Here is a 105,585-nt window from a genome sequence, read left to right as displayed (position 1 = left end):
GAATTAGCTACAATTAGTTGTTGTGGCAATGGCTGCCAACGGATCCCTTTTGTTCTTTATGTAACTTTTTATGACACCTGATTTGAACATGTCTGATGAAGGCTTGATACTGGCTTGAGTAGAAGATCAGGCCAGCAATGGCTTCTAATCCTAATGAGTATCTCCTAACTGCCAAGCCTTAAACACTAGTTGCTGGGAAATGGTACTTTGAAGGAGACCATATTCTTCAGGGATAACCTGCGAGCTTCAAAATCACACCTAGTTGACAACTAGAGGACTGGAGGCTAAAAGCTATAAAGAATGGTTGCTGGAACTGGTTATGTCTAGCTTAATGAAAAGAAGGACTAGGGGAGACATGATAGCAGTGTTTCCATATCTCAGGGGCTGCCACAAAAAAGAGGGAGTCAAGCTCTTCTCCAAAGCACCTGAAGGCAGGACAAGAAGCAATGGATGGAAACTAAGCAAGGAGAGAAGCAACTTAGAACTAAGGAGAAATTTCTTGACAGTTAGAACAATTAACCAGTGGAACAACTTGCCTGCAGAAGTTGTGAATGCTCCAACACTGGAAATTTTTAAGGAAATGTTGGATAACCATTTGTCTGAAGTGGTGTAGGGTTTCCTACTTGAGCAAGAGGTTGGACTAGAAGACCTCCAAGGACCCTTCCAACTCTGTTATTCTATTCTATTCTATTCTATTCTGTTCTGTTCTGTTCTGTTCTGTTCTGTTCTGTTCTGTTCTGTTCTGTTCTGTTCTGTTCTACTCTACTCTACTCTACTCTACTCCTATTATTTCTTATTCTATTCTATTCTATTCTACTCTACTCTACTCTACTCCTATTATTTCTTATTCTATTCTATTCTATTCTATTCTATTCTATTCTATTCTATTCTATTCTACTCTACTCTACTCTACTCTACTCTATTCCACTCTACTCTACTCCTATTATTTCTTATTCTATTCTATTCTATTCTATTCTATTCTATTCTATTCTATTCTATTCTATTCTATTCTATTCTATTCTATTCTATTCTACTCTACTCTACTCTACTCTACTCTATTCCACTCTACTCTACTCCTATTATTTCTTATTCTATTCTATTCTATTCTATTCTATTCTATTATATTCTATTCTATTCTATTCTATTCTATGCCTATGCCTATGCCTATGCCTATTCCTATTCCTATTCCTATTTTATTCCATTCCATTCCATTTGTGTCTCCCTTACAGTTGCAAAGTTCAGAATGTAAGACTGCAAATTTGTATTCTGAATGAATTGCACACGGAGCTACGTCTTCCCCATTCTGCTCGCTTATGGAATATTGCAAGCATATTACTCAGACTCTGGTCTCACCTGCAGTCCCATGGTTTCTGTTTTGTAGGCATCCAAACTGACCAAGTCTTTCTGGATATCTCTCTGCAACAAAGAGGAAACAAAAAAATACTTCTTTCAAGTCTTCTATTTTCAAAGAGGAAAAAAAATATTTCAAAAGTAGCCCACGTTCACAGAATATCGTCAACTCAGTTAAAATTTGGCTAGCTGGTGGTTCAGCTTCCTGTAGGAGAACCAGCCACTATCGTATGCTTATGAATTTAAGATTGGTCTGTTTACAGTGGTGGGATTTAAGTAATTTAACAACCAGTTCTCTGCCCTAATGATTTTTTCCAACAACCAGTTTGCCAAACGGATCAAAAAGTTAACAACCGGTTCTCCCGAAGTGATGCGAACTGGCTGAATCCCACCACTGTCTGTTTAGACATTGTATGTTGTGTGATTTTGTCAAGATTTTTGAGCTGAAGATTAAGCAAGGTGTGTGAATTCAGCTTTCTAGATATAAGGTGCCCAAATCTTTAAAATTAGCAGGGTAGAGGTGGGTTTCATCAGGTTCTGACCAGTTCTGGGGAACCGGTAGTGGAAGTTTTGAGTAGTTAGGAGAACCGGTCAATACCACCTCCTACTGGCCCCGCCCTCATCTATTCTCTGCCTCCCGAGTCCCAGCTGATTGGGAGGAAATGGGGATTTTGCAGTAATCTTCACCTGGAGTGGGGAGGGAGTGGAGATTTTACAGTATCCTTCCCCTGCCGCGCCCACCCAGCAAGCCACGCCCACAGAACCGATAGTAAAAAAATTTGAATCCCACCACTGAAATAGGGGTATATAATTCCCTCAAGAGTCACATTCCCCTAGAAGAATTTGAATTAGCAATGGGACAGGGCGAGGAAGGAAGGAAGGAAGGAAGGAAGGAAGGAAGGAAGGAAGGAAGGAAGGAAGGAAGGAAGGAAGGAAGGAAGGAAGGAAGGAAGGAAGGAAGGAAGGTCCTTTCTTGTGTCCCTTTTCTTGATCTCCTGAGAAATGGGTATATCGCAGATAAGCCGTCTGAACGATTTTGAAATTAAGCTGCAGACTGCCCAGCCTTGATCTAAAACAAAATGGCGGCCTTCCATGTCACCAGACATAAGTCGGGATCAGCCATTTCAGTAATTTGTTTGTCGTTCTAGCCATGTTGGCAACGTATGAGAAGTGAGCACAAGGCCGATGCCAAGGTTACGACTGTTGGAGGCGAACATGATAATCTCACTCCCAAATTTAATATCTGTGCCGCCATTGCTTTCCTCCTCTCATAATTAGCAACCACAATGAAGAGGAGCTGACTAGCTTAAATCTAGCATAAGAAAATGGACCAGTTTATGGGAATAAATATCACGGCTAGCCTCCCCTTGTAATCTTATCTCTCTGGATATTTCTCTACCTTCAGTTGCCATTGGAGAGGAAGGACAGAATGGAGTCCACAAAGGGATACCCTACCACCTTCCCATTCTACAGGCTGTCCACATAGACCTGCCAGGCATTTGTCTTGCCCCTAGAACAGGGGTCTCCAACCTTGGCAACTTTAGGACTTGTGGACTTCAACTCCCAGAGTTCCTCAGCCACCTTTGCTGGCTGAGGAACTCTGGGAGTTGAAGTCCACAAGTCTTAAAGGGACCAAGGTTGGAGACCCCTGCCCTAGAAGAATCTCTTTTAAGACAAGTATCTTTGTCTAGATAGGCCAGCACTAGATAGGTGAGCAGAAGCAACAGAAGAAAACTGGATAGCCCTGCTCCCTTTCATCTCTTTTTTTCATTAATTCAGAGTTAACCATGTATTTGGGGTTCACTACAACAATTAAGGGGACGCGGTGGCTCAGTGTCTTAGTCACTGAACCTATCGACCGAAAGGTCAGCAGTTCAGCGGTTCGAATCCCTAGTGCCGTGTAATGGGGTGAGCTCCCATTATTTGTCCCAGCTTCTGCCAACCTAGCAGTTCGAAAGCAGGTAAAAAATGCAAGTAGAAAAATGGGAACCACCTTTGGTGAGAAGGTAACAGCGTTCCGTGTGCCTTTGGTGTTTAGTCACGCCAGCCACATGACCAAGGAGATGTCTTCAGACTGCGCTGGTTCTTTGGTTTTGAAACGGAGATGAGCACTGCCCCTTAGAGTTAGGAACGACTAGCACATATGTGTGAGGGGAACCTTTACTTTTACAACAATTAAGTAGGTTGAATCTTTCCATTCTCCCCTTCCACTTCTTTGGCCACTTACAAAACAGGAGAAAACTTTTATCCTTTTAACTTTTAACTATCCTGATTTTTTTCAGTGCGTCTGGTACACCATGACAACCTAGTGTAGTTCTATCTTGAGTTTACGTCAGGAATCTGGCTCCAAATATTTTGCTGTCACCTCTACAACCCAAAGTCATCAAGTGTCCTCCATCAAGTTGTCTCTTTGTGTAATTTGACGTATTTGTATGTCGCCTATCTTTTGTCTGAGAACTTAGAGGGTCACATGTGAAAGGTGGTGAGTTCCAGTCAGTTTAGGTCATAAAAATCAATGTTCCTTACTTTTGGCCCAATATTACAACTCCAAAACTCCTTTAGCAGTCACTAGGACCAGCTGTATTTTCATCTACCACTCTCCACTATCCTGCTTTTGACAAGCTTAGAATGATTAAAAGTCCATTAATTCTGAGACAGCTGAGAGGTATGGATGAACATGACAACAATCTTCTCTCCAGCAACCTTCCTGGCTTCTTATACATACTAGAGGAAGATCTCTAGAGATATTGCTTTCCACGGGGCTTTCTCAGACCAAGAAGCAAGGACCGCCTGCAACTTTACAGAAAGATGGAAAGACAGTGAAAAGTGGAGAACCGGAAAACAACGCTTCATTGGCTAAAATGATGCTCAAGGAAGCTGAAGGGCACGATGAGAAGATATTACAACTAGAGCAACAGCGAAGGGGTGCAAAACAGCCGCTACTTCAGCGGGAGAAAGAAAATGTTCAAGAAATTGGGAATTGCACATTTTGGCATAATATTAATAATTTTGTTCTTACCTGAAGGGTGAATGCGCAGAGGTTTCTGGTAGCAGCGCTGAGTAAAACGAAGAGCAAGCAGATAACTTGAAGTTTCATCTTTCTTTCTTGAGTAAGGCTGTGTTCTTGGGTTTTTTTAAAAATAAAAATAAAAATCGGTCTTGTTCGTTCTCTCTCTGGGATAAACCAAGATTGCTTTGTAGGCAAGTGAACAGAGGAGCAACTTTTAAGGACCACAGAATCCCTCCCCTAGTTGGGATCAGCCAATGATCTGTGTTCCAAGAAAGTCCACACGTGGGCAAGATAATGGCCAGCAAACAGGTCAATAGAACTTATCACATTTGAACAGTAACATACATCCCTCAGACCTACTGGAAAACGAGACGAATTTCCCAACTGACGTAACATCAGTCTGTTCCATCCACATATGCAAAAAAAAAAAAAACCTGAATAAACCAAGAACCGGTGTTAAGAAACTATTAGTATATTCTGTTCCAGCTTTAATCCTTTCTGGGATTTTCCTATTCCATTGCAGTAGATTTACTGTAAGTTTCTTCGCCGGAGATTCAAAAATAAAACAGTCCATTCAGCACACATCCAAAATAGGGAAATCACGATTGGAAACAAGCCATTCGCATCCACCACGTTTTGCAACGTGTCTCCTGCCAGTCAGCAAAGCAGACTGCAAAGAGCTCGCGAAGAAACAAATCAAGTCACATCAGCAAAGAAAGAGATGATGATGTCCCAACTTTGGGAGGAAAGACTGCCTGGAAATGTTCGCAGAAGATGTTTTGAAAATGGAGATCTAGACCTGGTCTTGAAGTTTACACTTCCACAGGTTCTGATTCTAGAAGATCTAAAATTTAGAACTCTGCCATCTTTGGCATGACTTGAGTTTAACTCATAGAATCATCTATTACAATGTTCTTCCTGTCAAAGACTACTTCAGCTTCAATCGCAACAATACACGAGCACACAATAGATTTAAGCTTAATGTGAACCGCTCCAATCTTGATTGCAGAAAATATGACTTCAGTAACAGAGTTGTTAATGCTTGGAATACACTACCTGACTCTGTGGTCTCTTCCCAAAATCCCCAAAGCTTCAACCAAAAACTGTCTACTATTGACCTCACCCCATTCCTAAGAGGTCTGTAAGGGGCGTGCATAAGAGCACAAGAGTGCCTACCGTTCCTGTCCTATTGTTTCCTTTCTTTATATTCAATTAATTTAGCTATTACATACTCATACTTATATATATACTTATATATTGTATAGTTATTTCATGCTTACACTCATATATACTGTGTGACTAAATAAATAAATAAATAAATAAATAAATAAATAAACCTGCCAAAGATTAAATCCAAAATTCAACCTGGTTTCAATACTCAATAGGTCACCACATGTCAGTGTTTTATCAGAGATATACCGGAGTTAGATTAAGTCAGATGCAGTTATTTAAATATGGTTTGATCAGGCAACGAATTAACCGATCTTAAAAAAAAAAGTGCATCACATTTCTTGATTAGCTCAGTTGTTGTAGATCACAGATCATTTTAGCAGCTGCACAGACCACAATCCTAAAAAAAACAGGAATAGTAGACATAAAACTGGGCTTTTTTGAGTGGAAGAAATTTGTGAAGGAAGGATTATCTGAAAGGACCATTAGAAGAAGTACAACACAGAAATGAAGAATTAGTTAACACATAAAGTGTGAGAATCACTTTCTGTTTAATCCATAAGTAAATACATGGTGTTAATGCTTCTAATTCATGCTGCTTTGTAATAAAACCTGTTTTTGCCTGTTCTTTTTGCTATAGTGTGGTAAATAGTAGAACGTTCCAGGGAATTAAAATGTTCCCACTGGTTTTGGAGGTATTGTCAGTTTTGGTCTTAGAGTTATGTGCATTAATAGTATTCTTCTTAGTAGAGATTGGCCAGTTTGCCCAAATTACAATATTTTTTTTTAACAAATCCTTATTGTCAGTGCATAACATATGTACAATGAGATTGGTTGAGCTCCAATAAATGTTTGAGTGGATAATTATAAGGAATTAGATCATATTTACATATAGATCGAATTTCAATTTAGACTGAAAAGTAGCTTAATGGCGATGAAGTTAAATTTCATTATCACCCTAGTTGTAAAACTCTATGCAGTTCCACATTTTCTTGGAAATAGGGTCTGCTGAATGCAGTGAGATTTAGTTCTGAGTAACTATGTAGAAATTTATACTGTATAATTTCCAGCTCATTTTTGAATTTATTTTCTGAATTACATTCTTAAAATGAGTGCTTTCTTCTCTGGAGATCATGCAAAACTTCTGCATAAAACTTTCATTTATTTCCTAGGCAAAAATGAAAGTTCAGTGGATGAAATATGACTCTTGCAAGCATTCATAACACATGTTGAGAAGACTAGAGAAAGTTAGGGGAAATCTTTAACAACAACAAATTCTTATGAATAAGTATCAAATGGTCAATATAGTAAACTAGAATGCATACAGTATATTGTCCCAAAGTTACCTATAGTACCATTTTCACAATTACTACCACTATTGTGTGCTCCATTCTTTTCAATGTATTTGTATACATAAATCTAGAACTGACATCTTTCTAGAATTCTTAAACAGAGATAGAGACAGAGATAGAGACAGAGAAAGACTGACAGACAGACCAGCTTGCTTAGTAAAGCAAGATTTGGAGCATCCAGTTCCCCTTTTCCACGTTGTATTTTTTTTTTTTTTTTTGAAATTGCAATTCATTTAAAAGACAAATAAGACTTCCTGTCTTCCTGACTCATTTAGGAACAAATCCGTGCCAAAGGTAAATACTTGAGTGTACTGAAATTGCAAATACAAGTATTGTGTATGTATATATACATAAAAAGAAAATAATTAAAGACTGAAATTAAATTAAAGGGAAAAGTCAATACAACATTTAATACACTTTTATAGAGCTTCGAAGCAAAAAAAAGAGAGAGGAATGTAGGCGTTCTATCACACTTTGAAAGTTATCTGTAATACTGCACAAACATTAGCTTATTGTTATTAATATTACTATTATTACTACTACTATTATACTGGGAATTCTTTCGTATTTTGAAAGTCTTTACATTTATATCGCTTAGCTATTAGCAGTTAATGTTACTGAATGCAATAATATTAATAGCCCCAATGTGGTCAATATTTAGAATTTGCAATTACCAGAATTTAGAGGGTTGTTGTTGTTTTTTTAAAAAAAAAAGTCAGATGAACAATCTGATTTTAGACATATTTTAAATCAAAAGCCTATTGAGGAGAGTTTCTTCAAAAAATTATAGCTGTTGAAGAGATTAAAAGAAAACACATTTAAACTTTTAACAGTGTTCATTAAATTTGGCTTTTAAAAATATTCTTGATCCATTCTCTTAAATGGCTATGAAAAGGAAGCAAGACATATATTAATTAAAATTAAAAGGTCTGTGTGTCCATTTATGGCCATATTGGATGGGTACAGACAATTGTGTTAAAAATGCACAAAATGTACAAAATGAACAAAATAGGTGAATACAAGCAAATACAGTCACCAAGTGTGGAACTTGGTTTGAGGGTACAGTAAGTTTCCTAACCTTGTCAGTACTCAATCTGATTTTTGAGAAGATAGCCAGAGCACTGAATTGTATTGTAAGCAAAACCCAACAACTTTTAAACTGTGCAAACTGAATTAAGATGGATGATAATCACTTTATTCTATGATCTGAAATATGACTTGTGAATACTTCCCCGACATAGGCTCATTTGCTTTCCTTGTCAAATTGTTGAATCATATTAGTAGTTATTTCTACTAAACGATCTACTGTATCTAAATTATCCTGGGATTAGAATGGAGCAAACAGCTATATTTTCCCTACAAATAGCAATAAGCTACACTATAACAAAATTAATGCCTTTTAAAATAATAATAAAAAAATCTCCCATATCTTCAAATTTGTTGTGTGTGTTTCTGATTTTGTTTTCTTTTTTAAATAATATATTATTATAAAGTATAAGCTAACAAAAGGAAGAAAAAGATTATACAACGTAACAATACATTTTTGTGGTTTTTTTTTAAAAAAAATCAAACGAAATGTAGGAAAATAAAACCAGGAAAAAAGCCCCTTTTTGGGTCATTTCTAGGATTTTTTATACAAATGCTTTTACAGTATTTTAACACTCATTTAGTTTTTATCCAACTGAATACTTTCCTTGTATAATTTTCATAAATAAAAGGAAAACTATTAAATTTTGGATTCTGTGAATTGTTCCAGTTCTTTTCTTTTTATTACTAATACTCCTACAGACTTCAAATATGTGGGCTGCCCTAATGTAAACATAATTTTCAAACAATGAACTAAGATTTTAATTTTTTTTTCACCATATCATATATGCCCGACTCAAAGCTGATCAACATGTTGTTCTTTTTTTAAAATATGGAATAAAGTTTAAATAGTTTGTTGACTCCCCTTTTACCCTTCCCTCTAACAGTACACATTTCATTTCTGAAAAGTCTGGTGTCAGAAAGTAGCAAACCTCTAACGATCTCAATCAATCGTGCAAAGAAAATCAGACAATTGTCAAAAACAAGATTAAAATGATAAACTTCTCATTGAGGTTTAATGGTACTAATTAAAGTTTATTTTTTTGGTGAAACTCCTTAGTTAATGTTAAACAAATCTAAATTCAAGACCCCAAAGAACCAGTTGCTTATTTATGATTCTGGAAGAAAATATTACATTAACTTGCAATGTTTGCAAATCTTTCACACAAAAATCCCCTTGGAGTTATCCTTTACCTCTGATCCTACAAATAGAGATATTGTGCTGTTGAAAATAAGAGCCAAAAATTTCTATCAATTCTCCCAGTAGACCCTAATATATTTTTTACCTTTTAAAAAATGCTTATTTCATATTTGCCTAAACCTATTATCTTTCTGTTGTATCAGATTCATGCCATTTGGCTTACATCAACATCTTCATCCAAAATGAGAGGTTTTTAATATATAAAATAGGAACACATTGAATACGCAATGATGGTGGATGTAAGCATTGAGTATGAGTCCCAAAAGGTGTTTTTTCAAGAGGCAACTGGACTTTCTGGTTTTACTTTGAAGACGTTTCACATCTCATCCCAAGAAGCTTCTTCAGCTCAGAGCTTCTTGGGATGAGAAGCGAAACGTCTTCAAAGAAAAACCAAAAAGTCCAGTTGCCTCTTGAGCTGAAGAATTTTTTTGGATGAGAAGCAAAACATCTTCAAAGAAAAACCAGAAAGTCTAGTTGCCTCTTGAAAAAGCACCTTTGGGACAACCATGACCTAGATAACCGAGAATCTCCATAGACACTAAGTATGAGCTACAAAGACATCATATATGGCAAGACACCACTGCACAATTAATGCAAACTCTGCCCTATTTATCATTATGTCATGACCGAGAAGGTGACACTGCCTTCTTCCCTCCATCTCTAGAAAGATGACCAGGATGGTATGGCTGTGTTCAACTAAAGTGCTTTCTCGTGGATTACTTCAGTATTAATCCAGTCATAACTGGGTGGATTTACAGAGCATATGGACGCTAATGCATTATAGCGATTACATTGCTGAACTAAATCCTCGAAAAGTTGAGCTAAAATTCACCCTTTGCAGTGAAAATTCACTAGGTGTCTTTCTGTCTGGGAGGCCACCCCTATTCTTTTGACCTGGCAGGGTGGATATAGGTAGAAATTGAAGAAAGTGTTTTCTCTGCATGCCTCTCTGAGAATCTGGACAAAAAGTAGACTCTCTCTGTCTCCCCCCCTCTCTGTCTGTCCATCCATCCATCCATCCATCCATCCATCCATCCATCCATCATCTATCTATCATCTAACCTGTTTCCCCAAAAATAAGACATCCCCTGATAATAAGCCCAATCAGGCTTTTGAGCGCATGGCAATAAGGCCAAGCACTTATTTCAGGGTTCAAAAAAATATAAGACAGGGTCTTATTTTTGGGGAAATGGTATCTTCTATGGATCTATGATCAATCTTCTTTCTTCTATCTATCTATCTATCTATCTATCTATCTATCTATCTATCTATCTATCTATCTATCTATATCTTCTATGTATCTATCATCTATGTATCTATTTTTCCTCAATCTTCTTTCCTATCTATCTATCTATCTATCTATCTATCTATCTATCTATCTATCTATCTATCTATCATCCATTATCTATCTTCTATGTATCTATCATCTATGTATCTATTTTTTCTCAATCTTCTTTTATCTATCTATCTATCTATCTATCTATCTATCTATCTATCTATCTATCTATCTATCATCTATTATCTATCTTCTATGTATCTATCATCTATGTATCTATTTTTCCTCAGTCTTCTTTCCTATCTATCTATCTATCCATCCATCCATCCATCCATCCATCCATCCATCCATCCATCCATCCATCCATCTATCTATCTATCTATCTATCTATCTATCTATCTATCTATCTATCTATCTATCATCTATTATCTATCTTCTATGTATCTATCATCTATGTATCTATTTTTCCTCAATCTTCTATCTATCTATCTATCTATCTATCTATCTATCTATCTATCTATCTATCTATCTATCTATCTATCTATCTATCTATCATCTATTATCTATCTTCTATGTATCTATCATCTATGTATCTATTTTTCCTCAATCTTCTTTTATCTATCTATCTATCTATCTATCTATCTATCTATCTATCTATCTATCTATCTATCTATCTATCTATCATCGTCTGTCTGTCTGTCTATCTATCTTCTATGTATCTATCATCTATGTATCTATTTATCATCAATCTTCTTTCTCTTCTACCTATCTATCATCTATCATCAAAAGAACAACCTTCATAGTCTTAAGCATTAACCATACTTTTCAAATCGTACTGATTGAATTCAATTCTGCCCAAGCAAGGAATCCATATTTTGCTTGCATGAATCTAGCTAGTGGGCGTATTACGGGGGGGAGAAAAAACACCCTTTTCCTGATCTCTGAGTGATGTCAGAAGCCCCCTTTCCAGTCAGAGAGCAGTTGACAAGATTTTCCCTTTTCGGAGAATCTATTTGTTCAGAGCACCAAGCAAATCCATTTGTTTGCTGTTTCTCCATTCTGCTTGCATCCCAGATGGGGTTTGGCTGGCTTCCAGCAGACCCATGGCTCCTCTCTGGCGGCCAAGCACAGACCCACAGGCGCCAGGCAGGACACCTTTCCTTCCATGCACTCTGTCCAGGATCAGTGACCTTGGATGCATCAATTCCAGGCAGTCCTCTTCTCTGAGGACAAACCAATATGATTCCCGTTTCCTGGATGATGGGACCAGTTCCACCTCTGAATTGTGCCCATTCTTTATTGACTTATCACTGATTTATCGAAAAGAAACGGTGCCTCTCCCTGATCCCCAGAAATACAATAATTCATTACTGTAAAAATTCAGGAATCCAAACACCAAAGTTCTAAGCAAATTAGAAGAACATCAAAATCACCTAAACCAACAATCAACACTCACATAAGCCCAGATACCTAATAGGGGAGGGTGATAAACTTCCTTTTTCTTTTACCTTCCTCCTTCTTTGAGAGTTTTGGGTTCCATAATTTTATGTGGAACCCAAAACCCTCAAAATATGAGAATTCAGTCTAGACTTCTGAAGGCAAGAAGTCCATAAGGATCAATGGTGGGTTTCACATATTCTTACCACTGGTTCGCCCCATGCGTGCACGCTTGCTTCGCACACACGTGTACCTTCCACGCATGTGCCCGCCCACCCATGCATGTGCTTTGCTCATGAATGCGCCTTCCGTGCATACGCCCGGCCTCGAAAACATAGCTAAATAGGACAGCATTACGCTGGGATAGGCAGGTACTACCTGTACCTCTGTATTAGGAGTGGCAACCTTTTTAAAATTATTATTTTGATCAACATTCCCTCAGTCGAGAGGAAAGATGGGTGAGTTTAAGCAGACAACGTACAGCCAAACATGAATAGAAACATACTCTAGTGCAGGGGTCTCCAACCTTGGCAATTTTAAGCCTGGAGGACCTCAACTCCCAGAATTCCCCAGCCAGCTTTGCTGGCTGGGGAATTCTGGGAGTTGAAGTCCACCAGGCTTAAAGTTGCCAAGATTGGAAACCCCTGCTCTAGTGGTGTTCACACAACACATACACACAGCAGCTGCAAACTTGGCAGCCACATTTGCTTGATGGGGTAAGTCAGGTTAGTGTTTTGTGGAGTAGCACAGTTTGTGCGAACTCAGTCTGTATGGAACTTTTGTTCGGGTGGCGCCGGCATTGTAAGTAACGCTTTGAAACCCGTTTTCAACATTGCTGCTTCCATTTTTCTTACCAAGCTGCATGTTTTAGGAAGGGGCACTGTTGACTCTTAAAGACAAATAGGGTGAGAGACAGGTACCTTGGTCTATGTACTAAACCAGAGGTGTCAAACTCAAGGCCCGGGGGCCGGGATCCGGCCCATTGGGTGCTTAGATCTCGCCAGTGAGGCAAAGGACAGACCTGCGGTGCCTCTGCCAGTGAAAACAGAGCTCAGGAGGGCTGTGGGCACCCCTCTGGTGCTCCGTTTTCACTGGCAGAGGGCTGCAGGAGGCCGTCACAGCCAAAAACAGAGCTTTGGAGCCTGTTTTTTCTGGCAGAGCGCTCAGGCCACCAAAGGCGCCAACACAAGCCACATTGAGCTGGCCACGCCCACTCTGGCCCCCAGAGGTCAAGCACAACCCTGATGCAGCCCTCAATGAAATCAAGTTTGACACCCCTGTACTAAACAAATGACCCATTGGGACCCCAGTATCAAAACAACTTATCTTAAATGCAGGCCAGAATCTGACCACCACATTCAACACAGCACAGTACTTGAGCAAAATGGTTCGGCTGAGATCAGCAGATGTGGGACTGATTGGGGAAGATTGTAGGGGCGATACCAAAATATCATTTTAGTATATTTTATTTATCCATATATTAAATCATTGGTTTTTTTAAAATTCCAATTTCATCGTAAACTGTATTTCATTCCAATTTCACTTTACATCATATTTTAGTCCAATTTCATTTTAAATCGTATTTTATCCAATTCCATTTTAAACAGTTTTTTTTAAATCAGATTTTACTAATAATTTATGTCTGGAACTCTGCACTTTGATATGGCCTAAGCGCTAATCAGTAAAGTAAACTAATTAACTATCTTAAGTGAAGTATGATTTCTTCCATGCAAACTTTGGAATGAAAGCTGCTTTATCATCCACCTTTGTGATTTTTCTAAGGATAATTCCGACGGTTGAGTTGGCACAATTCAGGAGGGTGAAATGTGGTTGCTTAACTTGTGACTTAGTTGCTGAATAATTGACTTAATCTTTCGTGCAAGCTATTTTGAGTCAGCTTTTCTACAGAAAAAAAACCTCAAATGACAATTAAAAAAAAAAAAGCTTAAAATAATGCAATGTCTGCCTTGCAATCAGAAGGTTTAATTTGTTTAAGTAAAGGTAAAACAAATAAAGAAAAGCAACCACCTGTGGGTCAGCCCAGCAAACACACTATTATTATTATTATTATTTACTTTATTCATTAAACATGAAACTCAGTCAACTGAACGTTCAAAAAGGCATCACAAATATCACTGACTGGTGCTAATGGTTGATACAGGTTGCTGCCAGCATCCTAGGTATCAACCAAGTACCTTCTTAAGATGTACGATGTTCCAAGTAGTGCAGTTTTTTGCTATTATTATCTTTATTCATTAAACATGAAACTCAGTCAACTGAACATTCAAAAATGCATCACAAATACCATTGATTGGTGCTAATGGTTGACACAGGTTGCTGCCAGCGTCCTAGGTATCAACCAAGTACCTTCTTAAGATGTACGATGTTCCAAGTAGCGCAGTTTTTTGCTATTATTATTATCTTTATTCATTAAACATGAAACTCAGTCAACTGAACATTCAAAAATGCATCACAAATACCATTGACACGGGTTGCTGCCAGCGTCCTAGGTATCAACCAAGTACCTTCTTAAGATGTACGATGTTCCAAGTAGTGCAGTTTTTTGCTATTATTATTATCTTTATTCATTAAACATGAAACTCAGTCAACTGAACATTCAAAAATGCATCACAAATACCATTGACTGGTGCTAATGGTTGACACGGGTTGCTGCCAGCGTCCTAGGTATCAACCAAGTACCTTCTTAAGATGTACGATGTTCCAAGTAGCACAGTTTTTTTGCAGTTCCGCTGGTGTTATTACAGGAAGCTTCAATTTGTTGATGTATCTTATAAAATTCTTGGGCATGGTACCAAGTGCTCCGATGACAATGGGTATCACAGTTACATGTTTCATCCATAGCCGTGTAGTTATGATGATGATGGTGGTAGTGATGATGATGATTATAGTATGGCTTTTAACTTTTATAGGAAAAATTGTGTGTTTGTGTCAAATGATTTTCAGGAGGCAGTCAAATAATAGGGCTACACTGTGGGAGAAATAGGTTAAGTTAAAGATAAAGGTTCCCCTTGCACATATGTGCTAGTTGTTCCTGACTCTAGGGGGCGGTGCTCATCTCTGTTTCAAAGCCGAAGAGCCAGCGCTGTCCAAAGACGTCTCCATGGTCATGTGGCTGGCATGACTAAACCCCAAAGGCGCATAGAACGCTGTTCCCTTCCCAACAAAGGTGGTCCCTATTTTTCTACTTGCATTTTTTACGTGCTTTCGAACTGCTAGGTTGGCAGAAGCTGGGACAAGGAACGGGAGCTCACCCTGTTACACGGCACTAGGGATTCGAACCGCTGAACTGCCGACCTTCCGATTGACAAGCTCAGCGTCTTAGCTACTGAGCCACCGCGTCCCCTGAAATAGGTTATTGTTGGCTTAATTATTTCTGTAGGCCAGAAGACTGGGAATGGAAACTGAAGGCACTTTACCTAGAAGTGTATATGCTTTATAGTTAATCCTTGACTTACAACAGTTCATTTAGTGACTGCTTTGAAGTTGCAATGGCACTGAAAAAAAGTGACTTATCACCACTTGTCACCCTTACAACCGCTGCAGCATCCCCAAGTTCATGTAATCAGAATTCAGACCCTTGGCCAATGACTCATATTTATGACGGTTGCAGTGCTCCAGGGTCACATGATCACCATTGGCAACCTTCTGACAAGCATAATCAACGGGGAAGCCAGATTTCACTTAACCACCATGTTACTAACTGAACTGCAGTGATTCACTTAATAACTGTGGCCAGAAAGGTTGTACAATGGGGCAAGGCTCACTTAACAACGGTCTCACTTAACAACAGAAATTTTAGGGCTCAATTGTGATCGTAAGTCAAGGACTACCTGTATTATATTCCTTTAAGAGCCGTGGTGGCGCAGTGGTTAGAATGCAGTACTGCAGGCTAATTCTGCCGACTGCTGGCACTTTGATCCTCCCTGACATGACTCAGCTTTCCATCCTTCCGATGTCAGTAAAATGAGTAGCCAAATCGTTGGGGAAAAATTATGATTTAAATCGAGTCGATTTAAATCAAGCCTTTTTACTTTTTAAATCGACTCGATTTAAATCAAATCCACCCTGCCCCAAACACAGGTCAATCCTCTTCCTTCTTTGTTGCACTAGCTGATTTTTTGCACCTTTTCATAATTTCACAAATGTTTTCATGTGGATGCCATCTTTTGCCTTCGCTCCATATTTGTGGGTGGCTCTTGATGCACTTGATGGTGTAGGAACCACCAAGGTGCTAGTGAATTCTACTGTAACATGTACAACAGCATCCAAGCAACCCAAAACCCAGTTATCAACCCTTGTCATTTACCAACCCAAAGGTGCTTTTTCAAAAGTCAACTGGACTTTGTGTTTCCTTGAAGATGTTTTCCTTCCCATCCAAGAAGCTTCTTTACCTCTTCTTCTTTTTCTTGGAGGAGAAGTAAACATCTTCAAGGAAAATCAAAGAACTCCAGTTGCCTTTTGAAAAAACACCTTTGGGACAACTGTGACCTGGATGACTGAGAACCTCCATAGACATTGACCAACCCTCTGGTGGCTCAGGGCCTCTGGTGGCTCAGACTGCTAAGACAATCTGTTATTAACACAGCTGCTTGCAATTACTGCAGGTTCAAATCCCACCAGGCCCAAGGTTGACTCAGCCTTCCATCCTTTATAAGGTAGGTAAAATGAGGACCCAGATTGTTGGGGGCAATAAGTTGACTTTTATATAATATACAAATGGATGAAGACTATTGCTAACATAGTGTAAGCCACCCTGAGTCTTCGGAGAAGGGCGGGATATAAATGCAAATAAATAAAACAAAAACCCATTTCTTCTTAACTTTTTTCCATTGTGGGGAAAGAGTCTTCTTGCAGGCATTTAGAATTTAGAATAACCAGTCCAACCCCCTGCTTAGGCAGGAAACCCTACACCACTTCAGACAAATGGTTATCCAAAATCTCCTTAAAAACTTCCAGTGTTGGAGCATTCACAACTTCTGGAGGCAAGTTGTTCCACTGATTAATGGTTCTGTCAGGAAATTTCTCTAGTTCTAGGTTGCTTCTCTCCCTGATTAGTTTCCACCCATTGCTTCTTGTCCTGCCTTCAGGTGCTTTAGAGAATAGCTTGACTCCCTCTTCTTTGTGGCAGCCCCTGAGATATCGGAACACTGCTATCATGTCACCCCTAGTCCTTCTTTTCATTAAACTAGACATACCCAGTTCCAGCAACCAGTCTTCATATGTTTTAGCCTCCAGTTCCTCTAATCATCTTTGTTGCTCTTCTCTGCACTCTTTCTATATTGGTAGGTAGACACATACACCTTCTTGATCTGAATTTCTCAGCAATTCCTAGTTTGTACAAGAGTCTCTTTTGGTCCAAAATACAGATCAGAGGACACAATACTGTGGAGCCCCATCCACAAACAATCCAGCAACTTTGCAATATCACCTTCTTTGACCTCTCTCTCTCTCTCTCTGTGTCTCTCTCTCTCTTGCTCGTCTCTTGTACCCTCCCCAACTGGAGGCACATTTAGGGACAGCCAAGATCACAGATTACAGGTGGCGCCGAGCACAAAAATGAACCGGCGACAGGAAGGCTAGCCAAGGCGCCTCCCAGCACCACCGTTCGTTTAAGCAACTGGTACCACTGGTGTCCTTGGCTGGGTGGGGGTGAGGCAGGCATGGTCACCTTGTGGTCAGAGCAGCTCAAGGACAACATTACTACAGGCAAAACACAACATTTACCTCCGCTCCCTTCCCATGCTGGCCATACCCCCTGTAAATGTATCAGAAAGTTCACAGTGTTGTTGTTGTTTTAAAGAAAGCACAAAGCCTTTTTTTGCAAGTGGTCAAGGAAAGCCATGTTCACAAAGGTGTGATAACACAGCACCTTTCAGGTTGTAAACAACCCGGGGTCTTCAGAAGTAGCTCCCCGCAATTCTTATGGACCTTTGCTGTGAGTAACTTTTTAAACACTCAGCCCACCAAAACCTGAATTACTTGAATATACTAAACATGTATTCATATATAGTAGTCCTCCTGTATATGAATAGGTAAAGGTAAAGGTTCCCCTCGCACATACATGCTAGTCGTTGCTGACTCTAGGGGGCGGTGCTCATCTCCGTTTCAAAGCCGAAGAGCCAGCGCTGTCCGAAGACGTCTCCGTGGTCATGTGGCCGGCATGACTCAATGCCAAAGGCGCACGGAACGCTGTTACCTTCCCACCAAAGGTGGTCCCTATTTCTCTACTTGCATTTTTGACGTGCTTTCGAACTGCTAGGTTGGCAGAAGGTGGGACAAGGAACGGGAGCTCACCCCATTACGCGGCACGAGGGATTCGAACCGCTGAGCTGCCGACCTTTCGATCGACAAGCTCAACGTCCTAGCCCCTGAGCCACCGCGTCCCTTCCGTATATGAATACATGATCGCAATTTATGTTGGCAAGTGAGAAGTTGGTTAAGTGAATTTTTCTCCCATTTTATGACTTTTCTTGGCATGTTCGTTAAGTGAATCACTGCAGTTGTTGAATTAGCATCATGGTTGTTAAGCGAATCTGGTTTTTCCATGGACTTGGCTTGTCAGAAAGTTGCAAAAGGGGAATCGCACTGCAACCGTCAAAAATGTGAGACGGTTTTTTTTTCCAAGCAGCTGAATGTAAATCACGTAACCCTGGGGATGCTGCAGGGGTCATAATTGTGAAAAACGGCTGCAAGTCACTTTTCAAAGCGCCGTTGAAGGGACATTAAGTCAAGTGTTGTAAATGGAGGCCTACCTGTACTGAATACACTGTCGATTCATACATTGGTTGTGGTCCCTCGACACCCGAAGTAATAAAAGAGGAAGTAAGGAAGAACTGAATGTGGCTAAAAGCAGAGAAGCGCATAGACTCCTTGGTCACTAGGTGTCAAACCTGTGAGAAGTTCATCAGGATTTTCTTTTAGGAGTAAATTTTTCTAGGACCGCGATGGCGAACCTATGACACACGTGCCACAGGTGGCACATGTAGCCATATCGGTGGGCACGCGAGCTCAGCTCCGGCACGCATGTGCGTGCCAGCCAGCTGATTTTCGGACCTTCTGGACCCACCAGAAGTAGGGAAATAGGCTGTTTCCTGCCTCCGGAGGACCTCGGGGGTTGCTGGGGAAGGCCTGTTTTTCTCTTTCCCCAGCCTCCAGAGCCTTTCTAGGAGTCTGGGGAGGTCTGGCCTCCAGAGGGCCTCTGGGTGGGTGGATGGGTGGGAAAGGCTGTTTTTGCCCTCCTAGAAAGGCTCTGGAGGCTGGGGAGAGCAAAAAATAGGCCTACGTGCCATCGCTTGCCAGGAGCAAGGAGAGCTTGCATGCGCAGGGGCAGGGGCAGGGCACATAGAATTATGGATGTGAGCATGGGCGTGCGCACAACCCCCCTGATCTTGGCACGCGATGGCAAGATGGTTAGCCATCACTGTTCTAGGAGAAAAGGCAGGGAACAGAGTTGTTATGTGCCAGTTAAGAAAGGTTAAAAACAGTCAGCACTAGTTAAAAATTGTTTTTAAATACAGATAGCCCTCCACCTCTGAGCGTATTTGAGCCTGGAATCACAATTGCAGTCACAAATTGAGGCAGCGCACGATGAGACCTGACTTTTTTTTCCAGCATTTTTTTTGTGTGTGTGGTGCTTGTTAACACAGCAATCATTAAGTGACTTCTGCGGTTGGCTCAGGTTGACTCAGCCTTCCATCCTTTATAAGGTAGGTAAAATGAGGACCCAGATTGTTGGGGGCAATAAGTTGACTTTGTATATAATATACAAATGGATGAAGACTATTGCTTAACGCATTGTAAGCCGCCCTGAGTCTTCGGAGAAGTGCAGGATATAAATGCAAATAATTTTTTTTTAAAAAAATCTGTTTTACCCACTGGGTGTTTGCGTCATTCTAACTGTATTGCAGGTAGTTTTTAAGAAGTCATAACTTCCAATGGTAGCTAACCGACTGCTTTCCAATTTGAATCAGTCTTTTTTTTTAGCAGCAGAGATAGGTGGGAGTCAGTAGTGGGTTTGAAAACCCATTGCTACTGGTTTGATTGTGGGCGTGCGTCCGCTCTCTCTCGTGCGCGACGTTTCTGCACCGGGCGGGTGGCTGGAGCCTCCTGCTGCGACCACTACCGGTTTGTCCGAACCGGTAGCAACCCACCACTGGTGAGAGTACAGGGGATACTGTTCCCCCTGATTTTTGAAGGTAAAGCTACAGCGTATCTGGTGGTTACGGCAAAAGCCAAGCATTCAATATATTGCAATGCAAACTCTAGCCTGATAGAAACCACTGAACTTTTAGAACGGGGAGGAATAATATGTGATCGTCTCAAAAGCTCTCCATCTCCAAGCATGTCTACTGGAAAGGAAAGGTCACAGCTGTAAGATCTGGAGGGTCACGTCGTGCTTTAGAAGATGTTTCTTCTTAAGTGCTTTTGTGCCACTTCAATCAAAAGAACAAAGCAGCTCACACAAAATTAAGCCCTTCATTATAATGTGTGCAATCACTGGAGGAACACATGTACTCAGAATTTCAAGTTTGGCAGAGCCTTCAAGGTCAAATGTACCAGAATTTAAATTGATGCTACAGATCTTGCAAGAACCTAGTTATTATTCACTGGGATCGCGCTTGGGGCTCACCTGCACGGAAGGGGTAGTCGTAATCAAGATGGTGGATGGAAGGTTGGGTTGCAAGCCCCACCCCTTTGGAATGTCCACCTTCAAAAGGGCCGCCATCTTGACATTCATTCCCCCATCTTGTCTATGGCAATTCTCAAGGTCATGGTCATGGTTGTCCCAAACAAAGGTGTTTTTACAAGGGGCAACTGGCTTTTTTTTTGGAAGACGTTTCGCTTCTCAGCCAAGAAGCTTCTTCAGCTCTTCTTCTTGGATGAGAAGTGAAACATCTTGAAAGAAAAATCAGAAAAGCCCAGTTGCCACTTGAAAAACCACCTTTGCGACTTTCACCAATTTCATCCCCCTTCCATGGACGTCCCTAGTAGTATTTAAAGGCTAAGAGCTGGCATTCTACCGCATTGACCTTCCTGAAATTTCTTCTTGGATTATCATCAACGTCCCAAAGGTGCTTTTTCAAGAGGCAATTGGACTTTCTGGGTTTTTTTCTGGAGACGTTTCGCTTCTCATCCAAGAAGCTTCTTCAGCTCTGAAGAAAGAAAAACCAGAAAGTCCAGTTGCCTCTTGAAAAAAAGCACCTTTGCGACAACCATGAACTGGAGGACTGAGAATCTCCATAGATTATTACCAACATTTTCACTACACTCGCAAATTACACAGTGAGTAAGAAAACAGGCTGAGCATGGTGTATGTCCACTCTGAAGGGGCAGGGTGGGCAAATTTTGTCCATCTGGATTGATAGTAAGCATTAAACTTAGTTGGGCAGGATCAAAGCAGTGAACGTGGGAACTAAGGCATTGCAGTTTTGGAATACTTTGGTTTCAATTAAGCATCCTTAGAAAGCCATTTTTTCACGATAAATCCCCCTTCTCTCCTTAAAAGCTCGTTTACTTCACATCTTCTCAGGCTTCTTCTGATACTCCCAACAGCCAATATTGAAGGATGCCCCAAAGCAATGCTAGAATCACTGATACAGAAGCCAAGGTAGTGGACTGACAAAAGGCAAACTCGTGTTCCAGTCCACCGATAACCCACAAACATTCACTGGGTGATTTTTCGAACAATTCCTCTCATTTACCCACCCACCTGCTGCCCCAAGAACTTGAGGGTGAGGTAGTGGTGAAGGTGCTGGACTAGGATTGGGAAGACCCAGGTTGTAGTCCTCTCTCAATCGCAGCTGCTCAACTGGGTAATTCTGTGTCAGTTCCTCTCCCGTAAGCCAGGGGTGTAAAACTCTTAATTTCATTGAGGGCCACATCAAGTTTATTTGGCCTTGGCGCCTGTGATAGCCAGGGCCGAGAAGATTATTAAGTGCTGGAACAAGACTAATATGTCCCCCCCCTGCATGCATGCGCCCCCCCAGACGCCCCCGCGCATGCGCAGCAGAGACCGGGAGACCATTTCCACACAAATGAAGTGTGTGACATCCACATGGACATCCAAATTCAGTAAATTACGAATCACTGTTCGCCGAGTTTCAGATTAATAAAGGTGATGTCAAAACAAGGCTGCGAGGTGGTTTTACTATAGACACAAAATATAGAGTATGAAGTATATCTCCAATATCATTAAAAAATTAGTTTTGTAAAACAATTTTTTAAAAAAAAAATTCCCCTTCATGGACCCCGGAACAAGGTACCGGCTGAACCCACCCCCCTCCTCAGGCCTGGAGATATCCAAGCGTTCTGCCAGCGAAAATGGGCTTGCAAGCTCAGTTTCGGTTGGGACGGCCTCCTGCAACCCTCTGCCAGCAAAAACGGAGCTGGGGAGTGCCGCCCACGGCCCTCATGAGCCGTTTTCAGCTGCGATGGCCTCCTGCAGCCCTCTGCCAGCTAAAACGGAGCCCTCTGCCCGCCCGAGCATTGTTTTCCCTGGCAGAGGCACCACAGGCCTGTCCTTCTCTGTTTCTGCGGCAGCCCCACGAGCCAGATCTAAGGACTCTGTGGGCCAGATCCAGCCCTCAGGCCTCGAGTTTGACAACCCTGCCCTAAGCCCAAGATCCAATGTGGCATAATGGTATTGGACTGGAAAAGGAAAACTATTCCATCTTCAGCCAGCAAAATGGATTGCTATCACGGAACTACAGTGGTGGGGAAAACAGTGAGATGGTTATATACATCGGCTTGAGCTCCGAATGAAAGGGAGAATGTAAACCTAACGCTGAGCCTAATAAATAATAGAGAATAATAAGTGCTTCATTGTGTACTGGTGATGTTCCACGTCTATCTATAGCAGGGGTGTCCAAACATGGCCCCTTGAAGAGCGGTGGACTCCAACTCCCACAATTCGCCAGCCAGCATGAGCTATAAATATGAGCAAGTTGCTGGCTGGGGAATTCTGGGAGTTGAAGTCCACCGCTCTTCAAGGGGCCCAGTTTGGACATCCCTGATCTATAGGGTTTAAATCAAACGCAGCTGTCTTGTTAGGCCGTACAGATAGTCCTCAATTTACAACCATCCATTAGTGACCGTTCAAAGTTACAGCAGTGCTGGGAAAAAAAAATGACTTCATGAACATTTTTGTGCTGACGATCATTATTATATTATTCTGATCATGTGATCAGAATTTGGATATTTGGCAACCAGTTCATGTTTATGACGGTTGTACTTTGTCGCGGAGTCTTGCGATCCCCTTTTTGCGACCTTCTGACAAAAGCAAAGTCGATGGGGAAGCCTGATTCACTTAGCAACCGCGTTAAGTGAGTTTTGCCCCATTTCATGACCTTTCTTGCCACCGTCGTTAAGTGAATCACCGCAGTCATTTCATTCCACCCTCGTAACCAACCCCAAGGAAATGCTGAACCACAAAATGATTCGATAGCAGGTTTTTTTTTTCTGTGCAGGATTTTTTTTTCTTTATATATAAACAGAATTATTTCCTACTTTGCAACAAACTCTGCAAGCCAACTCCTTAATCTTTATATATATATATATATATACACACACACACATATATATTACAGTAGTGGCCAACATTGTGGAAAGCTTTTGGGAAAAGTGTATTTTTGAGGTTTGATGGCTAATAACACCACTTTTTTGGGGGGGGAGTTTCAAGATAATCCTATTCCACTGCTGGAATCGCCTGGGAATAGCCCAGACCTTCACCCAATTGAAAATCTACGGAGCCGACTAAAGAAACTTGTTAGTCAGAAGTGAACCAGCAACAAAGCCCAGTTAATAGAAGCAATCATTAAATCTTGGTTTCACATTATAACAGCTGCAGAACGAAATAAGTCTTTCACTCCATGGGAAGACGTTGTAAGGCCCTAATTCATGCTAAAGGTTACCCAGCTGAGTATTAACTAACACGATGATCATTTTTCTATATCTCATTTTTTCTATGGTGATAATTTTTGTATATCTCATTTTTTCTACACGTTTCACTTTTCTTCTTTATACTGTAACTGCTATTCTAATAGCAAATCCTCCATAAAAGTTATTGCATTACATTCTTGATTCAATCATCTTTCCATTGATATATAATTTTATGGTACCACTCCAAAAAACAGTGGTGTTATTAGCTAGCTTTAGAAAATACACTTTTCCCAAAAGGTTTCCACAATTTGGGCCACTACTGTATATATACCATATGCTTTTTTTCTGCTCGATTTTGCTTTGGTTTTTTTTTTCCTTGTCCTATTGACGGGGATGTCTACAGGATCAAACAGTACAAATTGTGACCACAAATTCAGTTGCAACTTTAAGATTTCCAGCCCCACCCACTTTTTTTTTTTTTTTTAGGGAAGGGCGGGTGATTGGTATATATAGATACCTCTTTTTTTTTTTACAAAAAAAAAAATCAGGTCTACATTACTTGCTGTTACAATAGTATTTTACCATTTTAGGAACCATTTATTGTTTGTTCGGTTTTTTTTTTATTTAAAAAAAAAAATTCTGTTCAGAAGTGGGTAGAAGGGAAGGGCACAAAATAGAGATTTCTTTTTTTTTTTAAAAGAAAAACCTCATCTCCTGATTTTTTTTTTCTTTTTTAAACCTGAAATCCTAAAACACTGCTGAAGTTTTAATTAAAAAATTATATAATATCAAAAAACACACGCACACACAAAAAAAGCAACCCTTGTTGTCATTCGACCCACCACTATTGCCTTTCCTAACGACCTGGGTTTCAGCTATCATACAAACACCGTACCTCTATACAAACGCGCTTTTAAACTAATAAAATAAAGATTACTTACAAGAAAGAGTGGGGGGGAGGGAAGAGAGACAGAGACAAGGAAGGAAGGTGAACTTTAGGATGGTTCTGGCCAGTGCCTTAAAACAATGGGAAAGTAAAGAACGTCAGACAATGATTCGAAGAACTGGGGTGACTTGAGTTTTAAGAGGACGGAGGGAAAAAAAAAAAGCCAGAAATTTGGCATCAAGCTCGTGACAAAATGCAGCTAAAAATCCCGTTTGGTTTGATTTGCAAGTCCCCAGAAACCAAGAGAGAATTCTGCTCAGGATATAAAAAAAAAAATCAGGTCTACATTACTTGCTGTTACAATAGTATTTTACCATTTTAGGAACCATTTATTGTTTGTTCGGTTTTTTTTTTATTTAAAAAAAAAAATTCTGTTCAGAAGTGGGTAGAAGGGAAGGGCACAAAATAGAGATTTCTTTTTTTTTTAAAAAGAAAAACCTCATCTCCTGATTTTTTTTTTCTTTTTTAAACCTGAAATCCTAAAACACTGCTGAAGTTTTAATTAAAAAATTATATAATATCAAAAAACACACGCACACACAAAAAAAGCAACCCTTGTTGTCATTCGACCCACCACTATTGCCTTTCCTAACGACCTGGGTTTCAGCTATCATACAAACACCGTACCTCTATACAAACGCGCTTTTAAACTAATAAAATAAAGATTACTTACAAGAAAGAGTGGGGGGGAGGGAAGAGAGACAGAGACAAGGAAGGGAAGGGTGAACTTTTAGGATGGTTCTGGCCAGTGCCTTAAAACAATGGGAAAGTAAAGAACGTCAGACAATGATTCGAAGAACTGGGGTGACTTGAGTTTTAAGAGGACGGAGGGAAAAAAAAAAAGCCAGAAATTTGGCATCAAGCTCGTGACAAAATGCAGCTAAAAATCCCGTTTGGTTTGATTTGCAAGTCCCCAGAAACCAAGAGAGAATTCTGCTCAGGATATAAAAAAAAAAAAATGCAGGCAGGTTGCCCGCAAATGCAAAAGTTTCTTCCCACCCCCCTCCACTTTTCCTGCATAAGGCTGTTTCCCATTTCGGCCGTGCGCTCCCTGTCTGCAGGCCGTGTTCAAATGAACTGGCTAATTCGTGTGTGTATGTGTGTGTGTGTATGTCAACCTGACCCGCTGTAGTTTCATCCGTTTCACCAGACGTACCTGTGACGCCGAGAGGCTCTTGGGCTGTAGCTGTTGTGTCTGCGCTCCCCCGAAACCAGGCCCTCTGCCAGAAAGTGACTCGGAAAGTGAGGGGGAAGGGCTATCAGGACTTACTTCTGGAGCACCGGCTTCCCTGGCTCAGCTCCAGGAGCCAGAGGCAGGCCAAGTGGAGGAGATAACGAGGCCTCCATCCCCTGACTCTCCCCACCCCCAGGCCACGCTTCCAGACCCGGCTGATGGCAATCAGGCCTGGCTGGACCCTAGGTTTCGTAGGCAGGAGAGGCGGGAACAACAGAAGCAGGGGTGGGGCAGGCCTAGGAAGTGCTGAGTCATGGAGCCACACCCCACAGGATATAAAAGCAGCAAGGGCTGCTATACCACTTCGTGGCAAGCAAATCAACTGCTTAGAGGGAGAATTAGGGCTGAAGTCCTGTTTGTTCCTGGTTTCCTGGCTGACTCATCGGCATCAAGAGAGATAGCAGAGACACTTGGCAGACGCTCGCTAGTTTGCTGCCAGAGCTGATAGTTGCCGGCTAATTAAGTCATCGCTCGTGTCTCCTGGACTGTGGAGGGGGACAGATCAGTAGCCGTGCCCAAACAAAACAGCCTCCCCACCCCAATCCTCCCCAATCCCCCAAGAAGCAAGATGCCAAAAACGTACAGAAGAGACAAGAAAGAAAATAAAAAAAAAAAAAATCCAGCCGTTTTTTTTTTCCTTTTAAAACAGCCAAGCTCAAGGAAAGGTGTGCACTTCCCCCCCACCCCGCCCCGCCCCTAGTTCCCACCCAGGAAAAAGGGTGACAGAAGTCAGTGAACCCGTGTTAAAAAAAACTATTGTAAAAAAAAAAGAAAATTGCAGGATTTTTGTCTGTTGAATCTTAACACATCCCGGGAAGGGAAAGAAATAAAGGCAGGGAGGGAAGGCAGAAGGATGGAGGGAACAAGGATGCACCTGGTGGGAAAAAAGCCAGGCGCCAACCTTTCAGGGCAGTAGCAAGGTATGGGGGTAGAAAAGGCCCCACCCCACCCCAAGTCTCCTCTGTACCTCCTCCCTCCTGCCCCCGTCTTCAAACGCAAAGCAAAGAGGCAAGGTTCATCCAGAGGCGACGGTTTCGCTGTATCATTGTTGTCGGGAGGAGAGGATTCGGTTTATATATATATATATATATATATATATATATATATATATATAAAACAAAAAACAAAAACAAAATAACCACAAGCCCAGAAGAATTGGGAGGCTGAGATTCGGCATGGAGGCAGAGGCGAAGAAAAGGGGGCTACTGCCCCGGGGTGTCGCCCACCATTTCAATTCCGTGTTGTTGAAGCTGTGCTCTCAAAAGGGTGTTTTCGTTCTTCATCTGCTCAATCTGTTGAAGCGGGTTGGGGGGGGGAAATAAGTGGAGGAGGAGGAGAAAGGGAGACGTTTATCAAAAACTGGGGAAAAGCGGAGGCAAGAGTTAAGGAAATGAAACTGGGGTTTGCTGCGGAAAAAGTAGAGGCAGACCTTGATTTATGACTGTAGTGCAGCGGTCACCAACTGGTGGCCCGCAGAAAAATTATTTGCATTTTTTATATAGCACTAAATACTATTTCTCTTCTTAAACAATTCATATTAGTGGTCCACGGGATTTAAAATTACGAATTTAGTGGTCCCTGAGATCTGAAAGGTTGGTGACCCCTGCCATAGTGGATCCTGGGAATTTCCCGTCGTACGTCACGACAGTTGGGGGACTCACGGAACCGAGTCAGAATAACAGACTTGGAAGGGACCTTGGAGGTCTTCTAATCCAACCCCTTTGCTCGAGCAAGAGACCCTATACTATTTCAGACAAATGGCTATCCAACATTTTCTTAAAAATTTCCAGTGTTGGAGCATTTACAACTTCTGGAGGCAAGTTGTTCTACTTATTAATTGTTCTAACTGTCAGGAAATTTCTCCTTAGTTCTAGGTTGCTTCTCTCCTTGATTAGTTTCCACCCATTGTTTCTTCTCCTGTCTTCAGGTGCTTTGGAGAATAGCTTGACTCCCTCTTCTTTGTGGCAGCCCCTGAGATATCGGAACACCGCTATCATGTCTCCCCTAGTCCTTCTTTTCATCAAACTATCCATACCCAATTCTAGCAACCGTTCTTTGTATGTTTTAGCCTCCAGTCTCCTAATCAACTTTGTTGCTCTTCTCTGAACTCTTTCTACAGTCTCAACATCTTTTTTCTATCATGGCAACCAAAACTAGATGTCTGGATTTTTGTTAACTGTTTTTGTGATAGCTGTAAAACAGACACTGTGTCATAAAGCAAGTCCATTTGTTTTTAGGGATGTTTTTCACCCGAAACTGGCCGAAACCTGGTATGCACATGTGCGTGCAAACATACACACATTTTTTGAAAGCAAAGGGACTTTACTCTGTTTATATCAGGGGTCTCTAACCTTGGTCCCTTTAAGATTTGTGGACTTCAACTCCCAGAGTCCCTCCCCTCTGGGAGTTGTCCACAAGTCTTAAAGGGACCAAGGTTGGAGACCCCTGGTTTATATGATACATGGAAACATATAAACTGTCCATCTTCTCTTTTTTCTGAGATAACGTTTATAATAGCTGAAAATTCTACTAGGTCGCACTTACAGATTTGCTCCAAGGCCGTGTGACATGGAAGAGTTCCCTGAAGCAGGACATCCCGATTTCTGCACCGCTACTATGGCCATAGGTAGTCCTCGACTTACAACAGTTCACTTAGTGACTGATCAAAGTTACAATGGCACTGAAAGAACAGTGACTTATGGCCGTTTTTCACAGTTACGACCAGTGGTGGGATTTAAATAATTTAACAACCGGTTCTCTGCCCTAATGATTTCTTCCAACAACCAGTTCACAAACTGCTCAGAAAGTTAACAACCGGTTCTCCCGAAGTGGTGCGAACTGGCTGAATCCCACCACTGGTTACGACCTTTGCAGGATCCCCATAATCATGTGATCAAAGTTCAGATCCTTGGCAACCGACTCATATTTATGACAGTTGCAGTGTCCACGGGTCACGTGATTCCCTTTTGCGACCTTCTGACAGGCCAAGTCCCAGGGGAAGCCAGATCCACTTAACAACCGTTGTTATTCATTTAACAGCTGCAGTGATTCATTTAAGAACCGTTGCAAGATGGGGCGAAGCGGTCAACCAACGTTTCGCTTAACGACAGACAACTGCGGGCTCCGTTTGCGGTCGTGTAGGTTGAGGACTACCCGTACTCGGCTTAATAGCCGGCCACAATCCCAAACCCAAAGCGAGAGAGGAGGAATGTGGGCTGAGCTACCTGTTGCCGTAGCAATTCATTGTCCATCTGAAGCCTCTCGGCTTCCTTGAACGTCTCCTGCATACGTTGGTTCGTCTGGCGCAGCTCCCGGATGTAGTCGCAGGCTTTGGACAAGATGCCTCCTTTGCTCTGGAAGAGAGAAACAAGGACCAGCTCCGCCACTCGGCTTCCTGCTCTGCCTCACCTTGGATGGTGGGAAGGATCTCCCAAAATCACTGGGCTTCTCGAAGGTCCTTCCTCCTTTAAAGGTAAAAGTTCCCCTCGCACATATGTGCTAGTCATTGCTGACTCTAGGGGGCGGTACTCATCTCCGTTTCAAAGCCGAAGAGCCAGCGCTGTCCGAAGATGTCTCCGTGGTCATGTGGCCGGCATGACTCAACGCCAAAGGCACATGGAACACTGTTACCTTCCCACCAAAGGTGGTCCCTATTTTTGCATTTTTTTTAATTGAAAAAGTTTTACAAAAAAAGAATTTTTAACAATTATTCCCCCCCGTCTACCCCCCGCCCCCTTCCTTCCCCTTTCCCCCCCCCCCGAGACTTCCCAGAACAAAATACAGGGTATAAAATAACAATCATAAACTAAAATACAACAAAAATCATAACCCATAGTTTCTCCTCTCCTTTTGCACCCTTGACTCCCCTTTCCCATTTAAACTAATACATTAATATAATACAATTCCTAGATTCACTCATAAGCTATTTGATACTTTTTAGTCTGATACTTATTTTGAATATGGTCAATCCAGCTTCTCCATTCCAATATGTATCTTTCTTGAGAATAGTCTTTCAAATACGCAGAAATTTTAGCCATTTCTGCTAAGTTCGATACTTTAAGTGTCCATTCTTCCATTGTAGGTAAATCTTCTTTCTTCCAATATTGCGCAACCATCTACTTGCATTTTTTACGGTGCTTTCGAACTGCTAGGTTGGCAGAAGCTGGGACAAGGTAGCGGGAGCTCACGCCGTTATGCGGCCCTAGGGATTCGAACCGTTGAACTGCCGACCTTTCGCCTTCAAACCTCCCAGGATTAGCTGGCTCTGTTTGTAGGGTGGGACGTTTTTATTTATTTGTGGCCGGCTAAAATCGTCTCAATTTATTGAGACGTATTGAGATTCATCGCAATTTATGGAGTTGGCCGTTATAGGCAAAAAGTAAGCATTAGGGGCCTTTTTCCATCTGTTTTGAGTCAACCTCAATGCCTGGCGACGTCTTTGTGTCGTTCTTGAGAGCAACAAAAACATCGTTCATCGCCCCTTCAAGATGGTTGAAATTGTTTCCACAACCCCTGACTTCCTAGAGCTTTAGGACCTATTTACGAACCTGGTAGCTTCCCATTTGAATACTAATGAGGTCCGAGCCGCTTAACTTCTTGAGTTTAGGCCAAACTGGCTAACTAACGGCCACAGCTTCAGGATTTCTCAAGTGGAAAAGAGGTTTCTTGTGGGCTTGTCCTCAGCTAAGGAGAAATCGCTAAGGAATAAGCGTCTGCAAATCTATGGAACTCTTCAAGCAGGAAGTCTCAATTATGACTCTGCAGGTAATGCAAATGTAGGAACGAAAACAGCTCATTTGCATTATTCCTCCTTCTACCGCAGGGGTCTCCAACCTCGGCAACGTTAAGCCTGGCGGACTTCAACTCCCAGAATTCCACAGCCAGCTTTGCTGGCTGTGGAATTCTGGGAGTTGAAGTCCGCCAGGCTTAACGTTGCCGAGGTTGGAGACCCCTGTTCTGCTGTATTGGATGAAATTATCTATCCCCCATCAAGATCCCCAACAGAGATGGATACAGATTAACGGAGTTGGAAGGGACCTTGTAAGTTATCTAGTCCAACACCATCCCCACCCCCGCGCCCAAATCAGAGATCCTACACCATTTTGGACAAATGTCAGTCTTGAAAGCCTCCAGTGATGAAGCTCCCACAACTTCCGAAGGCAACTTCTGTTCCATCGGTTGATTGCTGTCACTGTCAGAAAGTTTCTCTTTACTTCTAAGGTTGAATCTCTCTCCTCGATCAACTTCCATCCATTATTCCTTGGCCATGGGGTACTTTGGAAAATAGCTTGACCCTCCTCCTCTCTGTGGCAGCCCCTCAAATACTGGAACACTGCGATCATGTCACCCCTGATCCTTCTCTTTGCTAGACTAGCCATACTTTTTTTTTAAAAAAAAATTTATATCCCGCCCTTCTCCGAAGACTCAGGGCGGCTTACGTGTTAAGCAATAGACTTCATCCATTTGTATATTATATACAAAGTCAACTTTATTGCCCCCAACAATCTGCGTTCTCATTTTACCTACCTTATAAAGGATGGAAGGCTGAGTCAACCTTGGGCCTGGTGGGACTTGAACTTGCAGTGATTGCAAGCAGCTGTGTTAATAACAGACTTAGTCTGCTGAGCCACCAGAGGCTCAAATACCGAGTACGTGATAAGCAGAGCCGGGAAAATAAGTGGGACCTCAGCCTTTCAACTAACCGATAAGCTATTTCAGAAGCCTGCAAAAGCGATTCCCATTGCTACCATCGCTGGAATTAGTGAATAGACAGGCTGCCTGCTGAAAAGTCAGGGTGTTGTGTCTTGTCCGCTCTCACCGCAGCCGGGGTCTGCTTATCTGCTCCCGAACACGGAGGAATGTATGCCTCCCGGCCCCAGTCCTGGCTCCATGCCCAGACAAGCTGCAGAGGAGAGGGCACCTCCTGGTCCCAGCCCTGGCTCCATGCCCAAGCAGGCTGCAGAGGAGGGAGCATCCCCCGGCCCCAGCCCTGGCTCCATGCCCAGGCAAACGGAGCAGCCCCTCCTCCACAGCATGTGAGCCTGAGGAAAGTTTACTTCCAACAACTGCTGATTGGAGTGACCCTCGCATCAGAAGACTGGATAGGCGGAGGCAACAGAAGGAAGGGAGGGGCAGGCCTTAATGAGTGCTGAGTCATGGAGCCACACCCCATGGCCTATATAAAGGATCTGCTTTCTGGCAGTCTCTGAGTCAGGCAAAGTCGAACTTATCTTGCTGAAGTCACTTACTGGTCTCCTGCCTGCTCTGAGGACTTTGCTAGGACTTTGGGCAGAGCTGCAGAGGCAAGCCTGATTCGGATTTCCCTGACCCGACCGTCAGCGGAGGAGTGGGACACGACACAGGGATAGGTCCAATAGGGGAGCGAGGGTAAAGATATGATCTCCAAGCTTGTGGGTTGGTTTCCAAACATTTCGTTACCAGGCTAGGTATCTTCAGCGGAGTTTAAGGGATGTGTGTTCCAGGGTTGTTCTGTTTATAAGGGCTTCAGGTGTGGGTGTGTCAAGTGAGGATTTTGAGATGGGCTAAGTGTAGGTGGCCTGCCTATCTATAGGAAGCCATCTTTTGTGTTGGCTCTTCAGACTTGCCACATTTACTACTGTGGGAAACTGGGAGGGGGAGATTGGATGGAGCACGGGCGATATACAATCATAACAACATTCCTTTCTCAGGGAGTCAAGGACATCTTGCCCTGCACCTGGAAGGCTGGAAGTGGGAGGCATCTCCAGTTGGGACAGTGTTTTGATTGGACCAAATGATGGACATGTGGGTGCTGGGCAGGGACTTGGACTTTTATTTGGGTGGGGAAAACCTGGAGGCTTTCAGATGCGGGTTTCCTCCAGATGTGCCAATATGACATCTCTAATAAAATGGAACTTTGAGGAACTTCATGAGCTGTCAGCCATAATCATCAAAATTATGACAAATCAAGGCGTGAACTATCTCACTTTGCATGTAATGAGTCTATCTCATATATTAGTTTCACCTTTTAAGTTGCATTACTGAAATAAATGAACTTTTGCACGATATTCTAATTTTTTGAGTTTCTCCTGTACTTGTGGCTTCAATTATTCCACAATTATGCCATCTATAGGCAGGCCAATGAGGCTGTAAATTATCCAAAGCAATTTAACACAAGATAACCAACAAGGAAAAATCATCTGGAAGAAACAATAATCAGGGAATGTCTGCTGGAACCACGGAAGGGTGACCTGGGAGATCTCATGAGAGAAGTGTAACATCTCCACCTCCACCCACCCACCCACCCCTGGTAACCGCCCTCACCGCTCCTGTCTTGGTGTTGTCTGTATTGCAGTCTGGAATGATTTTTGACAGCTGTACAATCCAGTTGTTGATCTTGTCCCGCCTCCTCCGTTCAACTTTTTTAAAAAAAGAGAGAGAAAGAAAAGACAAAAAAATAAACACCCTGATCAAACGTGACAACCTGACAATAACATGCGGAGGGTTGGAATGACTGGTTTTGGAGGAAGGGAGACAGATTCATACAAGAGTTATTGCACAGCCCTACAGATCAGAAATTGAAGGTTCGATCTAATGTGTTCCCTGAGATGTTGCTGAACTACAATTCCCAGCATTCTTCTCCAATAGGTGGGATGTCTGGAGCCAATAGGTACTGGAGTTCACTATCTGGAGTGTTTTCTTCCTCTGCCAATTTGGAAGAACAGCAGTAGTCCTTAGTTTTATATACTATTTCCTAGCGCTTTATAGCAGGGGTCTCCAACCTTGGCAATTTTAAGCTTCGCGGACTTCAACTCCCAGAATTCCCTGGTCAGCAAAGCTGGCCGGGGAATTCCGGGAGTTGAAGTCCTCCAGGCTTAAAATTGCCAAGGTTGGAGACCCCTGCTTTATAGCATTTTCTAAGCCAGGGGTGTCAAACTCGATTTCATGGATGGCAGCATCAGGGTTGTGTTTGACCTCGGGGTGTGGGGACATGGCCAGGGTGGGCATGCCAGCTTGATGTCACTTGTGCCTGGGGCACCTGTGGGGTTGACCTGGAAACAGAAGGACCGGCCCGTGATGCCTCTGCCAGTAAAAATGGAGCCCAGGTTCCCCCGGCTCAGTTTTCAGCTGGGATGCCCTCCTGCAGCACTCTGCCAGCAAAAACGGGAGCAGGCCCCCAAGCTCAGTTTTCGCTGGCAGAGGGCTGCAGGAGGCTGGCGCAACGAAAAATGTAGCCGGGGTGGGGGGGAAACTGTGCACAGCCCCAAGCTCCATTTTCGCTGGCAGAAGCACCATGGGCTGGTTCTTCTGTGTTTCCAGGTCGGCCCCACAGGCCAGATCTAAGCACCCCATGGGCCGGATCTAGCCCACCGGCCTTGAGTTTGACACCCCTGTTCTAAGCAGTTTAGCGAGTCAGCCTATTGCCCCCAGAATCTGGGTCTTCATTTTATCGATCTCAGAAGGCTGGAAGGCTTGAGTCAACCTTGAGCCACTCAGGATCCAACTCCTGGCAGTGGGCAGAGCTAGCCTGCAGTACCGCATTCTCACCACTGCGCCATCATGGCGCTTTCCAAGAATTGGGAAAAGGGGAAATAAATTGGGCCTTTTTTCAATTGTGTTTCAGAGCAATGCAGTCCTTCCTCATTTGATTAGGGCACAAATTTGAAGGCAGCAGAGAGCTCACCCAGCTTGGTTTTTCTGCTTACCTTCATTGTGCTGAGCTCTTCGCCTCTCGTCTCGCGGCGTCCGCGTCCCGTCCATTTTCCTAGAATTTGAAGGAAGGGAGTTGAACGAATCAGAAAGCACAACAGCTTTCGGAAACCCTGTTCCCATCTTAGAACTGACAGAACGTTTTCTATCAGTCTGAATTGGAAAGAGAAGGAACATCAGTTCAGTGCTGATTGCTAAAACAGAGTGTTTGTTTTTCTAAAACCCGTCAGAAAGGCAACAATTCAGGTGGACCCTTTCTCCGCCTTGTCTCCCTAAGGTTGCAAAGCTCAACAGTTTTGGAAAATGAATCAGAGTAGAGCTGGAAAGGACCTTGGAGGTCTTCTAGTCCAGCCCCCACTGCTCAACTAGGAGATCCTATACTATTTCAGATCCTATATTATTTCAGATAAGTGACTGTCCAGTCTCTTCTTAAAATCCTCGAGTGATGAAGCACCCACACCTTCTGAAGGCAAGCTATTCCACTGGTTAATTGTCCTCACTGTTAGGAAGTTTCTCCTCAATTCCAGGTTGCTTCTCTCCTTGATTAGTTGCCAACCACTGTTTCTTGTCCTGCCTTCAGGTGCTTTGGAAAATAAACTGACCCCCCCCACTTCTTTGTAGCAGCCCCTCAAATACTGGAATCTTGCTATCACATCCCCTCTAATCCTTCTTTTCTCTAGACTAGCCAAACCCAAATCCCGCAACCGTTCTTTAGTCTCCAGGTCTTTAACCATCTTAGCTGCTCTTCTTTGCACTTTTTCCAGAAGTCTCAACATCTTTTTTTGTAATGTGGCCACCGAAACTGGATGCAGTATTCCAGGTGTGGCCTTACTAAGCCTTTTATAAAACGGTACTAACACTTCACCCGATTTTGATTCTATGACTCTGTTTAAACAGTCAAGGACTGTATTAGCTTTTTTAGCTGCTGCTACTGCACACTGCTGACGTAAAATGATTTAGGTCTTTTTCCTTTCTCAAAGATGCTTTAAAGCAGGGGTCTCCAACCTTGGTCCCTTTAAGACTTGTGGACTTCAACTCCCAGAGTTCCTCAGCCAGCTTTGCTGGCTGAGGGACTCTGGGAGTTGAAGTCCACAAGTCTTAAAGGGGCCAAGGTTGGAGACCCCTGCTTTAAAAAGAATAACAAAACAACAACAAGGAAATAAAAGAAGAAAAAATATCCACATTTTTTTTCTGGGAGAACACCGGTATAGTTGAGCGACTGTGAACTACATGTCCCCCCCCATCAAACTTTAGACATGCTTTCAAGACTGAAGTCAGCCTTCTGAAGCAGGCCAGGTCAAGAATTCCAGAAGTCGTATTTATTGTGATAAGGTAGGATAACAGTCTCAAGCGGAAGTTTTATTGTTAGCCACCCATGTTACAAGAATCGTGCCAGGCTGACTGCATTCCCTTGTGTCACATAAGGCTTCAGGGATTCTGGGGAGACCAAGCCTGCCTGTGCTGCTTTCTGCATTGCGAAGACTCTAATCTTGGTCCTTTCTTCACTCTTCCTTCCAGCCTCACTGGAGATTCCACCGCACATTGTCCCCCAATATTGGTCTGATCCATCCAGGGGTCGGCTTCAAAACTTTTAGCAAGGGGTTCTCTGCCCAGTTGCTGGGTGGGTATGGCCATGGTGGGCGCGGCCTAGTCGACCTCCTGAACCACGGGGGTGGGGGTAGGTGTCGTTTTTGTCCTCCCCGGGCTCTGGATGCCCTCTAAAGTCTGGAAACGGGCCCATTTCTGGCCTTCCCGAACTTCCGGTAGGTCCGTTTTTCGCTCTCCTCAAACCTCCGTGCACGCCCTGCACTTACCTCCATCCAAAACTGGCCACACGGGAACTCCTCAGAGGGGAGGGGAGGGGTGGATGGGGCCAGCCAGGTGTGGGATTTGGGGGTTCTCCAAACTGCACAGAATCCTAGCTAGAGGTTCTCTCGAACCCCTGCGAACCCCCAGCAGCCCACCCCGGATCCATCCTTCCTTAGCTATATTCCTTTATATTCTGGCACACCGATTTGCCTGCTTTCTCTCTTCCCCGACTCCAGAATTGCGGCCTTACCTCTTCTGCCCAATTCCAGCTCGCCTCCCTCCCTCCTTTCCCCCACCCCACCAACGCACTGCAGAATGTCCATAACTTCCCCGACTACAAGACCCTGATTTTGAAACTTCAAGCATGTGCCCGAAGCAGTACGTACGGGGAATAGGGGTGGGTGCGGGGAGCTATGGTACGTTGCGTTCCGGTCTGCAACACGTCTTGGGGGGTCATCATCACGTAGAACTGACCTGAAGGAGCAACGTGGAGAAGATATTACGCCACCAAATAAATAACTAAAAAATTGGGAAAAAAATGGAGGAAAGAGGGCGCCTGCAAGAAAATGTTGCACTGCCAAATGCTTGTGTGAAAAGACTTAGCTGTTGCTTTTTGTCCATTTGATCCCCATCCATAGGACCGGGTTATTTACGGGACCGCCTGCTGCCACCGATTGCCTCCCATCGACCAGTGCGCTCCCATAGGGAGGGTCTCCTCAGGGTGCCGTCGAACAGACAATGTCGACTGGCGATCCCCAGGGGGAGGGCCTTCTCTGTGGGGGCTCCTGCCCTCTGGAACGAGCTACCTCCAGGGATACGTCGACTCTCTGACTTCCGGACCTTTCGATGCGAGCTCAAGACATTTCTGTTTCATCGGGCAGGGCTGGCCTAATAATGGGGGCTTTTATTAGAGTTTTATTAGAGTTTTAATTATTTCTAGCCAAATTGAATCAGTTTTTTAATAATGTTTTAATTTTTGTATTTTTGTTTTTTATTCGGCTGTAAACCGCCCTGAGTCCTTCGGGAGAAGGGCGGTATACAAATCAAAATAATAAATAAATAAATAAATAAATCCTCCCACCCCCCTCCAACCCGTTCCCAATTTTCCTCCTTCTCCCAATAAATCTGAAGCTTGCTGCTGAGCTTGGTCTCTCCTCACTGGGCTGTTCCTTTATTTCTTCTATCCACCTCCCCCCACCCTCTCCAAAAAAAGAAAATGAATAATGAAAAGTAGTTTCAAGGAATGGATAGGCTTATCCCCTGCGTGTAGCAATACTAAACATATAGGGTTTCCCAGGCTGTTTTTATATGTACAGATAAACTATTAAACCATTTCTTCAGGCAGCATCTTGTGGGATGGGCCCACAATCTTAACATGTGGTGTCCATTACCGTGTTTCTCCGAAAATAAGACATCCTCTCGATAATAAGCCCAATCGGGCTTATGAGCTCATGGACTCAAATAAGCCCTCCCCGAAAATATTTAAACACATAAGCAGCCAGTCCTCGCCATTTCCTCTGGTTAGGGTTAGGGAGACAGAGCTGGAAATCAGGTAAGATGGCAAGAGGAGCCCCGTCTTGCTCCCGCGCCCCAAAATAATAAGGCCTCCCCGAAAATAAGGCCAAGCGCTTATTTTGGGATTCAAAAAAAAAATGTAAGACGGGTCTTGTTTTCAGGGAAACACAGGTAGATCAAGTCAGATGGTTCATTTGTCTGGGTAAAGCCTGTCATGTAAACAGAGCAACTGTTTAGTTCATCGGGGTTTTAATCTGTGGCACTTTAATCAATAGTTTTGACTCCTTTTACATACAGTGTTAACAATGAGCAAACCTTTTACTCATTGAGTGTTAAACAGGAACACGCTTTGCGCGCGTGCCATCCGTGCTAATGTACGGCTCCTCCCCGTGCGCTGTGCGTGCACCATCTGCGCATGCACACGGCTTTCGCACGTGAACCCCCTGTGCACGGCGCTGCAACCTCATCTGTGCATGTGCACGGCTTTCACATGCCCCCCACGTGCACAGCGCGTGAAATCGCACCCTCTGCACAAGCGCGTGCTTTTCGCATGTGCAATGCATGCACACGAACACCATTGTTGTGACTCGTCCTCCCTCCTCTCCTCAGCTGGGCCCCTCCCGTCTCCAACCGGGTCTTTTATCAGACTCCGAGTCTGATAATGAAGATGAACGGCCTGTCACGCCTCCAGCCCCCGGCCCTATGCCCGGAGAGGATGCCAGGAGTGAACGAACAAGCCCAATAAACCTCACTCATATGGCGTGTGTTCCTTTGGCTCAGCCGTCAGAGGAAGCCAGCCAGGTGCTGGAATTACTGACAGCAGATCCAGCTAAAGACAATTCAGAGTGGGAGGACCCTCGCTTCCAGAGATCTGAGAAGCGACGCCAGCAGAAGGAGGGGTGGGGCAGGCCTGGATAAATGCTGAGTCATGTAGTCACACCCCACAGCCTATATAAAGGACCTGCTTTTGGCATTCCAACCTTGAGTCAAGCAAAGTCTTAGCTAGTTTGCTGATATCGGATTCTATCGCTGAAGTCACAATTTGGACTCCTGCCTGCCCTGATAAACCTCGAAGGAACTTGGCAAGTTGCAAAGGCTTCGTCGCCAAGTCTGTTACGGACTTCCTTGATGCGTCGGAGTGGGAGTGGGACACGACAACCATCTGCGCACGTGTGGGCTAGTCTGGGCTTCACATGCCAATGATTGGGGATTGTAGGGGTGGTAGTTCAAGAGAGGTGGAAAGACTGCATCAAAGCCATCTCAAGGAGCTCTGCGGGATCCCTCATTTCCTACCTCCAGCTTGTGTCAGCGACTGATCGGTTGTCTGTACGGAAACTGCCGTGGCATCCCCCACCGTGGAAGCAGGGAAGTATGCAAAACGGGCTTCACCACTGACGGCATCTGTGGCCGGACTCCCACCGTTACTGAAAGGGTTCTGAATCACAGCCTGGAAACAGAAGGAGAGGCATTTGTGGCTCCTGTGACAGCAAACCACCCAAAGCCAGATAAATAATGGATTACCCGAATCTGGATAAATAATGGATAAAGAACAAGGGGAAGACTTGAGTCTACTACTGCACTGGAAGATTGGCACAGGAAATAAAACCTTGGCTTTTATTCATAACTAGCTAAGGGTGATGCGAGTGGCAGGCAGGCCGACAGCTGGGGCTAAACATTAGGAGAACTCAATTAAATCAAGACTTCGTGCAGACTAGGAAATCAATACACAGTCCAGGAACGGATTTACAGAAACAGAGGAAAGGGGAAAGTGAGGAGTGTAGATCTGCTGATGAACTGAAAGTAGGCACTGCCCTCTTGTGTTTAACAACAGGTAACAGGTTAAAAAGAGCCTGTTTGGTGTGGTGATTAAGGCACCAGGCTAGAAAGTGGGAGACGGTGAGTTCTAGTCCCGTCTTAGGCACAAAGCCGATTTTGTGCCAGTCACCTTGTCTCAGCCCCAGGAAACAAAATAACGGCAAACCACTTTTGAGAAATCTTGCCAAGAAATTTGCATGCATACCATCTGCCTGCAAAGTGAGAACTGCTGGAACCGCAAAAGAGATAAAGCCATCGAAAACGAAGAAGGCAAAGTGCTCTGGGACTTTAGAATTCAGCACCTGCCACACAACACCCCAGACTTAACAACTCGATCAGAGGAAAAAGAACTGGAGAAAAATCAGGAAAAATGCAAAGGCCTGCAAATAGGAGTAGAACAACTGTGGCAAAAGAATGCAAAAGTAGTACCAAAAGCGATAGGGGCCTTGGGTGTGTAATACCAAAACATCTGCAGCACCACTAGAACAGCACCGTCATTGACAAAAATCACCATTAGTCATCTGCAAAAGGCAGCTTTGTTCAGAACAGCTTACATCCTCTGACGCCATCAAACAACAACATCATCTGTCTATCCCAGGAGCTCTGGAAGGACTTAGGTGGATAAAAACAGCAACTCCAATCTAAACCTCTGGTTGACCGTGCGACCAATCGCAGCAATACTACTAATACTAGGGGTTAGAAAAAAAAAATTTCTCACCTGAGCAACAGCTTGCTGGCCACTGGTGAAAGCTGCGGTGGAGACCACGCTAACGGCCCCCGTTGCATCCGTTTGTCCATCCAGCTGACTGTCCGTCACCTGAACGACTCTGTATGTCACCTGGAGAGAAACAGCAGAAGCCATATCACTCTTCCGGCTGAAGTTGGGATTTATGGGGAGGGACGAGGTGACGTTCACCCCACTTGAAGATCTCAAAACAATCAAAATCCGCTATGGGATGTTTTTCCACAACGAAAAACACTTTTGGGGGGGAGCGCAATGAAATGAGTCAGAAATGGGAATGGATTCCCTTAATATAGGCCAGCGATGGTTAACCTTTTTGGTGCCAAGTGCCCAAAGTGTGCGCGCACGAATGCGCGTATGCCCGCCCGAACCCCCAAAATGCAATGCGCCATGCCCCCATGCATCCACACACATCCCCCACATGTGTGCATGTCCCTTGCGCATGTGTTCTGGACCCCTGCAAATGCACCCCCCACCCCCCACCCCGTGCCCCATTTTGGCTTCTGGTTTGATGCAGGTGGCTTCCCAGGCCCAAAACGGGGGGCCCGTTTTACGCCTAGAAAGCCTCCTGCACCAAACTGGAAGCCAAAATGGAGTATTGGGGACCCGTGCGAGCCCTCCCGCACCCTGTTTTGGGCCTTGAAAGCCTCCTGCACCAACATGCACATCCCTGCGTGTCCACACGTGGGTCCCCCATATGTGCCCTGCTCCCCGCACATGCACGGCTGAGACCCGAAGACCAGCTGGCTGGCAGGAGGCACAGGCATACGTGTAGTATAGACAGGCTGTGGCAACGGCTGGCATGCCCGCAAAGAGGGCTCTGCGTGCCACCGGTGGCACAGATGCCATAGATTGACCATCACGGATATAGGCGTTCGCCGGCTATATTCCACTATCTTCAAAGCGCAAGGGAAGGAAGTCTTTAATTGCTGGAGCGCCACCCAAAGTCCAAAATCCAACCTTCCCAACACAGACATTACCTGCCCTCCATTGTTCTCTGTTCGAAACTGATATTGGATATTATGGTCTGCAAAGGCTGCTTGCTGGACACTGGCAATGGCCACTGCTGTCTGTTCATCTGCATTGGTGCCGTCCCCTGGCAGAGAAAGAGATTTCAATGGACAGTTTCATGACCAACGGCCCGGAAAGCTTAAATAACATTAATTCTAGAGCCCCTGGCAGACAGGAAACCAGGTTTGAAAGGTGTGGATTTGAATCAGGGACTTGCAGAAGAGTGATGGGGTGGGGGGGTGGCGGGGTGGGGAGGGGGGCTGCTCTTGAGAGTGGAACTCTCACCATCAGCCTCTCAAATATCAGCCGTAGCAAGGTTTATTTTATTTATTTTTATTTATTTTATTTTATTTGCATTTATATCCCGCCCTTCTCCGAAGACTCAGGGCGGCTTACACTATGTCAGGCAATAGTCTTCATCCATTTGTATACTATATACAAAGTCAACTTATTGCCCCCCAACAATCTGGGTCCTCATTTTACCTACCTTATAAAGGATGGAAGGCTGAGTCAACCTTGGGCCTGGTGGGACTTGAACCTGCAATATTGCAGGCAGTTGCTGTTAATAACAGGCTGCATTAGCCTGTTGAGCCACCAGAGGTTGAACAGAGTGGGCCTTCTCAGGATGCCGTCGACCAAACTATGTTGGTTGGCGGCCCCCAGAGGGAGGGCCTTCTCTGTGGCAGCACCGGCCCTTTGGAACGAGCTGCCTCCGGGGTTATGCCAACTCCCCGACCTCCGGACCTTCAAACGTGAACTGAAGACTTTATTATTTCATCGTGCAGGACTAGCCTAAGTGTATTTTAATTGTAATTTTAATGGGCTTTTATGTCGGCCTATGACCGTTTTAGTTGATTTGGCCTACTAAATATTTGTTTTTAATTCTTTTTAAATTTGTTATTTATATTCTGTGTTTTAATATGGCTGTAAACTGCCCTGAGTCCTTCGGGAGAAGGGGCGGTCTAGAAATTAAATTATAAATAATAAATAAATAAATAAATATTCTCAACATTTACATCAGACTGATGCGGATTGCTATTAAATGTCCTTTGTTCTCTGTACATCAAGGATGTACAGCTGGGACAGCCAACAGGGCATCTGGAAGAGAAGAAAATGTACAGCAATCCTCTATTTCAGGGGTCTCCAACCTTGGCAACTTTAAGACTTATGGACTTCAACTCCCAGAATTCCACAAGTTGCCAAGATTGGAGACCCCTGCTCTATTTATAGCAGTTCATTTACGACTGCATTGAAAGAAAGTGACTTTATGACCCTTTTTTCACACTTACGACCATTGCCAACATCCCCATGCCCACGTGAGATCCTTGGCAACTCATATTTATGGCGCTTGGGCTAACCTGATCACCTTTTGCGACCTTCTTACCAGCCAAGTACCAATCGGAAAGGCAGATTTAACTTAACAACCGGGTTACTAACCTAAGCACCGCAGCGATCCACTTACCACTGCGGCCAAAGAGGTCATAAAATGGAGGAAAATTTACTTAACCGTCTCGCTTAAGCAACAGAAATCTTGGGCTCAGTCGCGGTCTTAAGTCGAGGACTAACTTGTCGTCGGTGACTTTGGAACTCCAGAGAGCTGAGCGACAGTGACAAAAACACCGTGCGAACATGGATCGCACACTACTTTTCAAACTGATCTTAATAGTGTGAATGTGGGACCAGGAGAAGCAGAAAAAAAATATCCTAGCACAGGTTGCACTGACTGGCACAGGAGGGGAAGGCACATTATGCACCTAAGACAGAATCCGGAGCTGTGCAAAGACTGGTGGGCCACAACTCCCACCAGGCCACGCTGGTTGGGCCTGATGGGAGCTGTAGTCTGCTTATATCTGCAGGACTCTGGGTTTTGTTGTGTCTCGCCCGCTTTCACCGCAGCCGGGGCCTTCTTATCTGCTTCCGAACGCTGAGGAATGTCCTAGCATGCCTCCCGGCCCCAGCCCTGGCTCCATGCCCAGACAGGCTGAGGAGGAAGAAGTACCTCCAGCCCCCAGCTCTGGCTCCATGCCCAGGCAAACAGAGCAACTAGACCCCTCCCCCACAGCATGTGAGCCTGAGGGAGGTCAATTACCAACAGCTGCAGACTGGAGTGACCCTCGCTTCAGAAGAATTGATAGGCGGCGGCGACAGAAGGAAGGGAGGGGCAGGCCTGGATAAGTGCTGAGTCATGGAGCCACACCCCATGGCCTATATACAGGATCTGCTTTCTGGCATTCTCTGAGTCAGGCAAAGTCTAACATATCTTGCTGAAGTCACTTTCTGGTCTCCTGCCTGCCCTGAGGACTTTGCTAGGACTTTGGCAGAGCTGCAGAGGCACGCCTGATTCGGATTTCCCTGACCATCAGCGGAGGAGTGGGACACAACAGGTTTCTTTGAGACAAGTGACAGTCTTCCTTGCAGATGGATAGTTCCCTCCCTCTCCAATTGTTGTGGCCCTCCGGCGGCCAGCAGAGCTGGCAGCAGAGTCCGACAGTGAGGAGGTTGGGAAGGAATTTGGGCCAGTCCTGGGGGCTGGGGAAAGCTCGGATGAGGGCTCTGCATCAGAGGCAGAGAGAGAGGGCCAAGGCCATCTGATAGTTATGTGTAGCCTCCGGAGTCTGACAGCAACGAGGCAGAACAACAGCGGGAACCTGTTCCCAGTGTGCTCATGGGCAGAGCTGCCAGACGGCAAGATCAATTAAGAAAACAGGGTCGACTTGGGAGTAAGGCTTGGAGATGATTGGCCCTTCTGTACTGTAACTTTGTTGCTGGCAATCCTTATGATTTATATTGATATATTGGCCATCATTTGTGTTGTAAATGTTGTACCTTGATGAACGTATCTTTTCCTTTATGTACACTGAGAGCATATGCACCAAGACAAATTCCTTGTGTGTCAGATCACACTTGGCCAATAAAAAATTCTATTCTATTCTATTCAACATAAAAGAAGAGTGAATAGGACATGAGCTTTTGCAGGAAGCAATTAGTTCATCTGGCCGATTCAAGATTTGAAAGTTCTGTTTGTAACTCTGTGCCAAGTTTGGCCTTGCCCTGCGTCTGGAAATTAGCTCTCTGGCAGCATTCCACGTGAGCTAGGTGGGTGTTGATAACCTTAATCTGAAAGACCGTTTATCAAGCCTTGCGGACTATAAATGAAAGTAATTTACAGTCGTATAAATAAAAGAGGTTTTGCGGGACTAAGATTGTGCTTTATAATTTCGAAGGAAGCCTAGGTCAGAACACCAATTAGTATTCAACAAGGAATGTTGTATCCTGCATATGACAGCCTGCAAAAACCTAAGATGCTAGATGTTGGTTGCAAAATCATCTGCAGGTTAGATCCAGACAGAAGGTGAGACAGCTTTGCTCTCCCCCCCCCTTTTTTTAACAGTTTATTTATATATTTTTCTTTAACATATATAAGTGCTTTATGAACAGCGTATTGTCTGGGTCAATTTGCTTACCTAATAATATATAAGAATATATTAAACAGAAGACATACATAATAGTATTTTTCCAGTTTCTAATTTCCACTTCTATTGTCCAACCACTGATAAAATAAGTCCCATGTCTGAAAATATTCTGTATCTTCCTTATCTTTAATATCAAACTATCCATTTCTGCACAATCTAGTATTTTTTTTTAATTACATCTTCTACTATGGGTGGTTCCTCATTTTTCCAGTGTGGTACATATATACAGTGGTTGCTGCCATCAAGACATGTAATATTAAATATATATGCTCCCATTTTTATACCCCTGGCTGCAGAAATGCCATCCATGCATCCATGGATGCAGACAGACTTCAGAGGATAATTAGAACTGCAGAAAAAATAATTGCTACCAACTTGCCTTCCATTGAGGACCTGTATACTGCACGAATCAAGAAGAGGGCCGTGAAAATATTTGCAGATCCCTCGCATCCTGGACATAAACTGTTTCAACTCCTACCCTCAAAACGACGCTATAGAGCACTGCACACCAGAACAACTAGACACAAGAACAGTTTTTTCCCGAAGGCCATCACTCTGCTAAACAAATAATTCCCTCAACACTGTCAGACTATTTACTGAATCTGCACTACTATTAATCGTTTCATAGTTCCCATCACCAATCTCTTTCCACTTATGACTGTATGACTATAACTTATTGCTGGCAATCCTTATGATTTACATTGATATATTGATCATCAATTGTGTTGTAAATGTTGTACCTTGATGAACGTATCTTTTCTTTTATGTACACTGAGAGCAAGACAAATTCCTTGTGTGTCCAATCACACTTGGCCAATAAAAATTCTATTCTATTCTATGTTTGGGACATTTCTGGACCGGCCCAAGAGTTCTCCTTACCTTCTCGTAGCTCAACTCCATCTTCACTTTCTTGATCTTTCTCGTGGCTGAAACACAAAAGGAAGAAAAAAAGAATTCAGCTTTTATTTCCTTCCTGCTAGATAGGGGAAAGGGAGGAGGGGGAACTCAACAATTAAGCACAGAGGTGGTTTATTTTTAACCCTCATAGGACCAAAATAAGGGATGCGGTAGCTCAGGGGCTAGGACATTGAGCTTGTCGATCGAAAGGTCGGCAGCTCGGCGGTTCGAATCCCTAGTGCTGCCGTGTAACGGGGTGAGCTCCCGTTACTTGTCCCAGCTTCTGCCAACCTAGCAGTTTCGAAAGCACCTAAAAATGCAAGTAGAAAAAATAGGGACCACCTTTTGTGGGAAGGTAACAGCGTTCCGTGCGCCTTTGGCATTGAGTCATGCCGGCCACATGACGACGGAGACGTCTTCGGACAGCGCTGGCTCTTCAGCTTTGAAACGGAGATGAGCACCGCCCCCTAGAGTCAGCAACAACTAGCATGTATGTGCAAGGGAAACCTTTACCTTTACCTTTACCTTTAAACCAAAATGAGCCAGATGAAAAGTTTTAGCAGCATACAGAACCGTGATGGTGAACCTGTGGCATGCGTGCCAGAGGTGGCACACAGAGCCCTCTCTGTGGGGACATGCGCTGTTGCCAGCTGCTCTTCTGGCTCGCCCCGGCCACCTGGTCTTCCGGTTTCCGGTGCACATGAAGACCAGCTGGCCTGCATGAATGCGTGTGCCGGAAATCCAAAGACCAGCTGGCCGGCATGGGCATGCACATCAGCCAGCTGGTCTTCAAGTTTCCGGCGCTCTGGTGCGTGTGCGCCAGTGGTGAAATCCAAATTTTTTTACTATCGGTTCTGTGGGCGTGGTGTGGCTTGGTGAGCGTGGCAGGGGAAGGATACTGCAAAATCTCCATTCCTACCGGACTCCAGGGGAAGGATATTGCAAAATCCCCATTCCCTCTCCACCCAGATTGTTGGGGGGGCAATAAGTTGACTTTGTAAAAAAAAATATACAAATAGAATGAGACTATTGCCTTATACACTGTAAGCCGCCCTGAGTCTTCGGAGAAGGGCGGGGTATAAATGTAAACAAAAAAAAAAAAAAAAAAACTTCTGGGGGAAGGATACTGCAAAATCTCCATTCCCACTCCACTCCTGGGAAATGGTTATTGCAAATTCTCTATTCCCTCCCCACTCTGGGGCCAGCCAGAGGTGCTATTTGCCAGTTCTCCAAACTGCTCAAAATTTCCGCTACCGGTTCTCCAGAACTTGTCAGAACCTGCTGGATTTCACCCCTGGTGGGGGCATGTGTTCCGGTTTGGGCGCTCGGTGGCAAAAAGATTAGAATCTCTTCGCCCCCGCCCCCCCCCCGTCCAAAATGACTGCCTCATTTTTAGGGAGTTTTGCAATCTGTTTCAAAAATAAAAGCCACTCAGACGCTGCAAAACAGCTTCGGTTCGCTGCCCTGTTTTAAAGGAAAGCAGCACAGAGCACTTCGAATTTTAGCCTCCAGCTCTGGTGTTCACTCGCACAGAGAGACTTCAAAAGCCGAAAGATGGAGCACTTGGCACAGAAAACAGACCTTGTCTGCGCCAGGGTCACAATTCATGATCAAATAACCTTCTGGTGTCAAGGTTCCCCCAATGAAACGGTGGAAATCCAATGGCCAATGCCTAGTTGAGAACTTCAAAAAGAGAAGGTGTTCAAAAGACGCTCAGTGGGGGTAGTGGGCACAATGCAAAGCCGGAATGCACCCACCCACCGCAATGTGCTCCGCTGCACGCAATAAAACAACGTTGTTGTCAAGCAACTGAAATGATGCAGGTGTTCTCCTACTTACAGGATTGTCATAAAAGGTGCTTTTTTTCAGAAGGCAACTGGACTTCGCTTTTTTCTTGAAGATGTTTCGCTATTCATCTATGAAGCTTCTTCAGTTCTTACTGAAGGGTGGAAGTGAGGGTGAAGGAATGGAAGGCTTTATATATTCCTTGAGTCTTCTGGTCCTTAGCACTCTCTCTTGAGACTTACCGAGGCCAAGTGTTGTGCCTCGTCCTCCCTCCTCTCCTCAGCTGGGCCCCTCCCGCCTCCTCGCGGGCCTGCTATCAGATTCAGAGTCTGATAATGAAGAGGAACGGCTTGGCATGCCTCCAGCCCCCAGCCCTGGCCCCATGCCAGGACAGAATGTCAGGAATGAACAAACAAATCTCACTCCTACAGCGTGTGAGCAGGGAGCCAGCCACGTGCTAGAATTACCGGCAGCAGATTCAGAGGAACAGAATCCACAGTGGACAGATCCCCGCTTCCGGAGATCTGAGAGGCGACGTCAGCAGAAAGAAGGGAGGGGCAGGCCTGGATAAGTGCTGAGTCATGGAGCCACACCCCACAGCCTATATAAAGGACCAGCTTGAGTCAAGCAAAGTCTCATTTAGTTTGCTGAAGTCACAACTTGGATTCCTGCCTGCCCTGAGAAATCTGAAAGGAATTTGGCTGTTGTGCCTCGCTCGCCCCCCTCTCCGCAGCCGGGCCCCTCTCGTCTCCTGCCAGACGCTGATAGTGCAGAAGAATGTCCTGGCATGCCTCCAGCCCCCAGTCCTGGCACCATGCCTGGAAAAACAGAGCAGCTGGGCCCCTCTCCCAGATCATGTGAGCCTGGGGAGTGTGAAGCCAGTCACGAGCTGGAATTACTGGCAGCTGGAGGCTGGAGGGACCCACGCTTCCGGAGAGTGGAGAGGCGACGTCAGCAAAAGGAAGGGAGGGGCAGGCCTGGATAAGTGCTGAGTCATGGAGCCACACCCCATGGCCTATATAAAGGATCTGCTTTCTGGCATTCTTTGAGTCAGGCAAAGTCTAAATTGGATTGCTGAAGTCACATCCTGGTCTCCTGCCTGCCCTGAGAACTCTGACAGAACTTTGGCAAAGCTGCAGAGGCACGCTTGATACGGACTTCCCCGACCCGGCCGTCAGAGGAGGAGTGGGACACGACATTGGCAAAGCTGCAGAGGCTTCGTGGCCATGCTTGATACAGACTTCCCAGACCCGGTCGTCGGAGGGGGAGGGGGACACGACACCAATTGGGAGTTTCATCTATGCGCTCAGAGTGCAAGTGGATGTGAAAGGACAGCAGTTCTAAAACAGGAGACCCAAAGGTGCTTTTTCAAGAGGCAACTGGTCTTTCTGTTTGTTTGTTCGTTTTGAAGACATTTCGCTTCTCATCCAAGTAGCTTCTTCAGCTCTGACTGGATAGTCGGGACCATCCTGTCAGAGCTGAAGAAAAAAAAAAAAAAAAAAAAGAAGCTTCTCGGATGAGAAGCGAAACATCTTCAAAGAAAAAAACAAACCAGAAAGTCCAGTTGCCTCTTGAAAAAAGCACTTTTGGGACAACCGTGGCCTGGATGACTGAGAACCTCCATAGACGTTGACTTACAGAATTCCATTCATTCAATGCAAAAGTCAAAGGACCCAAGCTGGGGATTGTAATTGTCCTTGGTGCTCTCTGAGCTCGGCTGTTGGCTTGCAAATATGATGGGACTGATGATGTTACCTAGTCGGGTAATGAAACGTCTCGAACCCAAACAACCAAACTCAAGAGAGCACCAAGGACTCCGCGGTTCAACTTTCAGCTAGAGATATTCTTCTCTAGGTAAAGGTTCCCCTCGCCCATACATGCTAGTCATTCCTGACTCTAAGGGGCGGTGCTCATCTCTGTTTCTAAGCCGAAGAGCCAGTGCTGGCTGATGACAATTTGGTGGTCATGTGGCCGGCATGACTCAATGCCAAAGGCACACACAGAAGGCTGTTACCTTCCCACCGCAGGTTGTCCCTATTGTTGTGTCTCGTCCGATCTCACCACCACAGCCGGGGTCTGCTTATCTGCTTCCGAACGCTGAAGAATGTCCTAGCATGCCTCCCGGCCCCAGCCCTGGCTCCATGCCCAGACAGGCTGAAGAAGAGCAAGTATCTCCAGCCCCCAGCTCTGGCTCCATGCCCAGGCAAACGGAGCAACTAGACCCCTCCCCCTCCTCCACAGCATGTGAGCCTGAGGAAGGTCTATTACCAACAGCTGCCGATTGGAGTGATCCTCGCTTCAGAAGAATTGATAGGCGGCGGCGTCAGAAGGAAGGGAGGGGCAGGCCTGGATAAGTGCTGAGTCATGGAGCCACACCCCATGGCCTATATAAAGGATCTGCTTTCTGGCAGTCTCTGAGTCAGGCAAAGTCTAAACATATCTTGCTGAAGTCACTTTCTGGTCTCCTGCCTGCCTTGAGGACTTTGCTAGGACTTTGGCAGAGCTGCAGAGGCACACCTGATTCGGATTTCCCTGACCCGGCCGTCAGTGGAGGAGTGGGACACAACACCTATTTTTCTACTTGCATTTTTTATATGCTTTCAAACTGCTGGGTTGGCAGAAGCTGGGACAACTAACGGGAGCTCACTCCGTTCTGCAGCACTAGGGATTCGAACCGCCGAACTGCTGACCTTTCTGATCCAACAAGCTCAGCGTTTTAGCCTCTGAGCCACCGCATCCCCTTCTAATAGAGAAGAATTATTAAGAAAGAATGTCATTCTTTCTTTCTTGCCCAGAAACATCTCCTACGGATTGAAGAAGTTCCTTTGGTGCGATAAAACCACTTTTGCCGGTTGTGCGCACGCCCAAACAACGCCTCGCCTCTGCAGTGGGCCACAGCTGTAGATTTCAACTTCCTACCGAAATCCACGGACCTCAATATTCCACCCCCACCTTCCTGAAAACAGGAAATGCATGGACTTATATCAAACCAACCCCACCCCCCCAGAAATTCAACTTTCGTTTTCGAAAGACTGGAAGGAGAAAGAAGCCTTATAGTCCCAGAAAGGAGCTATCTTAATCCTTCGCTCTTGGCAGAGAGAGAGGGATAAGTAAGGATAAGTCAGTTGTTACAGACCAGGCTGTAAGCACAAAGCAGAGCACCAAAGGTGTCCAAAGGAAAGTATGGCAGTTACCGTATATATCTGTGGATAAACCCATCCGGATAAGCCAACCCTCAATTTTTTTTAAACCAACATGAAAAAATATATATGCTGCCCGTGGATAAGCCAACCCACATTTTTCATGCTTATTTTGGTTCAAAACTTGGAGGGACAGCTTATCTACACGTACATACGGGACATACGAGTGTGTTTTATGATGTGTAATTATGTACACTGGCAGATAAGCCTGTTTGTGGAGGAGCCCAAACAAATTTAGAGGGAGGTATTTTGGCATCTAAAATTCTTACCTTATTTGCAAGTATATATGGTAAGCAAGAGCCAATTGAACACGCTTAGAAGAATCCTTCCTCCTTCTGGGGTTATATCCCCAAGAGGGCAATCTGTTAGGGACTTGTGACACAACGGATGGGTTATGGGTTTATTTTTTCCTTCTGCTTCCCTTCCTGCTAAATGTCCGTCTTTCCTACCTGCATGATATGAGCCAAGGTCCACAGATAGCCTGCCCCCAAAAGGAGTATTATTTCTATATTTATTTAATTGATTTAATTAAGATAATTAGAACTGCAGAAAAAACAACGGCTACCAACCTGCCTTCCATTGAGGACCTGTATACAGCACACATCAAAAAGAGGGCTATGCAAATATTTACAGACCCCTCACATCCTGGACATAAACTGTTTCAACTCCTACCCTCAAAAGCGCACCAGAACAACTAGACACAAGAACAGCTTTCTCCCCGAAGGCCATCACTCTGCTAAACAAATAATTCTCTCAACACTGTCAAACTATTAGTCTTCTCACCGTTTCTATCAGCCATCTCCTCCCACTTATGACTGCATGACTGTAATTTTGTTGCTTGTATCCTTACGATTTATATTGATATTGTTTCCTGATTGCTTATTTGTACCCTATGACTATCATTAAGTGTTGTACCTTATGATTCTTGATGAATGTATCTTGTCTTTTTATGTACACTGAGATGCACCAAGACAAATTCCTTTTGTGTCCGATTTCACTTGGCCAATAAAGAATTCTTTCTCTTTCTCTTTCTTTCTTTCTTTCTTTCTTTTCTTTCTTTCTCTCCCCCTCTCTCTCTCTCCCCCCCCTTCCTTCCTTCTCTCTCTCTCTCATCAATTTATACAGCTGCCTATCTCACAATGGCAACTTTGGGGAGAGCGGTCTACATAGGATCAAAAACCAAAGACTCAGGCTATTTGAGGGACAGTGCATCTCAAAATGTTTCTGCTCATCCTACCAGAATTAGATATTCTCCGTTAAGCAATGCCATCTTGCTAGACCAGGGGTCTGCAACCTTAAATACTCAAAGAGCCATTTGGATCCGTTTCCCACAGAAAAGAAAACACCGGGAGCCACAAAATCCTTCCCGTGCCTGACTATTTCTTAAGCGGCCACAAAACTGGCATATGTAGTTGAATTAATCATTCTGTTTTCTTCTGAAACTTTTATTTTCTTTTGATTTATCCATGGTTGGCATACCGGGGGTCAAAAAACTCAATAAATGGAGTGCCGGCGGATGTTGGACATTGGCGGTTGTGACGTATATTTTGAGTGACAGGGAGCCACAGCAGAGGAGTGAAAGAGCCACATGTGGCTCCAGAGCCGCAGGTTGCGGACCCCTGTGCTAGACCCAACAATAACTGTGCCTTCGCTGTTGCAGGGCATGCCATATTAAGCATAATCGCTGAATTGCCCCAACTATATTAGTCTTCCGTAAGGTTTTAAAAAGCTGGCTGTTCCCTAGACTTTTGAGTTTAGAGGCACAACAAGCTCTAACGGCTAATTGGCTTCTTGTTCTTTTCTTTTGTAAATGGAATCATTTTTGCAACCTCAGCCATCTATTATTTAGATTGTTTGGTTGTTATCGTTGGTTGGTAGTTATTTCTATGAGATATGGGCAGGTATGGAAGTCATTGGTGTAGGGTTTCCTGCCTGGGCAGGGGGTTGGACTAGAAGGCCTCCAAGGTCCCTTCCAACTCTGATGTTATGTTATGTCATTTGAGGGAGCGCCGTTTAAAAAACGCAAAGAAAAAGGACAATCAATCAATAAAAAAAAATACAGGGAATCCTTGCTTAAAGACCAGGCAAAAATTATGACGGTGGCTGAACGAGTGATATGTAGAACTGGTCCTTGAAGTTCTGCCCCTGGCCCACTCCCAATAGGGTTGTCCCATGCTTGCTTTCCTAACAGTTTTGACTGCAATTGGAAATCCCGGTAGTTTATTTATTTGGAAATCTGTGTATCACTTTTGCAGAACAATAGAAGGAATTTCCCTAGTTGAAGAATGGCTTTAGAAACCTCCTTCGATGGGACAAAAAAAAACAAAACCCAACAATGACGCAAGTATCTCTCATGGGTAAACACTTCATTTTTTAGCAGTGGTGTGTGTGTGTGTGTGTGTGTGTGTGTGTGTGTGTGTGTGTGTGTGATCTTTTCTTACTTTGGGTGCCCCTCCTAAACGTTTTGTAGCTTTAATACCCAAAATTCACTGCAGAGAGAAAGGGGTACCCCCGCAACGTCAGAATGACTGAGATTCGGTCACTGTCATTCTTTCTCACCTAAATCTAATTTATTGAGACTTTCCTATTTCAATTCCCAAGGGCCGTTTTAAATCCAGACCCAGTTCAATGCCCCATCCCAGCATTAGAGTACCTGCTGAGTAGCAAGGACTAATAATAGCTGGCCTTTTCTGCTTTGTCCCTGTTCTACTTTTTGTCAAATCAGGTTGGTTTGGGTCATTTTGAGGGTGGGTGGGGCGGGGGAGGGGAAACGCCCCCTCCCCAATATAGTACATCAATAGGGACAGAGAAATGAGAAGCATTTTGTATTTCAGATGGAAAGCCTCGGGTTAAATCCAACCAGAAACAAGAGAAATATGATAAATAATTAAAGGACAAGCCGGGGGGGGGGGCACAGAATGAATGAGAGTCAAATGGGAGGGGGAAAAAGAGAAAGCGATTGAAAAGAGCCATCCAATTGGATGGGATTTGGGGAGTTAGCTTAACTCAAGCTGTCTGCCCAGTTCGACACACAAAATCCAGAGCATCCCAAAAGGCCTTGCGTCACGATTTTTTCCCCCCTCAATCTGTACTGCTGCAACTTAAACTGAGCCAATTAACATAACTGTAAAATTCCAGAAGGGTTCAGAGAGAAAGTACGCTGCAGAGAATTTAATACTCTTGAACTTTGGGGTTTGTCCCCCCAAGTTACTAGTCAGAAAACTTCTTTACTGGTCTCTTTATTTATATATATATAGCACGAAGCTGAAGCTGAAGCCTGAAGATGACGGATGAGACTTCGTCGAAACGTCGCCAAGACACTTCCAATTTTACGCGGGAGAAAACCCGAATAACCAAAGACCTACATATACATATATACACACACACACGTGTGTGTGTGTGTGTGTGTGTGTGTGTGTGTGTACATACATACATAGATACATTATATATAGATACATACATACACCGTCTTTCTCCAAAAATAAGACCCGGTCTTATATTTTTCTGAACCCTGAAATAAGTGCTTGGCCTTCTTGCCATGTGCTCAAAAGCCCAATTGGGCTTATTATCAGGGATGTCTTATTTTGGGGAAAACAGGGTGTACATACACATACACACACACATCAGGGGTGGTATTCACTTACCTTCGCTACCGGTTCGCAAATGTGAGTGCGCATGCGCAGGGCCTTCCGTGCATGGTCAGAGTGTTAAAAATGTGGATAAATGAGATGTGAATGGTGCTTTTGCTTGCACAAGCACGAAGCCGAAAGCACCAGCCTGAAGATGACGAGTGAGACCTCATCGAAACGTCGCCAAGATACTCTCAACCTTACACGGGAAAAGACCCAAATACACCAAGACCTACGTACCTATAACCATGAAAAACTACAAACACACACATACACACACACCTCCTTCCATTCCCCAGTATCCTGTCAAAGCTGAAGAAGCTTCTTGGATGAGAAGCGAAACATCTTCAAAAGAAAAAAATAAGAAAGTCCAGTTGCCTCTTGAAAAGGTTTTGGGACAACCATGACCTGGATGACTGAGAATCTCTACAGACGATCAGAAGACCGACATGAGCCACACACTGGCTCACCTCCCTACTATTTCTAACCGCTTTAATGATGAAGCAAGTCTACAAAATATCAAGGCTGAATTATTTAGCATTTCAGCATACTCATTTCCCTCCAAGGAATTTTGAATAGGCTGCCTGATTCTGGCACGATCACTTTATTCTGCTTTGGCACGGTATAGTGGCTGAAAAAGGCAGTGGGGTGTAGTAGTTAAAGTACTGGACCAGGTGAAGAAGAGATCCAGGGTTCAGCCACGGTCTCAACCCAGCCAACCGCAGAGAGTGGTTACTGTTTAGTTTACTTTATTGTCATTGCACCTCGTACAACGAAATTAAATGCCATCTTCAGTGTACATTGTAACTTGTAAACATAAAACACAAATCCTTCACATACTACATACACAACTGAATTGGAAAAAACCCTGATATTACATTAATATTGCACTATACAGTAGAATTCAATATAGTTACTGCTCTGGGATAGTAGCTGTTTTTCAGCCTATTTGTCCTTATTTTTATTGCCCGGTACCGTCTGCCAAATGGTAATAGTTCAACAACAACAAAGAAAGGGTGTCCAGGATGAGATGGATCTTTAAGAATGTTTTGAACTTTCTTAAGGCAGCGGGAGCTATAAAGCTCTTCCAAAGAGAGGAGAGGGCAACCAATGATCCGCTGGGCAATGTTGTTAACCCTCTGGAGTGCTGTCCTATCTGCCACTGTGCAATTTTGCAAACCACACACAGGTGCAGTAAGTTAAAATACTCTGTATGGTGCAGCAGTAGAAGGTCACCAGCAGTTTTTCATTCAGCTGTTGTTTCCTGAGAAGTCTCAGGTAGAATAATCTCTGCTGGGCCCTTTTGACCAGTGCTGCAATGTGAGCGCCCCACATCAGGTCCTCTTTTAGGATAACACCCAGAAACTTGATGGTGAGGGGGGGGAGTGGGAATGGGACAAGGTGGGGGAGAATGAGATGAAACCACCACACAGCTGCTTTGAGCTCCTGAGTGAAAAGCAGAATATAAATCTAAGAAGTGTGGTTGTTTGCCGGAAAGGCACGTCATCACCTGGCTTGCTCATTGCTTTGTCAGCATCTGTTGTGATGTGAGAATTACCTCTCTGTCCCAGATCTGGTGGAATGATCTGAACCAAAACTGGATTAAGTGCATTGTGCAAGCCAGCCAGGTTGCATTTCCACGGTTTGAGGAGAGAGAAAAGTACCGCTTCAAACTGCCTGATCTGCACTCAGCCCACATCACACCCCCTCCCTATTCAGACCATCGGTTTCACTCTGCTTTCCTCCCACCCCCACCCCGTTTTTCTTCTTCCTCCTGCCCAGACCTCCTTCCTTTCTGCAACCTTACTGACAAACAGCCCTCGCGGAAAAGAAGAAAACAGAGGGTTTGCTCTTTCAATCTGCCTAACAACCCCACGAGGTAGGCCAGACGGAGAAACCACTGACAGCACCAAAGTGCTTTTTCAGGAAGCAACTGGACTTTCCTTGGGTGTTTTTTTCTTTTCTTTTGAAGACGTTTCGCTTCTCATCCAAGGAGCTTCTTCAGCTCTGACAGGAGTGTGAGGAATGGGAGGATTTATATTCCTTGCAAACAGCCGGTCATTTGCATCCTTTTAGAGGGCCGTTGAAGCAGGTGGAGGTTTATCGGTGTCCTCAGGGTCACCTGAGTGGTGCTCCTGGTTCAACCGCCCTGTAAAAGGATGCAGATTACCCAGCTGTCTGCAAGGAATATAAATCCTTCCATTCCCCACCATCCAGTCAGAGCTGAAGAAGCTTCTTGGAGGAGAAGCAAAATGTCTTCAAAAAGAGTGAAAAAGAGAAAATGGATTGAATATATGCAAAATAGATATCAGATTAAGAGATATCAGATTGCTTTTGAATGATTAGGATGTATTTATCTTTGATTTGTATGGGGGAAGTTAGGATTTGAGAAGAAGGGGAGGATTATAATTTGTGTTAGGTAAAATTTAGTGAATGATTGTTTTTCTTATTCTTTTGAACTATATCTTGTGTTTGTTCTGGGAAGTGGGGGTGGGAAGGGTGGTTTTGGAGGAGGGATGGAGTGGGGGAGGGGGAAGGAGGGGTGAAAATTTTGTAAAACTTTTTCAATAAAAAGTGAAAGAGAAAATGGATTGAATATATGCAAAATAGATATCAGATTAAGAGATATCAGATTGCTTTTGAATGATTAGGATGTATTTATCTTTGATTTGTATGGGGGAAGTTAGGATTTGAGAAGAAGAGGAGGATTATAATTTGTGTTAGGTAAAATTTAGTGAATGATTGTTTTCTTATTCTTTTGAACTATATCTTGTGTTTGTTCTGGGAAGTGGGGGTGGGAAGGGTGGTTTTGGAGGAGGGATGGAGTGGGGGAGGGGGAAGGAGGGGTGAAAATTTTGTAAAACTTTTTCAATAAAAAGAGTGAAAGAGAGAAAAGAAAGAAAGAAAGAAAGAAAGAAAGAAGAGAAAGAAAAAGAAAGAAAAAAGGAAGGAAGAAGAGAAAGAAAGAAAGAAAGAAAGAAAGAAAGAAAGAAAGAAAGAAAGAAAGAAAGAAAGAAAGAAAGAAAGAAAGAAAGTCAGTTCAGTTGCCTCCTGAAAAAGCACCTCTGGGACAACCATGACCTGGATGACTGAGAATCTCCATGCTAGCACAAGGTCAGCCAAAGAGAACACAAATCCTGATCCAAGTCTAGAATCCCTGATCCGAGTCTAGAACCCGGGGTGTGTGTGTGTTTTAAAGGCCCCTTGAAGGTCCGGCTGTTGCCTCCCCTTCACCCCGAGGACTTCCCCATCCCTGTTTGACAGCAGGGATCTGAATGTGGGGCTGTCCTTCCCCCACCCACCCACCCCTCCCTCCTTCTTTGACAGCAGCCAACCAATCTCGGCGTGGCTGCCCTTTTCCAGTGTGACAGCAAACACCGGACACCCAAACCGACGGCTGCCTTAACCCCCCCCCCCTCTTTTTTTTCTTCTTCTTCTTCCTCCTTCTCCTTTCCGGATCGCCCCAGACATTTCCTATCACGGACCGACATGGGTTGGGTTGGGTTGAGTTGAGTTGGGTTGGGTTGGGTGAGAAATCAAATCCTCCCCCCCCCGCCCGCGTCCTCCCCCAACTCTCAGCCTTTCGGCCAACGCAGACCCCCCCCCCTCGTCCGGCCCTCCCAAGCAAGCCAGCCAGCCACTGGAAAGGATGGGAGTTGTAGTCCCATCCAAACCCACCCACCCATTTACTACCACCACCACGACCCCCGCCTGGAAAGCCAAGTAAGGGGTAGGGACTCCCACCCCGGGCGAGCACAATTTTGGAGACCCCAGGCTTTTGAGAGATCGCGGTCCCTACCCGGCAGCTCTGCGTTCTCACGACCCCCGGAGACCCCCCCTCCCTCTTCTCTCGCCTCCCCCCCCCGGGGGGGCAGAAAGAGAGGGTCGCCCGATCGTCCGCCGTGTCCTCCATTTTGTTCTCTCCCCCCCCTTTCCCCTCCCCACCCCGGTCGCCTCCTCCTCCTCCTCCTTCACCGCAGGCGAGGCGGGTGGGTCGTCGCTGGCTCTCCCTTCTCTCTTTCTCTCTCCCCTCCCCCACTCTCCGTAGGCCCGAAAGGCCCGAAGAAAAAGAATCCCGTCCAGGGGGATTATTTATATATTTTTTTTTTGGTGGAGGGGGCTTCTTCTTACCTGGAAGCAGCGGAGGCGGTGGCTGTATCCAGACCGGGTTCCAGCATGTCCATGGGGTGGGGGGTGGGGGGAGAGGAGAAGGGGAAGGAGGGAAGAGGGAGGAAGGGGGCGCCCTGCTGGCCCCAAAAGGGAGGGTGGGAGGGGGAAAGGAAGCAGGAGAAGGAGTGGGGGGGGGGACCGAGTGTTTTGAAATCTCACGCCGGATGGAGGTAGAGGGGACGCGGAGGAGACACGGGAGCCGAGGCGCTGATCACGGGGACAAACACTCGGGTCATGTGAGAAGGAAAAGAGCGAGCGAGCGAGCAGCGAGAGCGCTTCTCTTCCCCTCCCTCCTTCTTTTCCCCAGCTGGGAGCCCAGGACACGTGAGGGGGGGGCGGGTGGCCGGGGTGGGGGAGAGGAAGAGCGTGGGAAAGCGCGGCGAGGAGCAGGAGGCGAAAAAAGAAGAAGAAGAAGAAGAAGAAGAACGGAGCCGGGCCCGCTTCTCTCGCTCGCTTGCCCGATGGAACGTCGGCGGGCGGGCGGGCGGCGGATGGAACGTTGCAGCAACACGGAGCGGGAGGGGGAGGGGATAGAACGTTGCGACGATCCGGGGCGGGGGGAGAAAGGGAGGGTGGGAGGGAGCGAGAAGAAGGGAAAAAAAATGGAACGTTGCAACCTCGCGGATGGAACGCGGCGAGGGTTCGATCGAACGTTGCGGCAGGCAGCGGCGCCGCGGGGGGGTGGGGTGGGGGGAAAGCCTGTGGCTTTTCTTTTCTTTTTTCTTTTCTTTTTTTTTTTGGTGGTGATGAGGATTTATTTATTTATTTATTTATTTACATCGCCGGAAAGGAAAAATAAGAACTGGGTTGGCGAAGAGAAAGAACGAGAGCCGAGGGAGGGAGGGAGGGGAAGGAGTAGCCGAGCGCGCTCGGCTTGTGCTCGTTTTTCTCGCTTCCTCCTTTCTTCCTTTTTACTTGTAGGTCCCCCAGGGCGCATGCGCGGGTGCTCAAGGGCATCGGCTTGTAAGAAGGCGTACGTAGTCGGAGAGGAAGGTTGAGTTCACAGGAAGCGGGTGTCTCCCGGACGCCTTCCTCTCTCTCTCTTGTTCTATATATATCGGGGGTCTCCAACCTTGGCAACTTGAAGCCTGGGGGACTTCAACTCCCAGAATTCCCCAGCCAGCTTTGCTTTGCAAAAGCAATTCTTTGCAAAAGGGAATTCTGGGAGTTGAAGTCCCCCAGGCTTCAAGTTGCCAAGGTTGGAGACCCCTGATATATATAAACACCCAAGGCCTTCCTAGTGTATATATTGCTATGTATAATATATGTCAGGGGCCCCCACCCTTGGTCCCTTTAAGACTTGTGGACTTGTGGCTGAGGAACTCTGGGAGTTGAAGTCCACAAGTCTTAAAGGGACCAAGGTTGGAGACCCCTGATATATATACACTATATATATGTATGTATGTATGTATATATAGATTTTGGCTTCTGCAAGCATGCAAAATTGCAACACAACAGTACTTGGGCGAGCAACCTTGGAGCCGAAAGGCATCCCCCTCTTAGGAATTGTAACATTTGCAACCAGGTTTTCGCAGCAGCAAGGGGATTGCCAAACTAGGACTCAGGGAAGTCAGCATCGGGCCTGGGTTCGAACAAACAAACAAAACAAAACCCCAAAATGACCCAAAAGGAAATTAAATTGAATTTAAGAATTTGCAGGAGTGGCACGAACGAGGCTGATTGGAGCCAAGCTCTTTGCAAGGTCCTTCAAATTCGATGAGATAAAAGCAAGCGGGTTGTGGGGGGAGGAAGATGGAATTGTGTGCTTTGAGTGTGTGTGTGTGAGAAAGAGAAAGAAGGAGATGGGGAAAGGAGGGAGAGAATATGAATGCACTATAATTTTGGCAAAAAAAGTAGAATTGTGTATTTTGTGTGTGAGAGAAAGGAGAGAGGGAAGGAGAGAGAATATGAATGCACAGTATAATTTTCACAAAAAAAAGTAGAATTGTTTATTTTGGGTGAGAAAGGTGAGGGAAGGAGAGAGAAAGGGGGAAGGAGAGAATATGAATGCACAGTGTATAATTTTGGCAAAAAAAGTAGAATTTGTGTATTTTGTGTGAGAGAGAGACAGGAGAGAGAAAAAAGAGAAAGGGAGAAGGAGAGAGAGTACAGGGATGCTCATTGTATAATTTTGGATGCTTGAAGGAAAAGATGTCATTTCATAAGGGAAGAAATGGGGCCATAACAGGCTAGGTCCCAGCGAATGCATTCGCACAGTCGGCCAAACCCAATATGGCTTAATGCAAAGTGGAACCAGACTTCTATACTTAGACAAGCCAGGATGAAAGCAAGCTGTGGGGTGGTTTCGTGTTTGAAATTTCAGCTCTTGTTCCTTTTTTTTTTTTTTTTTTGCCCGCTGCTGGTGATAGTAGGTAACGCCCGCCAACGTTTTTTAAAATTCAAACTGGCTGGTTCTTTGAACCTTTGTTGATCAGCAATGAGATTACATGAATATAAATTGACCGTGACATAAGTTATTGCGCTTTTTAGAAAGTTTATATATACTGCACAAATAATATTAAACCTGAAATATTGATTAAGTATTGCATCAAAAAAATGCACGGGTAAGGGGGAAAAAAAGAACAAACCTCTGAGTTCATCCATTGCGTTTTGTGTGTGTGTGTGTGTGTGTTTCAATGGAGTGTTTGTAAATGCTGACAGCTTAGGTTGCCTAAATATAAGGAATAAATGTAGGCTCCCATTCCTTTCTTGTAAAAGGTCTGGTATTAAAATCTCATGTCTGGAAAAATTTTGCCTGCCATGGATATAATGGATTAGTAAGATGACACCTGTTAAAAACAAACAATAACAGTTGGAAGGGACCTTGGAGGTCTTCTAGTCCAGGGGTCTCCAACCTTGGCAAGTTTTAAGACTTGTGGACTTCCACTCCCAGAATTCCTCTGGCAGGGGATTAACTTCTAGATTATCTGCTGAGACAAGCAAAAATCTTTAGGGAGAAAGGTTAAAAGAAAAAGAAAAAAGGCTAGCTGGGGAATTCTGCGAGTGGAAGTCCACAAGTCTTAAAAGTTGCCAAATTTGGAGACCCTGATTTAGAGAAAGAGCTAGTAAAGGTGGCCCACTTTTATCTTCTTTTAAAGACCTCATAATCCCTTGAGAGGTGGAGTCTAGGCAACTGAATGAAGTGGAGTGTTTACTGGCTGGGTTCCCTTCCTGTCACCAATGCGGAAGTTTTTTGGGGTTTTTTTTTGCAGCAGATATATTCTCATTGTGCCCAGAGAGAGAAATATCTGCCTCTACCGAGGATCGAACTCACAGCCTCCTGATGGTGAGGCGAGAGCTCCACTTCTAGGCCAGAGGTCTCCAACTTTGGCAACTTTAAGACTTGTGGACTTCAACTCCCAGAAGCTGGCTGAGGAACTCTGGGAGTTGAAGTCCACAAGTCTTAAAGTTGCCAAGGTTGGAGACCCCTGCTCTAGGCCACCGCACCACTCCGAAGGTGACCCACTTTGGTTGCCTTAAAATTCTCATCCCAAAAGCTCCACAGCATAGAAGGCAGTCATATTTTTATTATTATTATTATTATTCCAAATACTGGGATATAGATTGCAAGTTTAAGGTTTGTTCCCTTTGCTGAAACATTCGGTAAGTACAATGGCCGGGTGATATTAAACTCGTAAGCTTTTAAACTTTCCAAAAAACAAAACAAAACCCAAAAACCCAGAGTTGAACTTGGTACCCCAACAATTATGGAGGATATTTCTCCAAAAAAAAACCCCTCTTATCATTCTCTGTTGTACAAAATTTAAAAAAAAACACCACTTGTTAATAAGTATGATATACGGAACGTTGGGAAGGCTAAAATGCTCCGTGCTGTGTAGGGTTCATAAACTGAAGGCTGATTGGCTGCATTGAAGTTGAATTGGGGAGACCGATGGGGGCAGGTTGAATGGTCTGGTGGCTTTTGTTGTCCTGCAGGAGAAAAGGTGGCTCGGCAGGTGCGGCCATGCACGGCACACTGGTGATCACCATGATATCTGGCCGCAACGGGGAGCTGGTTTCTTGTGGGGTCGGTAGCCCTGCCGCGCCCGGGAGGGAGGCTTTGCTGGCGTAGCTGAGCGCCAGCTGCTCCAACCGTCTCTTCTTGAAGAAAGCCTGCGTGGTGGCGTGCAGTGGTTGGAGAAGGCGAGGGATGGGCTGTCCCGGATGTAAGAAGAAATCAAAGCCGGAGCAATCGGCAGGGTCGTAGGCCAACTGGCGGGACCCTTCGTTCTCGCCCGGCCAGGCGAAAGGGAAAGGCAGCGTAAAGTCTTCGGTGAGGACCCGGATGGCAAAATCATCTTCTTTCCCAAATTCCTTGTAGGCCCTTTGGATGCTGTGGAAATGCTCTTCCCATTTTTTCATGTCTCCGTCGTAGATATCCGGAAAGGAACCAGGAAGGGTCTGAAAGAGCCTGGAGAGTGTGGGGCCAGCCGGAGAACCGGACAAGCTGTAGATGACTCCGGTTGGGGTGCTGGGCGAAGCTGTCGGGTTGAAGATGGGTGGCGGCTGGAGGGAGGTCAGCGGTGGGGGAAGCAGGAAGTCTTGTGAGCTGCTTCCTAGTTCTCCTCCAGACTTGGACCCGCCCCCTGTTGTGGGAAGGGGCTTGCCCTGTTGCAGTGAAGCCAGGGGGCCTGAAATCCCTCCATCGCCTAGTCGGAACATAAGAGAAAGACAGCAAAGTTAGGGCTAAATTTTCAGCAAACCTACTTGTTAGAGAGAGGTTCCTTGAGGCTCTTCGAAGAAGACAATAGCAATAGCATTTAGACTTGTATACCGTTTTACAGTGCTTTTTCAGCCCTCTGTAAGCGGTTTACAGAGTCAGCCATGGCCCCCAACAATCTGGGTCCTCATTTTATCCACCTCAGAAGGATAGAAGGCTGAGTCCAACCTTGAACCTGGTGAGATTCGATCTGCCTAATTGCAGGCAGGCAGCCGGCAGGCAGTAGAAGTAGCCTGCAGTACTGCACTGTCACCACTGAGCCACTGCGTGTTGTGCCTCGTCCGCTTTCCCCACAGCCGAGGCCGCCTTATCTGCTTCCGAACGCTGAGGAATGTCCTAGCATGCCTCCCGGCCCCAGCCCTGGCACCATGCCCAGACAGGCTGAGGAAGAAGAAGCGCCTCCAGCCCCCAGCCCTGGCTCCATGCCCAGGCAAACAGAGCAACTAGACCTCCTAAATATTTCTCTTGTGATACCATAAATGGCAGAAAACGTCAAGTAGCAGAAGAGATCTGTTGGATTGTATAGTCTCAAGAACAAGAGCTTATTGTTCAGCCTTTGCTAATGGATTCGGAAGAAAAGAATTTGTTGGCACTCACAAATGAGGATTAACATGAAACTATCTCTAAAACTTGTGGATTTTTGGTTAGCTATGAGTGGTTGCAAGACATCAAAAAAAAAATATCGTGATTAGCTGAAGACCTATCAAAATGAAGAAATCTTTACAATAGTTTTAACACAATTTTATCCCTTCCAAAGAAAACCTACAGAGATGGAAAATCACATACTGTATTTTTTGGAGTATAAGATGCACCTTTCCCCCCCAAAAAAATCTGGGTGCATCCGAATGTAGCCCTGCCCAGCTTCTCAAAGGGAGGTTTCAGAGGCTGAAAAAAGCATCAGAAACAAAGCTTCAGAGGCTTTTTTTCTGAAGCTGTTTTGGAGGCTTTCAGAGGCAGAAAAAAGTTTTTTCTGAAACAGAGTTTCAGAAGTTTCAGAGACAGGAAGAAAAAAAAAAAAAGGCACAGAGCTCACAACCAAGGAACCTGTTGCTAAAATTCACCTCTGGGAACAGCTGATTGGGGGTATTCTGGGAGGCCGATCCACCTGCCAATCAGCATTTTTCTTATTTTCCTCCCCAAAAACTTAGGTTCATCTTATACTCTGGTGCGTCTTATACTCCAAAAAATATGGTAATTTAACAAGGATTTTCCAAAATGAATCCAATCCATTATTCCTCCCTCTCTCGCTATTTTGATTCGTAGCTTTGACTTTTATTTGGGTCCCCCCCCCCTCGTTTTTTTTTAAAGTAGATTATTTTTCAGGTCTTATTTCAATATCTGTGATCAATTTTATTTAAAAAGCAATCCATACGATGTAGGACATAACCTCCCACCCCCTCAAAAAAACCTCAGAGAGCTGAAGGGGAACATCTAATGATTCAGTGATATTGTAGACAGGTGACGTTTTCAGCTTACTGTATTTTTGGGAACACGTTTAAGGGGCAAAATAGTTTTGTACAGAGGTTTACAAAATCTATTTTGCTTGTTCTTGGAGGAAGCATTTCATTGAACGTTGATGGTTTTGCATCAAAATTTTGGTGGCGCATTCTGGACATCTTAAAAAAAGAAAAGGGTATATGTTACAAATTGCTTGCTCCTTTAAATTTGGCTAGTAAATAAAACAGCAGGAACCAAGGACTTTCAAGGAGACGAGAGAGAATATGGCTACGGCAGGAGTGAAATCCAGCAGGTTCTGACAGGTTCTGGAGAACCAGTAATGGAAATTTTGAGTAGTTCGGAGAACCGGTAGCGGAAATTTTGAGCAATTCGGAGAAGCGATAAATACCACCTCTGGCTGGCTCCAGAGTTGGGTGGGAATGGGGATTTTGCAGTACCCTTCCTCTGCCACACCCAGCAAGCCACACCCATAGAACCGGTAGTAAAAAAAAAATGAATTTCACCATTGGATTATGGTAATAAAACAGATGGAGAAACAAGAAAGAGTCTTAAGAAATTATGAAGATTTCTTGCTGTGATCATCGGTAAGAAGTCAGACTTAGTTCATCTTTAGAGCCACGCCCATTTGTGTTACTTCCTGGGTGACCTTACAATAAGGTACTGGCCAAATTGTAGGGTTGCTATAGAGAAAATATCAAAGAAACTACCACACAATCTTCTTTGAGCTCTTCAAAAAGTTGGGTATAAGTATAAGAACGCTATACGTGATTTTCAGGCCGGCACTTGTAAGAGTGGAATAGAGCCGTGTTGATGGCAAACCTATGGCATGCGTCCCAGAAGTGGCACACAGCGCCCTTTCTGATGGCACACGAGCCATCGCCCCACTTCAGCTCCGCTGCGCATGCGCCTCCCTCCGGCCAGCGGGTCTTTGGGTCGCTGCTGTGCATGCATGGGGGCTGGGGTATGTGCGGGGGGCTCCTGTGCATGCCATGGGTGCAGGGGGCTGCGCCCTCATGTGTGGAAGCCATGTGTGCATTTCGTTTTGTGGGTTTCGGTGTGCGCGCGCACACACTTTGGGCACTTAGTCCAGAAAAAATTAGCCATCACTGGAATAGAATTATTGATAGTAATACCAATAAGCACTTCTATACAGTTTCACAGTGCTTTACAGCCTTGTTGTGGTCCACCAGCAGCGTGCAGAGCTGGCAGCAGAGTCAGACAGTGAGGAGGCTGGGGAGGAACATGGGCTAGTCCTGGAGTCTGGGGAAGGCTCGGACCAAGGCTCTGCATTGGAGGCATAGAAAGGGCCATCTGGGAGGTAGGTGCTGTCTCCGGAGCCTCCAGAGTTGGACCTCTGTGAGGCAGAGGAACAGGGGGAGCCTGTTCCCAGGGTGCGCATGCGCAGAGCTGCCAGAGGGCAAGAACAGCTAAAACAAAAGGGGCGACTCAGGAGTAAGGCTGGGAGATGATCGGCCATTCCCATAAGACTTAAAAGACGAGCAAAGGCAGGTGGGCCTTTGCAGGAAGCAACATTTGTTCGTTCGGTTCATCTTAAAACCTGAAGCTCTGTTTGTTTCTGGACTCCATGTGGCTTTGCCAATTAGGTCTTTGGCAGCGTGTCAAGGGAGATAAAGGTGGGTGATTATCCCAAAGGACTTCTCCCGAAGGACTCTGTATAACTAAGTGGGACTCATCTGTGAATGAACAGAATTCACAGCTGTTGCAATAAAAGAGGTTTTTGGGACTCCTCGTGTGTTTTAATGACTCAGGAAGCCTAGATCAGAACAAGCCCTCTCTAAGCGGTTTACAGAGTCAGCCTATTGCCCCCAACAAGTTTGGGTCCTCATTTGACCCACCTCGGAAGGATGGAAGGCTGAGTCAACCCTGAGCCTGGTGACATTCGAACTGCCCAATTACAGGCAGAAGTAGCCTGCAGTACTGCACTCTAACCCCTGCGCCACCGCAGCTCAATAGTTCCTAGTTAGCACCTAGGGGAGGAAGTTTGATCCTGTTCTCTAATTGACACTGCCAAGTACTCTGGCTGCCGCACTCAATTGTGACTGTTGCAGTTGGACATCAGATGGGCCACCTGGTAGGGGATGAGATTTGGTCCTGCATCAGCCAGTTGCTAAGGCCTACCCTAGGGTCTCCATACGGCCCACTCTAAGGCCCGTTGAGTCTTTCCTTCTTTAGTCCCTGCAAAGTTCTTCACCTGGAGGATGGGATGGGCTATCCAAAGTCTCTGCCCCTAAAGAAGCCATGGTCACGCCTGGGAAGTTGATATGAAAGGGGTGGAGGGCCCATTGTTGACTGCCGTTTCCTAGGAAACGACAATGGCTTTCTGATGACATCACAGCCGATCAAAGGGGAAATGAAAATGTGATGCAAATAATCAGAACCGAATGGGGCACTGGATATTTTTCTGTTAAGGGAACATCTATTTGGAAATCATGTTTTTGCAGCCTGTTAATCCTGGATATCAAAATCACATTGTCCCAAGTTTTATGCAATGCGTGGGATCCTAAATCCCAACCAACCAGGTTTGTACAACATGCTAAATTACAGAACACTTAACCAATCCAGGTTAGCACTAATGAAGCTTAGCACGTTAGTGGGTGTATTTGCTAGAGCAGAGGTTCCCAATCTTTTTCGCCCGCGGCTCCCCCGGAAATCCGACCTGCAACTGCGCATGCGAATCTAGGTTCGGCTCTTGTTTAGGGACCATGGTAAGCAAAGCACATGTTTTGCCTTCTATGGACTGAATCTGCACGTATTAGATCAGGGGTCTCCAACCTTGGCAACTTTAAGACTTCTGGACTTCAATTCCCAGAATCCCTCAGCCAGCTTTTCAGTTCTGGGAATTGAAGTCCAGAAGTCTTAAAGTTGCCAAGGTTGGAGACCCCTGTATTAGATGGTAATATGATTTGAGACAGGAGCATTTATCCTGTTTCCCCGCAAAATAAGACATCCCCTGATAATAAGCCCAATCAGGCTTTTGAGCACATGGCAATAAGGCCCAGCGCTTATTTCAGGGTTCAAAAAAAATATATCTAAGACAGGGTCTTATTTTCAGGGAAACACGGTACTGAGTGTGAGTTTGCTCCCACTGGCACTTGCACAGCGTCTGCTCAATAACTTTGATGTTAATTTCCCATGGAAAGCCAAACAAGTTTCTGAAGATCCAGATGTAGGAAGACACATCAATGACTCCATGAAAAAGGTGTCGGGCTTTGAACTACCATGCCAGCAATGGACAACCCTGAATAGGATTCACACCTCACGCGACTGGGACTTAACTGTATAAATGGGGCACAGCATGCTCCCTCGGCAACTGTTGGGTCCCACATCAAACTCTAGATCAGGGGTCTCCAACCTTGGCCACTTTGGAATTCTGGGAGTTGAAGTCCACAAGTCTTAAAGTTGCCAAGGTTGGTGACCCCTGATCTAGATCACATCACGACCAGCTGTAAGCTGATGGCACGTACTGATCCAGTATCTTGTTTTTTCCCCCCTCAAATAAATGATGCTGCGCTTCAATGGATAGATGGCCTAGACGTGGGGTGTTAAACTCGAGGCCTAGGGGCCAGATACTGCCCGCAGGGTGCTTAGATCTGGCCTGCAGGGCCACCGTGGGAACAGTGAAGGACCGGCTAGGCTCCTTTTTCACTGGCAGAGGGCTGTACGAGGCTGCCGCAGCCAAAAATGGAGCTTGCAAGAGCTGCGGGTCGCCCTCCCGAGCGCCATTTTTGCTGGCAGAGGGTTGCAGGGAGCCATCACAATCAAAAACGGAGCTCGGGCTACCACATTGTAGAGCAGGGGTCTCCAACCTTGGTCCCTTTAAGACTTGTGGACTTCAACTCCCAGAGTTTTTCAGCCAGTTTTGCTTTGCTTAGGAAGTCCACAAGTCTTAAAGGGACCAAGGTTGGAGACCCCTGTTGTAGAGGTTGAGTGTTTTTGCAGTCTTTTACTTTATCCACTAGGTGGCAGCAAAACCCAATAGTATGCTTTTTCCAAAATTCTAAGCGACCTGTAGATACAATACTTTTGCAAGTGAGTTTTGTTGATTCCTGTTATTTTCTTTCTATATCCTGTAGGAGCAAAAGAGACCTTCAGTTAATAATGGTAAATAAAATATGCTTCATGCTTCAAACAAAAATAAATGGCAAAGCCACTTTCTTCTGACTCTGGTTTCTTGGCTAATGTAAAGGCCGATAACATTGTACTATATAATGATACATACTATTATTATATAACAATAAAACGAGTGGAACATATAATTATTCGTTTAATGATCTAAAGCAGGGGTCTCCAACCTTGGTCCCTTTAAGACTTGCGGACATCAATTCCCAGAGTTCCTCAGCCAGCAAAGCAAAGCTGGCTGAGGGACTCTGGGAGCTGAAGCCCACAAGTCTTAAAGGGACCAAGGTTGGAGACCCCTGATCTAAAGCACCCCCATAACACTTGTCTGTGCCATTGGACTGGATCACATGAGGGTAGCTGAAAATTAAAAGTTTGCCCCATCAGTCACTCAACTCCCTAAGATGTGGGGGTGTTTTATCTGTAACTGAATTGACTGATTTTTTTTCCTGGATTGACTCATAAAAGTAGTTCCAGAGATCGGCTATGTCCAAGAGGCTAAGCTGCCGAAACCAAGCAAAACAAGTTGACAATATGCTGAACGGACCTCACGAGGCAAAACGAGACACCAAACCTTTCCCTCGAATAAACGTGTCGTGTGAACGCAACTCAGGCTTGCCTATGGAATCACAAGGGCTCATTTTCTGCTCTCTGAAATAGTTCTCTGAAATAGAGACCCTGTTGTGACCCAGGCCCAAGTAGGTAGTCAGAAACTCAGTCCATGGAAAAACAAACTTTATTCGAACAGCTGGGAATTACTTCATTCCCAGCGTCGTTCAACTCAAAGTAAAACAAATGCCTCCCAACACAAATTCCTCAGTTATCTTGCAAAACTTGATCCAATTAGGCAAACTGCCAAAGGCCCTTCCTGGCATACATCCAGAAGCCACAAAAACAAAGACGTAGACAAAGCAGAAGACAAAGCAGAAGACATAGCTACAACATTGTTTTCTGGCAAAGCTGAAACACCGGTGCTGGTCTGTTTTAAGCCTTATGGGAGGGGCCAATCATCTCTTGGCCTTAATCCCAAGTTGTCCTCTCTGCTTGAGCTGCTCTTGCCTTCTGGCAGCTCTTCTCATGCGTGCATTAGGAACAGACTCCTCCTGTTCCTCTGCCTCACTACTTTCAGTCTCTGAAGGCTCTGGAGTCCGCACCTCACTCCCCGATGGCCCTGGCCCCACCTCAGCCTCATCGCTGTCCGACTCCGTTGCCAGCTCTGTAGGCTGCTGACAGACCACAACAGACCCATGGAGGGCTGCCTGCTTTCTGTGGGTTAGTTGTCAGGTGTTTCAGATTTCCAGCCATTGTCCTAGTTCCGTGATGGCAAACCTATGGTACGCATGCCACAGGTGGCACACGAAGCCATCTCTGTGGGCACATGAACCGTCGCCCTAGGTCAGCTCCACCGCGCATGCGCGCATGCCTCCTGCTGGCCAGCTGATTTTCGGGTCTCTGCTGCGTAATCGGAAGACATGCATGCACATGTGTGTGGGGGCAGGGGGTTGCACGTGCATGTGTGGGTCCTTAGATCGGACTGTAGGTGGCGCAGTTCCAGATTTTCCAAGCCCAAAATTTCAAGCCTGGCAGCATAAGGGATTCTATTGTCATTCAGATTATTATTATCTTCTATTATCTATATTGCTGGCCAGATAGGAGAGAGACCTTTAAAAGTTGGCTAAAGAGCTTCCCAACCCTCCCGCCTGTGGGAAAGAAAAATAATTAAAGGTATTAAGATAATTGAAAGGTGGGAGAACACCAGGTTTGAAATCACAAATGGCCTTTCAAAAGAATTATCCACTTGGTTTGTCATCAGATAAATTAGAACATGACATCATCTATAATCTTTTAAAAGTCAGGTTCACCATCAGAAAAAAATGAAGCATCGGGGTCAAGAGAAAAATAGTCTTTGATTCCTTCTGCGCAAACATCTCCTGATAATAAGAAATAATCCACCTTTCTGTGAAGGACCTCTGTGTTCCAAGAACTGGACAACTGGACAGGAGATAACCATACACAATGCTGTACTGTGCCACACACACTTCCCCCAAAATAGCTTGCTGCCCTGGGTTAACCTCGCTCTCCTAGGCTTGCTGTAGCCACTGAATATGCCTTTCATGTTCAGTTCTTAAAAAAATAATAAAAGAAAGACTTAAAAGTTTGTAAAGTGGCATTCAGCCTTTGTTTCAGGGGTGAAATGCTCCCGGTTCGGATTAGATCGCCCAATCTGGTAGCGATGGTGGCAGGTGGTTCGGAGAACCGGTAGCAAAAATCCCTGCCCTCTCCCATGCCCAGCTGAGCCGAGCGATCATCAGAGATTTCTTGCCTCCCATATTCCTCTCTTGGATCTTTATCTCTGTCTGTGCCTGCTTCTTCTTTTTTTATTTGCATTTATATCCCGCCCTTCTCCGAAGACTCAGGGCAGCTTACACTATGTCAGGCAATAGTCTTCATCCATTTGTATACTATATACAAAGTCAACTTATTGCCCCCCAACAATCTGGGTCCTCATTTTACCTACCTTATAAAGGATGGAAGGCTGAGTCAATCTTGGGCCTGGTGGGACTTGAACCTGCAATATTGCAAGCAGTTGCTGTTAATAACAGGCAGCATTAGCCTGTTGAGCCACCAGAGGCCCTAGATTGATTGTTCAATCTAGATATATCCCTCCCCTCTGTTGATGGTCAGGTTGACTCTCAGAAGAACGACACAGAGGATGAGAGAGGAAAAACTTTGAGCTTTTTCTGCAGAAAATGTTTCCTCAGAATAAGAAAAACATCCAAGTTTAACTTGGCCCTAGATCCTTTCTTATGATGAATTAATCCTTCTGACCTTTCTCAATTGATAAGATGATTTGAAGGCAGCATCAATTGCTCCTTTCACTTTGGGCAGTCTGGCTTGTGCAGATACATCTATAAAGATCCATCCTTAACTGATCCGTTCATATCTATTTTCGCATCTTGGGAAGGCGACCTCAAGCTGAGAAAAAAATGAAGCTGTCCTTCACGGTTGCTGCTTTGTTGATTTCTGTGCTCTGCACTCTTGCTCAGGTGAGGGGAACCCTAAATTTTAAGAAAAGCAAATTAGGGGATGGGGGGGAAAAACCCCGTGTATCAAAATACTGTGGGTTAAACCCAGAACAAATCAATCCCTTTTAGGTTCTTGAGAAAGATAAAACCCATCAGGTTGTGTAAAACTTCCTTAAGGTTCAGGCTGAATGCTGTTCAAGTGTATCTTTAAATGGCATCATCTTTCTGAATCAAATTGGACGATCCGATCGGATGCTGCAATTTTTCAAAGCAATTTCAAATATTCCTTTGGACTGAGGTTCGTCAAATCAATGATGCTATTCTAATCAGAAGGATTTTTGCACATCCTTTAATAGCAACCTTGAGTTTATTTTAACTTGTATGTCAACTTGCAAAGCGTTTCTAGTCTGTTCTCAAGTTATCATGGGCAGAAAGGCGGAAGATCTGTCCAGTTCAGCAGCCATGTTCGCAAGCATATTCAACGCATACCTTCCTCCAAGGTTGGATCTCAGATTACCGGAGTCAGTTTGTGAGGCATGGTTTCTACAGCCCGTGAAAGTGCCTTGTCGTAGAATGCGATTTATGACACAGTCTGAGAGGAACGGGGGGAAACAGGGTCATAGCTGAGCCGTAAATTACGTGCAGCAGAGTTGACTACACTAGGGAAGCTGCCAACATGTTGCTCCTAATAAATAACTGGATTTCTTTTAAAACTTGATTTGAAGCTCATGAGTTAATTAGGGCATTTGTCGGAGACCTGACATTGTAACACTAAGATATTAGGGTCACACATTGCCTTAAATTGGTAAAACATATTTGGTTTAGGCTTTGTATTGATTGGAAAGCTAGGCCATGATTTCCAGCAATGGGTTTTAGTGACTCGGATTAATATTGCCTTCCTGGACTTCCCACCCTCAATAGATTTGTTATTGTATATTGGGGAATAGTACGGCATAGCCATTTTGAGAGGAGAGAGAGAGTGAGAGTGAGAGAGAGGGAGGGAAAGAGGGAGGGAGAGGGAGGGGGGAGGGAGGGAGAGAGAACGAGAGCATCCATGGGGGCAATGAAGAGACACAGAGCTCCACTGGGAAAGAGAAGGAGGTGGAGATATGGGAAGACCATGCCAAGGCACCAAAAATATCCGGAGCTCTCAGAGCAGCTTTCAGAATAACAGGCTCACAAAATAACAACGTTGGAAGGGATCTTCTAGTCCAATCCTCTGCTCAAGCAGGAGACCCTAATGCAAATAGCAGCTTAGAGTAGCTGAGATGTTTCTCTGCAGAGCCATACTGGGAGAAAGCAACGTTACACAGAGCCCTGGTGACACAGTGGTTAGAATGCAACGTGGCTGGCAAATTCAGCCTTGTATCCTTCCGAGTTTGGTAAAATGTGGACCCAGATTGTTGGGGGAAATAGGCTGAGGTTGTTATATAAGTCTACGTGCTACTGCTATAGCACGTATACTCTGTATTCATTTCTTGTGCTCCTGATGCCGCGCAGCTTGCAGTTATCATCTTTATAGTTGTCATTGCCAATCCCTTCCCGAATGATGCATTTATAAAGCTTCTGGGTTAATTTAATTTTATTTTTTTATGCGTAGGGAATGTATATTGATCTTCTTTCTCTCTTTTTTTTTTCTTGCTCTCTTCGTTGCTGTAGCATGGCCATGCTCATCCACGCCCTGCTTGCGGGGCTCGATACAGAGTGAGTAAGATACCTTTTCTTTACCAGCTTTAGATGTTTTCCCCTTTGCTTCCAATTGTTCTGGAATCTCAAATGTATCCCGCTATGGAAGAAAAAGTTTAAAGGAGTAGAAGAAGCTAAGCTCACAAACTTTCTTGGACCGTTCTTACATCCATGTGTGATGCTATTGCAACTTCCCTTTTCCCCTTTAGAGCTATGCAACTATGTGCCAAAAGATGGTGGATGCCTCTGGCATCCAAAATGGAGCACGGGGGCACACACGGCCCCTTGCACCCTGCTTTTGGCCTGGATGGCCTCCTGCAGCACTTGAGGGCCCCCCGTGCCCCATTTTCAGCTTGGACTGCCTCCTGCAGCACTCTGGCAGCCCAAACAGGTGTGTGGGGCTGCATGAGGCTGCCTGCACCCCATTTTTGGCCTGGAAGGCCTCCTGTAACACTTTGCCAGCCAAAATGCTCCCCCCCCCATGTGCCCCATTTTGGCCAGCAGAGTGCTGCAGAAGGCTTCCGTCCTGTCACCCCTCCCCCTCCCCCTCCCTGGCTGGCCCACGGAGAACTACAATGCTGATCCAGCCCCTCGAAGAAATCCAGTTTGACACTCCTGCTCTAGACCAATTGAGATATTCCAAAGTTCTCCAAGGTCGATCTTCCGGGTGACATATCCAAATAGAAGTGGTCCGATCAAGAAACATCATGGTTGACTGAGAATCTCTATAGACATCCACCATTGCATGTCCTGCACAAGGAACTGTATTATAAACACGAGAAGAAAAGGATTGGAAAACTAAAACTAAAAGAATGATAAACCATCTGCTTGGGGAATCAGAGCACAGAAATCATGAGAAATAGCAGGCACAGAACCCGCAGACAGATCCGTGATGAACCTCCGTTGCAACAAGAGGTCATATTGTCTTCCCTTCCAACTATCTGAAATCCCATTGACTTCACCAATGTAGACAACAATATTATATAATCTGGTAGATTGTTCACAAATGGGAATTGCCAGTGTCGTGTATCTGGATTGTGAGGAGAGACTGGCAGGAGGAGTAAATTGCAGGGGATATTAGAGAGCTGTGTAGGGAGTGAATTACCATGTGAGTTCCCATTGCTTAAAGTAGACTTGGTCCATGGTTTCTCTTTGGTTCTACTCCAACATCTTAACTACTACATTAGGAGCATGGGTAGGTTATAGGATAGCTGGATGAAGTTTTTATTTCCTTAGACAGATCCTAGATATGAAAGTTATATTTATTTGGATTAGCCCGCTCCCTACTTCTCTTATCTAGTAATTTCCACCAATTTGACTGTCTTCTTCATCGAACCAGATTCTATAGTGTTCTGTAGGATCTAGAAACACAGTCGGTCCATTTAATCAAGTACAGCTGATCGCTTATAATAATGCAACAGGATTTTCTTTCAGAGCAGGGAAGTTGGAAGTATCTGTTTGTTGGCAGTTAGTTGTGGGGAGGTGAAGGTTCCTGTCTGTTTCTCTCAACAGCCCCCCAAATCCAAACCCTCGCAGAGGATTTAATTTCCCAACATTTTCTACAATACCACTGTCGTGTCCCACTCCTCCTCTGACGGCCGGGTCTGGGAAGTCTGTATCAAGCGTGGCCACAAAGCCTCTGCAGCTTTGCCAAATTCCTGTCACAGTTCTCAGGGCAGGCAGGAATCCAAGGTGTGACTTCAGCAACCAGATGAGACTTTGCCTGACTCAAGGAATGCCAAAAAGCAGATCCTTTATATAGGCCATGGGGTGTGGCTCCATGACTCAGCACTTATCCAGGCCTGCCCCTCCCTTCCTTTTGCTGACGTCACCTCTCCATTCTCCGGAAGCGGTGATCTGTCCACTGTGTCTTTTCGTCCTCAGCTACCAGCAATTCTAGCTCGTGGCTGGCTTCGTGCTCACACACTGTAGGGAGGTTTGTTTGCTCAGTCTGTCCGGGCATGAAGCCAGGGCTGGGGGCTGGAGGCATGCCAGGCCATTCTTCTTCACTATCAGTCTCTGGCTCAAATAGCAGGAGATGGGAGGGGCCCGGTTGAGGAGAGGAGGGCGGGTGAGGCACAACAACCAGGCTCCTTGCTCTCAAATTAATTCAAGTGTATCCAGGTTGGCACTATAGTAAATCTGTCACTCTTTAAGGTTACACTTGGTGGTTTATTGTTGACAGGAACCTAGGCAGGAACTGGGAACAATCCCAACTCTTAGAATATGCTGTGGAAGTCAGTTATACCTGGTAAATGTTTGGGATGCAAGTTCCAGGCAGGCCCAGGATGTAACAGTGGTGGGAACTGCCATCCATCAAAGTAGGAGGGTAGAAAGAGACGATGTCCTAGGACAGAGGGAAACTCACGTCACTCGTCTCTGCAGGGCAGCTGTTGGGAGGAGATACATCCACGGGCTTCATTATGGTTGATTTGGGTTTGCTTGAATGACGATTGTTGGAAAACAATTGAGATTAGTGACTCTGTTTTGTTTTGTTTTCCTGTTCTAATGGTTTAATTCTACAGCAACGTTATTCGCAGAGCAACCATGCTCCTCCTCCACAAGTCTACTACGTTTCTCCTCCACAACCCTACTACGCTCCTCCTCCACAACCCTACTACGCTCCTCCTCCACAACCCTACTATGCTCCTCTTCCACAAGGCTACGCTCCACCTCCACAGGCCTACGTGCCTCTTCCACAAGGCTACGCTCCACCTCCACAGGCCTACGTGCCTCCTCCACAAAGCAACACTGTTGCAGGTACTTCGCCTTTCCCTGCTCAACCATCTGGGCCTGCTGTCCCACCCGCTTCTGGCACAGTGAGTATGGAAGTGTGACAGGTTCCCTTGAAGGCCTATCCATTTGAAAATGGGAGAAGCTTCTGCTGGCCCCAAATACCCTCAAATATCTGCTGGTCTTTCCTTACATTCCTAGAGACCAAAGCCAAAACTGGGAATTGTTGTTTTTCCTCCCCCAATTGTTATACACGCATCCTGGCTACATAGCTCGTCCTTCTCATCGTTCCCATCACCCATCTCTTTCCACTTATGACTGTATGACTGTAACTTTGTTGCTGGCAATCCTTATGATTTATATTGATATATTGACCCTCAATTGTGTTGTAAATGTTGTACCTTGATGAAAGTATCTTTTCTTTTATGTACACTGAGAGCATATGCACCAAGACAAATTCCTTGTGTGTCCAATCACACTTGGCCAATAAAAAATTCTATTCTATTCTATTCTATTCTATTCTATTCCTAATTCATATTCATATTCTATTCTATTCTATTCTATTCTATTCTATTCTATTCTATTCTATTCCTAATTCATATTCTATTCTATTCTATTCCTAATTCATATTCTATTCTATTCTATTCTATTCTATTCTATTCCTAATTCATATTCATATTCTATTCTATTCTGTTCTATTCTATTCTGTTCTATTCTATTCCTAATTCATATTCTATTCCATTCTATTCCATTCCATTCCATTCCATTCCATTCTATTCTATTCTATTCTATTCTATTCTATTCTATTCTATTCTATTCCTCATTCATATTCATATTCATATTCTATTCTATTCTATTCCTAATTCATATTCATATTCTATTCTATTCTATTCCTAATTCATATTCATATTCTATTCTATTCTATTCTATTCTATTCTATTCTATTCTATTCTATTCTATTCTATTCTATTCTATTCTATTCTATTCCTAATTCATATTCTATTCTATTCTATTCCTAATTCATATTCTATTCTATTCTATTCTATTCTATTCTATTCTATTCCTAATTCATATTCATATTCTATTCTATTCTGTTCTATTCTATTCTGTTCTATTCTATTCCTAATTCATATTCTATTCCATTCTATTCCATTCCATTCCATTCCATTCCATTCCATTCCATTCTATTCTATTCTATTCTATTCTATTCTATTCTATTCTATTCCTCATTCATATTCATATTCATATTCATATTCTATTCTATTCCTAATTCATATTCATATTCTATTCTATTCTATTCTATTCTATTCTATTCTATTCTATTCTATTCTATTCTATTCTATTCTATTCTATTCTATTCTATTCTATTCCATTCCATTCTAGTCTAGTCTAGTCTAGTCTATTCCTCATTCATATTCATATTCATATTCTATTCTATTCTATTCTGTTCTGTTCTGTTCTGTTCTGTTCTGTTCTATTCTATTCTAATGTGCAACCATAATTGAGCCTGTAGTTGTAATTCATGCCAGTCATTCGTCCTGTGACCGATTTTATGACCTTTTTCTTTGGCAGCGATTGTTAAGCGACTGCAATGGTCATAAGGCAAAGGCCACGTTCTTTTTGCAAACACGGTGGTCACTCAGAGAACCTGTTATTTGCAATGGAGCTTTCCCCCCCCCCCGTTTTTGTTTTGGCCGGGAACTTGAAATAAACATCAGTTTTGAGCAAAACTGTTGCTGAGCAAGGATGTGACTGCTTGGGGGTGGGGGTGGGGAGGCGGTGGCCATCGGAACTTTGAATCTAGGTCCTAAAGTATCTTTCTGGTACAGTCGGAGGGCAGAATGAGTCAACTCCTGGGACGGAGGAAAATTCATCCAACTCACGATGCATCTCATCGTGAAAGGGCTGCATCCACGGGCTTCAATATAGTTGGTGGTGTTTGTTTTTTTTTTTGTTTTTTAAATAAGGATTGCAGGAAACAAATCAGACCGGTGACTATATCTTCTTTTTTGCTTCCGTTTCCTCCCACCCCCCCACCCTCCCCCCGTTTTGGAACCATAGCCTAACAATGTAAATCCACCTAAATCTGTCGTCTATACCTTGCCTGATTCAGCTCCCCAACCACCTTTCCCTGCACAATCTTTGCCTGCTACCCAGTTACAGGCTCGGTCTGCTCCCTCTGCTGTTTATAGCCCTCAATATTCTCCTCCCTCTGATCCCTCTGATCCCCTCGCCCAAGTTCCTTCTGCTTCCTTTTCACAACCTCCCTCTGCTCCCCCTGCACAACCTCCCTCTGCTCCCTTTTCGCAACCTCCCTCTGCTCCCCCTGCTCCCTTTGGACAATTTCCTTCTGCTCCCCCTGCACAGCCTCCCTCTGCTCCCTTTGCACAATTTCCCTCTGCTCCCCCTGCACAACCTCCCTCTGCTCCCTTTGCACAATTTCTTTCTGCTCCTCCTGCACAGCCCCCCTCTGCTCCCTTTGCACAATTTCCCTCTGCTCCCCCTGCACAACCTCCCTCTGCTCCCTTTGCACAGTTTCCTTCTGCTTCCCCTGCACAACCTCCCTCTGCTCCCTTTGCACAATTTCCTTCTGCTCCCCCTGCACAACCTCCTTCTGCTCCCTTTGCACAATTTCTTTCTGCTCCTCCTGCACAACCTCCTTCTGCTCCCTTTGCACAATTTCCTTCTGCTCCCCCTGCACAACCTCCCTCTGCTCCCTTTGCACAAGTTGCCTCCAATGCCTTTTCACAACCTCCCTCTCCTCCCCCTGAACAACCTCCCTCTGCTCCCCTTGCACAATCTCCCTCTGATGCCTTTGCACAAGCTCTCTCCAATGCCCTTGCACAACCTCCCTCTAATTCCTTTTCACCACCTCCCTCTGCTCCCTTTGCACAAGTTGCCTCGGGTTCCCTTCCACAACCTCCCTCTGGTTCCTTTGTACAACCCGGCCGTGCTACCTTAGATGCATCTGATGCTCAACCCTCTGGCACATCTGGATTGTCTTTGTCTGCATCTGGAAAATCTAGTGCCTTTGCACAATCTGCCCCTGCTCAGCCCTCTGGTACAGCTGGATTGACTCTGTCTGCTGCATCTGGAACATCTGATAACACTAGCAAAAAACCCAGCCTCTAAAGGCCAAGTAAGTATGAAAGTATACCAATTGTTGAAGGCTTATTCATCTGAAGGCGAGAGAAAAAGGTTCCGCTGGCCCTTAAAAATCAAGAATATTTTCCCCTACTTACATGTAGGATCCAATTAGTAAAACTCTAGGCTGCTCCATTTTCACTAGAAGTAATGCTTGGCACTATCTGGCTGGGGAATTCTAGGCGTTGACGTCCACACATCTTAAAAGTCATCCAGGATGAAAAACACCGTTTTAGCCTATCCATTACTCCATGCAGAAAAATAACAAGTTTTGGAGGAAGTCCTTCAAAGAAAATTACGATTTATAAGCTGTCCGTGTCAAGGTCCCGACTGATGAACCCAACCAAGCCAGCAAAAGGAGACAATCGGATCTCTTTTAAGCATAACTTTATTGAGTACAGCATTTCGGCACCCATGAACCGAAACCAACTCTAGCCAGTTCTCGCGGTTTTCGTCTAATTAAAGAATGGATTCTTTCCTCCCCTCCTTTGACCACGTCACATTGTCCAGTTAGGTGTTCTGATGTGTCTAGGGCAGGGGTCTACAATTTTAAACACTGAAAGAGCCATTTGGACCAGTTTCTCACAAAAAAGAAAACACCAGGAGCTACAAAACTCTTCCCATGCCTGACTATTTCTTGAGCAGCCACAAAACCAGCATATGTAGTTGAATTAAATGTTCTGTTTTTGTTCTGTCCCCCCTATCTCAGTCTGGGAGGCATGAGCAATGACTCAATTAGCCGGCAATTCAGTCCACGGCAGCTATCAGCTCTGGCAGCAACCTAGCGAGCATCTGCCAAGTTTCTCTGTTATCTTTCTTGATGCTGGCGAGTCAACCAGGAAACCAGGAACAGGCAGTACTTCAGCTCAAGTTCTCTCTAAGCAGTTGATTTGCTAGCCACAAAATGGTATAGCAGCCCCTGCTGTTTTTATACCCTGTGGGGTGTGGCTCCATGACTCAGCACTTCCTAGGCCTGCCCCACCCCTGCTTCTGTTGTTCCCGCCTCTCTTGTCTACGAAACCTGGGGTCTAACCAGGACTGATTGTCCTCAGCTGGGTCTGGGAGCATTGCCTGGGTGGGGGGAGATACAGGAGACAGAGGCCTTGTTACTTCCTCCATGTGCCTTGCCTCTGGCTCCTGGAGTGAGCCAGAGAGGCCAGCCCTGCAGAAGGGAGCCCAGATGGCCCTTCCCTCTCACTCTCTGAGTCACTCTCTGGCAGGGGGCCAGGCCCGGGGGTGGGGGGGCTGGACCCACAACAGTTTTCTTCCATGGGTGGCCTACCAGGGGTTGAAAAGCTCAATAAATCACATGCCGGTGGGTGTCGCACATTGGCGGCTGTGACGCATATTAACCGCAGGTTGCTGACCCCTGCTCTAGGGCAAGTCCTTCAAGCCTTTGCCAAACATCTGTTGAGATGATCTTGGTTCCCATGGGACAGTTTCTTGCAGTTGTCTGGGCTAGCATTCCAAATCTCTTCCGCCCTCTCCCCCCATAGTCTGGGCCCAGCTGAGAAACAAAAAGATGGCTGCGACAGCAGCACACATTTTGAAGATGATAGTTTGTTACAGTGGGTAGCTTTTTTAAAAAAAAATATGGTAATTCTCATTTAATGTCGACACAGTCATGCCTGTTTGAAGTTAGGGCAGCACTGAACGAGGACTATTTATCACTGGTCCACATAATTGCAGCTGTTCTGCCCTCCCACAATCATGTGGACCCCACCTGGGATCTTTGCTGTTCCCTCCTGGCAAGTGAAGTCAGTGGGGAAGCAGGCAGGAGGTCACCAATGGTGATCCTGTGATCGTGGGACACAGAGTGGCATTCGCCGCAACGATGGCAACTCGAACTGTTGCAACTGCAGTTGTAAGTTGGCGTGGTCACAGGACACTGTGTGCTATGACCATGTTATTTAGCAACAGAGTATTTGATCCCGGTTGATAAGTGAGAATATTTTACATTGCTGAGTTGATTGAGCCTTGGTGGTGCAGTGGTTAGAGTGCTATACTGCAGGCTACTTCTGGCGATTGCTGGCTGCCTGCAATTTGGCAGTTCAGATCCCATCAGGCTCAATAGCAATAGCCCTTAGACTTATATACCGCTTCATAGTGCTTTTACAGCCCTCTCTTAAGCAGTTTACAGAGTCAGCCTATTGCTCCCAAAAATATGGGTCCTCATTTTACCCACCTCGGAAGGATGGAAGGCTGAGTCCAACCTTGAACCGGTGAGATTCGATCTGCTGAACTGCAGCTAGCAGTCAGCTGAAGTAGCCTGCAGTACTGCACTCTAACCACTGCACCACCTCAGCTTTATCAAGGTTGTCTCAGCCTTCCATCCTTCCGAGGTCACTAAATGAGAACCCAGATTGTTGGGGGCAATAGGCTGACTCTGTAAAGCGCTTAGAGAGGGCTATAAAAACACTTATACTGTGAAAACACTGTGAAGCGGTATATAAATCTAACTGCTATTGCTATTCTGAAAATTTCACTGTTTTTCTTAGGAATTACTACTCAGTAATTACTTTGCCAATCTAGCTCTTCCAAACAACACAGGGAGATAAATGCCAATATCCACATGCTGGTTCCTCCAGAAGTGCATATGTGAAGGATTGATACGGCTGCCATTGTAGAGGATAGGAAGAGTCATGTAAACTGTGCCTTGCCTCATTTATATCTCTTGCCCCTTTGGAATCATTCAAAGGCTGCCCTGTAGGATATTTTAGAGATGAACCAATTCAGCAAATATTGGAAAACAATTACAATTACTCCCCATCGTTGCTTATGGTAACAATTAAACAATATTAATTCCTAGTAATGCCCACCATAGAATCAACCCTCCAATGATTTAGCACTTAAATTACTTTTCTGTTTTTATTTTTCCAGCTAATATAAAACAAAGCACCTCAGTACGAAGATGTACACCAGTGAGTATGACAGATACTCTTTGCTTTAATAGAGATGTACAATGTGAAGATTTCTCCTGGGACTTTACAACAACTTGCTTTCAAATACGTAGAACAAAGGTCCCCAACACTCTGGTCCACGATCCTTCAGGAGCTCTCCAGTCTGTGGAAAAATCGCCCTCCATAGAACCGGTCCCAAATGTTTGGGGGGGGCCACTGACAGGGGTAAAATGCTACCAGTTCGCACCAGTTTGGACGAACTGGTAATAAAAAAAAAAGCTACCGGTTCATCCGAACTGGTATTTCCGACGATCAGCTGTGCCGCACGATTCCTGTTCGCTAGAAAGTTGGATTTCCTGCTAAATCTAAATCACACGGCACAGCTGTTCCTCCCTCTGCTGTTCTACTTACCTTCAAACAGCTCCTTTTTCTACGGAAAGCATGTATTTGGTGTGCAATGTGCATGTGCATGCGCATGTGTGCAGCAGGCATATGTGCGCACCATGCATGCGTGGGCAGCAAACCGGTGGCAACCCATGGAGGATTTCACCACTGGCCACTGATGTAGATTATTGGGATCATTGTCATTGAGGGTAAGGGGAGGTTAGAGGCAAAAGTCTGAAAAATTATTTGAGAAAATTATACCCTTTTTATGCCAATGTTTCACTTTCACTCCTGTTCTTTGTTTTTGTTTTATAGATTCACCAACTGTATTTGTCAAGAATAAAACCCACAGCCCCCCCCCCCCCACAACACTTTCTCTTTCTGGCTTCCATAATTTCTTCCTAATATTAGACCAAATGGAAAGTGCTACTTTCTTCTAAGAAGGGCTCCAGCTGATATTTCTTTTTGTTGATTTGAGGACACTTTCTCTTCATTGTGAATACTGCTTAATACTGGTTTTCTCTACCAAAAATAATAATAATAATAATTTGCAAATAAATACATTCAGCATTATAATGGAATGTTGTCTTTATCATTGTGCTCTGAAAATTATCATCCCCCGTCTCCCACCAATATTGTAATGAAGTTCAGGCCACATCGATGCTTAGTTGATTCTGGTAAATAAAAATGTGGTTAGAGGCCATTATCTAAGCATAGTTTGAGTTTAATGTCACAGGCATATTTATCCCATGGTTCTGTTATCTTTCTGCAGATCAGAGTCTCTTCTGGGGTTAATAGCAATAGCACTTAGACCAGTGGTTCTCAACCTTTATAGTGCTGCAACCCCTTTAATACAATTCCCCACGATGTGGCGACCCCAACGATAAAATTATTTTCATTTTGAATTTATCGCGCCTGAAGTCAGACATAGCGATCTGAACTGCTTGCAATTGCCTTGAGGACGGAGGCATTAAAGCGGAGACTCCTCCCCTATTAAGTTTATCGCGCCTGAAGCCAGATTAGGCTAGCGATTGGGAGTGATTGCAGCTGGCTTGTGGAGTCAACCATTGGAGCACGATTCTTCGACTCGCAAGTATACTTCCCATATTTCCGATGGTCTTAGGCGACCCCTGGCAAATCGTCATTCGACCCCCAATGGGGTCCCGACCCACAGGTTGAGAACCGCTGACTTAGACTTATATACCGCTTCACAGTGCTTTTACAGCCCTCTCTAAGCAGTTTACAGAGTCAGCATATTTGTCCCTAACAATCTGGGTCCTCATTTTACACACCTCTGAAGGACGGAAGGCTGAGTCAACCTGGAGCCTGGTGAGATTCGAACTGGTGGCTCAGCAGACTAAGTCTGTCTGTTATTAATACAGCTGCTTGCAATTACTGCAAGTTCAAGTCCCACCAGGCCCAAGGTTGACTCAGCCTTCCATCCTTTATAAAGTAGGTAAAATGAGGACCCAGATTGTTGGGGGCAATAAAGTTGACTTTGTATATAATATACAAATGGATGAAGACTATTGCTTAACACGTTGTAAGCCACCCTGAGACTTCGGAGAAGGGCGGGATATAAATTTAAAAAAAAAAAATTAAAAAAATTGCAGGCAGCTGGCAGTCAGCAGAAGTAGCCTGCAGTACTGCACTCTAACCACTGCACCAGCAAGGCTCTTAATCAGGGATGTCAAACTCAAGGCCCGGGGGCTGGATCCAGCCCACAGGTGCTTAGCTCTGGCCCACAGATCTGAGCTCCCCTTGGGCTCGCTGCCCTGAAAACAGTGAAGAGCTGGCCCGCAGTGCCTCTGCCAGCAAAAACAGCTCAGGAGCACTGTGGGCAGCCTTCCCAAGTACCATTTTCATTGGCAGAGGGTTGCAGGAGGCCGCCACAGCCAAAAACAGATCTTGGGGGCCTGTTTTCTCTGGCAAAGAGGTGCCCCCAACAGGAGTGACATTGAGCTGGCCATGCCCATTCCGCCCCCCCACCCCGAGGTCAAGCACAACCCTGATGCGGCCCATTAATGAAATTGAGTTTGACACCCCTTAATAGATGTTCTCGTAATGTTCTTAACACTACCTTGAACTACTTAAGAAGGTGTTGGTTACTACCTTTAAAGCGCTCCATGGCTTAGGGCCTGGGTACTTACGGGACCGCCTGCTGTTACCACATGCCTCCCACCGACCCGTACGCTCTCACAGAGAGGGAGTTCTCAGGGTGCCATCCGCCAAGCAATGTCGGCTGGCGGCCCCCAGGGGAAGGTCCTTCTCTGTGGGGGCTCCCACCCTCTGGAACGAACTTTCCCCGGGTTTACGCCAAATACCTGACCTTCGGACATTCCGTCGCGAGCTGAAGACACATCTTTTTATTCGTGCGGGGCTGGCTTAAATTGATTTTAACAAATTTTTAAATTCTTAGAAATTAATTTTAAATGGGGTTTTTTAGCTTATTATATATTTTACTTCTCAGGCCAATTTTAAAATAAGTTTTTTAACTGCATTTTAAATTTGTATATTGTACCGTCTGTTTTATTCTTGCCTGTACACCGCCCTGAGTCCTTCGGGAGAAGGGTGGTATAGAAATCAAATAAATAAATAAATAAATAATATAAAGTTTCAGATTATAAACTTCTGTCTCCTTTGATCTCAGAAGTGGATAATTACATTCTTATTTGATGTCCAGGAGATGTCCAGTTGTTCATTCTTGATCCATAGGTGAAGAAAAATCTATGTACCTTATCAATCATTGGAGACGAAGATATGCCTTGAGTTTCATAGTCTCTTCTTTTCTTGAATAATTGAATAATTCACTGTTTAATGATCTGATTCCAGTTTTCATGGAAAGGTCACCTCACCTTTGCAGATACTTGTGACAATTTCAGGTATTTCAAAAAGTCTTCCATCCATCCATCCATGATCCCAAACACCTGGGATATTGGTGTGTCCTCATGGGACTTTGAAATAAGATTTGGCAAACTTGGACGATCAAAATGGTTTATTGATTTGCTCCAAAATTATTTATTTATTTATTTATTTATTTTATTAGATTTTTATACCGCCCTTCTCCCGAAGGACTCAGGGCGGTGTACAGCCAAAAAGTAAAAAAACCCACAATATACACATTAAAACAAAACTAAAACCAAGCATATTACAGGAATGGCCGAAAATTTAAAACAATTTAAAACCCTAAAATTCATAAATAGTCCCAATTAAAAATTTAATAAAACTTTTAAGCCAGTCCCGCTTGAATAAATAGGTGGGTTTTCAGCCCACGGCGAAAAGTCCGAAGATCAGGCACTTGACATAAACCAGGGGGAAGTTTGTTCCAAAGCGTAGGAGCTCCAACAGAGAAGGCCCTTCCCCTGGGGGCCACCAGCCGACATTGTTTGGCGGACGATACCCTGAGAAGGCCCTCTCTGTGTGAGCGTACGGGTCGGTGGGAGACATAAGGTAACAGCAGGCGGTCCCGTAAGTACCCGGACCCTAAGCCATGGAGCGCTTTAAAGGTGGTAACCAAAATCTTAAAGCGCACCCGAAAGACCACAGGAAGCCAGTGCAGGCTGCGCAGGATTGGTGTTACATGGGAGCAACGAGTTGCTCCCACTATTACCCGCGCAGCTGCATTCTGGACTAGCTGCAGCCTCCGGGTGCACTTCAAGGGCAGCCCCATGTAGAGAGCATTGCAATAATCCAAATGGGAAGTGACAAGAGCATGAGTGACCGTGCATAAGGCATCCCGGTCAAGGAAGGGGCGCAACTGGCGATCAAAATGCAATCAATCCACACCTTGAAGTGTGTTGGTGTGAGTTTGAATGACTGATGGGATACAATAACAAAAGCATAAACAATATGACCATCAACAGAATGATGAAAAAGCGTTCAAGAGATATGCCACATCCTAACACTTAGCATGGAAGCAGTGAAGGCCATTGAATAGATATTTGGATTTTGTGATGTGTCTATTCTGACGAAGATCAGATTAGTGCAAAAAATGGTATTTCCTGTGACACTCTCTGGAAGGAAGGAAAAAAGGGACTTTCAAGAAGCAGAATAGAAAGAGTATTAACCAGGGGTGAAATGTGCCCCAAATTTTGGTTGTTAAGCAAGAACATTTTTAAGTGAGTTTCACCACATTTTACAAGTTTATTTTTATTTTATTTATTTATTTATTTGTCGTAACAATATATACAAGCATTACATAAAGGATTATATAATATATAAACATATATATGAGGAGAAACAAGGTAATATAAACATATATATATATAGGGGAAGAAACAATAGGACAGGAACGGTAGGCACGTTTGTGCTCTTATGCACGCCCCTTAGAGTCCTCTTAGGAAAGTGGTGAGGTCAACCATGGATAGATTTTGAGTAAAGCTTTTGGGGTTATGAGAAGAGACCACAGAGTCAGGTAATGCATTCCAAGCATATATAATTCTGTTACAGAAATCGTGTTTTCTGCAATCTAAGCTGGGGCGGTTGACATTGAGTTTAAATCTGTTGGTAGATCTTGTGTTATTGTTATTGAAACTGAAGAAGTCATTGACAAGAAGGACATTACAACGGTTGATTTTATGAGCTAAACCCAGGTCCTGTCGAAGTCGATGAAGTCGACGAAGTTGGCCACACCCACCCGGTCACATGACCACCAAACCATGCCCACCAAGCCACACCCAAAGAACCAGTAGCAAAAAAAATTTAGATTTCACCTTAGGTATTAACACTTTGAGAAAATTAATGCTTGGAGAAAATTCCTGAGAAAACTATGGACAGCCCAGAAAACAAACAACAAACAGATTATATTAACAAAATCAAACCAGAGTTCTCACTTAAGACACAAATGATTAGGTTCAAATTATTCTACCTGGGGCACATATGAAAACCTCTCTCTAATGGTAGGAATCATGAAAGGAAAGAATTAGAATAACAGAGTTGGAAGGGACCTTGGAGGTCTTCTAGTCCAACCCCCTGCTTAGGCAGGAAACCCTACACCACTTCAGACAAATGGTTATCCGATCTCTTCTTAAAAATTTCCAGTGTTGGAGCACTCACAACTTCTGCAGGCAAGTTGTTCCACTTATTAATTGTTCTCACTGTCTGGAAATTTCTCCTTAGTTCTAAGTTGCTTCTCTCCTTGATTAGCTTCCATCCGTTGCTTCTTGTCCTGCCCTCAGGTACTTTGGAGAATAGCTTGACTCCCTCTTCTTTGGGGCAGCCTCTGAAAGAGAAGCAGAAGACCAGCAGCAACACGGATGGACTTGGTTTCGGGGGTGATGAGTCCATACTGAAGGTTTCAAGGACCAGTCCTGGAGAAAGTCTATCTATGTTGCTACTAAAAGTTGACACTGGCTTGATAGAAAATAATTAATCAACCAATTAGAGCTCTGAATCTGGCTTTTAAAGCAGTCCAGGTAGTGGTTTCATATCCGCCTTTTTTTAACGTTTTGAATTTCCTCAAACTAGTTGTCCATCCTACAATTCAGATATTTAGAACAGGTCCGTGAAAACTGGCAAATGAATCTCTCTCCTCCCCTCAAACAGCCTCCCTGCTGAGAATGAAAATAAATCACAGGAACAAAAATAAGACAGTCAAAGGATGGGAGAAAGATAAGATAATTGAAGGATAAAACAAACCAGGAAAAGGATTTTGAAAGGTCACAAATGACCTTTCAGAATCTCTTCACTTTGCGTTATCAGATAAATTAGAGAGTGACGTTGCATCAATATTTTCTTGCAAGTCAAGGTCATTCTCAAAAAAATAATAATGTAGAGGGTGGAGGAATGTTTTGGTTGGCACCAGATCTTTCCATGTGAATGAACCCTTCTAACCTTTCTCAACAGGTAATTTGAAGGCATCATTAACTGCTCCTTTCAGTTTGGGCAGTCTGGCGTGTGCGGATACATCAACATAGCTCCATCCTTAATCCACCCATTCATATTTAAGTTATTTTCTCATCCAGGGAAGGAAACCTCCAGCTGAGAAAAAATGAAGCTGTCCTTCGTGGGTGCTGCTTTGTTGATTTCTGTGCTCGGCACAGATGCCCAGGTGAGAGAAAACCTGCATGTTAGGAAAGGTAACTTGTAAGATGACAGAGGAACCCCCCGTGGCTCAAATTCTGTGAGTTACTCCCAGACTAAACAGGTCACCCTTGGGTCCTACTGAAATCTTAGACATAACAAATAGGGATATGGTAAAATTTCACCAAGGAGATCCAGTTTACCCTATCAAATGCATATCCCACAATTAGATCCCACAATTTTTCAAAGGGATTTCAAATATTCAAATTAGGCTGATTGATTTGCCTCAAATTAATGATTCTATTATGACCAGAATATTTTTTTTGTACCATTTAATAATGAAATTGAGTTGTGTAAATGTGTGTAAATTGCAACAAAAGTTATATACTGAGCTAAAATATGTTCTGTTTGGTTTAGGCTTCCTATCAATTGGAATGCTATGCCATAATTTCCATTAATTAATAATTTAATTAGTCACTCAAACTCTGTGGGTTAATCCCAGACTAGACAGATAACTTTTGGGTCCTACTGAAATCTTAGACATAACAGATAAGGTTGTGTGAATCCTGTTCAAATGCATATATATATATCGATTTAGAATATATATATATATATATATATATTTGTTTTCTGAGGTTTTCGCGGGTGTTTGTATGTAGGTCTTTGTTTATTCGGGTTTTCTCCCGCGTAAAATTGGAAGTGTCTTGGCGACGTTTCGACGAAGTCTCATTCGTCATCTTCAGGCTTCAGCTTCGTGCTTCTGGGAGCAGAAGCTGAAGCCTGAGGATGACGAATGAGACTTCGCCAAACGCCGCCAAGACACTTCCAATTTTATGGAGAAAACCCAATAACTAAAGATATATATATATATATATATATATATATATATATATATATATATATATATATATATATACACACACACACTGCTCAAAAAAATAAAGGGAACACAAAAAAACTGTAAGACATCCTAGATCTGAAGGAATGACATATTCTTATTAAATACAGTACATTGTATTGGCTAGGTGTTCCCTTTATTTTTATGAGCAGTATATATACAGTCCTATTGGATGCCACAATTTTTCAAAGGGTTTTGAATTATCCGATTGAGATTGATGGTTTGAATCAAATCAATGATTCCGTTCTGACTGGGCTGTATTTTGCACAATTTTATAACAAGCTTTGTAGCTTGCAAAGATATTAATTAAAGATACACATTGCATTAAAATGTGTTTTGCCTGGTTTGGGCTTCCGATCAAGCGGAAAGCCTGGCCATGAATAGTTTTCCTTGACTTTGGTTATATTTAGTCCATTTAAATATTCCGCTTCTTTCTGTCAATAGATTTATTGCTCCTCCTACATTTTATAATGTAGATTTCAGCATGACTGTGTGTGTTAGGCTAAAACGCACGTGTGTAAAGTGCGATTATTGTTTTCCCACTACAGCATTATGGCCCAGATCCTCCACCTCAAGTAAGTAAAAGAGTTTCTTGTTTTAATATATTTTGATATTTCTGAATGCTGTCGGGACTCATCTGGCTGAGCTGGAAAACAAGACCACACGGTCACAAAGGGACAGGAGGTTTGTCAAATTCTGACTGTGTTCCAATGTGGCACAACCAAGTCTCATTTCTTACTCATCCAAAGGCCCCTCATGGTCAGAACTGAGCCCCTGAAAAATCATTAGTTTTATTCATTGAGGATTTCTCACTCATTGTTTTAGGAGAAACACAGCTCCCAGAACCTTATCTTCCCATGCAAATGACATTAAGGGCAACTATAGGTGGGCCTCCTCTAAATCCACTCTGTGGCAGTTGTGAAATGTAAAATTTGTTACTACCGGTTCTGTGGGCATGGCTTGGTGGGTGGGTGGGGTAATGTGACTGGGTACGTGTGGCCAACTTTACTTTTAAAAACATTTTTTTACAACTTCTTCGGGCAAAGAGGTTGTAAAAAAAATGCTTCTAAAAGCCTCTGACAATCAAGCAACTCAGTTGGGATTGGCTGAAGAAGTTGTAGAAAAAATGCTTTTAAAAGGCTCTGATGATCCCAGCTGAGCTGTGCGATCATCAGAGGGTTTTTTTTTTACTTTTAAAAGTATATTTTAGCCTGAATGAAAAATGCTTTTAAAAGTTAAAAAAAAAACCCTCTGATGATCGCGTGGCTCAGCTGGGCATATGGGGGGGCAAGGATTTTTGCTACCGGTTCTCCAAACCACTCGCCGCCACCGCTACCGGATTCGGTGATCCGGTCCGAAATGGGAGCATTTCACCCCTGTTCTGTGGCCCATCCTTCTCTTTGTTGGAGAATTAACAGGTTTAGCAATGTATTTTTGAATTTCTGTAGGTGTACTCTGAGCCCCAGGTCTACAGTGCTTCTTCAAACTATAATCCACAAGTCCCTGTTCCCATAAGTACAGTACAATCTTTTCTTTTCCCTTCCTTTCTTCATATTTTTTTGTTTTTGAAGATGTTTCCAGTTCTACTGATTTCCCAACAACCCATTTCAAACGCTTTTCAGCTGGGAGAGTTGTGGGGTTAAGACAACGGCTGGAAAAACTGGTCACAATTCAACCCCATTGTATCCCAAAGAGCTGTTGATCAAATAGACGACACAATAACATTTTTTCATCTAGGTCAAAGTCCCTATTTTATTTATGGAGAAACGTATTAAGTTATTTGGGGGCATTTATTTACTTAGAAAATATATCATATTTTGAAATTAAGCGACATAGTGAAGGAATCCATAATTGTTTGCTATTCCAACCAGACACCTAAGAGAGCCTAGATGTACACAAAGCTTGATTTCAGAAAGATTTAAACATCTTCTTGTTAACACAACTGCGCATTAATGTTCTTCTTTGGTTACTTGATTAAATGCATTTTTATTGTTAAAATGTATTGTTTTTAGGTCTGGGAGCCTTGTTTAATCTTTTAAAGATTGCCTGCTTGTGGAGTTGTGTACTTATTTGTGTTAAGTTAAAAAGTCCCTGCCTTTTATATGGGTGTGTGTGAAATATTAGAACGTTTAGGGCAGAGGTCTGCAAACTTGACTCTTTTAAGACTTGTGGACTTCAACTCCCAGAGTTCCTCAGCCAGCAGCATATTGATTATAGGCTGCCCATCTCATTCTGAAAAGCAATTCTGGGCTTATATTTTATTATATGACTGATTTGAGGGCATCGGCCACTGGAAGGAGATACATCTATGGGCTTCAATATGGTTGGTGGATTTCTTTTAATGTGGATTGTGGGAAACAAACAAGATCAAGGTCTATATCTCTCACTTTGGTTGTTTTTTTCCCGCCCTCTTCTGCAGCAACAGTCTAGCTATAATTACCCACCTAATCCTGCCATGGAGAGTTATTATGGTTCAGTTCTCCCTGCACAGTCTACACAGCCTTTGCCTGATGATAGGGTACAATATCAGACTGTTCCCGCTGCTCCTCCTAGTCCTCAATATTTTGCTGGCCCTGCATCATTTCCCCCTCAACAAGTTTCCTCTACTGCTTATGCACAAAGTGCCAGTGCTCCCCTTGTACCAAAAGTCCCTTATGCTGGTGCCCCACGTGCCCCTGCCACTGGTGTACCACGTGGCCCTTGTGCCTGTGCACAACGTGCCCCTGCCCCTGGTGCCCCACGTACCCTTTGTGCCTGTGCACAACATGCCCCTGCTCCTGGTGTACCACGTGCCCCTGCCCCTGGTGTACCACGTGGCCCTTGTGCCTGTGCACAACATGCCCCTGCTCCTGGTGTACCACGTGCCCCTGCCACTGGTGTACCACGTGGCCCTTGTGCCTGTGCACAACATGCTCCTGCTCCTGGTGTACCACGTGCCCCTGCCACTGGTGTACCACGTGGCCCTTGTGCCTGTGCACGTGGCCCTTGTGCCTGTGCACAACGTCCCCCTGCTGCTGGTGTACCACGTGCCCCTCCTGCCAATGTACCACGTGGCCCTTGTGCCTGTGCACGTGGCCCTTGTGCCTGTGCACGTGGCCCTGCCGCCAGTGCACCACGCGGCCCTCCTGCCTCTGCAAAACGTTCCCCTGCACAGCGTGTTTCTGCACAATATACTCGTGCTGCTCTCCCACATCTTGGGCCTTCCGCCTCCCTTTCATCGGATGCTAAACTCCCTGGAACATCTGAATTGCCTGTCTCTAAAGGACCTGAGTCTGCTGCCTCTGGAACCCCTGGTAACCCGGCCGAAAAGACTTCTGCCTCCACAGATCAGGTAAACATGAAAGTGTGCCAACTTTTGAAGGTCTGTTCCAGAGGTCTGCAAACTTGGCTCTTTTAAGACTTGTGGACTTCAAGTTGTGGAGTTGAAGTCCACAAGTCTTAAAAGAGCCAAGTTTGCAGACCCCTGGTCTATTCCTTTGAAGGCGGGAAGAAGATTCTTCTTTTTGCATTATAGCTTAGCCTTGGTTTTTTTTAATTTGCTCCAAGATTGCTATTTCTTTGTGGCCAAAGTCCAGGCAGAAAGAGATGAGTATCCTTTGTTTAGAATACAACAAGCTCCTCTGCCTTTAAATTAAATCTCTTAAGAGCAAAGGATTCTAATAATTGTTTCCATAATGAAATGAACATTCTAGTTATTTTGCACTGAATTCCTTTTTGGTTTTTATTTTCCCAGGAAGTAGAAGTCAAAGCATCTGACTAGGGAAACATACCCCAGTGAGTATGGAAGCCACTCTTTGTTTTAGTAAAGATTTAGATCTATAGATTTCTCCAGGCTTTATGATAACTTGTTTTCTGATATGTAGATTAACTGGGGTGATTGTCTTTGAGGGTAAAGGGAGGCTGAACACAAAATTCTGAAATATTAGCTGCCTTCAGATATGGAATGGGTAAAAGTCAATTGGCTACTCTTCTTATGTCAAATATTTCTTGTTCACTCATCTTCTATTTTCTAGATCTGCGAACTACATTTCCTGAGAGTAAAACCAGAGTCCACCTTCCACACTTTCTCTTTCCAGCTTCCATAATTTCTTCCTAATCAATAATCAAAGGGAATTCTGCACTTCCATCTAAGAAGGGCTCCAGCAATCATATGATTTCGAGGCAGTTTCTCTTAATTGTGAACACTGGAATCTTTACAAGAATAAACATTTACAAATAAATATATGCAGCATCATTACGGAGTGTTGTCTTTATCATTGTGCTCTGAAAATTATCATTTTTTTCCAATATTATAGTGACGCTAGGGTCACTTCAGGGTTTGGTTGAATCCTCATGCAGGAGATATGACACATGTGCACATCTAGCCCTGCACAAAACCATCTGGGCCATTGCATTTTGGACCAATTGGAGCTTCCAGATGCTTTTCAAAGGCAGCCCCATGTCAAATGCATGGCAATAATTAAGATGAGAGGTGACTAGGAAGTGGATAACTTGGAGCAGGGATTGTTGTACTTGGTGTTGGAGAAAATCCATGAGAATACCATGGACAGCCAAGAAAACAGACATGGACCTAGCAAATCAAACCAGAGTTCTCTCTTGAGGAAAAAAATGATTAGGCTCAAATTATTCTACTTCAATTCCCAGTACTGGGAATTATGAAAGGAAAACCAAGTAGTAGGTGCATGGACTTACAGTAGTGGCCAAAATTGTGGAAACCTTTTGGGAAAAGCGTATTTTCTAAAACTAGCTAAGAATATCACTTCTTTTTTGGAGTAGTTGCGTAAAATTATATATCAATGGAAAGATAATTTAATCAAGAATGTAATGCAATAACTTTTATGAAGGATTTGCTGTTAGAATAGCAGTTACAGTATAAAGAAGAAAAGTGAAACATGTAGAAAAAAACGAGATATACAAAAAATTATCACCATAGAAAAAATGAGATACATAAAAATGATCACCATGTCAGTTAATACTTAGTTGGGTAACCTTTAGCATGAATTATGGCCTTACAGTGTCTTCCCATGGAGTGAACCAAGTCTTTTAGTTCTGCAGCTGTTATCATGTGAAACGAAGATTGAATGATTGCTTCTATTAACTGGATTTTATTGCTGGGTCACTTCTGACTAACAAGTTGCCTTAGGAGGCTCCATAGCTTTTCAATTGGGTTAAGGTTTGGGCTATTCCCAAGCCATTCCATCAGTGGAATATGATTATCTTGAAACTCCAAAAAATAAAATGGTGCTATTAGCCATCAAAGGGGACGCGGTGGCTCAGGGGCTAGGACGTTGAGCTTGTCGATCGAAAGGTTGGCAGCTCAGCGGTTCAAATCCCTAATGCTGCCATGTAACGGGGTGAGCTCCTGTTACTTGTCCCAGCTTCTGCCAACCTAGCAGTTTCGAAAGCATGTAAAAATGCAAGTAGAAAAAATAGGGACCAGCTTGGTGGGAAGGTAACAGCGTTCCGTGCATCTTTGGCATTAAGTCATGCCGGCCACATGACCACGGAGACATCTTCGGACAGCGCTGGCTCTTCAGCTTTGAAACGGAGATGAGCACTGCCCCCTAGAGTCAGCAACGACTAGCATGTATGTGCGAGGGGAACCTTTATCTTTACTATTATCCATCAAACCTCAAAAATACACTTTTCCCAAAAGGTTTCCACAATTTTGGCCACTACTATAGTTTCAGTGATGATCAGTACAACCTTGTAAGTTTTGAAGGAACAGGATTGGGGCAATGGTTCTGAAGAAAGTCTACTCTGTGGCTACTAAGATTGACTTGATAGTAATCAATCAATCAATCAATCAATGTTCAGAATTTGGCTTTTGAAGTAGTCCAGGTAGTCTTTTCATGTTTCTTTTTTAATGCTTTGAATTTTCTCAAAGCATATTACACTTCACATATTTCAAAGAGGCCCTTGAAAGGTAGCAAGAGATGTCTCTTCCCGCAAATCCCTTCCCCCAATGAAAAGAAGTCAAAGGAATAAATAAATAAATAAAATTAAGATGAGATAATCAAAAGGCTAAGATGACATCACTGAATAAGACAAAACCAGGAAAAGCTTTTAAACCGCAAATGTCCTTTCAGAAAGTCCCCACCTTGCTCGTTCATCACATCAATTAGAGGTGACATTTCATCAATATTTTCTGGCAAGCCAAGTTCGCTATCAGAAAAAATGACAAATGATAGAGAAATGTTTCAGTTGGCACTAGGTCCTTCCGTGTGATATTATTCTATCCTTTCTCAACTGATAAGGTAATTTGAAGGCATCATCAATTGCTCTTTTCAATTTGGGCAATCTGGCTTGTCCTGATACCTCAATATAGATCCATCCTTAACCCACCCGTTCATATTTAAGTTATTTTCTCATCCAGGGAAGGAGGCCTCCTGCTGAGAAAAATGAAGCTGTCCTTTGTGGGTGCTGCTTTGTTGATTTCTGTGCTCAGCACAGATGCCCAGGTGAGAGGAAACCTGAATTTTAGGAAAGGTAACATGTGGGATGGCAGAGAAACCCCTGTGGCTCAAACCTTGAGGGTTACTCCCAGATTAAGTTAGTCGCTCTTGTATCCTACTAACTATTAGACTTAACAAACAGGGCTTTTTAAAACTTCACTGGGGAGATCCAGTCTTACGCTATTCAAATCCATATCTTAAGTAGAATCATTTTTCTGAATCTCATTGTTCAATCTCATTGAATGCCACAATTTTCCAAAGGGATTTCAAATATGATGGTAATTAGAGTGATGATCTGAATCAAATCGATGATTCTATTCTGACCGGAAGTTTTGCACGCTCTTTTTTTTTTTTAAAAAAATAGTTTTTATTAAACATTTTTCACCTTTAAAAACAAAAAACAACAAAAACAGAAAAAACCCCAGAAAAAACAAGAAAAAAACAGGACAAACATAACAATGTAGCATAGTTTTACAGCTTTCTGTATCACCGTATATGTTCTGGTTTTATAATTCGCTCTTCTACATTGCCTTCTTATCGGTTATAACAATTATAATGATACAGTAACAATTATAACAATGCTAGTTACTCATATCTACGTTATACTTGCATTATAATCATCAATTCAAATTTAATAATAGTTGGTAACTTTGGTTAATATTTGATCAATACCAGTTTAAAACTCCTATTTCTTGTTTTGGCTTCTGTTTTCTAGCCACTTATACATTCTATTCCAAACTTTATAATAATCCAATTCTTCTCTTTCTTTTAACTCCATAGTCATTTTGTCCATTTCTGCACATTCAAGTATCTTTCTAATTACTATTTCATCTGAGGGTGTATTAGTCTGTTTCCAGTTTTGTGTGAAGGCAATGCTTAATAACAACTTTTGAGTTTTGTAGCTTGCAACAAAAATTGATTGGGCTCACATATTGGGCTCAAATATATTTTGTCTGGTTTGGGTTTCCAATCAACTGGAAAGCCTGGCCAGCAATAGTTTTCAGGCCCTTTGATTACGTTTAGCGAAGTTAAATGTTTCCATCCCTTGGTTTCCTTCCTTCAATAGATTTATCGCAGTGTGACTGTGTGAGCTGGGCTAAGACAGGATTAATTAATTGGCGATTATTGTTTTTCCCTTACAGAATCGAATTCCAAATCCACCACCTCCACCTCCACCCCAACCCCTACCCCCAGTAAGTAAAAGCCTTTCTTGTTTTAATGCCCTTTGATATATGTTGGAAATCTGGACAAATGAGCTTACACACTCACAAAGAGGCAGTTGGTTGGTCAAATTCTGTCCGCCTTCCAAAGCCTCAAATCTTGCTCACCCAAAGGCCCGTCAATGTTGCAATCTGATACCCTGCAGGTAATCTTAATTCACAGGGCATGTCTCACCCCTGCCTTGAACATTTTAGGAGAAACACAGCTACTCAGGACTTTACTCATCCGTAGAAATGACATTAAGGGGAACCATATGGGGGCCTCCTCTGAATCCACTCCCTGACACTTCCCACTCTTGGTTGGAGAAAGAACAGTTGTATAAATGTATTTTTGCATTTCTCTAGGGGTACGCTGGCTCCCAAACCTACGATGTTTCCGCAAACTATAAACCACAGGTCTCTGATCCTGTAAGTATAGTATGATCTTTTCATTTTCCTTTCTTTCCTTCTTTACCCCCCTTCCTTTTTCTTTTTTTTTTAAGAATAGGAGGTTTCAAATATTTCTCACCTAGGAGGGTTCATGGGTTTAGAGAACTGCTAGAAAAATTGGTCAGAATTCACCGCATTATTTCTGAACGTGCCGGTAATCAAATGGATGATCCCAAAAACGTGTCTTTCATCCATATCAAAGTCACTGGGCTCCGTTTTATTTATCGAGGAAGTATATTTATTTAGGGCAGATATTTGCATAGAAAATGTATCATATCTTGAAATCAAGTAACCTCTTTTGAGATTAGAGGAGAGGAATCGACTTCATAGTAGTTTGCTATTTCGACAAGATACCTAAGAGAGCCTAGGTTTACACTAAGTTGGATTTTAAAAGACTTTCTTATAAAGTTTGAACATTAAGGTATTTTTTTAAAAAAAGCTCATTAGAACATTTCAGGAAAGCAATTATCCTACACATACAATGAGAATATAGCTGTTCAAATAACCATGCATTGGCTACAGGAAGGGCATCCGGCCAGTAAACACTCAGCTCCATTCAGTTGCCCCGACTCCATCCCACAAGGGATTATGGGGTCATTAAAAGAGGATGATAAATTATTATACACATACATATATTTGGCTGCAGAATGTAGATTTGTATAAATCTTTTTATTATTTTGAAATTATATATATGTATGTATGTATGTATGTATGTATGTATGTATGTATGTATGTCTTTGGTTATTCAGGTTTTCTCCAGCGTAAAATTGGAAGTGTCTTGACGACATTTCGACGAAGTCTCATTCGTCATCTTCAGGCTGGTCGAAAAGTCGCCAAGACACTTCCAATTTTACGCAGGAGAAAACCCGAATAACCAAAGACTTACATACAAACACCCGTGGAAACCTCAGAAAACAAATATATATATATATATATAATTTATATATGTAATTCACTGTCTGAGGCAGAAACTAAACTTGTGGGGACTACTTGTAGCCTCTTTTCTTCTAGCTGCTGCAAAAATAACGTTAGGCAAGACCCCAGTGTGTTTCACTTACCGCTTTCAAAGAAAATTCGAGATCTAAACATTATTTATTAGTATTATCCAGGATGCTTGTAAGCCTCGCTTAGGAAGGATATTAAAGTCATTTATATGTGTGAATTTAGCTGTGGGTCTCCTTAGAATTTCCTTTCCAAACTCTTCCCTGTCTTTGCTGCAGAATAAAATTAGTTTGTAATGTATCTTTGAATTTCTGTAGGGGAACCCTGGCTATCCGAACAATGTTTATTTTGGAAACCCTAATCCACAGTACCCTCCACCTCCACCTCCACCTGTAAGTATAGTCTTCTCCCCGATTGATATTCGTGGTTTAGGAATAGGCATTCCGGATCACAGTCTGAGATTACCAAATGCTGTTTCAATTACTTCCCACCTAAAAGGATTGTAGGTTAAGACGGCTGCTGGGAAAAGTCGTCAGCGGTTGGTCACTATTAAGCCTACCTACAAGGCACAGGATGGTGTGATCAAAGCTTTGCCTGTTTTTCATGTGCATTATGGTAGCGCAGTGAATGAACTGTGGTGGTGCAGTGGTATTGCAGGCTAATTCTGCCGTCTGCCAGCAGTTCGATTCTCACTGACTCAAGGTTAATCAGCTCAAAGTTGATTCGATTTTCCATTCTTCTGAGATTGGTAAAATGAGGACCCAGATTATTGGGAGCAATATGCTGACTCTGTAAACCGCTTAGAGAGGGCTGTAAAGCATTGTGAAGCGATAAGTCTAAGTGTTATTCCTATTGCTATTATGTACTTGGGTTAAAGTTCTTTGAGCCTTTATAGCACTAGCAATAGCACTTAGACTTATATACCACTTCACAATGCTTTACAGCCCTCTCTAAGCAATTTACAGAGTCAGCATATTGCCCCCAATAATCTGGGTCCTCATTTTATCGACCTTGGAAGGATGGAAGGCTGAGTCAACTTTGAGCCTGGTGAGATTTGAACTGCCAAATTGCAGTCAGCCAGCAGCCAGCAAAAGTAGCCTGCACTACTGCATTCTAACCACTGCGCCACTGTGGCTCATATAGTGCATGCATATATGAATATAGCTGAAATGAAAGAAAGATTTGTGGCTATAAATATGCACACATACCCATGTATATGTATACATTTATATGAGAGAGGATGCAAGCTTGCATTTTATACCATTGAAAACTCTATTAAAACTATTTCACCCAAAAAGAAACTCGTATTTTTCTTCTTTCTGCAGTGGTTCCGAGACTTTGCCCCACCAGTGAGTATAACCTTTTCCTGCTCATTTGTGATACCCCCCCGCAATAATTATCAGGCTCTGAAAAACATAGGGTGCCTTTCAGTCCCACTCCCAATCTGGGACAGGTATACTGTGAAAAGTAGCCCTGGGGGATTGGCTAGATTGGGTAGGGGATTGGGTAGAGGACTGAGGGCAGTGGTGGGATTCAAGTAATTTAAGGGAGGGAGCAGTTCGGAGCTCCCACGTAACACCTATCCTGCGCAGACTGCACTGGCTACCTGTTGTTTTCCAGGTGCGCTTCAAGGTATTGGTTACTACCTTTAAAGCGCTCCATGGCTTAGGACCGGGTTACTTACGGGACCGTCTACTGCCGTCCTCTATCTCCCAACGACCGGTGCGTTCTCACAGAGAGGGACTCCTTAGGGTGCCGTCAGCCAAACAATGTCGACTGGCGGCCCCCAGGGGGAGGGCCTTCTCTGTGGGGGCTCCTACCCTGTGGAATGAACTTCCCCCTGGACTTCGACAACTATCTGACCTTAGGACCTTTCGCCGCGAACTTAAAACCTATTTATTCCGCCTTGCTGGACTGGCTTGATTTTTAAAATTTTTAATTTGATTTTATGGGTTTTAAATTTTTGTCAATTTTATAGGGTGTTATTGTATTTTAAATTTGGCCATTTGAGTAAGTTTTTTAAGGGTTGTTCTTAGTATTGTATGTATTGTTTCTTTTGTATTTTATTTTGGCTGTTCACCGCCCTGAGTCCTTCGGGAGAAGGGCGGTATACAAATTGAAATATTATTATTATTATTATTATTATTATTATTATTATTATTATTATTATTATTATTATTATTATTATTATTATTATTATTATTATTATTATTATTATTAACAACCGGTTCTCTGCCCTAATGATTTCTTCCAACAACCAGCTGAGGAATTCTGGGAGTTAGTCCACAAGTCTTAAAGTTGACAAGGTTGGAGACCCCTGGTTCAGAAAGTTAACAACCGGTTCTCCCGAAGTGGTGCAAACTGGCTGAATCCCACCACTGAATTGAGTGGCAACATAGGTTTTTGGAGGACAAGTGGTACGGTGGCCTAGAGGCGGAGCTCTCGCCTCAGTCAGGAGGCTGTGAGTTTGATCCTAGGTAGAGGCAGGTATTTCTCTCTCTGGGCACGTTGAGATTTTATCTGCTGAATATAACTCTGCATCGGAGTCAGGTAGGGCATCCGGCCAGTAAACACTCAGCTCACTCATTCTATTGCCCTGACTTCATCCCACAAGGAATTATGAGGTCATTAAAGGGCAATGATGATGGGCTTTTCCATGACCCAGAGAGCAGGCACAGATTTAGGATAGCTCTGCATTACTAAAGATTGAAGAATCATTTCAAATGCAAATAGCATTAGGCAGGGTGCGTTTTTCTGCAGCTTCATGCTAGCAATAGAACATGTTACGTTTCATCTTTTCCTACTCACGTGGTCCTGATCCCATTCAGACATCCTTATTTGCCCAAATTAGGGGATGGCAAGCTTCAGTTTCCAGGCTTTTTCATAATTTATGGGGATGAAAAGAAATGTCTCTGACCTCTCACTCTAGATCTTTGTGCATGTTTTGTTTGTCCATAGGATCGTGATCGAGTGGAACAACTGGTGAGTATGTTAGCCCCAAAAAAGTCAAGTTGATGGTTACAGCAGATATACCAAGAGTTCTGATGAGAGCTGCCGTCCTGACTTTTTCTAAAATCTTGCCTGCAGATGCTTGTTTTTTTAATCACCTATTTAAATGAGGAAGGACATAGAAGTAATAAAGAATCATGGATTTGCAATGACAAGTTTTTGACAGGTTGTCTTTCCCTGGAAATTTCTAAAACCTGTTTGACTTCAGTGATACATCGTTTTCTTTCTGTCTTCTCTCAGACCCTTTCCTGGTTAAGGCTCTGATGAAATAGAATAGAATAAACACAGTTGGAAGGGACCTTGGAGGTCTTCTAGTCCAACCCTCTGCTTAGGTACACCACTTCAGACAAATGGTTATCCAACATCTTCTTAAAAACCTCCAGTGTTGGAGCATTCACAGTTTCTGGAGGCAAGTTGTTCCACTGATTAATTGTTCTGACTGTCAGGACATTTCTTCTTAGTTCTAAGTTGCTTCTCTCCTTGATTAGTTTCCTTCCATTGCTTCTTGTTCTACCTTCAGGTGCTTTGGAGAATAGCTTGACTCCCTCTTCTTTGTGGCAACCCCTGAGATATTGGAACACTGTTTTCATGTCACTCCTAGTCCTTCTTTTCATTAAACTAGACACACCCAAGTTCTGCAACCGTTCTTCATATATTTTAGCTTCCAGTCCCCTAATCCTCTTTGTTGCTCTTCTCTGCACTCTTTCTAGAGTCTCCACATCTTTTTTACATCGTGGCGACCAAAATTAGATGCAGTATTCCAAGTGTGGCCTTACCAAGGCATTATAAAGTGGTATTAACACTTCATGTGATCTTGATTCTATCATTCTGTTTATGCAGCCTAGAACTGTGTTGGCTTTTTTGGCAGCTGCTGCACACTGCTGGCTCATATTTAAATGTTTGTTCTCTAGGACCCCAAGTTCCCTCTCACAGTTACTACTATTGAGCAAAGATGGAATCATTTAGCTTTTATGGATTTAAGGGTTTGGTTATTCCTATAACCTCCTGAAGTCCCATGAACCCTTTTTCTAGCTATCCAGTGATGTCTCTCCCCTAATCTTGCAAAATCCTGATTTTTGAGGCAAGAAGGATAGGAGGAATAGGAGAAATTAGAGGGGTGTGGAGGGGCTGAAAATTCCCTTCCCCAAATAGACTGACCTAGAGGATTCAGCTTCTTGTGAAGTTGTCTTTCTTTGGAAGATGCAGTTTTGGGGATTTTGGCGCACAGACCAAAGATGTGTTATGCAATTGCTTAATCAGGAAGTAGCAAGGTAACCGGCAAAGTAAAATAAATTGGATTGGATCGGAGTTTGTTTTGATTAATCAGTGCCTTTTCTCTCATTTTTCTCATTCTTTGAGAAACCGGTAAGTAAACAGAAAGTCCTTCCTTTTTCTGATTCAGTGATCAGTATTGAGATAGGAGGTTGTAGAAATGAATAAGGGGATATAGGCCATCCTCTATGGTACAACTGATGCACTGAATTGTATCAATGAATTAACAGAGGAATGACTGAGTCTGTCATTTGCACCTCTATAACTGTCTGGTTTGGTTCTGCAACCCAGCAAGATAGACACAGACTTCAATGGATAATTAGAACTGCAGAAAAAACAATGGCTACCAACCTGCCTTCCATTGAGGACCTGTATACTGCATGAGTCAAAAAGAGGGCTGTGAAAATATCTACAGACTCCTCGCATCCTGGACATAAATTGTTTCAACTCCTACCCTCAAAACGATGCTATAGAGCACTACACACCAGAACAACTAGACACAAGAACAGTTTTTTCCCTAATGTCATCACCCTGCTAAACAAATAATTCCCTCAACACTGTCAAACTATTCACTAAGTCTGCATTGCTATTAATCTTCTCACCGTTCCTATCATCCATCTCCTCCCACTTACTGTATGACTGCATGACTGTAACTTGTTGCTGTATCCTTACGATTTATATTGATTGTTTTCTAGTATGATTCAATTGTTTATTTGTACCCTATGACTATCATTAAGTGTTGTATCTTATGATTCTTGACGAATGTTTCTTGTCTTTTTATGCACACTGAGAGCATATGCACCAAAGACAAATTCCTTGTGTGTCCAATCACACTTGGCCAATAAAGAATTCTAATCTAATCTAACTGTATAAAATTAGAGAAGAGTCCAGATTTTATCTGTTTCTAATTATAAAAAGTTTATTGGTAGCTTATTGAAAGAGAAATGCAATTTTAAAAGTGTAAAAGATTATTTCTGAATAATATTTGTCTGTCTGTTTTTCTTTGTAGTTTGAAATATTTGAGGTAAGTAAGTACCTGTATTTGAGGCAAATATGGAAATATTATCATATACTGCTTTCAACTCCAGATAAGAAACTTGGTAGAGGTAGAATCAGCTCAATTCTTCTATTACCTTAAAGTTCCTTTTTCCTCTTTCAGCCGAGTCTGAAAATGACATGCATATTAAGCAGAATCACTATTTGAATTAAAGTTAATTAAACTAATTAGTTAAAGTAATTGGTAGTATTCTAGATTACTAGAATGTCTCTTTCTCTCTTTAGTTGTCAGACAGAGACTAAATGTTGTTAAATTCTGTGTTGTCATGTATGAATTCTAGTGAATTCACTTCCTAATAAGTTTAAGCATGTAGTGAATCTGATTTTGTGTGACTTTCCTATTGTTGCTATGTAGTATCCTCTTTGTTGTTCACTTTGACAGAGTGTTTGGCAATAGAGCAGCAAATGTGGACTCATGTTGAATTCTAAATATTTCTTTCTCTTCTTTCTTATCCCAGTTTACAAATGTAACATTTCGAACAATATATTCTTGAACTGAATGAATAAATTTAACCCTCATGCACATACCCAACGATGAGTGGTTATTGGTCTGGTTCACAGACAGCATTAATGCAGCTGATGTGAAATATGACGGCCACATCTCATGGTTTGCAGCCACCAGGATTTAAAATAACAATAACAAGATAATCAGCTAAGCGATCTTGGGCTTTGGTTAGAATTTGATTGAATGAAGATCAATGAATACCAGGGATCAGGGGTGAAATGTTACTGGTTCGTACCGGTTCGAGTGAACCGGTAGCGAAAAACGCTACCCATTCGGGTGAACCAGTATTTCAGATGATCAGCTGTAATGTGCGATTTAATATGATCTAGAATAGTTGGATTTCCTGCTTTCTAGCTCATCTAAATCATGTGACACAGCGGATTCCCTCCCCCTCGCTGTTCTACTTACCTTTGCAAACTCAGAAGGCTTCAAAATGTTCCTTTTCTAGCAGTGTGCGGGTACACCTCAGGCGTGCAAAGCACATATGCGTGCATGAAGTGCGCACTCAGTAGCAGACTCATAGAACCGGTAGCAGACTTCAGATGATTTCACTGCTGCCAGGGGTGTATTTTAGACTGGGAAGTCACTTCCATAACATTGCCAAGCAAATGTTGTAGTTCTTCCTCTGAAGCCAATGGGAGTGACATTTGACCCTAGAACAGCTTTAATTTTTCTGCGTTCCTGGAGGCACAAGGGAGTGTTAGGTAACAGAAGCAATGGTTCATTTCTCCTATTTGTAGGAGAGGCAGAAGTAAGGGAAGAGTAAAGCAACTCTTGATGTTTTTTCTTCTTCTTTATAATAGAAAGTAATGGAAATGTGGAAAAAAAATTATGCCCGGAGGAAGCATTGGGTAAGCTTCATGGAAAAAAAGTGTGAATATATTCTGTTCATTGGT

At 43.9% G+C, this 105,585-nt stretch overlaps 2 protein-coding genes across 2 annotated transcripts; both read right to left on the bottom strand.

Moving 5' to 3' along the window:
• Nucleotides 1–25,035: 25,035 nt before the first annotated feature.
• USF2 (upstream transcription factor 2, c-fos interacting) lies at nucleotides 25,036–58,727 on the bottom strand. Its single transcript, XM_058195469.1, has 10 exons — nucleotides 58,656–58,727; nucleotides 45,893–45,939; nucleotides 41,510–41,625; nucleotides 40,506–40,625; nucleotides 39,266–39,419; nucleotides 36,844–36,931; nucleotides 34,645–34,703; nucleotides 33,263–33,357; nucleotides 29,185–29,313; nucleotides 25,036–27,252 (listed from the first exon to the last, which is right to left on the bottom strand). The coding sequence occupies exons 1-10, from the start codon at nucleotides 58,706–58,708 to the stop codon at nucleotides 27,163–27,165; spliced, it is 951 nt and encodes a 316-aa protein (XP_058051452.1). The 5' UTR covers nucleotides 58,709–58,727; the 3' UTR covers nucleotides 25,036–27,162.
• Nucleotides 58,728–62,131: 3,404 nt separating this feature from the next.
• Nucleotides 62,132–63,834, bottom strand: C10H8orf90 (chromosome 10 C8orf90 homolog). Its single transcript, XM_058196139.1, has one exon. The coding sequence runs from the start codon at nucleotides 63,354–63,356 to the stop codon at nucleotides 62,511–62,513; it is 846 nt and encodes a 281-aa protein (XP_058052122.1). The 5' UTR covers nucleotides 63,357–63,834; the 3' UTR covers nucleotides 62,132–62,510.
• Between the last annotated feature and the right edge of the window lie 41,751 nt (nucleotides 63,835–105,585).

This window comes from Ahaetulla prasina, chromosome 10, assembly GCF_028640845.1.
Source record: "Ahaetulla prasina isolate Xishuangbanna chromosome 10, ASM2864084v1, whole genome shotgun sequence".
Classification (NCBI taxonomy): domain Eukaryota; kingdom Metazoa; phylum Chordata; class Lepidosauria; order Squamata; family Colubridae; genus Ahaetulla; species Ahaetulla prasina.
Note: the sequence above shows the minus strand (reverse complement) of the source record. Positions and strands in the feature narration are given on the sequence as shown.

Excerpts from the sequence above, each read along its gene's own strand:
- C10H8orf90 (XM_058196139.1), bottom strand. The coding sequence starts at position 63,356 with ATGTTCCGACTAGGCGATGGAGGGATTTCAGGCCCCCTGGCTTCACTG.
- USF2 (XM_058195469.1), bottom strand. The coding sequence starts at position 58,708 with ATGGACATGCTGGAACCCGGTCTGGATACAGCCACCGCCTCCGCTGCT. Across the intron at positions 33,358-34,644 it reads AAGAGCTCAGCACAATGAAG|TTGAACGGAGGAGGCGGGAC; the intron begins GTAAGCAGAAAA and ends TTTTTAAAAAAG. Across the intron at positions 29,314-33,262 it reads ACAACACCAAGACAGGAGCG|AGCAAAGGAGGCATCTTGTC; the intron begins GTGAGGGCGGTT and ends TCTCTCTTCCAG.